The sequence below is a fragment of the Diadema antillarum genome, unplaced genomic scaffold (genome assembly GCF_040938485.1).
Source record: "Diadema antillarum isolate AM-2024a unplaced genomic scaffold, OU_Dant_1.0 seq00001773_RagTag, whole genome shotgun sequence".
Lineage (NCBI taxonomy): Eukaryota > Metazoa > Echinodermata > Echinoidea > Diadematoida > Diadematidae > Diadema > Diadema antillarum.
In genome coordinates, this window is record NW_027272454.1 from 1,624 (window position 1) to 123,519 (window position 121,896).

The 121,896-nt window shown below is 38.8% G+C and overlaps 4 protein-coding genes across 4 annotated transcripts; 1 reads left to right on the top strand and 3 right to left on the bottom strand.

The window, feature by feature from the left end:
* Window positions 1-6,932: 6,932 nt before the first annotated feature.
* Window positions 6,933-18,079, bottom strand: LOC139712214 (microfibrillar-associated protein 1-like). Its single transcript, XM_071624051.1, has 11 exons — window positions 17,996-18,079; window positions 16,150-16,201; window positions 15,497-15,682; window positions 14,491-14,599; window positions 14,254-14,373; window positions 12,798-12,928; window positions 11,360-11,468; window positions 9,901-10,070; window positions 8,848-9,007; window positions 7,852-7,941; window positions 6,933-7,124 (listed from the first exon to the last, which is right to left on the bottom strand). The coding sequence occupies exons 1-11, from the start codon at window positions 18,075-18,077 to the stop codon at window positions 6,933-6,935; spliced, it is 1,401 nt and encodes a 466-aa protein (XP_071480152.1). The 5' UTR covers window positions 18,078-18,079.
* A 4,194-nt stretch (window positions 18,080-22,273) lies between these two features.
* On the top strand, window positions 22,274-39,947 carry LOC139712212 (vacuolar protein sorting-associated protein 26B-like). The gene is made up of 9 exons (XM_071624049.1): window positions 22,274-22,384; window positions 25,876-26,019; window positions 26,429-26,498; window positions 27,390-27,546; window positions 29,603-29,767; window positions 31,741-31,847; window positions 32,644-32,712; window positions 35,837-35,979; window positions 39,620-39,947. The coding sequence occupies exons 1-9, from the start codon at window positions 22,382-22,384 to the stop codon at window positions 39,737-39,739; spliced, it is 978 nt and encodes a 325-aa protein (XP_071480150.1). The 5' UTR covers window positions 22,274-22,381; the 3' UTR covers window positions 39,740-39,947.
* A 14,969-nt stretch (window positions 39,948-54,916) lies between these two features.
* LOC139712197 (MFS-type transporter SLC18B1-like) lies at window positions 54,917-80,854 on the bottom strand. Its single transcript, XM_071624037.1, has 13 exons — window positions 80,312-80,854; window positions 79,668-79,763; window positions 76,019-76,092; window positions 74,335-74,482; window positions 72,743-72,811; window positions 71,285-71,372; window positions 68,987-69,129; window positions 65,003-65,107; window positions 62,987-63,078; window positions 60,594-60,689; window positions 57,640-57,714; window positions 56,681-56,824; window positions 54,917-55,078 (listed from the first exon to the last, which is right to left on the bottom strand). Exons 1-13 carry the CDS (start codon window positions 80,681-80,683, stop codon window positions 55,000-55,002), a joined length of 1,581 nt encoding a protein of 526 aa, XP_071480138.1. The 5' UTR covers window positions 80,684-80,854; the 3' UTR covers window positions 54,917-54,999.
* A 25,662-nt stretch (window positions 80,855-106,516) lies between these two features.
* On the bottom strand, window positions 106,517-121,225 carry LOC139712199 (uncharacterized). Its single transcript, XM_071624039.1, has 2 exons — window positions 120,951-121,225; window positions 106,517-106,630 (listed from the first exon to the last, which is right to left on the bottom strand). Exons 1-2 carry the CDS (start codon window positions 121,197-121,199, stop codon window positions 106,517-106,519), a joined length of 363 nt encoding a protein of 120 aa, XP_071480140.1. The 5' UTR covers window positions 121,200-121,225.
* Between the last annotated feature and the right edge of the window lie 671 nt (window positions 121,226-121,896).

Here is a 121,896-nt window from a genome sequence, read left to right on the forward strand (position 1 = left end):
CTTGATCACAAAACGACTTAACTCCCTCTGTATTAATTTGATACGTGTATTATCTGCTAATAAAGCTGCTAAAAAAGGAAAATGATAAAATAAATTGTGATATTTTTATCACAGCTTTAAAAATATCCCTTGTTATGTAACAAGACAAGTGAGGAATCACTAAAATTGTGTTTTTTAAATAATTATTTTGTCTTGCCCTTTCTAGTGATGGAATTCCTTTGGCGCTTAAGTCCTTTTGAGAGCGGTGAGTTGGCTCAGTCGGTAGCGCGTCTGCCTCACGATCACGCGGCCCGGGTTCGAACCCGAGTCTGGACTGAGCAATGTTGTGTGTAAACATACCGTCCCCTCTAGCAAGAGGCAAAACACTCTGTCCCTCGGATAGGACATAAAATGGAGGTCCCGTGTATGAGAGAGTCACAGCTCATGCACGTAAAAGATCCCGCTTCATTCATTCATCGAAAAGAGCAGGGTGTCTAACCCGGTGAAGTGGTCCCACCCCACATCCAACTGGACCCCATGGAAGACCAGCTTAGTGTAGCTGAATATGGGCTATCCAGCCATCTTATCAGATGGAAAATGAACAACGACGACAACAACAACAACAACAACAACAACAACAACAACAACAACAACAACAACAACAACAACAACTCGAGTTTATGTTTGTGTGCCAAATAGTCTCATTTTTTCTTCTCTATTTAATATTTTCCCTCCTCTGTATTTCACCTAAATTTTCCCTGTTTCTGATTCCACTGATCCCCGTCAAGATCTTCGTCTGTTGAATGTTTTCATCTCAAGTCCGTTGCCATGGCGACGCGTCCGTGAGGGAATGCCCCGGGAATACCGATTTCCCCGTAAGGTGGGGGTTACAAAACCCGACCGCGACACGAACGCGAGAACATGATGGATAAGATATAACAACCACAGTGAGAGAGAGAGAGATAGAGAGAGATAAGCATACATCAATAACATCCCATTACAATCACACACACTTTCAACCACAAGGATCCGGGAGCCAACACGGTGACGCAAAAATCTCTCAGATCTCATAAATCATTCGGGAAATTAAGCGGGTTTTCTCTAAACATGTCGCGGCAAACTCTACCACATTGGTATGAAGCAGAAAGATATAATTGTATCTGCCTCCACCTTTATTCGGATCCCGGATTTGCATTCAAAGTCCAAACGTTTGTCTTTGTATTTCCTGAATTAAGTGAAGAGAAGTCTGCAGTCTTTGCCCTCTTTGAACAAGCAAAATGAAAAAAAAAAACATGACCCCCCCAAAAGAATGTATAAATCAATAACAATAATTATAGTAGTAGTAGTAGTAGTAGTAGTAATAATAATAATAATAATAATAATAATAATAATAATAAAATAACAATAATAATAATAATAATAATGATAATAATAATAATAATAATAATAATAATAATAATAATAATAATAATAATAATAATAAACAAATAAGAATGAATTTGCAGCTTAGATATCACTTAATATTCCAGGACAGTACCATGCAGCCCTTTGGCAACATGTATAAGTGTCTGGTAGTGATTAAGTGTGTTTTTATTCACATCAGGGAGGTGAGAGGATCACCTCCCTGTTCACATGAAAGCTTTTCATCAAGATATTTTGACCAGGGAGGTGAGACCCTGTTTTGACATAATGTGCAAAAACGGGAAAACTTTTCATAACAAACTTGCCATTTCTTCTTTAATATGGGCAGAATTCCTCGTGAGTACCGACTGACACAGCTGTTTATACTATTCAAATCTCTGGTATAGAAAGGGATAATTAAGTTAACACCGTCACATGGGAGCTGTAAAATCTCTGTGTTTAGTTTCAAACTCTAGAATATTACACAATAATAGAATGACCCTCACGAACAAAATGTTACCTGGAAAGTACAGTTCACCTCTTCCACAACTTACACGCCCACAGGACTGAACAAAGTGCGTTGACATTTTAGGTGACATCTTTCTGTGAAAGTTGCTTCATGTTTTTGAAGGTGCACTCAAACGTATTAATCCAAATCCTGTGTGAGATTTTATTATAGCTTGTTTATGACAATCAGAAATATTGCTCAAGGACTTGCCGGACATAGCAACAACAAATGTATGCAAATTGGATTCCAAGTTATTGAAATGTGTTAGGTACAAACAAGTCTATTGAATGGCTCATAGCCACGCTCCCAAATTAATATGCATAAATTTGAATAATTATTGTGATGCTGGCCCATTCTCTGGGGCCTCATCAATAGCCAGTCTCCTGCTGCAAATATTGCCTTGTTTTCTGGTCACACTGCCCAAAAGTCGCGTAAACGCATGAATCACGCAAGAAATTTGGTTGTGCGTGCTTGTCCATCGAGAATTTTCGCTGATTTACGCGATGAAAATCACCGATGATTGGGCAAGAACTACGGAAAGATCACGCAAAAATCACTAACAAACCACGCGCTTTCAGCGCATAAGCAGGGAGGTGAGACGTCTCACCTCCCTGCATATAGGAACGCAAAGGCCCCAAATAGGGCGAATTCGTGGTTGTGCGCGACGACTGAGGTCCACGGAAAACCACGCATAATCTGCGCATTATCACTAATGAATTGCGTATGAATCGCGCATGATTCGCGCATGAACGCGATAGCGGCAACATTTTCGCGAACGATCACTGATATTCCACGCATATTCAGCGCATTGTTCGCGTAAGAACTACGCAAACTACGCAAAAATTACGTAAAACAGCGCAATACTGCGTAAACTTTTACGCGAAGCCGAGTTTTGAGCTGCTCAAAACCTGGAATCGCGAAAGCGCCGATCCGGCGCTCATCGGCCAACAACTTAAGGTTCCAAGTCAGACAAACAGACAAACTCATGAAATGCGCAAATCGCGCATGTATCGCGTAAGGCTCGAATTTCTTACGTGATTCATGCGTTAACGCGACTTTTGAGCACTGTGACCGGGCCTTTAAGGAATACTTTGATGACCTTGTAATGTCACTCACATCAAACTCACTCATCTATTAGATGATCATAATAGACTTGATATTGAAGTTTCCATTCTGTTGAACCCCATTCTAACTGGGCTATTTGAGACCAAGTTTTTACGGGGGTGGGGGGGGGGGGGGGGTGGGGTGGTGTCAAATTTGACCCCCTTTCAGATCTCGGCCGCCGATGGCGCGATCGCAGCAGCAAAATTTTGCCTGAACATAGAGCCAGATGTCAACTACAAGATTACATGGTCATAAAATAGAAAAATATAGATTTTCTATTTTTAGTAAATTGATTATGCAAATCTATGCATGAAATCATATTTTCACCTGTAACTCCATTAAAAAGACTGAAGGATTGCTAAATTTTTGTGTCAGAATTCCCCAAGACACATCAAACAATTTTATTGCAAAAAAAATAGCACAATCAATATCAATTTCTTTTGTTTTTATTGTTTTGTCAATTGCTTGTGTATTTTCTTGTTTTTTTTTCGACCTTTTGTTTTCTATTGTTTTTTGCCAAAAGTTGTTGCAGGCACTTTTTCAAGCTTATCTACATTAGAATTGATTTATTTGAATGATAAAAAGTTGATATCAATTTAACCAAAAATCACAATTTGCATTGGATTTGCACACGATAACATGAACTTGAGCTGTTTTCGGGTTGACATGCACATTGACAAGAAGAAGAAGAAGGAGGAGGAGAAGAAGTGTGAGAGACTGGCTATTTTGTGTGTTAGTACCTGGACTATATCCTAAAGCCTGCCACTGTCCAGTGCAGTAAGTTCTGGTTGTATCTTTGTACAAATGGTAATGTTAGTTCATTTTTCCCCTCCAATAAACTTTTCCTTTGTTTACTTCCATTTCTTTTCTTGTTTGGGAATGTTTATCTTTTGCATAATAATTTTATAGACACACACACACACACACACACACACAAACTCTTTCTCCCTCTCTCTCTCTCTCTCTCTCTCTCTCTATCTATCTATATGTTTTAAGGAGACATTGTGTTGTGTAGATAAACAACGTCAGCAGTAAAGCATGTGATTAAAGCCTTGAAAAAAGGCTATACAACAGAGCTAGAGTAGCTAATGTTTCAATGTGTGGGAGGATCCATTGAGCAATGCAAGACCAGACTCTGTGTAAAGCATTCAAGGAGCTACTCATGTACTGTATCTATACAGTTTGATATCAAGTTAACCTACACACAAGGTCCTAAAGGAAAACACAACATGTACGCATCATTAGCATTTAATTCACCACTTTATTTACAGGAATGCACTCTGTTCAGTTCTCAATTGTACTTTTATTCAATGTACAAAAACTTTACACAGTGAACATGGTACATACATGAAGAGTTTGTAAGATATATGCAGAACCATCGTTTCCATAACCACACAAAAGCAATATCCTGTGAGCACAGTCATACAGGGTACATGTATTCTTGCTTTCTCTTGATTACTGTACAAGCTATCATTTTCTCAATGAGGTCACAGACATTTTTGAAAGATTTGTTTTGTGATTAGATGCCGAGGCTTCGTAAGTGCACTAAAAACCATAGCATGTGACAACATTTTTGCGTGCTTTTAAATTTGTTACCCAAAAGTGATTGGTGAAATTTGTGAAAATAATAGCATTTACAGTAAGCAAGTTCAAATAATCTTGTAGTTCCCATGTAAAATCATTTAAAGGAACTATAATAATGCGAATGCATGGTGACAAGATTCTGCCAGTAACATATCTGTCAATCATTGCTAAACTTAAAGTACTAACACGATTATCAAAAGATGTTGGAATGCACCTTTAACTAATTCGTTAAAGCCACACTGCCTAAAAGTCGCGTAAACGCATGAATCACACAAGAAATTTGGATGTGTGTGCTTGTCTGTCGAGAATTTTCGCTGATTTACACGATGAAAATCACAGATGAATTGCGCAAGAACTACAGAAAGATCACGCAAAGATCACTAACAAACCACGCACTTTCAGCGCATAGACACGCAAAGGCCCCAAATAGGGCGAATTCATGGTTGTGCGCGACAACTGAGGGCCACAGAAAACTACGCATAATCTGCGCAATATCACTAATGAACTGCGTGTGAATTGCGCACGATTCACGCATGAACGCGATAGCGGCAACATTTTGCAAACGATCACTGATATTCCACGCATATTTCGCGTATTGTTCGCGTAAGAACTACGCAAACTACGCAAAAATTACGTAAAACGGCGCAATACTGCATAAACTTTTACGCGAAGCCGAGTTTTGAGCTGCTCAAAACCTGGCATTGCGTGAAGCGCCGATTCGGTGCACATAGGTGGACAACTACGAAGGTTCCACATCAGACAAACTCATGAAATGCGCATATCGCGCATGTATCGCGTAAGGCTTGAATTTCTTACGTGATTCATGAGTTTACGCGACTTTTGGGCAGTGTGACCGGGCCCTAACTTGTACGTTTCTATATTACTAATATGACTAATAAAAAACATTGCAGGGAAACATGTACAATATGCTTAATCTAGGGGAAGGTGCATTCCAAAGTTATGTTAAAATCATATTAGTACATTCACAGGGATTGACAGATGATGTCACTGAGATGAATCTTTGCTTGGAAGATTTTTGGTGGGCTTATCCAAGTAATCCGAAATCTCAATTACTCTGGTTAGATCAGGAGTGAATTCCAGAGACTCCAACTCTCCCGCTTTCGACAAGAGAGTTCCCGCCGAAAGCCCATTTTTGCAAAATCTCCCGTTCTCCCGCTTGAGATTTAATTTCTCCCACCCTGGCTCTGTGTCTCCCGCTAGAAATGATATCTTACTTATTTTTCATGTATGTTGAAAAATAAGCCTGAGATAGCAAGAGAGAGCATCTAGAACCCTAGAGCTTCCAGGGCCCCTAAGTGGGCCCTGGACCCCGGCCGCCGAAGGAACTTCGCGCTTTGAGCTTTGAGCCTCCCATTTGCTAGGGGTTTCAGGCAGGAGAATCTCCAGATCAGAAGGTGCTTGGGGTTGGAGTCTCTGGAATTCAGGGAATTTCATTATAACAAACTTGCTCACAGTAAAGAGGAGAATTATGCAGTCTTCATATTCTGTTACTGTAGATAAATAGTCTCTTCTTTAGTACATTTAAAGGGAGATACCAGTCATAATGAGGTAAAGTCAGTGGTCTGGGTGACCTCGTCATACAGGAGTTTCCCTGTACAGCATTTTCTATCAATTAGAAGAGAGGCTGTGTAGGCGGGTAATGCGTTCTGCTTCAGGGGACTACGCTCACAAAGGTGAACCACATCATGAAGGAGAGGAATACAAGGCTTGTTCCCAGCTACTGTTTCTCACGTCTCATCTCTCGCAAAGCTGGTTTCGTGAGCCGATCGTTTGCTCTCGTCACTCTGCTCATCAGATCGCCTGCTCAGGTCCAACTCGTCATCTTTTATCCTTTGTCAATCCATGAATGAGTGTCGAGACCTGCTCTGCGTGGTGTGGGTAAAACGTGAATAGTAGGAGGGCAAGACTCATACAAGACGAGTGTAGTCCTGCCTGAGATGGTGCTACACAATAATAGTGACACAAATACTGTGCCATTATTTGTTTTATAAATTACATATGCAAAACACAATGCTACACGGGACACAATCAATTATCTACAATAATTCTGAATGTAAGATGACTACAACAGTGACCAAAACAATCTTCCAGGATTCCAAGAAAATGCAGCAGTCATTGCAATCTGTGTAAGTTCCATCCATTGATAACCTCGCACGCATCAATGCAAATGTCATTTTCTCTACACCGTAGTTCCGAAGACGATGTTAAGGTACACATGTTGCAGATATAGATCAGTGGCGTACGGTAATTGCTCTCAATGGACAGGTCCACTAATCGACACTGCCCCGCCCACAGGTGTGTCCATATATGTTTCCATCACGCTTCCGCCGACACTTCATGTGGCGGCACCCTTGCGAGACTTTCTCGCCGTGGGCTTCTCGAATGACTGCTTCATGCCGCCTGCGATGGACGCCTGGAATTTCCGCGAGACGGCTGTCTCGTTGGCCCAGGGGGACTCCATGGAGGTCGTGTCCTGGTCAACCAGGTGAGTGTACTTGGTGCGGCCAGACCGGCCAAAGTTCTTGACCTGCACCAGGGCAGAGAAAGAGTAAGATAGATATATAGACAGACAGATAGAGAGATAGATAGATACATAAATAGACAGATAGATGGATAGATAAATAGATAGAGAAATAGACGGATAGATAGATAGATAGATAGACAGATAGATAGATAGATAGATAGACAGACAGATAGACAGACAGATGGATAGATAGATAGACAGATAGACAGATAGATGGATAGATAGATAGATAGATAGAGATAGAGAGGGAGGGAGAGAGAGAGAGAGAGAGAGAGAGACCATTATCTCAACATTCCAAATTTGATTTGAATTTTAGAATAATACAGATCATACCATATATTTGTTATAGTACATACATGTAGATTCCAGATATTACTGTAAATGTCCATATTTTCGTGCAATTAATTTTTCTTTTCACTGAACAGCTTAAAAATATATTCACAGGTTTTCGAATTTGTGCTGCACATTCGTCAATCCATTCAAAATGTGCAGAGAAAATTGTGCAAATATTTTCACATATTTTAGGAATTCTCGCTAGCGAAAAGTAGCGCAAAATGCGCTAAATTAATGTACCGTAAAAATGTGTCCGTTTACAGTAACATGACATTACAATCATATTGACATACTATTTACATTGTAATTTATGTGAGACATTCTTTGCATCATTTGTACAGGATAAGAAAGAAACAAAAAAGAAATCACCAAAAGTCATACTGCAAAGCTTACATACCTGCATAACTTTTGGCAGAACAGTCTTGTCAAAGTGATCTTCCAGCGTTGCCCCGGAAACGTCTCGTTTCAAGACATCCTCTTCCTCGTTCTGGGTGTGGTTCACAGAGAGAGAATAACCCATTGTTTAGAGGATAAAAAACAAGCAAGCAAACAAACAAACAAACACATATTACATTTTCATAAATTGAGATGAAATATTTCCCTTGGTGAATGAGCTGTATTCTGTGCAAAGATTTCACTTTTGCAATTATTATTTCTGACTGCAGTTTCTTCACTTGGTTGCTAACAATTTACTGGTGAAAAACAATACCCGTAGTACCGGCACTAACAGAATCAGATCCATGGCTACAAATACACTAGCAAAACACGAGAGTATCACACTACGAGAATCAGCTAAGTCATCCTTTCACTTGCAGTGATGAATGTTTACAGCATCATGATTATTAACTCTTATGTGCCACATTCACACGTCCGACTCAGTCGACAACGTGCCAACTTTGCATATTCTGCTCAACAAACAAAGCCGCCAAAACCGATCGATAAATCGCTAATCACTGCTAATCCCGCGGCACAATGAAAGCGTTTCTCATGCTTTTGTTCCTCTCATATACGGCTTGCATTCTTTGTGGTGATTGACTATCAAGCGGTGTTCCCAACTAGATTTACTCGTACATTCTAAGTTTCTGTCACAGTTTTACGTGCAAAAGTCATGCCCTTACAGTAATGTAGCAACTGGTCATTCAAAAGAAAAATTGAAAATAGATTCGTCATACAATAATATCGAAACAAAGCTTGGCATTCCTCTTGAACTTTGCCTACTATTATGCCCATCTTAACAGAATTTTGTAGAAGTTATGCAAGTTGGAAAAACAGCATGCTTTCTCAAAGCATGACTACCTTCGTGTCTCAGAATAACGTGGCACACAGGGGGTTTCCACCATGGCACATTAAGAGTTAACAATGAGTATGATGACACAGAGAAGTTTGCACTCACGAGATAGAAGGCACCACGGTGGTAGTACTTCTGGAGGAACTTGTAGCGCCCCTTGGTCTGTTTGTTGGTGACCTGTTTGGGGTTCACTCTCAGCTCCTCCCGACGCTCCTCCTCCGTCATGTTCCTTAGTCGCTCCGTCTCCTGTCTCTCCTTCTCGATCCTGGAGAGAGAAAAGGAAAGAGAGAGATAGATAGAGGGGTAATAGGTGCGGTCAGACTGGCAAAATTATATATTGGAAAATATAATCGTAAATTGGGATATGTAGGTGAGATATTGTTTGGTGTATAATGATGATGCAGGAAAGGATATTAATGAATATATTCATGAGTTGAATAATTGCATAAAAGTGATAATTTTTGAAAAGACACAGATCCACAGATCCAGAAGTTTGACTGCCAGTGTGACTGGCCAACAAAAGATCGCAAAGACTCGGCTATCTTAAGCTCCTTAATCTTTTGCCAGTCTTATGGCGCATTTACACCTAATACGGTACAGGCAACGGGCTGGGTTTTTGCTATGGTGCGCCAAAAGGAACCATGTCTGGTTCTGTTAAAAGAATCAGTAATTTGGTACAAAATCACCCAAAATGTTATTCTTATGTCAAAATCAAGAGCAACACAATCAACAGTAGAAGATTAATTTTGTAACAAAATTAGTAGCAGGGAAGTGATATCGTAACAGAACCAGACATGGTTCCTTTGGGCGCATCATAGCAAAAACACCGTTCCCTGACCTGTGCCGGATTTGGCGTAAACGCAGCTTAACCGAGCCTATAATATAATATGCCATGTCAAGGTCATGTCAAGGTCATCATGAGATGCACCATACAAAACTTTCATGGAATAATGATATGGTCTTCTTTATCGAGGGTAGCCTCTTCTGAGCTGCCACTGCTTTACCAGAGGGCTCGGCTATTATTCATATAATTACCCTTGCATTGCCAGGTACCAATTTATACATCTGGGTCGAGTTTTATCACAAATGAAGAGAAGGACTTATAAAGGAAACAAAATCCCAGGCTACAGTGGAGAAAGGAAACTGCGCTGTACTCACTGTTCGCGGAGATCCCGCTCCCGCTTGATTCGTCGGAGTTCGCGTACCTTCCAGCCCTCGTACTCCACTTCGTCATTCTCGTCGTCCGTGTTGACAGTGTTGAGATTCGGCTCGTTGGAGCCCACGTCTTCCTCTGCCTCCTGGAGTTGCCTGGCGTCCATCTCCACCATCTGTCAAAAAACAGAACGAAACGAAACAAAACTCGCAATATGGCACTAACTGTGTGCGAGTTAGCTCATATGGCAGTGTGTCTGCCCCCTAAATAAAAAAGTCTCGAGTCTCAGGAACACTGAGATCAACATAATATCTTTATGCATCACAATGATTCGATTTCTGTTACGAGTAAAAACATTCCCTCCCTCGCATAGGGCATAAAAACGAAACACATCCTTGTGTGTGAAAGATCCCTGTTTGCATCACCTCAAGAGCACTGAAGTTGCAATCTTGGTGAAGTGGTCCACTTTGAACTTGACAGAAAACCAGGAAAATGAGAAAATGAGATTTTTTTAATGGTTCGCCTAGGCCAACAGTAAAGGCCAGTGACTTGTGTCAATGGGGTATATCATGCTAAGCAAAAAAAAAAAATAAAAAAAAATAATAAAGAATAAATCGATAAATAAATAAAAAACAAAAGTCTCAGGGACCCACTGCTGGTATGCAGGAATGGAAATGAGTCTGAACTTTAAACAGTTTTGACTCTGCACAACACGAAATGTAGAAATCTCAGAACCTAAGTTTACTCAATGATATTCAAGTCAATCTCAAATACTGTTCAGCAAATTACTCTCATTTTGATCTAGAGATGACTTTCTGTGTGATATTTTCAAAAATCACTAACAACTAAACAAGTCTTGGCAACCACAAAGAAGATAATATCACAAATTTCTCACTAAAACCTTCATGTTTGGAATGGATGTGATTTGGGGTCTGTTTCATGAAGTCATCACATAAAAGTCTTTACATATAAATCTAAGAATGAACAAAGTCACTCATTAAATAGCAACATGAGACTTTCAAATCCATTTCATGAAGCCTCTCATAAAGTGTGTTAAGGCCACCGCACACTACATGATCAGACCGGTCTTAAAGTCTTAAGCCAAGCTGGGTCTTAAGACCAGTCGTACGACCAGACACCGCACACTATACGACCGAACCTTACGAGTAGGCTTACGACTGTAAAGGGCGTGCAGTGCGCACTGCATGCCCTTGCATTTTACTGCATTGTGAATGGCTGAAAGCCTACGACCGGTCGTAGAAATTCAACATGTCAAATCTCTACGACTGGCGCTAAGACCCAGTCGTACGACTAGAAAACGGCAAGACTGTGACGTCACACTTCTAGTCTCAAGGTCTTAAGACCGGTGAATCGGGGCAAAATCGTGTAGTGTGCAGCGGGCTTTATGAACGAAAAGTCTCTCATAAGCCTTTCATGACAAGGACCCACGGTCACTCTACTCACCCGAACAGTTTCTCTTTTCCGTTCTTCGACCTTCTTTTTTGCCTCTTCCTCCTGCTCCCTCTCCCTTATCGCTGCGATCTCTTTCTCTTGAATCGTTACTCTGTCTTTCCTGAACACGTGCAAAACAGTGTGATGTAGTTTAGCAGCGTGCTACATAACTTTTTTTTTTTTTTTAAACTACTTGTCTGGTCAGACAGGCAGATTTTGCAATTGTTGCAGAATACTTGCCAAACATGAATTTTACTTGCCCATAAAGAAAGTCCAAAAATGTAAGAAAACGATCTAGAAAATCACTTTTAAGCCAAGGGCTCGATACAATGCAATCATTTGAATGAACAGCACACGTTGATTCACACGCTAAACACACTTGAGTAACAAACTTGGTTCAATCGAGTGTTGGTGTTGCATTGCATTGGGACTTCTTCATGTAAGTGTTGGAAAGTTGCTGAAATGAAATTAAAGTGCATTGCATCACTGAATAGTCATTATCTTTGGACTTCTGTATAATTGACTTCAAGAGTTTTGATAGGGGAAAAGTGAAAAAAGGTGGCTTCAAAACATTTTTGCTTGCCGACTTCAGGCAAGCATTTTTTCTCACAGTTCCAAAACAATTGCCCACCTTTGATTTTCACTTGCCCCAGGCAATCGGGCAAGCACTTATGTAGCACTTTGTTTAGTGTTAAAATTAAATGTAAGTGATAATCCTGCATTTTCTTCTAGAATGGACACTAAATGCAAAACAGATGACAACATACACTATTTTTTCATATTTCACAACAACTTACAATGCATATCAATGGAGAAAACAATATAAATATCTTCAACATACTAATTGGAAGAACCTAATTATATAAATGATGAAATTAGATGCAATAATGCATGAGCAGGTAAATAACACATGGTTATACAATCTGTATTTGAATGAAAAACAGAACCAAAGTTTCAAGTCCATGATGATTTAAAGTGTGAGATATGACGGATCCAACCAATGCCGGTGAATACTGGTCTGTTACTATGGTTGAGTGTATCCTCAGATTATATAACAGAGAACAAAATTATCGAAATACAAATCATCTATAAGGATGAATAACTTTTACTTATACCGTCGCTCGAGAATGAGAAGGACGTTAAGGCAATGCTGCACACTGGCACCGGTCCGACGGTCCCTGACCAGTATCAAAATCACTGTCGGACCAGTAACTTTTTCAAGAATGAAGCAGTAAAACATGGAAAAACTGGGTATCTACTGGTCCAACAGACGGGAAGGCAGAGTAGAAAAAATGTGTTAGTGTGCAGCCCTGGTTAAGGTGTCTCAAACACTACGGTTTTAGTGGCAACTTGACACCTATTCTCACCTGACGATATAATTACAACTAAAAAACAAAATGGTTGAAGAAGGTAAAACAAGTATAAATTTGGGGAATGGAATATGACTCACTTGGCAACAAAAACCGGCTTCAGCCTGGGTCCGTCCTCTTCCTCTGAGTCAGTGTACTCCTCGTACTCCGATGACTCTTCCTCCTCCGAACTCACTTTCTCTCTATGAGCATCCTCCTCTATACCAAGGACCTGTCATGAATATGCATCATTCCACATGAAAATTCATCAAATAAGTCTATGTATGAATACTCATTTCCTTTCACTTCATTTCACTTATTTCCACATTAAAAACAGCAACCATTACATTTCAAGTCATAGTATAAACATAGTCATTGTGGGGGACCAATTAAAGCCTTTCAGGCTTGTTGGGAATAGGCCCCATGAATATTCATCAATTATGTCCTCATGACTACTGTATACGCCGAATATTTTGCAAGATTTTTATTTTCCCAAGTCAGGTGCTATTTGCGAATTTAAAGACACATGAAAATATTGATTCTGATCCCTACACAAATGTGACATGCATGCATACATTTCTCCATTCAGTCCTATACCCCATGATTACAAGTTTAACCACTCGTGAAGTTGTCGGCAAGTCCCAATTTGTGGAAAATTAGACTCCCTAAATATATGGCGCATGAATCTAATTATTCTTCATGCATATATGAATACTTATAAGCACAACTATTGCAGCACTAAAGTAATTACTATCACAGAGGGAATGATACCTAAAATATTGAACTCATTACATTGGAAGAGAGCTGTGAGCATCCTCCTCTATGCTAATGACCAGTCATGAATATGGATTATTCAACCTGAATATTCATCAAGTAACTCCTCATAAAGAATCTAAATATCCTTCAGGCATTTGTACATGTGAGCACAATTGCAACAGCACTTAAAGGCTCTGTCTCACTACAGCGTATGCCTACAAATTCCAAAATTTGAAGGTACATTTGCATCCGTTGCTTATACTAGAATAGTTCTCCACACGTTTGATGCTCTTCGTGTTCTTTAGCTATTCATATGGATTTACACAAACCTGTTGGAGCGATTTTTTTAAAATTTTCAACCTGTCCAAAATCTCCAGTATATCCACGAATAGCTGATGAATACATGGAATGTTGAGCCATGTTATGAACCATTCTAGTATTAGCAAGGGATGCGAACATATCTTCAAATTTCCAAATTTATTGGCCATTTCTTGGGCATTCGCTCTGGTGTGACAGGGCCTTAAAGTACATTTGTGAATATTATGACATGGGGAATGATACTGATATCTCCTAATCATTGAAATGGAAGAGAGAACACAGCACTAGTGAAAGCATGGATGCTTCATACACACAAGAACTCTGGGGGGCATTTCATGAAGGAACTTGTCGGATAAAATATCTGACAAGTCAATTATATCCGACAAGTTTTGAGAAATTCTTTAGTCTGATTGGCTGATTTCTCTGAACTTGTCGGACATTTTATCCGACAAGTTCCTTCATGAAATGCCCCCCTGGTCTCACCTCCTCCTCCCTGGCCCTCTGCCGAGCCCGGGCCCTCATGGCCGACCTCCTCTTCTCGATCTCCTCCTCATCCAGCTCCTCCTCGTCGGATGAGCTCTCCTCGACCTCCATGCGGTAGACGTGCCTCGAGGCCTGGTCCCGCTCCCGCAATCGCATGCGGTCGTCCTCCTCTTCGTCTTCCTCGTCGTCGCCTTCCTCTTCGCGGTCGCCGCGAGGACGCTCCTGGAAGCGGCGAATGATGTCGGCGCGCCGGCGGTGTGCCAAGTCGTCGTCCTCATCATCGTCATCATCATCATCTCCGTCGTCGATGACTTCGGGTTGGTGGATCTGCCTGTGTCGTGCAATTCTGCAACATACGGGAATCCCATTCAAACAGTTACATTTCATCTTATTTGCTCACTCTAAGCTCTGCTATTTTGCCACACTTCTATACAAGGTAGTCAACTCAAAACGTGTGAAAAATGTTAGCGGTTGGCCCTACCTCACTCAACATCACAATACAAGGCTATGTGGCTCAGTGGGAAAAAGGATTCAGACTTCCTAGGTTGAGGTTTTTAATTCACGACCATTTGCAGTAGAGGTCATGCCCTTATGTAAGGCATTCTGTCCTCGCGGCCTAGTCCTCTAGAGGGGACCTAAACCTTCAGTTCTGTGGTTTGTTTCTTTGTTAAGAACATAAAGTTTTGTTGGCAGCCAAATGAAATAAGATCTAACCTCCCACTCAAACATAACTCGGGGACATTGCAGTAGTCTTTCAAGTTTAATACCTCCTTCAGCATCATTTTTATATCATTATATTGCAAATTGTTACGAAAGAAATTAAAGCTTTTCAAGTTCACATTCATCTGTTCTATTCAGGTACTAGAAACAGCATTAGAAATCACTAGAAATAATAGATACTGCCCTCAAAAGAAAATGTATTCTCTGTCCTTTGTGTAGGCACTGGGGGCAGAAACATGATTTTTTTTTTTTTAAAGATAACTGCCAATCAGAGTACTAAAATCAGGAAGTCACTTTTTTTTTCCTTTTTGAGGAATATATTTCTTTTGCATTTCTGAATTCAGTCAGACAAATCAGACAGAATATTTACACATTGCAGGAGTATTACAACACGAGAAATGGAGAAACACACCTTTTTTTTTTCAAAACAGCAAGATGACATGTAAAAAAAAAAAATCTATTTGATGAAAGAAAACTTCCGGTCCCGAGGACTTCGTCATTAACGAGAATCGCTTGTATTCACCTTTCTCTCTCATCTTCTTCCTCATCACTGCTCTCACTGCGGTGCCTCTCTCGCAGTCTCCGCAGCCGAGCGTCCTCCAGGTCCACCCGTGACGGGTGGAGGTGGGAGGTGGCCTTGCGCCGTCCCACGAACGGCCCCTCCTCCTCCTCCTCTTCCCCGCTGCTGAACTGTGGGGCAAAGTCCGGTCTGGAAAGGGATGAAAGAAAGGGAAATGTTCAACATGGGTGGGGGCTGCAAACGTTCACACACCAAAACCTGGGAGGGATATGTCAGGGATACAGCTTAGTGTTGCATTCATCTGCACATAGGAAAATAAATCCCAAATCAGCACAGTCCTTGAATATATTCTAACTACCTGAGGCAGATAAAATGGGTTTTTAATAGCATCTTCAGCCCAATTTTTCTCGTGTATTTAGGGCACACTGCTTCACAAGGTTTGCACCCTGCATTTATAATGATGTAAACATTTAGGAAGGAGTTATGAAATGGCTTAATTCACAAATGTGATGACACCAACAATTATTAATTTTAGTCAACACATTTCAAAACTCCAAATTCCATATTTTTCTTGATCTATTTTTTCTGTTATCTTACAACAGTATTAAGGCGTTTTCTTTGCTCGACTTCGATTGAATTCTCCACGAATTTCTCACCTTTTTCCTGGAACATATCTCTTCACCTTCACTTTCTGCATACTAATTTCACCTGTAAAATGACAATTGAAAGAACAATAAACACTCCCTGCACAAATGCTGATGACAGACACACAACGACAATGCAAATGATTTTAAAAATCTCTTGTTTCATTATCTGAACTGTTGAAGTATTTGGGCCCTGTCCTAGCTCCTGACCATCCCCCCACACCACCACGATAATTTGCGCAAACTACAGTACTAACCCTTCCCCAATTGATGATTCCTGCTAAGTTAGGTCAAAACCCAGCCATCAATTTTCAAGAAGCAGATGGAAATGTGAAAAAGTTATGAAAATTAGCTAATTTGGTGTAGTTGGGCATCCCCCTTGGGGCTACCAATGGGCCACCTCTATCATTTATACAAACTTGAATCCCCCCGTCCCTCTCCATGGATAATTCCTGCTAAGTTTGCTAAATCCAGACACTAGTTTTCAAGATGAGCATGAAAATGTTAAAATGTTTTGCATGCAAGTTGTTTCCCTAACTGTGAAATTTTTACAAAGTTTTGGCTTCCAATTGGATGAAAAGAAAGTTACAAAAACAGTAACATAGAGACTGAAAGCAAAACTACACAGTGTACACTCAAAATTCCACAAATTGTACTCAAAAGTGAGTTTAATTTCAAATAACCCAAGATATGAGGAAATATTAATGCACATTATATATTGTGGCTGGGGCGACAAGACCTCATATCTAAAATGTGTCAAATGTTCAGGAGAGAAAAACAAAAACAAAACATGGCAGCCAAATCACTGTATCAAATGAGAGAGTCTTTCCTTTGACATGCCATGGTGGCTTCATTTTTGGGGTAAGACAGCTAGGACTTGGACAGGACATCACATAACTGATTATCTGACCATTAATCCAAAATTTCAGATATGAGGTCATATGAGGATATACATGTGAATAATTTATGAATGAATGGATATAAAAATGTATGTATACACACATCTACACACACAACCCCCAATGAATTTATACATGAAGGAAACTCATAACTGCATGAAGACTGCCACTTGGATAGTACATGTAGCTTGCATAAATGCAGGACTCTTCCTTGATTAACACTCAGGTCTCTCAAAAAACAAATACAGGAAGCTATTTCATGACCCATTAAAGACAACTTTCAGTTTCTGTTCACATGCATACTTGTCAAGAATTATTATCATTATTGGGGTTTTTTCTGAAGAAGAATATAGCCCTTGAATCTTCCTTTCCTTTCTTTTTTTTTTTAAATCGGCCCAGTATTTCAGAAATCACTGTGATGTCTAGTGAGAATCGCACTACAGCTGTACTTTCATGAATCATATTAGAGATGAGAGTCAGACCTTCCTACCAACTAATAACAGGAATAACATTTGGGCTGACCCAAATGACTTGACTTTGAATGCATCGTGGCACACTCTGAGAATGCAAGGGGTGGGAATCTAGAATCCAATATGTGATACAGAAAATAACAAAAATGAAAGGAAGAACTTGGAGGGAAGGACAGACGGCTGGACATATGGACGGACAGACAATCTGAAAACATAATAGAGCTGACTCCCGCTACAATGAAGTTCTCAGGACCAGCAGTTTTTTAAAACTTTTTTGGTCATATCTAAGTTTCGATATATCTGAGTTTAGTTATATAACTGAACAAATAAATGATACAAATTCAAAATATACAGAGGATAACGTTTGGGCCTGAATTTTTACTTGGTTGTAACCAAATTTCATTACAACCATGTTCATTATAAAGGGACTGCCCTCGGATGCCTTCAGCACCCTGTGAGTGGAGGCATAAAAAAAAGAAAAAATCTCACCTTTCTCATTTTTGACTGGGATGGCGCCAGCCGTGCTCTGGATCGGAACACGCTCCGCTCCAATTCCCCCACGTGCAGACATGGTGCTGAATTGAGTTTTACCCCCTCCCTCTCTCACAAAAAGTAAACAAAGACCTCTGTATCACACGTGGCTAGAGAGCTGAGTAATCCTGAACCTGTGGTGAAACAGCAAAAAGATACAAACTCATCAACTTTGGATAAATATCAAAATCAAGGTGCTTACACATGTACACAAGAACAAATGATAAAGCTTACATGTACAAATGTACAATAGAGATCTACAAATATATAACATATGAATGTAGTGTACCTGTACATACAATGTTGTATTATACTTGTATACATACATGTATGCTTACAAATAGGCAGACACAATAAGATGGAGAAATATATTTTGGATGTGAAACATAGATTGACTCCAAATGCAGACACCTCAAAGTGAATCATGTGGCATGTCAGGGTATTTTTTAATTACAACCTGGGTTTGACCTGGTCATTGGAAATAAATTTGGCTGGCAAAGAAAACACCCAGTATGCGCACAACTAACAAGGGGCTGAACACCACATCATCCAGTGAAATTCTCTTATTTTGCAGATGTTTTTGGTCTGATTGGGGAGATATGACACAGAATTGGTTTATCCTGAATCAATTTCAACTTATTCAGCAGCATCCATTTCTTAATCTCAGACATAACAGTTGACATCTTACATAACCCATTCCTTACGGGAACCTGCCATACCAGGTTTCAGCGGTGCAAGTGGCATTATATGGGAAGCTGGTAGACTCGTGATTGTGGCCTGCCTTCCTTGCATTCTTGGCCTAAATTCATGTTTATTTGGGTTATGCTGCCCAGTAAAATGGCTTTGATAGAAAGATTAGAGTTTCTTCTATCAATATCAGCTTTCTTTCTGTATGAACACCATGTGTATCGCAGTATTATTTGCCTTTTTTTTCCAATGTCCTGCATGCTTTTAATATCCTAATGTAAAATTTGTATGAAGATGTACAGTGTATAGTAAGGTGCCCGCACCTCGCCAGGGGCCCGAATACCGCCACCCGGCTTAAAATTGTTACAAGCGCACTGAACACAAAATTATGCCCGGGACTGTGTTCAGTATCCCTTAAGAAACTTGAAACTTGGCAGGGTTACCACAAACAAGCAAAGTGTGGTGAAAAACAAGCAGTTTTTCGCGAAATTTGAAATTTGTATTAGGAATATGTGTTATAAGTATCACGGTCACCCGCACGCATCTTTTACGTGCTTGTCTATGGGAGCATCATGGTCACCCACACACGTCTTTTACGTGCTTTGTCTATGGGAGCGCGGGTGGCGAGTTGCGGGCCCCTTCCTTTGCGCGCAACTTTTTCGCATCGTTCGCATTTGAGGACGATAGCTGCAAATTTCCGGTATCGAACAGTAAATTTGTGGTTCCATTGGAATATTCAGCATTTTTCCAGTATGCAAATAGGATTTCATAGAATTTCAGTAACGAAATGTGATTCAAATATGCATAAACATTAACTATGGCGAGGTGCGGGTCACCCAAGTATACATTGTACATGTAGCAATCATGGCTGAGCTCTGTAAAAATTCACTCTCGCTGACCCCATTTGGGTGCCTACTTTGCGTGGAACAAGAGTTTTTGAGCCCATCAGCACATGTTCAATTCACACATCGCTACCGATCGATATTTTCATTGTTTGATAGCTCATGTAGTTGACCACATAATTTTAATGAAAATTGAGTGGTTTTGGAGCAAAACTGCTCTAAATCAAGATAACTCAAGTAAACAGCCGATAAAGAAAATCGAGCCGAGTTTGGCAGAACTACTTTAAATGTGATGACATCATCATAGCTGGCATCCTTCTTCCTTCATCATAAGTTTACTCTTTGTGACAGACATCATTCAAGATCAATCACACTAGTTTGGTAAAAGGCAGCACGTAAACGCGTACAATGTCTTGTCATGAGACAATTGCACACTCAACTGCTGTGTACTTTACACTGTACTAGCAACATTTGACATTAAACATGTGCGCATTCTGCACTCAATACAGGCTACCACTGTGACACACACGTACACAACATGCAAGCCACTGCATCGAGTCAACATGGTGGGCTGTCAAGCACACCCGACGTACAGAACATAACTAAGCTCGCTCTATGATAGCCCGACCAGGCGCCGTGCGCTAGCACGGCGTCTGACGGTGTGTGATACACATATCTACTAAACCCCATAAGCATCTTAATTCACATGAGTGATTCGTAAAATTTGTGATAAGAATGTAGAAATTTTCAACAGTTTTGTTGTTGTGTGGCCGTGTTCGAGGAGTTTAGTAGATATGTGTTTTATACACGTATCTACTAGAAGACGTGTGAGGGTGACCGTGAAGGTCCCATAGACAAGCACATAAAAGATGCGTGCGGGTGACCGTGATGATACCTAAACTTTATAGGCAAACACGTACGACGTAGATCTATTCCCAATAAATACCGTAGTTATGGGTAAGCTCGACATAGCGGGTAAACTCAGACCCCAGTGCGCAAGTTACAACTATCTATAAAACTTTAATGGGTTAATGCGCGCGCTGGGGGCCGAGTTTACCTGCTAACGTTAGGCCGAGTTTACCCATAACTACGGTATTTCAAATTTTCGCGAAAAACTGTTCGTTTTTCACCAGTTTGCTTGTTTGTGGTATGTTAACCCTGCCAAGTTTCAAGTTTTTTAAGCTACTGCACACAGTCCCGGGCATAAATTTTTGTTCGTGCGCTTATAACAATTTCAAGCTGGGTGACGGTATTCGGGCCCCTGGCGAGGTGCGGGCACCTCACTATACTACGATATCTAACAAGTAGTACGTGTTTCTATTACAGAATACTGGACTGCTGGTAACTATACCAGTTCGGGAAACCCACTCACAAGGGGGGCCCCTCCTTATAAGTAACCCGTCCCCCTTATAAGTAACCCCGTCCCCCTTATAAGTAACCCCCGGGGCACCCCTTATAAGGAGTCTCCACGCTTTTTTGCAATGCAACGCGAAAATGAAAGGACTGCGGCAATTCGCTTGATTATGTCCATAAAGCTTCACAAGTTTCCTAGTTACTCACGAAATTTGAGCAAAATCAGTTCGAGGCATCATATCTAAAATCATGGATTTAAATGCGATGTCAAACGACCCATGCGAATGCTGAAATGCGAGCGATTACTGGCGTGAGTGTCGCCAGGCACGGCGGCGCGGCAATGCTTGAGTGCAGACGTGGCGACTGAGTACGGAGACTTTCGTTCAAAGCCACCTGAATGAACGAAAGTCTCCGTACTCAGTCGCCACGTCTGCATTCAAGCGTTGCCGCGCCGCCGCGCCTGGCGACACTCACGCCAGTAATCGCTCGCATTTCAGCATTCGCATGGGTCGCTTGACATCGCATTTAAATCCATGATTTTAGATATGATGCCTCGAACCGATTTTGCTCAAATTTCGTGAGTAACTAGGAAACTTGTGAAGCTTTATGGACATAATCAAGCGAATTGCCGCAGTCCTTTCATTTTCGCGTTGCATTGCTAAAAAGCGTGGAGACTCCTTATAAGGGGTGCCCCGGGGGTTACTTATAAGGGGGACGGGGTTACTTATAAGGGGGACGGGTTACTTATAAGGAGGGGCCCCCCTTGTGAGTGGGTTTCCCGAACTGATACACAGCCCAGTCGCTGTATTGGTGGTTGGCCTGGAGTACAGTAGCGACACAGCTCCACAGCGTATCGCGTACGAACACAAGTGAGTAACAAGTAACACTAACAGCGTCTGGCCTGGCTGGTCGGGCTTGGGACTGCACTGCACTGCTGGGTTACATGCTCACACACACCTCAGTCCCGTATACCGTAATATGCGTTAGCGATTAATACAGCAGGTGAACATTCACCAAAAATACAGTTGTAACAGAGTAAGAAGAGTTCTAAACTCAAAAGATAACAGATTAAAATGTAAGCATAAAATGTTACCGTAGACAGATGTGATGGCGAGTAGTATTGCGGTTTGTGATTGTTGGCAAATTAAGGGCATCTGTGGGGCATCAACACAATGTTATTGGCGTCTTATCAGCTTTCTGCTTTTATTTTCCAACGGAGATGGCGCTATCGATGTTCGCGAGAAATAGATAGAGACTGGTGCACAATAATTTTGTGGATAAAGTTTGTTGAGCAGCTTGACCTACGAACATCACTAAAGCGTGACTTCAGTCTCCCTATGCCTTTCGCGTGACCAGTGAATATCCACCCATTTTCTGAGGACAGTTCACGGAAAAGGACTGAAAATACGGTTGCCAGAAGGACTGTTTCCCCGCCTAGGAAAAGTGTTTTTCATCAAACAAAATGGTAAGTCCGGGAGCAACATTATAATTGTACCTGTAATTGTGGAACTTCGAGTCAGGAGTACCGAAAAGGTGACCGAATATCGACTTATGCCGTGGTGATTATTCCATATTCGTCGTACAGTGTGTTGTATGTGGTGCGGTGCAAGGTGTGTGTGATGTGATGGGGATGTTCGTCGGTACGGTGGTGGTGCATGGTGTATGGTATGTCACTGGTGGTGGTCGTGTCTTCTTCAACCTGGTTCTTCCCTGTGACTGTGTGGCACTGCCACTGGTCATGCTGGTCAAGGCCACATTGGCCACATTTCCCCCGTAAGGTCTTAAAAGCAATCATGCACTTTAGGGCCCTAATGTCAGTCCAAGGAACCCGCTCATGAGCGATGAGGGGTGCTCCTGCTCATACGGATCCATTCTCCGCCTCGTGTTCATGGCTGGGATCCACGGGATGCTCATCACTCAGTCATGTGACTGTACAGTGTGAGGCCCCCTGACGTAGACCCTGTTCACTTCTTTACTTACTTACTTAACTTTTCCGGAACGATGGTGTAGGACAGAGCCTGTTCATCGATCAGGTAGAGTTATCTCTTGCTGCTCTCTTTCCAATCAAGCAATTGTCCAGCGCTGTTACCCTTCTAATACAATTAACAGCTCAACTTCTATTGCGTATTTGTGTTATTACCAAAAATGGCCTATGGCAGGAGTCATCCATCTCACATCTGACAAATAAAATGTCGCAACTTCACACAGTGATTTTTTGTTACAAACACATGTCCACTCTCCATGATGAAAAGAAGTAAAAAATTTGTCTGCTTCTTTTGACAAAAATTGAGTTTTAATCAACCGATGTGCAGCGGCCCACCAAAACACGGGTGCCAGCAGGTTCGCTCTATGCAGGGCTGCTGCACCTATTGACCTGATCCAACTCGGAATTTCCGGTGCTTTTTTCTGCCACTCTGGCCTCTTCATGCAGGAATCAACCCACGAAAGTGAAGTCTAACATCATTTTACAAATATTCGTAAAGAGAAAAATAAAATCAGAACTAACCTGATCTTGTGCATAAATATTGCAAATTACTATTCCACACTATTTAAATAGAGTAAGTGGGTATTCAAATTTGTCAGCAAACTAATCACTTTGTACTATATTGGGATTCCTGGTTCACTTTTTTCATGAATTACGCCATCCACCAGCCTTTCGGCACCTTTTGTGCAGGCGTCCCACTGCATCCAGCGCAGACAGCACACAAGCCATGCAATTAAAAACGCTGTGTACAAAAATCTCTACCCGTGTGTGCACAAGCTTGCTCTGAAAATCCCGCAGCTTGCATGGCTTGCATGCTGTCTGCGCTGGATGCAGCGGGTCGGGATTTTGGCACGGGGAGGTCGAACCTTGGTACAGGTAGGGTGTCTGATCGCGCACTGCGAACCCTCGACCAAAACGCGCCCCTATCTTATAACACGCAAGTCCAATAGAATGCAGTGGAGCCGCGCGCCTACGCTGTTTTGACCCAGCATTTTTGAGCCAAATTTCGCCTTTATTGCCAAATCCCCAGACCATGCCATTAACGAATCCTGACAAATTTGGTATCATATGAAAGAGGAAGTTTTTCTCCATATCCTATCAGAACGGCGGTACATGAATCCGACGATAAATTGATGTAAAAATCGATAGAAGCACATCTATCCCCATATCTCAGCGTCTGCTTCGGTATGTGTATCGCCGGGAGGCACACTAGTAGTTGAGGACATGCTGAATCCGATGGTGCCGCTAGTTTTTCGCTAGCTCCTCGCCTAGGTGTGGGGATATCGCCTTGAAGATACCCCTTGCAATAATTTTTTGGTCACAGCGAACGTTTTAGGCGGGGCTTCGTATGCAAGAATCCATAGTAACTTCGCGCGAAGGGGCTAATGCATATGTAAATTTGATTACGCATCGCCGTCTAAAACCACATGGCCTCTGCGGAGTACTAGTATGGGGATGTATTGCGTGTGCATGCGGCGCGCGCTAGATGCTGCCAGCAAAGAGCTACACAAATGTGTGTGTCACTACGTGTGTGTGTATGTGTTGTGTATGATGTGCATATCACGAGGCAGGAAACTGGGCTGTCGCTTGCGATAGCTCCTACAACACGCATCACACATAGCATGCACTCTGATCTGTACTGTACATATCGGATACAGTCACGCTCACAAATCACGTACGTCTTGCAAAACAACCAGACTCTACTAAATTTCTGTCTACTATTATAAGTTTACTTGTGGATTGGTTATGATCTTATCGTTGTTCATTTATATTTCGAAAGTGCACTCGCAATGCTCGAGTCACTGGCACTAAGCCGAGAAGTCGGTTGTGAATACAATCAATAAATTATGTCCGCTTAGCCAAGTGCGAACGAAGTAGGCTGTGGTGGTAGCGGCAGGCGGTGTATTACGAACACCCGATCGACAAAAAGGGCGTGGAAAAGATTTCAGAAGACTCTTATTTGGCCATTTTTGCATGTACGAATAGTGGTAATGTGGCATCAATTCCAAGCCTGTGGCTGTAGAGGTTGTAGCTTGTACATTTCACGCGAGCTGCGTGCACCTGCTCTCGACAATCGACAGCATATTTCTTCGAACCATGCTCGCCATGCCGGCTGCCCTGGCCTACAATCACGATGCTTTCTGGCTGCTCGGCTCCCCGAATTTTACCGGCGGGGCTGCCTAGCTGCTGCTAGCTAGCGCAGCTGCGCCTGCATACATACGCGGGGTTCGTACGTGTTGTAGGGCGCTCAATACGGTACATGTTAATCGAATGTAAACTGAATACCGAGCACGTACGTACGCACGCAGCGCACACAGGGTATGACAACACATAGGGGGAGTGGCTTCTGCGCTTGTTTACGCATATTTTCTAACCGCTGTACGCTCATTATCTGATCGCTGGGGATCCACACGCGAATGCAGCTTTTCGGCGTTGTTTGCGAACATGATTTGGGTCACATTTTCATGCGTGCTCGTAAAAAAAGGGGGTGATATTGCTGTGATTTCAAAGTTAAATTTCTCAAGATAGAAACATCATTTCGCCATGAAATTTGAAATATGTCTTAATGATGTAATTCTCTTTCATATGAAATAATTCACAATTCGTTTCTCACAGAATTTCAAAAGTTACAAAAATGCTCCAGACACCCTAGTACAGGTTATTTACTCGTACACTGTACAAGCATGCGGCGCATGCAGGCTCATCGCTCCGCCCAGCCCAGAGAGGACTCTTCTTATTCCTCTTGACACTCTCAGCACACACTGACTAAAAATAGAGCACATTTCAAACTTGACCTCTCCCAAGCCACCCTCCCCCATGCATTAAACACAGCAGGTTCCCACACATAAAACCCATTGAGGATGGACTGATTTTGCTACGACACGCATTTCCCATAGACCCCTGCCAAGTATACTCGGGCCTCGTCCTCAGCGGGTTAAAGATATTATTTGTCGATGCTTTTTTCCACACAGAGCTTCTTTGGGCTTGGTCAAGGAGCCGAAATCGACATCGTCCTCGATGACGCAGCCACGAGAAAACAGGCGGAGATAAAGACGGACGATGGCAGGAAGGAAAAACTCTTTCTGTTCTACGACGGCGAGAGCCTGACTGGACGGGTAAGCCAGTGATGGACTTTGTCTTGTTTTTGGTTTTTTTTTTTTTCAAAAGGGTACACACATTTTATTTTACATCGTATCATACACACAAATAATCCATTTATATGTATCTTATGCACAGAAAAATCCTAGTAGGCACACATGCACTCTAATTAAAAGTAGGACGTGCACATGCTCATCAAACACAGTTGGCTATTCATTGTCCTAAATACTGTAGAAGTATCTACCGGCTAACAAAGCTTACAATTCAACCCGTTCAAATTGTACATTAAAAAATTGTGAAGATATTGTCACCAGTTCCAGAATTTGGGCTTGCTAGGAGTAGCGCAAAATCCACAAAATCTAATGTGTCATGAATATTCCTATGTTAACAGTAATTGCGTAATTTTATATTTTTTCGTTGTACCAGGTCAACGTGACATTGAAAGGCAAGAAATTGGAACACCAAGGTATTCGCATCGAATTTGTTGGCCAAATAGGTGAGTAAACCTCCAGAGGAGAATGTACCTTTAAAGAGAAAAGCTGATATTGCATTATTACATAGATATGCAAGATAAAAGTGCAAATTACACGTAACAGAATTTGATAAATATTGCAGACATTTTTGACGATATATTTTGATATTGTGAAAATGTCAAAAATATTGTTCAATGGACACCTTTAGGTATCGATGTCTGTTAGTGACGTTACTGTGTTGTTGCTTTTAAAAGTCTGATTTTTTAAAGCTCTTATTTCTGTTTGAAATGGAGCAAAGGAGTATTTCATATTTTTTGAAATGAAGTGTTTTCAAAGTTTTCTATAAGGCATTAATTATGTCAAAATAGATCCAATTTGTAGGTCATGTATTCTTTTATAGAACTTGAAATAATATTAATGAGCCATTTTGTTGGTAAATAGAGAAAGGAAAAGGAGAATTTCATTTTTGAGGTTGCACAAATTGTGATAGCCATTTTAATTCAATTCAGTTGACAAACTTTGAAAACTGAAGAACTGTGTATGACATTAAGGTAGTAGGAGCAGTGATTGGGCAAATACAATGTATAGTAGTCATCCCTGTTTGAGACAGGATCCCCGTTTGTGGGAGGGGCGGTTTTCTTTCATTGATGAAAAGGCCCAATCAGGAGTATAAAAGTGTACCCTCACTTCCCATAACACTTAGTAGCACCCGCTTTTGTTCTGAAGTGGGACCAAGCACACTCCACCCTCTTTAGCTGTTTTCTTTATTCAAATGAAACTGCCCCTGCCACAAATATGCTCCCAGTCACAAACTGGGATAATTACTCTACATATAACAATTTGTTGGCTCTATCACTTCTATAACGTGGTAAGAATATCTACCCTGTGTGCGTTCTTTCCCCGTGGCATGTCAGAGTTGTACTATGACAGAGGTAACCACCATGAGTTCACCTCACTGGTCAAGGAGCTGGCTAGACCAGGAGAACTGACCCAATCCACTAGCTATCCCTTTGAGTTCCTCAACGTGGAGAAGCCGTACGAGTCTTATACGGGAGCCAACGTCAGGTTACGGTGAGCGTCCGTCTCTTTCAGACATCCATTTTTGGGCCTTGCTTGTGACGTCTATTCCGGAGACTTTGATTCATAGGATATGTGTGTAGGAGCAAATGCAGGATCTAAATCTTTATGGCCCGAATTCACTAAGGTGGTACAATCCTGTCCATGATTTAAACCATGGACAAGATTGTACCACCATCGTGAATTCGGGCCTTCGAGACACAAGAGTCAATGCCAGTGTATGAAAGAGTTAAAGAAGATAAACAATTGTAATAGTGGTGTGCTTATGCCATTGTTTCTGCATTGGGACGTCTCTTTCCCAAAGCTTTTGGTTATGGGCAACATGAAGTGGAGGAAGTGAAAGCAGGGGGGTGTTTCATAAAGCTGTTCGTAAAGTTACAAACGACTTAAAGACGACTGGTGATCAGTTCTTGTGCTGAATTATTGACATTCTGTTAAGTATAGCACATCAGAATGTGTTCCAGTCGTTCTTAAGTCGTCCATAACTTTCAGAACAGCTTTATGAAACACCCCCAGGCATTCAGGACTTCTCCTTCAGTGAAATGTCGTAACTCTTTCTGTACCAGGGACTTTGGATACTGTGTATGAGGCTGTAGGGTTTTCTGTGCCAAATGACACTCACAGCACACTAGGGGTTAATTTTGAGGAAGGAAGTGATATCTATGTGGCATGGAATATTCATTGGTTATTGGCATGGTCCCAACATGACACATGATAGGCAGCTCCTATTCTTGCTTAGTTTACATTATGTTCCTGACAGCCATGACAGTCTTGTTTCAGGCCTCTGTGGATAAAACAGGATGGAACTGAAACAAGGCGAGGGAACTCCATGGGTAAATGTAGCAGGCTGTGCCATAGATGATGGGGCAAATTTTTAAAATCTTACTTACTTTACTTTACTTTACTTTTCCGGAGTGATGCTGTAGGTCAGAGCCTGTTCATTGATAAGGATTGTATCCTCGGCTGCTCTTGATCCTTCCAATTAATATAGCCAGGAGCTAATCTCATTTAAACAAAAAAAAAAATCCATGGGACCTACAGAGTTTGTACACATGGCAGGGAGGGGTGAAAACTGTTTGAGACCAAGGATGTATACGTAGCACTATATATACGTACTCGAAATCAAATACACAGTTCTTCCAATGCTCGTCCAGCTTATTCTTAAAAGCATTAAGAAAGCATGCCGAGACCAAAAAATAAAAAAAAAATTGTCCCCCCCAAAATAAATAAATAATAATCCAAAAAAAAAGAAGAAGAAATTGTACAAAAAAGAGAGAAGAAATTGTCAAAATAAAAATTGTCCAAAAAAAAAAATCCATGGCAGTCATGGTGTGGATGACAAGCTTATAGGTCAAAGTTCACTACGGGATAACCAACACATTACTGGTACTGCATCTACGAATAAAAAGATAGAAGATCAAGCTGTGGAAGAAGAAGGCAAAAACATACAATCAGAAAATTTAAAGAATGACTAAAATCCCATGTCACAATGCATTTCCTTCAAACTTAGCTGCTGGGAACATAATGTAAACTTAGCATTGATGTGTGGCCTTGTATGCTTATGCTACAGACTATACCTTATGTACAGTATGTCTTTTTTTTAATGCGTTGTGCCCAGAATAACTACTGGTAGTTTTCCTTATTCCGGACTCAAACCAAGTCCACTTCCTACAACTGAAACTGTCAACAGCAAAACCTCAAAAACCTCAATTCTAGTGCTCCAAATCAGGCTACAACAAAATATGGGAAGATGTTTGGCAGATGGGATTCATACAAGTTTCACTGCACTATTCCTAATAAAAACATTGTTCTTATCAAATAGAATCTCTGCCAAGCTGCCATTTTCAGTCTGACCTACATGTACATTGTATGTGCTGATGGTTAGAAGAAATAGCTATAACCTAAATATCTGACTTTTTAACTGTACAAGTGCAATTTCTGATTTCTGAAATTTTGGCCTTGTCCATCTATTCCAAATGGAAAAAGAAAACAATGAACCCCATTATCTGAAATTACATTTGCAATTCCTGTTTCTCTCCCACGATTCCAGGTACTTCCTGCGAGTGACCATCACAAAGCGCCTGACAGACACGGTCAGAGAAATGGACCTCGTCGTCCACACGCTGTCCCACTACCCCGAGGTCAACTCGTCAATCAAGATGGAAGTTGGCATTGAAGACTGTCTTCACATAGAGTTTGAATACAACAAATCAAAGTGAGTATGCCGCGGTTTCAAATTCGGGGTACCGCCAATGTGCAAATGCCTCTCGGCCAGCCGAGTGTTAACCCCCAAACAATTGTCAAAATTTTGCATTTACGTTTTATAGAGCAATTAAAAGAGTTTTCATTAGTATCCCAGAAAGGGTATATAATCAATACACTACTGACTTTGCAGGGGTCGCACGTAACTTTTTTTTTTAACTAGCCAGGCGGACTACTTACAATCAATTTTGACACTGAAGCAATATTTTGGCTAGCCAGACGGACTAGTAACTTCAGAATTTTACGATTTTTAGCTAGTCCGACGTGATTTCGGGTGGCCAATGGCCAGCGGACCATCGCCAATTTCGAACCCTGCTTTGAACTGTTGTGTTAGCGTAATTATGGGAGCTCAGTGAAAAGCAGAATCAAAGTTCAGGTGAATCGTGGGGACAGCAAGCTTGTGAAACTAACTGTGCACAGTCAAACAAAAAATACAAAAGGTTATGCCAGCTGTGAGAACTGCAAGTAGAATGTTGAAACACACAGGTACCAGCATGCCTTCACACACTAGTCGCTGTTTGCTCAAGGGTTCAAAGTTCAAGGGCAATATTTACAATTCATGTGTTGCATGTGCAGATTTGCTGAAGTTAAAGGTGCAATGTAGAAATATAAGTTGAACTTCATTGCTGGAGCTTGTAACGCCTGTGTAGGACCATGTGTATTTCAGAGAGGATATTTTTGAGTTGTATTGTATTTGTATTATATTTTATTGTTCATCATAAAAACTTGATTTAAAAACAGAAATATATGAGACATATTGGTGAATGCTAGTGAAAAGACAGAGGAATGACCCTACTCAGCCTTCTCATTACAATAGAGCTGTTTTACAGAGAGGGCACTTGAAATAAAAAATGTAAACATTGCAGTATACATGTACATGAAAAAAAAAAGAGAGAAAAGAAATAAGAATAAAAGTGTAAGTTATAGTGTATATTACACGTTAGGACTGTGTGGACTAAGAGATCAGCGAAACAAAATGACTATCATCATAGAGTGTAACGAACTTTCTTCTCAGGTGATGTGATGGGCAAAACTATGCTTTATCATGTCATCAGCTCTTGACCAATCCTGTAGCAAGATTCTTAGTATGTGCAATATAAAAATAAATGTACCCTTTGGCAGGGTGGGCTTTCATGGAAGATAGGATTATAGATTTATCAGCAAATATGTTGACTTCTTTTGCCAGTGTGAAGCTGTGCTGGTGCAAAGCTCCATCTTAGGGGGCAAGGCAGCATCCAACATTGCATTGTAGTGACTTGTTTTTTTCATAATATTACCGGGAGAAATCGACAAGGCACCATGCAACATTTGTTGTTATCTTTGTGCTGCCCAGGCATGCAATATAACCATGAATATTTGGATAAGAAATCAATAGGACAAACATGTTTTGTCTACCATAATAAGCAGTGCATACTCTTACATGCACTATTCTTGGCTGTAGTCACATCAAATGCATACATGTACAAAGTAGTTAGGCCATCATGCAATACCCATATTTATGAGGTTTTGTAAAATTGAACTTTTGCTACAATGTAGTTATGCCTATGTCATACATGTGATGTTGATCATGTACAACTGTATAGTATGCAAGTTCCTAAACTAGTCATACAGTATGCACTGAGTAGTCCTACTCATTATCACAAAAGCACACTAAGATTTGTAATCACTGTATTCTGTATTTTTTGTGCAACAAAGCGCTTTTTCAGTGGACCATAGCTTTAAACTTGTAATTATGGGGAAATGAATATCTTTGCATGTATTGTATTACTGTATCTCCCTGAATAATGGCATTTCCTATATTTGTGCTAGTTTAATAGTGAAAAAAGAAAAGAAAATGAGTAGATAAATAAATTACCACAAATTATTCTTTGTTTACAGTATCTAACATGATTTTTTTTTCTCTCTCTCTCTGTTTGCTCTTTGAAGATACCATCTGCGAGATGTCATCGTAGGAAAGATCTACTTCCTTCTAGTGAGAATTAAAATCAAACACATGGAGCTTGCCATCATCAAGAGAGAAACCACAGGATCAGGTGAGAGAAGGGGGATGCTTCCACAAATAAAGTCTCTTCACCTCTGGCTTGAATGGAAAAATGAAAAATGGGGAGCAGCAAAAACAGTTAAAGGGGAAGTTTTTTTCACACAACATTTCGCATGGATCCAGAAAATGTTGAAAGATGAGTGAAAATGATTGCTGCAAGTAAAAATTTACAGGAAACTGAAAGCCATTAAATTTAAAAGAAAAAGTAATCTTCAAAGATTACTGCAAAGGTGGATATTTTTGTGCAAGTCATTTTTCATGCTCGACCGGATGAGATGAATTTTGCGTATTTATGATTCTGATGAATCGAGACATCAATTATTTGAAAGTATAGGAAACAAAAATATTTGTGTGCTTTTATTTTTGCGCTAGTTTCTGGTTGCACGAAATGCGCAAAAATATCCACACCGTGAAAATTTCTACTTTTACAATATCAAGATTGTCTTCCAAGAAAGCTTGATGACAGCATTCTTCATTCCTTTAATAATCCAATGCGATGGAAAATCTTGGGGCTCCCTGGATACCAGTCTTTCCAGTGCTCAGGCGGATAAAATGCATCTTGGTGCGGTCAAGACTTTATACATTGTGTACAGCCCCCACTCCCAGAGAGAGCAGAATCAACTTGGCACGTTTTGGCATGAGAAAAGTATGGAGCTTGGCCTTGCTCAAGTTTGTTTGTTTTTGTGAGGTGGTTTACAGAACCAAGTGAGGGGCTTTTATAATGATAAGATGACTATTCGTGAAGATTGTAATAACAATGATGCTCTTGCTATACTTTTCGTCGACAGGTCCCAACACATTCAATGAGAATGAAACCATCGCAAAGTACGAAATCATGGATGGAGCCCCGGTCAGAGGTGAGGCCAGTCCCACACAGTCAAATATTTGTTTGTTGTGTGCGAAAGGGGACTTTTCTCCTTTAATTTTGGCACATTTGTGTTAATAAAGATCACTGCTGGTGTTGGCAAGTGCTCTGATGGATTTGCAAAAGCATCTCCAGAGGAACCTACTAGTATGTTTTTCCAATGTTCATTGTGTGTATGGGGGGGGTTCTTCATCCCTTGTAAGAAAATACAGTTTTCAATATATTATGATAAGGCCAAGTAAAAAAAGAAACCAGTTTCTCGTCCTCGCGCGCATCGATTTTGGCCGCCACATCGATATTTTTACTATTTACTATTTTCAAAATGGCGCTGAAAATACCAAGAAATTCATAATTCTCGTCCCAGCCCGCTCCCCGCCCGCATCGATTTTCAGTTGCCGCATCGACTTTTGTGATATTTACTATTTTTTCGGCCGCCGAAAAAAAAAAATCGACAATTCACCTACCAATCGTGATGTCTCATTTCTAATTACGCCTTGCGTCCTCTACTTAGCTGGAGTACAGCTGTAGCTTCTGTAGTGCGTATGCATAACGCATGCATTTCACACTGCGAGCTCGGCAAGAAGGAATGACCAAAGAGATAAAGCAGTCGAACTGTAGTTGGATGGGCGCGCGGGCCTGGGCTGTGATGTACAGCGCACTCGGCACGTCGTGAACGCGATAGCGGCAACATTTTTTTGCGAACAATCGCTGATATTCCACGCATATTTCGCGCATTGTTCGTATTTTTCCCCGTTTCTCATATTTTAAGCGGATGAATTGTACTGTACAAAATAATGCTTGTGAGGATTGTATCGAGTTTGTATGTATACATTTTCATGTCATTTTGACTATGTGCATGTGTACTCTGTGCAGTGTCGGAAGGTACGGTGCCAGTGCAGTGTGGCCGTGCCGGTCACGTATGCGTGTCTGTAGCTGTCAGGGTCCCCATCCCCCTGGTCTGTCAGCTGTCTGCACGCACGCATGAACACATTCGAATGTGTAGAGGCCCAAACACTCTGCTCTGTAACGTTGCATCTGACGGCGATGTATTGTTCTATTTTGAAGAGAAAATGAATGCGCTTTTCCAGCAAATGTAGAATTATTAAATGGGTGTATCTACAAAATGAATAACTTTTCCACGGATTCTGGTTTGTCTCGTATTTCTGCGGGATACTTTTCTTTACGATGTAAATTCACGGACACGGCCGTGAGTCGTACACCTGTAGTGTGATACAATCATTCATCATCCAAATGATGAGTGATTATCAAATGTCTTTTTAGAACATGAAGAAACATCTTTAAATGTTTAATGCTATAATGCCATATCAGTATCATTTTGACATCCATCTGCAATTGTACAAGCCAGTTTCCAGTTGAATGTGCTACAATTGTGCTCTGAAGAGATGCAGATACATACCAGCTGTGTGGACACAAAAAGTCACAAACACCAATGATAAATAAAGCAGTGTTTTGAATATCATGGAATTTATTTCAGTCGTACATTTGTTGATAGAATGTTTTATACCTGTTTCAATTAATAGCACAATACATCAGAATTGCAAGTACACTGGTATCAGAAATGCCATTACAACACTAAATGCCTGTATTAAGATGGTCATTTTCCCTTGACATCTGTAGTGGAAAGAAAAAGCAACATGTACTTCTGCATGCATGAAGTTTCATTTCAAGTATGGTATATATTATATCTATTTGTTTGAAAATGCACAGAGTGCAGGCAAGACATACACTTGGGACCTGGGCCCCATTTCATAAAAAGTTGATATGACAGCAACTCGTGCTGGAATGGCAATTGTCATAGCAACAACAAAAATCCAGCTTCCTGATTGGCTGTTGCTATTGGAAGTTGCCATTCCAGCAAGAGTTGCCATCCTACCATCTTTTGTGAAATGAGGCCCTGGTTTCTCATAACACAGCTACCAGAGTGATATTTCATTTCATAAATTGGATATAGAAAATAGTAAAGCCCTCTCTCGTCACCTTTCTCAGAATTACCGGACGAGAAACACATATTACTTTCATTTTGACAATCCTCGAAAAAATAGTAAGATATCAAATAGTAAGGACCTCCCTCATCGCCTTGCTCAAAAAACCCGGACGAGAAACTACTTTCTTTTTTTACTTGGCCTAATGTGATTCACAAAAGACATAGCATTGAAACACGCAAGTTATTCTCAGTGTAGGGAAAGGTACATTCCATTGTCTTTGATTTTCATATTTTAAAGTACAAGTGTTTTTTCATTGTGCCAGAAAAATGAAAGTATGTTGAATTTGCTTCATATTTTCTTTATATGGTTATCAATGGGTGATGTCATGTAATGTTGTAGTCTTCTCACCTAGCGATAGAGATACTGAAACTTTAAAAATTCATAACTTTTGAACAGATTGTCCAGTTTTTCCTCAAACTTAGCTAATGTGGTCTGCTAATACTGCTGCATCCACTCAGCCCACATACAATTTGTATGTGTTTGGTTTTCATTCTCCTTAAAGGACAAGTTCACCTTCATAGACATGTGGATTGAGTGAATGCAGCAATATTAGTAGAACCCATCAGTGAGAGTTTGAGGAAAATCGGACAATCCGTTCAAACGTTATGAATATTTGAAGTTTCTGCTCAGTCAAGACTGGATGAGAAGACTACTATAGCTTGTGATGTCACATGTGTACAACGATATAAAGAAAGAATAAAGAAAATTCAACATATTTTCACTTTTCTCGCGTAACAAATGAACACTTGACTTCTCTCTTTTAGAAGGCAGGGGGAATGATATTACCCTTAATATATGTCAGTAACAAGTTGAAGAAATGTGCACTTTATTCAAAAAGAGAAGTTTTGTGAAATTCTCTTAATATTTTCTTTATGTTGTTGTATGCATATGACATCATACACTGTAGTAGTCTTCTCATCCAGCAGTGACTGCCCAGATACTTTAAAAATTTATAACTTTTGAACGGATTGTCGGATTTTCCCCAAACTTTCACTGATGTGTTCTACTAATATTGCTGCATTGACTCAATCCATATGTATATGAAGGTGGACTTGCCCTTTAAACACTGCTATCCCCCTCTCTCTCCGTACTCTCGCTTATCCACACAAGGCGAGTCAATACCAATCAGACTATTTTTATCGGGATACGAACTCACGCCGACGATGCGGGATGTCAACAAGAAATTTTCGGTGCGCTACTACCTAAACCTTGTCTTGGTTGATGAAGAAGAGAGGAGGTACTTCAAACAACAGGTGAGTGCCTTAGTCCCAGCTATGCAAAAATGTGTCGGTTATCTTTTTGTATGGCATATTGGCATGCTGATTACTGTCTTTCCATAACTGATTGGATTGTCTTGCAAAAAGAGAGCCACTATGCATCACTGAATTCCACTAGTGTAATGGGCGTATATGTGCAATACACAGAAGGTGGCGTCCGCCATTTTGAGACTCCCAATAGACTTCCAATTCCACTGAACTCTGGAGTTCAGTTCCCATCATCAAGAAGCGAACATGCCGACTCTGCTCCCCACTGTTTGTGGTGTATAACAGAGTACTTATAGAAGTGGATGCAGCGAACTTTTGAAATGGGAATCGCTGTAGTTGGAATTGGATTCTCATAATGGCCTCAGTGGCTTTGGAAATGCGCGCCACCTGACAGTGATGCTCGCTGACCTCACAATAGCCTTTCAGCCACTCTCAGCGTGTACTGCACATCCCCGTTCCATACTAATAGTAGAGTTCAGTGGCTGTGCTTCCATTGACTCCACATTGTAAGATTTCTGGTTTTAGCCTGCTGGCAGCAGCAGTCATGCCCATACATGTATGCAAGCCACTAGCCACTTAATTCTCATTGTTTGGTCTTTACAAGGAGATTGAAAATCTTGTGCACCAAAGCTTGCTCATTTGTGGTATTATACAGGAAAGTAATGTGGCGCACATTGGGTTAACCCATTGAGGATAGACTGATTTTGCTACAACACGCAGTTTCCATAGACACTTCCCCAAGTATACTCGGGACTCGTCCTCAACGGGAGAAACTTCTTCCCCAGGTGGTCTTGTTACATAAAAATAACAGAAGTGTTGAACTTGAACATTTCAATTCTTTCTTTTTAAATCTTTATCTACTGCACTGTATTAGACAGGAAAACCCCATTATAACAAGGTAGCGAGGACCACTGATTTTTGCCTTCTCTAAAATAACTGCTACCTCATTACGTGCTAGAAAAAAAAGAGAGACCAGTTGAATACAGTAAATGGAAAGTCGGAACCGCCACATTTACGTTGTTGAAAGGAGTACCTCGTTGTAAGACAGCTTGTAAAAACAGCGTTTTCCTGCATTTGGATTAATGTCAACTTGAATTAGAAGTGAAATGTTCTTTCAAAGGTGATGCTGTGGAATTAGGTGATCCGAATATCCTCTCGGATCACCTTCTGTATCTGTACGGATTCTTTCTTCTTTTTTTTCTTTATTTCTCCCCAAAAGTTGTGCAGAGGTTAGCTCAGAAAGTGCTATGCCTATCAAGTTCAAACTTATACCATGTATGCATCATGTCCCAAAGACGACAAATCTAATGTATCATTGTGATCAGTCGACCGTGACGTCACTATGACGTCATTATATGAAAACACATTCTCAATCATATCTCATTAATGGAATGGAATTTTTCAATGAAATTTACGTCACATATATTTCAAGTTATGCGCATTCTACTCATATTCTCAAAATTCATATTTTCTCTTAAGACGTCCGCGTAAGCGTGCATTGAAATATTTGTATGCTCATATCGAGCTCAAATTTTTTTTGCATACGTTTCAGACCATTTAAAGCATTTTTTGAAAAATTGAAAAAAATGGACGGACGCGTACGCGCGCACACATATACGCACGGACAGCTCATATGCAATGAAAATTTCCCGTTTTTTTACACTTATCGGATGTCTGAAATGTCAAGGAATATTTCTACCAAGTTTCAAGTCAATCCGACTCAATATGACGTCATACGGGCCCGGCAAAGTTGAAATTCCGCGCGCGCGTCCATGGCGATATATAGTGCAGCAATGCCAAAAAACTGCCAATTTTAAACCCGAGTTTACTCGTCAGGATGGACGGTGACCCCTCATTTTCTTTACATATTCTGAAAGCTGATGAGTTGTACATGTACATGTCATTTCATGGGTTTGCGATGCTGGAAAAATTAAAAGATATCAAATTTCTTAATAAAGTAAAAAAAGTAAATTTTCAAAATGACGTCATCAAATTACAAGTTCACTCGAGCGTATCTCACTTATCCTCTGCCAATTTTCTCCTATATTTCAGTATGTTGTAGCTTATGAAATGTTCTTTCATAAACGCAATGTAAAACCATCATTTTGATTGGATGACGTCATCGCCTCGTAAAAATGGATTGAATGAATCCTTGTAGAATTTGACCAGTTTACGTGTTATCTCTATGGGAGAGCAGTTTTTCTGGCAGTGAAAATTGACATGACTCTCTTTCTCGAGCACTAGCTCACTTATGCTTCAGTGAATTTTTCCCAGATTTTAGTATGTTGTAGGTGAGACTTTGGGCTATCGTTAGTGTGCCCTCCATTTTTTCATACGACGTCGGCATCACGTCGAAAAACTTGGTTGAAAATGGCACGTGGCTTCGATGCAGCGTCATTTTACTTAATACACAGGGCCTATGGAGCATGAAATAGGTCATTGCATAGCGCATCCGACTCGTAATCCTAAGGTCCCTGGTTCCGAGGCTCACCCCTGCCAATATTTAAAAAAATTTTTTTTTTAAACACTTTTTTTCTTCTTTTTCTTTAGTTAGTCTTAATCTCCCTTCCTAACTTTATCTTTTTCTGATATTTTTATGCTTCTCCTTCAAATTTCTATAAAATAACATAATTTTTTCTTTATTTTTCTTTCTTTCTACTACTTTCTGTGCAATAGATGAACAACAACAATGGCTATCAATCCCATATTTTGCACATGTTTAGTTCATGTCACGTACATTATTTCATAAAATAACAACTACTTGATCAGACACCATCTTGGGTATGTAAATTAGGGTCAAAGGTCATAAATGTTTCATCCTGTATCTTGGTGAATACATGTCCTATCTTTCCCATATTTTGCACACGTAAAGACCATGTTACAAGGATCATATCACAAAATAACCACTTTTTGCTCAGACGCCATCTTGGGTGTGCAAAGTGGGGTCAAAGGTCATATGTACTTCTTTCTGTATTTTCGTTATGACGTGTTATCTCTATGGGAGGGATTAAGCTTATCTTCGATGTATTGAGATATTTCTTTCCTTCTGCAACTTTCTTTGCAATAAATCAAGAAAAACATACCCTATCACCCCCATACTTAGCAGATGTTTAGTTCATGTCACGTACATTATTTCATAAAATTACAACTACTTGATTGGACAACATCTTGGGTATGTAAATTAGGGTCAAAGGTTATAACTGTTTCATCTTGTATCTTGGTGAATACCTGTCCTATCTTTCCCATATTTTGCACACGTATAGACGATGTCGCAAGAATCATTTCACAAAATAACCACTTTTTCCTCAGATGCCATCTTGGGAGTGTAAAGGTGGGTCAAAGGTCATGTATTTGTTGCTGTATCTTCGTTATCTAGTGTATACAGAATTTAGTACCAAGGATGGCAGATATGACTCCCTTTTCTTAATGAGAATCCAAACATCACACGGAAAATGTCTCTTAACACAGATGAAACTTGTATGGTCATGCCTATTGCGATCAGGACTCGAATCATTGATAAAAAAAAATCGGATCACCTTAATTTGTCAGTAATGACAAATTACAATCTCTAGTTCATCTTGTTACTTCACCAGCTTTTTTTGTGCCATGCGTGTTCTTGAACACACAGGAAGTGACGCTGTGGCGAAAGGCGGACAAGGTCAAAAAGCCGCTCCAACTTCAGAAGCAGCAGATGCAGCACTTCGTTTCGCCGACGCAGAACAACAAAGCGGAAGCCAACTCAGAATAGCCGCGCAGCGCCCTCCCGTGTCGATATCATGCCAGTCCCAAGTCGCGGCCGTTGGATGACTGTGTCTTTTGTATTGGTATTATGTACATTTCGTAATCAGTTTTATTCATGAGACAGAATATTTTTTTCTCCTCTATATCTCTCTTCTTCTAAAAAAAACAAACACACGTCCGTTCGCAGAACGTGGAGAAACATGATAATGGATCAGTACGCGTGCAAATGGCATGATCTGTCGCCCTCTCTTGTCAGTAGCTGGTTCAAATCCTATGTGTCCGCCGTGTCCATCTCCTGTGTAGTTGTTACTGTAAGATAGCCACGATGTTTAAATGGTCTACTGCCCTCTATAGATACATTTTGTCCAGTGGGCATATTTGCCACCATTCTATGGCTTTTGACCTGACATGTACGAGTGTATGTACAGGTATGGTACTAACATGTTGCACACGCTGCATCTTAACAATATTAGCAGATTTTCACTGACTTTAATGCAAACAAACTTGCAAATTGAAAGTTGAGATGCTTTTCTTTTTCTCACTCTAATCTGCAGCAAGTGTAAGGATTGTTAACAGGTAAAGGTTGAGAGATTGGCATTGGTATGTGCAAATAAGAGATTTTATCCATGGTGGAAGTATCAAAACGTTAATATATATTGAACAGAACATTTTTTTTTTCTTCTGCATATAATAATTTGTTTTCTTACAACACAACACTGGGATTAAACTCAGATTGTGTGACTATATTCTCCATTTTGTAATTTAAAAAGACACATTACAAACAAACAAACAACCATGATCCGAAGGCAACATAAAAAAATAATTAAAAAATGGGGGGAAAGAAAACCTCAAAAAGTTGTGCGTCTAACCAACATCTTAGCTACATGTATATCTGCCTCTGTTTCAATGATATCCAAGTTGCTGTTTAAAATTATGTTCCTAGATACAATGTATGTGTGATAGTAGACATGCCTAACGTTGTTATGAGTTGTTGTATTTTTGGCTATTCCATGATCCTTGTGATAAAACTATTTTTCTGTTAATGTGCAATCCTTGTCTTTTGCGAGTATACTTCGAATTCTCTTTGTTTCTAGAATCTCTCCTGGTGCGTTAGTGAATCATTTTGTAGAGACTTTGTTGAGTAGACCTGTTGCTTCACATGGCAATAAACCACCCTGGCACAGGAGCTGCCTAGGACGTGAGAAAAGTACTGTATACATGGTATATTTTGTGACATTTCCTCTTCCGAATTTCACGAGTTCATCCTAATGATTTGGAAATTAACAACTCGCTGTAGGTGCTTTATATGTCATTTCCAAGACGGAAAAATCACTAACGTCCTTCTCCGGCAAATGAATGATACATATTTCTCATTCCATTACTTTGGTTAATGATCAAAAGTACAACCACTCACAAAATGCTCTTTCAAGTGCCAGTTCGCGACATATCATACGGAGAAACTCCATTATAACAAGGTCATTAAGACTGCCGATTTTACCTTGTTACAACCGGTACCTCGTGACCGTACTGAAAGCGAGATCAGCCGAATATGGTAATGAAAAATTGGCACCACCAAATTCACCTCGACAAAAGCAGTACCTCCATGTAAGTAACTCGCTATAATGGGGTTTTCCTATACTAGCGAAACATATATGGATTATGCAGTGCATATGGTGCTGAATAAGTGAGGTTCAAAGTATATAGCCCCCTCTGGAGGTAGACTCGGGGAAAGTACGAGCCTTCTGAATTTCATACTTTTGGTTTACAGGAGTTGAAGACATGGGATGGTTTTTGTAATGTTTTGACGTTCTGTTAGCACCACTTTGATGTAGCAAAACTCTATACAACATTTTGTTATATTGACCAGCGAGGGGGTAATATGTGAGTATTAATCAAGGATACCAGTTTTCACGCAATAGCCTGAATTCAGGCCCAGGCGGAATGAAATTTCAAGCCTTTTCATGTATAAACCAGCTCCTTTTAGATGACTTTCAGGCTCTCTCTTTCATTCTAACTGGCATCCCTGATTAAGAATCTGAAGTTGGTGTTTGTGTCTGAAGCCAGTGGACTCTCGTTTTAGATACAACAAACTCCTTTGGCTTGGGGATGGACGGATGTCACCTTACTGTATCAAATGTTTGTTTTATCAGGGTTTGAAAAAAGCACTTATATCTACAAATTGAAATCTGAACTCCAGTCCAGCCTCAGTTATCCGGCCGTGTAGGGACCAGGTTGCAGATAAGTGATATTTCTCGGTTAGGCGAGATGTGCTCAAGCGTGACGCATTGTCAATTTACCGGTCACTAAAATGATTCGCATGTTTCATGATTCAAATAAAGTGGAAATGAAATAGAATGTGAGTGGTAATGCACCTTTCTCATTGTCTTCGTTCCTTCTGGCAAAAGTACTTTTGCACTGAACAATCCAGTGCCATTAAAGGTCAGGATGATATTGAGAAAAGTGATGGCCACATATTGAAACAGAGGTTGGACTGTATTGGGAAAGAAATATTTCTCTGATTGTAATGGGATTTTATTATATCCGGGTTCTTCTTGATGAGAATCCACTGTTAGTGTAGCAGTGTTGTCTGAATGTAGCAGGATATTATCAAGCTTGGAAGTGGAGAAAGCTGTCTTCAAAAGAGGGCGCTTTTCTTTTTTCAGTGCTGGTTTGTAATGGGGACTTGTGCACCTCCTAATGTGTCACAGGAGTTCAAATACACAGGAATTCTGTTGCTTTGTTGAACTTTGCATAAAATATGCATATTCATGAGCAGAAAGATAAAGTACAAGAAGTCGGATCAGATACCATACTGTGCTTATGGTCTGACTAATAGACCATTTCTACAGTGGATTATTTATTCACAGTGAAAAAAAAATGTGTATGGTTCACTGCACTTAACTGCCACTGTGTTTCATCCATCCTGTAAAAACAAAAACAAAAAGATAGTATAAATGAGACAGAAATATATAGAGTATAGAGGGCTAGTCTCATGTCCAGGAGATGTGATTTTTTTTTTCTTTTTCTTTTTTGTTTTTAGTATTTTACAATGTCTGTATCTTTTGTCCGTAGCCCAGTAAGTGTATTGGTTAACCAAGTAGTTGAATTTCCAAAGGAAGAGAATACCTGTTATATAATATATGTGATGTACAGATTTATTACTGATAGCTATGTGAAAATATTTGTCGCAGAGACGTATTAGTTTAATTGCAAACTTTGACGCGAGCGTCGTAATATTCAGACGGCGAAATGTCTAATTGATTATGCCTTTTATTGAAGTTGGATGGAATGCGAGGAAACGATTTGTCGCATTTCGGGAATCGGTTGCCGTAGGTTTGAGACTTTATTAGGGTGAGTATCCTTCCATGCCGCATCTCTGTGAGTATGTGCTCCCAGCAAGACACGATATTGTACATATGGGACTAAGAAATGACTGTGTATACTGTTAACCCCCTTTCTCACTCGGCTGTAGTCTGTCATACCCACTGCCTATGGTGCAAGAGGAGTTCTTGGTGTCTAAGGGGTTAATAATCACTAGTGTCTGGAAATTCATTTTTAAGTTTGATTGCCTTGACAAGGTTTGCCGCCACTACTTAAAATCAAATTTCACCTTTTTTATCAGTTTTTAACCCTTCATTTGTTACCCTTTTGTTGCTTACCAGTTCCTTTTTTTGTTTATTTATGTTTTTTAAATTCTCCTCTCTCATCATTTATGCGTTTCCATGCCTGTAGTTGTGTTGGTTTTATTTGAGCTGTATACTTTGCACGTTGATATGTTCGTGTGTGTGTCTTCCCATTTTGAAATGCCTCGAAAGGTCTACATTGTTTGGGATTGAATGGTGTTGTTAGAAGGACATATGTGATAGAATTGTTGGGCTGCCCTCCACACGCATATGACTCCATGTGAATGTCACATAAATATGCCGTCTATGCGTGGCTGTACATTCATTCCAAGTGTGGTGTATATCCTGGAGGACACCCACAAATTCATAGGGTAGGGATGCTGCTAAATAGGCAGAAGATTTGTACAGTCTTACAACGTTTTGACCTGAGAGTGTTCAGACGTACCATCCTATGACTTGACAGTTGTATGAGAGCATTCAGACCGTAGAGCCCGTGGTCTCTGATAAATCACAGAGATGTTTCAGCTCATTGATACGTACGAGTCATACTTGCTCAGTATGGACTTTGGGGGAGCTGTGCATGCATACACAACCGTACGCCATCGAGGCCTGCACATGTACATGTACGCACCACTTCCATGATCTATGGGATGATCGAGTCTTAAGAGTTTAACGTTCGGTGGTAGACACTGTGGACAGATAACACTTATGAAGATCTCTGCAAGTTTACGCATGAATGTTGGTATACATGTGTGTTTGTACACTCATCTGTTTGTGCTTTGATGGTATGTGTAACCTTTCGGTTACTAAATGTGAAAAGTTTGCTAGCAAAATGAGCTAACTCCATTTTTGTCACTTTGAGATATTTTCCATTAAACCTGCTAAAAAACAAATAACAAAGAAAATAATGATATATCATTATGTCAATAACATGGTATGTTCTAAATCATAACTTAAAGAATATTCCTTGGTTTGTAACAAATGAGGTATCAATGGAAAGGTTTTATTTTATTCTGATGATGGAGTTACTTTGAGATTTTTAAAAATGGCACTTACTACCTTTTGAGATCAAACTCTTCATGCATAAAGCAGTTTCATAATTTGTCTTTATTTTGTTCCCAAGTCTATTAACTTCCCTGCCCATCTCTAATTCTCTCTCTCTTTCTCTATCAATCCATCCTTCCATCAAGTCATCTGTCCATCTGTTTGTTCTTCTATCTATCCATCCATGTGTATTTCATCTATTTCTCATTTATCTGTCAATCCATTCTTCTGTCCTATCCACACATCTTTCTATGTATCTGTCCATTCTATCTGTATCTTCTCTTGATCTAATTTATATATCTCTTTTCGATCTATCTCTCATCTCATCTATCAATCCATCTATCCATCCATCTATCTCTTTCTCTCTCTCTGCCTCACTATCTGTCTGTTCATCTATCTTCTTCTCTCTCATCCTCTCCCATACTCTATTGTACGTTCTGTCTCTCCATGTCCCTGTTTTGTATTACATGTATCTCTTGTTTTACCTATCTCTTTCAGCTTGCATTTGTTCATTCTACATCAAAATTTTCTGCTCCATTTCTACACTGTTATTTGAGAATGTTTTGTAGCATTTCTCTCTTTCTTTCTCAATTTGCTCCGTCCTTGTTCACTTTCTCTTTCTTTTCCATATCAAATTTCTCAATTCTTTTAGACCTTTCCCGTATTTTCTCTTTAATTACCCATACTTTTCTGACTCTTGAAAGTATATGTACAATGCTGATCTTTTTCATTCCAATGTGGCATTTGTCCCAGTAATGACAATTCTTGTCCCTTTAAGAGAAAAAAATAAAGAAGATGATTGATATTTAGTGTCTTTTTATTGTATATTTTTTATCACAGCCACTATGTGAACATGCTGGACTAGACATTGCCACATGTGAAGGAAACGGTAGAGGCAAATCATAAAATTATAAGACAGTCGACGCAAAATGAACTGGATGACGGCAGTTATAGGAATGTAAATATATGGTATACCCACTGAATATACACTTTGCACATGATATTTGTAAAAATAAAGCAGATATATAAATCAAGTCATATATTGTGATATACATATATTTTTCTTTTTCTTGAGTCATTGTTATTTGTCCTTTTTTCTTGTCTCTTTTTTTTTTTTTCCTCCAACAGTCTTCAAATAAAGCAATTCCATCTGTCTTATGCATCTGAATGATGCCAGAGGCATAGGGTTTACACTTGTCTTGTTCTAGAGAGAAAATATAGAGAATTTAACAAAAATTCACTATTCTAGCACATTGAAAACATTACTTGACCGTATAAATTAGCAGCAGGTCAAGGGAATAAAGACTTTTATTTAAAAAAAAGTGAAGACTTGTGATGTTCCTCAAACCTTCATTGAGTGTTTCACTATGTTTTTTTTTTTTTTTTGGCATTTGCTTAAGTCACATATATTTGAATCCACACATACAATATTTTTGGAAGGTTTACCCTTACCAGGTGGTATTCTTGCTTTGTGTAATTCTTCAACATGGACATTGTATTTCTGAAGGAAACAAAAGTTGGTGAAGCATAAAGTGAACAAATAAGATGGTACACTGTACATCCAGTGACTTTGCTTTAGACTGCTCTTCATATGTCAATTAAAGGTACTGTTTACCTTTGGGAGCAGTGATATTAAAAAATATTTGAGTTATCACATTTGATGCATATGTGTGGGTCAGTTGTATCACAAAACATCCTACCAGATAAAAATTTTGCAATAAAGCCTAAAATATATGGAAATATCACTATTTTTCTCACTAAACCATAACTGTAGACAGTTTAGTCTAGAAACAGTTTTATCATAACTATTGTTCACATCTTTTATATTTTACAATACTTAACATTGAACATACTGAGTAACTTTTTTACACTTGTTGTTTCTATCCCGAACTCACATTATAGAACTGTTTTGAAGCACTAAAGCTGGGTTTTTGTTTCATCTGCAAATCGTAAACAATGCCTTTAAGTGCAGTACAAAGCAATGTCACTGGATGTATTGGCATTTTATTTGTTCTCTTGCACAGGCAACATCAAACCTTCGAGAAATATAATATATATACGATTGATTATGTATGTATATACAAGTGTATATATATATATATATATATATATATATATATATACATATATATATATATATATATATATATATATATATATATACACTATAATTAGGACTGTAATATCATTAACCTGACATAGTCCTATATAGGCAAAGATTTTCAAATATCAACCTCAGGTTCATTCATTCACTCTCGTTTGTTTGCGTGTGTGTGTGCGTGTGTGTGTGTGTGTGTGTGTGTGTGTGTTCAAGAGATTCTATGTACATGTACAATGTAACACTATTCACACATACAAACATTGGGATGAAAAAAAGAGTCGAGTATCAGGCACTGGTTACACCAGTTACGATCATAAAAGCAGAAATAATGACAGTTTTAACACATAATGTTCAGATAATTTCATGAAAAATATTTATTTCAATTAAAGCTTTTATGCATAAATATGAAGAAAACAATATCATTTTTCTATATGCATTACATTATTTGTATGACATAGATTTTCAATCAATGCAGCTCTACATTATGGGTACGTGGTGTCTGAAGAATAACACTCTTATAAAATAAATAATCAAATATTTGAATAATAAACGTGAAACATGATCTTGCTTTTTCACTGCGAGTACCCAAGAAATTTTCAGTCAATACCCTGGCTTTACTACATTGTAGTTCACTGTTGAACTGAAACTATTCAAAGCTGTCTTGAATTAAAGGACCAATGCTATGCAAATGCATGCTGACATGTTGATGTTTAACATTCTGATCATCACTTATATGGCCAAAGAATATCTAAATATTTGCCATATATTTTATAATAATGTGTCTGCGTGCATGTTTCCTTGCAATATTTCTTAATAAACAGTCTACCTTGCCTAAGTCGAATCTATTTGGACTAAAGAAATAGCTTCGACTTACATTGTAGAGAAAATTCAACTCATGAGGGATTAAAGTCAATAGAAGAGAAGAGGACTTGAAAGGACCTTCGATTTAGGCAATTATTTGACTTTAGTATGCGAGGTCGACTTAAGCAAGGTTGACTATATATTCATAATATATTCATAATATATTCATAATAGTAACATGGAAACCTCCAAGATAATGCTTAGTCTACAAAGAGGTGCATTTCATTGCCTTTCACTGATCATATTAGTACTTTTAAAATCCATGACTGGTAGATTATGTTATCGACAGAGTCTTGGTTCCGAAGATTTTTTTTTCTCTCCTTTTTGTCGGCGTATCTGAAGTTATCTGACGAAAAATAGTAGGAAAAAATATAAAACATATGGCACATACTAAAATATTAATGGCCACATAATTGATGTTACAGGTGTCATAGATCGACACAAGTCAACATGCTTTTGCATTGCATAGGTACTTTAAGAAAGAGAAGGAATATTAGCAGACTTATTACACATGTACAAAGGTGAGTAAAGTGAGAGTTACTAGTGCTTTACCCTGGTTTAAAACTGTTCCTCTATCAACCTAATAAGGGTAACATTTTGAAAACTAAGCCTGAGAGCATACTATTAAAGGATGAAAGCGTGAAAAAAAACCCCCAAAAAACATTCATTATAAATTTGTATCATATTGTTCATCATGGATTGTCTCTGCAAAATAGTAGGTATGAAAAAAAAAAAAGTCATTACTAGTGTCCACAAGAACCAAGTTATGTATCTCCTCTTTGTTTTATAAACACACTTTATTTCACAAAGGCAAATGGAGATAATTGGTAAAGAATCCATGTGCAGCACACTCCCGTTCTCACAAATGCGATTTTAATAAAATTTCATAGTGACATAAAATTCAGAGACAACAATGACTATTTATGTATATATCTATATACTTCTGATTGTTCGGCACTGATGAAATTTTGATATAATGAAAGAAAATTGTCGGTCGCAAGGACTTCATTAAAATGGGAGTTGCTTGTATCATTTTATTAATTGTCTTTTTGTATTTACACAATTCTAGATATACATGTATTTGCCCATATGAGAAGACAGGACTGGTTGTGAGGCACATTCTGTTAGCAGACTTCAAAATGTGAGAGACTACCAATAGAATTTTAGGTACAGTGTAAGGAGGTTATGTCGACCAGGAAAGAAATATGTAGATGAATATTTAGATAAATAAAAATAAAAAAAATCCAGAAAGAAATAAAACCATTTGACAGATCAAACAGTATTCCCAGGAGGGAGGGGGTTATATCATTTTTTTTCTGTATTACAGACCTTTGTTTTGAGTATCCCCTTTTAACTTCTTTCTGTGCCAGGAACTTCGGACAAAATCATGTAAAATGATTGAAATCATGAAGATGTAAATTATATTTGTATGAACATGTGTACGTCATGAAGATCAAAAGTGGACACAGAAATATGGTGTACAAGTGTAGGCATACCTTTGACATGTGTGTATCAACAGGTCTTCGTTACTGTATGTCTGTTGGCGTATACTATCTGTCAACCATATTTACACAGAAGAAATTTGCATAAATGATGGTTTACATTTAAGTTTACATTTAAACCACCTCCATGAGTTCGGGCCATAAAGTTCACAGAGAATCATAAAAACTTACATAATTTATGAAGAAAGAACAAAACACTGATTATAGTACGTGACACAATGAATACAAGTATTTAGTCGTGCAGTGGCGATTACTGAAAGAAAATAAACACACAATTTCTCCAATGTAAAGAGAGAATCACTTTTCTATGTTGTACAAAACCTGACACATCATTCGATTTCTGAGTGGCGTGTGAGGAATATATAACAAAAAAAAAAAAAACATTGTCAAGCAAAAGGAAAAATGAATTCAAGAGTGGAAATTACTATCAGAAACAAAATGTTCTTAGTCTACGGAAAATACCACAGGTATGATCTCATCAGAAATATTCTATACAGCCACAATATGCCATCATTTCAGTGTTTTTGTTTAATTTGGGGCAAAAGAGAAATTAAAATAAACAAAAACAAAATGGACAAAAAGGCATGGACTTTTTTTTCATCAATGGTTGAGAGCAAATTTTTGCTTGGTTATTTTTACTATCAATGAACAATAATTCACTACAGGAAAATTAATGTTTGTTGTCTTTTTTTGAGGAAAAAAAAATCATAATTTTTTTTCTTTTTCACGTATGTGGAGATGAATATTGAACATATTCATAAATTGGAAAAAATTTCTTCACAATATTGCAAAGCAATTCTCATCTCTGGAAACGTTGTTTTTGTAATTCTTAATGTACAATGTACTACAGAAAAAGAGGGGAGTTGGTGGTTTAGCAGAGAACATCAATTTGCTTTATGTCATAACATGAATGCAACATTTTACCTTTTTAATATACTCATGAACACACACACATACCATAGCCCTAGTCAGACTATGCAAAACTACACATCAATTACTTCCCAATTACTTCTGTAGTTAGAGCGTGCCATCACACTACCAAACAAACTACGCATACATGTAGTTTGAGTGATGTGAAACTATGAATAGTTTCAGTCTCTTAACTCTAAAAAGGCTATTAAAAATGCACATCCTCTTCGAATATCAAACACGCAAACTTGCAACAGAGAGCAAAATACTGCACAATGTGCGTACACAACATGACACAGATTTAATCATGTTACTAACTTTAATAATGAGTCATGCATTGCGACACTACACTATGCGCAATTTCATGAAAAGTCAGAACACTCCTACGAACGTGCAGGGAGTCTTGCGGGGAAGCTTCGCTGGTAACTTTCGTGGCAAGTTTGCGGTCAGACCGCCAAACTACGCAAAGGGAAATACCAGGTATTGAAGCTACGCTTGGCTTCCCATAGTCTCACTGGGGCAAATGACACTTCTCATAATCTTTCTAAATCTTAAGATACACTTTAGATACGATATTTCATATCACTATCTCTCCTTCATTCACTATCAACTGCATGATAACTACATCTGAATACAATCTGTAACAAAAGCATTTAGTTTGCGATAATAAACTATCAATTTCTCATTCTGCAGCAGATATTCTTGTTCAAGACCTTTACATTTTCCAGTCCTTTGATTAAAATCATAATCAGCTGTCCAGTACACTGTGAAAAGGAATATTTCAATATAACTTTCACAATTGAGTCAATGTAGAAAGTTTCCATGGAAACACTGCATGGCCGTGATTTCCTTTTTCCATGAAGAAGTTCAGTGTTGGATCTCAGTCCATCCAACTCTGCCAGGTGTGTAGGAAAGTTTTTATTTAACCATTTTGGTTTCATGGTCTTTATTCAGTGTGTACAACACTATGAAATATGGGTATTTCTGTGCCAATATAGGCACCCAGAGCATACACAGGGTTAATAAAAATTCAAAATTAGTGGGGAGAGTTAGCCTACTTTTACCCCAGTTTGTCAGGAACACACACACACTGCCTTGACAGGTTGCTTGATGTTTAGTTACAGCAGGTTGCAACGAACATGTTAGAAAGTAAAGAGAATCAGCTGCTTCTGTACAAAGGAGAATAGGAGCTTTAAAATTCAAAATTTCCAATGAAACAAAAATAATGCCGGATCAATCAATAAATTAATAATTCCACCTGAAGAATGCACATCTTGTTTTAACTTAAACAAAAATATGAAAATAGACAAAAAATCTAAACCCTTTTGGTGCCATTCTTTTGAAAATGCAGCCCCTAAGACATTGCACAAGCAAAAAAGTCATTACAGTTTTGCATGTGGTTGTGAGGTAGCAAAGTCTTCTTTCGAAGTTAAATGTGCAAATTACAATAATTATAGAGCTGTAGGATATGAGGTTGTTGCAGTGATATTCATGCACATTTTTTTAAACATATTACAATATCTCCATGCCATGTAAGACACATGTATCTCAGAGTAATGTATTCTTTATATAAAAAGATTTCTTTTGTTTTTTTTAACATTCATCATCTGCAATATGTTGCTTCTTACTGGCCTAAAATCAAACTCATAACAGAATACAGAGAAACTCTGTTCTAATGAGGTCACTAGAAATGCTGCAATCATATGATCGGGTGCATATTTGTAAATATATTTTGGCTTACCCTGGCTAAAAAAAAAGAAGACAGTCCCAAAATGTGCTTTTTCTTTCTTTTCTTTTTTTTGCTAGTTAGATATCCGTTTTTTGTCTCTTTTTCGTGTGTGTTTTTTGTCAGACTTGAGATAAAGCTTGTCAGTTATAAGAGCACGAGATAGACACCCACCGTATAAGTCTAGTTTAGGTATGTGATTTGCATTTCTTGCACGATATGACCGTACCTACAAGTCTTATCAAAGACTGACTTCCCTCTGGTGTTGAATGATTGAGAATACAGTAAACCTCGCATGAGTCGAAGCTCTCGGGACTGACAAAAATGCGTCGACTTAAGTGAAATTCGACTCTGGCGAGAGTCGATTTTTTTTCGACTCACAGTTATGTACATGTATTATAGTACATTTGCATGCATGTGTGTGTGTGTGTGTGTGTGTGCGCGTGCGTGTGTGTGTTTGCATTCAAATTTGTCTGTTCTTGAAGATAATGTTCTTATTTTGTTCTAAATTGAACATGGAATTTGTATCAATACTAGTAGTTAAAAGTAGTTCTGAGAATGTCTGCGCTAATGTGGCAATGTGCATGTGCTATGTCTATGGTGCAATATAGGTAGCCATCTCTGTCAACCTACCCTGAGACAAACACTCTCCCAGGCCCATCCCACCTCCATTGAACAAAACTATACAGCCAGCCGGGCACGCACAAACAAGCTCCGCCCACTTGGCCTGTCACTAAAATATTAAAGCAGCGATTGGTTGACCAAGGAGTTCTGGCTTGACATGGATAAAGTATGGATGTGCTGTGTATATGGATAAAGTATATGGATCGATGTGCTGTGTGTATACATGTATACATGTGTATGTATTCGACATGCGTGCAGAGCGGTACGGTGAGTGTGCATGCTTACCTGCAGCGGGCCAGGGACGGGGTTCTTCGACATGCCGATTTTTTTTTATGTAATGAGAATGCCAGACAAATTTTCTTCGGCTCAAGTGATGTAAACTACGTGTATTATGTACAAAAGGGACTGAATGTTTTACTTCGACACAGCCGAAATTCGACTCTCGTACTTCGGCTAATCCAAATATTTCTTAGAGAAAACACATAGGGAAAAATCGGGACTTCTTATTTTGCTTCGAGTTAAGTGATTTTCGACTCACTCGACGTCGACTTATCCGAGGTTTACTGTATATTTCATTATATGAAATACAGTCCACGGCCACCTGTCTAACGCAGCCAGCGGCCACAAATTCTGTTTCCCGCGGTAGATTTTAACCTATCTATACCAGCCACAGACCCGATGGAGCTGTAGCCAAGGCTGATAATTCAGCATGTTTTTCTGCTTTGTAGCAATTAGCCAGTCATTCCTGGGCAATGTTCAGTGATACATGTATATGTAGGCAATGCACACGAAGTTGGACAACCTGTCTATAGCGGCCACCTGACTATAATGGTCACTCTTTTCATCTTCCTTGGGTAGCCGCTCTAGACAGGTTTGACTGTATCATGATTGTATGTAACGACACACAGGGTCTACTAATCTATTCTCATTAAGGTGTCATTTTACCCTGTACCCAACATGATATTCTACATACATGACAAGGTGCTTGTAGAGTCATCATTACATGCAACTCTCTATGTGCCATGTTCGCGTGCCTTACTCAGTCGAGAGTGTGCCACGTTCGCATATTTTGCTCAAATGCACAAACCCATCTAAACCGACTGACAAATCATTAAATGCGCCAGTGCAATGAAAGCTTTACTTTGTTGTACTCAGGATAGCATTCCTCATATGTGGCTTACATTGTGTGGTGATTGTATAGCCATGTCCCCTAGGGGCTTTCCCAATAAATTCTTACTTTCTGTCATGGCTGTGTCTGTGCAAAAGTTGTGCCTTCTTGCCTGGACAATAGGGAGCTTTAGATTTGCGGCGCGGACGTTTGAGACATCCCCCTGCATCGTGCTGAAAAGTAGCTTTAGTTTACGCGGGGACGCATCGTACAAAAAATAAAATGGCGCCCCCATATGATGGGTGCATGAAGTAGCCGTTTACCTCGTGAATTGTGCGGATGTAAAAATAGCCCAGAATGCGTAGTGAAAAACTCAAGACGACGCAAGCTATAAAATAGATCAACTTGACGCTCAAAACACATTTTTTTTCGTCTGATCGTCCCCGTCGCGAAAATCTAAAGCTCCCTAATACTGTAGCTACTGGCCATTTGACAGAAAGAAAAAATAATAATGATCATAGATTTGCCATAAAATTTATATCACAGCAAAGCTTGGAATTTTCTCTACAACTCTGCTCATTGCATGGCTACTATGAACATTTCTGTGTTAAGTCATATAGCTTTCAAAAACAGGATACTTTCCTGAAGCAAGCCTGCATTGCCGTCTCAGAATAATGCGCCACACAGCAGGGTTTACACTGTGGCACATACAGAGTGTACAGCTGAAAGGGGGATACAAGTTTACACGGCAAGAAATAGTAACACCTCACGTGGAATCTTGACAAATGGTACACTTCCGGGGTGGACGGCAGCATGCATCCTATATAAAGAGAGAGACTCTTAGCAAAGAGCCTATTGGACAACACTCACTGATTGCCTTTAAGTTACTTTTTGTTTGTGACTGCCTAGCTCAAAACCCACAAAAAGTAGGCCAATAGTTTGATGCAGTATGGCATATTCTAAGCTGTAAAATACTATAGCTTGTTAAAATTGCACCAACTTTAATAATACTAATTCAAAATATGTCCCCCCAAAAAAGGAAAAAAAAAAAGCTGCTGAAACTACTTATCCAATAGTGCAAAGCCTATAGAGTAAAATGGAGTCAAAATGGGACCTGAGCTTTCGATTCCTAGCAGAATTCTCGTCAGAGGCAAAATGACAAAGATTCTGCCAGGATGGAAATCTCTGGCCCATTTTGACTCTAATTCATAAGACTGATTAAAATAAGAGAGAGTAATAAGGGAGGTGTAGATTCATACAAAAGGGATAAAAGAAAATTTAAAGATTAGTGTCACTCAGGCGTGCTGTGCAGACGTATCAATTTCCAAGTGAAAGCAGAATCTGTCCAAAAAAGATATGGCCCTCAAAAACTGCTAGAATCTCAATTCTTATTTTGTTTTAAGCTTCCAAATTTGTGACAGTATGTAGAGAAAGGATTACTCTCCCAGGTAAGACAAACTTTAAAAAAAAAATTGAGTTTGTCAACCCAAAGGACATATTTTAATCCACTACAGAGAATCATTATCTGCGACTTTTTGTGGCTTTTGAGCTGGGCGGTCACATTCTATTTTGTTTCGCGCCAAATAAATGAACTTGAAAAATGATGAGTGGTGGTGGAGGATGAGCTTGGAGGTCACATGACCAGGTCACATGACCATGGATATTTTCTTCCCTTTTCCTTTTTTGTCAGTTCTGGTTCTCTCTTCCTTCTTTTTGAACTTTGCAGGGCAATTATCCCATCATGCCTTGCACAGAAATTGTCCTTTGAGCTATGCGGTTATAGCCGGTGACTCTCTACCCACGATCTCTGGGTACGGACTGTCCCTCAAATGCGGTGGTTTCCGCCTCCTGAAAGAAACAGAGAGGACGAGAGAAAAATTTGTGACATGGTTTTGGCACTAAAATGAGTGTATTTCTTCTTTCCACAACACAACAATGCTGTCAATCTAAATATCGATGGTCACCAAACTGTGAGTGAAATCTTTGAAGGCTTCCATGGTGGTAGAACGTTGGGTGGTAGAAGGCGTCACGGTGCACCACGTATTCTTTCTGGGTCCCGTTGCATAAAACTTTTTTAGCAACCTTAAAAAATTCAGGTTGGGATTTGCCCAACCTGAATTTTTTAAGGTTGCTAACCTAAGAACGTAAAATCCGTTGCATAAAAACTCTGGTTGGGAGCTTCCAACCAGAATTTTGTGATTTCAACCGGAAAAAAATCCGGTTGGAGTTTTATGCAACGGGCCCCTGGTGTATGGGAATGGGTAGGCCCTTTTCAGGGCCACTCACATACTCCAGAAAGAACATGTGGTACACCGTGAAGCCTTCTACCACCCAAACTGTGAGTATTCTTTGACAAAAGCAAAAATGTGCAGAAAATCAAAATAGGGTATGCAAGCAGCTTGTTATAACAAAGTTCCCCTGTACTTCAAACTTGCAAGCTTTACTGAAACAACATACTGTTGCATTTATCAATTTCACGTTAAATATCAACCCCCATTTTAATCATTACAGCAGGCATAAACTACACAGACACCAACTTATTGTTTTCTTTGAAATACTACAACTACATTTAGAAGATCCGTAAATGAGTATCTTGACTTTAAACTTAATAGAAATATCACGTAAAGTGACATATTTTCACTAGACTGAACCTTTGTAAATAAAAAAATATATATCTATAAAAGAACATACCACTTGTACAATACATTTAAAGATGTGAATTTTTGATGTGCCAAAGTACTTCAATATCACATTGTTACATAATTACAAACAATGCTAACCAAACTTGACTAATGAAAATTAATTGTGCAAATATTTCAACTTTTAAAGTTTTGAAATGTAGAGGGCAAATCTCTATCAGCATAATATGATAAGAGAAGTAGGTGGCAGAAAAAGACCAGAGAAATATGAAGATATGATGTTGGACAGAGGGAGAGATGAAAATAAAAGAGATGAAATATTCATAGAGAGAGAGAGATGGTAGAAAAAAAGAGGAGAGAGAGAAGGAGAAAGGAAGAGTAAAGGATCTGTAAAGGAACTAATCTAGGAATTTAAAGGGATCGTTCAGTTTTGGTTGAGACCTAATTTCAGGTTTCTAACATCTTTTGGTGAGATAATGAGAAACCTCTTATGAAATATGAAAGAGCATGTAATTCCATGAGGAATTCAACGTTTATTTGATGAAAATTGGTTTTGAAATGGCTGAGATATCCAAAACAGAGCGATTCTAATAAGTGTGGGACCCACACTTTATTATGATCGCTTTATTTTACTTTGTTTATAGATGTTTCAGTCATGCCAAACTCGATTTTCATCAAATGAACTTTGATTTCCTCTTAAAATGGTATGCTGTGTACTATTTCATAAGTGTTTTCTTGGTATCTCGCAAAAAGTTAAAAGCCCAATTCTCATCTCCACCAATACTGTACCATCCCTTTAAGTACAACTCACCCTTTTCCACACTGATACTCCCAAACACCAAATAAACAAATCAAGATCATTGCTATAAAGTTGCCACCCGCAAATAACGTCGCCGACCAGTCGAAGCCAAAGTTATCCACCAGGGCACCAGCTATTGTTGGTCCAATGAAAGTTCTGCATTTCAGGTGGAGGAGGGGAGACAATATATAACATCTGGGAAGATTTGCATCAAATGAGTGACAAGGTTTCATACACATTCAATCATGTCAGGCCCATAGTGTTCTCAGGGTGACATGACCTCGTATTTGAACTGGCATGGGATTCAAGAACCTCCTTCACCCCAGGGATAGCACGGTGCCCATTTGTACAAATTGAGCTCCTTTAACTCTTTAGGAATGCTACAAACTTGCCAAGTTTGATGAAAAATCTTTCATAGGGTGTTTAAAAAAAAAGCTTAAAATGTAAAAAGTTTACACAAGACAGACAACAGACTAAAGTGATCAATAATCCCAACACCTTACTGGAGCTAAATTTAATCTAAAAGTGGTAACATTACAACAACAACAAAATTAAATCAGTGACTTATAAGGGCTAAACCCAGGTTCTTCTGTCTGGTTATACCGATCTTTCCTTGATTTGCACCATTATTTTTCTAATAATAAATGTAAGACATTACAAAACCTATCCTCGCATTTTATTTCTGTCCTTTCGACAGGAGCGCAGCGTCGAGTTGAGGAAGTCTCTCTTTAATTTCCATGATGGCATTCAAGATGGCTGCTACATTTCAAACTGATCACTTCTTCTCCATAAATGAATTGAACACCAGGGTCCCATTTCACAAAACTTATATCAGTAACAACTGCCGCATTTCTATGACAAATTTGCTCTCAACCAATCTGATGCAAGGATTTCAGTAGCTTATAACAGCTATTGTAACTTGTCATGGATAACAAGTTTTATCAAGAAACGGGGCCCAGGTCATGGCTTACCCTAGAGAAAACGCTCCGCTAAATACGCCAGATATAACTCCGTGTGTAGCGAGATTGTCGGGCAAGCCGTACCACCTGAACAACAAACAGGAGACAAATACAGTATGATGAAAGCTTTAATGATACAACACTGAATATATCTTTATCTATGGTTCAGCTGGGCTTATATGATTGACTGAAATGAGTAGATCTGACTGCTTTTCAAATATATGAACATGCATTTTAAACAACAATTCATTAATCTCGAGTACTGAGCCTTGCTCACTATCTGACAAAAGTGCTCTCTTTGCCAACTGGTGAAAATGTCTTGAATCTACTATATAATAATGTCAATGAATACAGACTAACTTATCCCCTACTAAATCCCTATTGTGTTACCATGGCCTTCCCGTAGGACTAAGGCACATTGCTACACCTCAGTGGGCTTACTAATAAGGCCAAATCTCGATGGGATGCTGATGCCGATGAAAAAAGCTTAGCAAGTAAGGCAAAGTGCCTTACTTGCTGTGGTCTGACGGTCTACACAGAGCCCACAAAACCGACTGCCAGACGTGACAAGTACATGTAAAACCTAGAAAATATTGTGTTGCTTTGGCGACAGGTATAACTCCCCTATAAAGAATTATATACCTCTGTAGATTGCTCTCATCTGATTGGTTAAAAGTGGAGTCATGAAAATAGCTGTGCCCCATTTTTTATCAAAATGACGTCATGATTTACCGTGCCCGGGGCATAGAATCAACTGTGCCCTGTAAATAGGTTTGCAGACAGTCACAACCCCGTACACATAGATCACTCATATGTACGCACCAATGATACGACCGCCGCGCTGTTGATCACTGTTGATTACAAATGCTGTAAAAGAGACTAGAATCTATATTTTCGGTATCACATTCTATATTTCGGAATCTATATTTTCGGTACATAAAACAAATAATGACAGCTTGATATTCGGGGCACAGTTAAAATTTTTTTTCACATCACCTTGGGCCCATAATTTTAACTGTGCCCCTCATAGCAGTCATTATTTGTATACTATTCTCCTAACGAGTCTACAGTACATCTTTAGGGAAAAAAAATGTGTTGTCCTTTGTTGTGCATTGGTCTCGTTGTTGACTTTTATCATTTCATTTTGTTTTGTCCGTGGTTTGAAAACTTTTGTAGCAAATATGAGCAGGATCACTCAAGACTTATAGACTAACTGTTGGTCTAGACAAGGAAAAAAAATGGTTTACTCTTGTTGCGGATTTCTTTCATCATTTTGGTTGATTTGTTTGTGGTTTGCCAACTTACTTAGCTCACATATGAGCTGGATTACACAACTCTGCAAGATTGACTGATAGACTAGACAGGAAAAAGGGTTGTTACGTTTATTGCTATCTTCTTTTATTTAATCAAAGAAGACAGCAAAGTAATACAAAGCAATACTTTGTTTTGCGTTGTTGATGATGATGATGATGATCCACATCATTTGTATAGCACCATATATCTGTTTTAGAAACATTCAAAGGTGCAGGAACAGTTTGTTTGTGTGGTTACAACTTTAATACTGAGTGGACATGAGCAGGACTGCACAACTCTTACAAGCTTGACCGTCGGACTAGACAAGAAAAAAAAAAGGGATTACTCTTGTTTTGCTGTTACTGCTGCTGTTTTTTGTGGACTGTACCGTACAATGTACACTGTATGTCCCCTAAAAATGTTACAACAGGACCATCAGCAATGATAACTTTAAAAATAGTGAATCAATCCAAATTCAATTTCAGGGTACGAAACTATAACTCATTGCTGTCAGGAAAGGAATATTTTTGCCTCGAGTGTTTATATGTGTATATATATATATATATATATATCTATATATATCCATTGATTTTGTACAAAAGTTTGTTAGGTCAATGACGCCTCTGTTGGTTGGGATACCCCAGACGATATTAATATAAGAAAATTAGTTAATTGGATTCAGTTATGCCGTATTACATCATTGTGTTAGGTTCAGGCCAGCTCATCCGGCTGTGAAGTTAGGTTAATGATATTCAGGAATATGATTAGGTGCTAGGGAAGTCTTAATTTAGTAAGTAGAGATAGTTTGCTCTGTGAGGAGGATTTTTAATGCATACTTCTGTCTGAGCCATATGTTAATTGATATTATCAGTTTGTGCATAAGTACGGACTTTAGGGAATAGTAGGCAGAGAAACACTTTGGTTAGCACATAAAACACATCGATACGACGCTTGAATTTACGTTGGCGAGCGGGACTGTCAAGCTGAGGCAAGTACTGGTACAAGCCGAGGGACAAGCGTCACTACCTGAGCCACACCTGCTGAGCCACACCCGCTGACAACCTGCGGTCTACCGGGCACAACGCTGGCGCAGTACCAACTATTGAAGGGGGAGACGAACCCGGAACCCAGAGCAGTATAGCAAAAAGTTACGTGTTTATTTATACTTTGTTTTGTATTTGATATTTTTATATCAAATCTTCTACTTTGTAACAAAGCCAAAACTCAATTATTGAAGATGTCGACTTAACTGTATTTGATTTGTGTCAAGGTAGCAGACTAAACAAAAAAAAAAAGGTTGCCTATGTGGCAATTGCCCACATCTTACAGAAAACCCCATTCGATTTGCTTCAGTGGTCAAAGAGAAATGAGGAATTTTGTACAGCATGTCATGAATCTCTTTCCTCCAAGTTCTGTCTATTGTGTTCATATACAAGAGCATGCAAGTGCTAAACTTGGAAGAGTCAGAATCATGGCATGCTTTACAACAATCCACATTTTTCTGTCACCGCTTAACCGCTTAACCAAATTGCATGGGGTTTTCTGCAAAATAGAGCTAAGATGGTATATTTTAAGACCCTGAAGTAGCATTTAGACAGTTTAATCATATTAGGTGTTGTCAATGCGAAAATTTGATTGTAATTTTTTGGGGGACATACATACTGTAAACTTACTTAGCCGACATAAGCAGGTCGAGGAAAGCTGGCATGAGGGCCACACCTATTGAGAGTCCCATGAGACTTAACGCTACGATGACAATCCAAAGTTTACTGTCGGAAAGAGAGAAAAAGGACCAAGACATTGAAGCATATGATGGTACAGAAATTGTAACAGTCCCATGTATTGCAAATTATGCTGCAATTACAAAAAAAAAAAAACTACAATAACAAATTTTTAAGACAAATGTATGTACATCACATTCTGTGGCCTACAGTTGCATATCAAACCTATAATGACAATCTATACTTTACTGTAGGAAAGAAAGAAAATTATGACATTACGATTATGACATTAATTTCTCATACATGGATTGTAACAGTTCCATGTATTTCAAAATTACGCTGTGAATACAAACATTTAAAGACAAAAGTACAGATATCATAAAATGATACTGGTATAATTATGGATTGTAACAGTCCCACCCCATATCAACTTCTACAGCCTACATCTTAATGTGACATGCCATAGTTTTGTCAAATACTGTAGCCATCTCAGGGCTGCCAACATTTAAACTTCAAAATCAGGATATACGTGTATCTGGTAATTGTGTCTTACATGCATATTACTGAACAAAATAATTCCCAATTCAGGTTGGCTTATTTGTACATGTATATCTTCTGCTCTGAAAGCAATCAGATGTCAATAAGAAGGAGATGCTTTTCCTGGGATTGCATGGACCTGTTGCATAAAAAGATGCTTGAAATCAAACATTAGTCAGGTACATGTATCAGTCTGTCAGCATTGAGTACTCTGAGACTTATGTCTTAGGATTTTCTGACTTAAATCTGATATCATCTTTTATGCAACAGGGCCTGAATGGGTAGTCTACATCACTAGGGTGCAATTCAAGAAATGCGGATAGAATAGCTACAAACATTATTTAACATCTTTAGCTTACTAGAGAAAACAAGGAAAAGTAGAAATTACGCGGTGCGTAAAATATGTCCCCGCCGGAAGTAGCATTTAGTATCAAAGTGTACTATATAGGTCAAAAGATCAAGGTCAAAGGTCAAAGAAGTCAAAGGTCAACATTCTGTGTAGAAGTTTTGAAGCCCTCACCTAGTGCCATCACAAAAAGCAAACGGAATCGAAATCCGGTTAGAAATGGCGAAGGAGTAGCATTTTGTAGCCAATGTACAATATAGGTAAAAAATCAAGGTCGAAGGTCAAAGAAGTCAAAGGTCAAAATTCTGTGTAGAAGTTTTGAAGCCCTCACCTAGTGCCATCACATAAAGCAAACGGAATCGAAATCCGGTTAGAAATGGCGAAGGAGTAGCATTTTGTAGCAAAATGTACAATACAGGTCAAAAAATCAAGGTCAAAGGTCAAAGAAGTCAAAGGTCAAAATTCTGTGTAGAAGTGTTGAAGCCCTCACCTCGTGCCATCACATAAAGCAAACGGAATCGAAATCCGGTTAGAAATGGCGAAGGAGTAGCATTTTGTAGCAAAATGTACAATATAGGTCAAAAAATCAAGGTCAAAGGTCAAAGAAGTCAAAGGTCAAAATTCTGTGTAGAAGTTTTGAAGCCCTCACCTAGTGCCATCACATAAAGCAAACGGAATCGAAATCGGGTTAGAAATGGCGAAGGAGTAGCATTTTGTAGCAAAATGTACAATACAGGTCAAAAATCAAGGTCAAAGGTCAAAGAAGTCAAAGGTCAAAATTCTGTGTAGAAGTTTTGAAGCCCTCACCTAGCGCCATCACATAAAGCAAATGGAATCGAAATCGGGTTAGAAATGGCGAAGGAGTAGCATTTTGTAGCAAAATGTACAATATAGGTCAAAGGTCAAGGTCAAAGGTCACGACTGAAATTCTGTGTAGAAGTTGCAAAGCTCCCATGTAGTGCTATCATATAAAGCAAACAGAATCAAAATTGGCTCATAAATGACAGAGAAGTAGCAAATTGAAGATTTTGATCACACACGGACGCACACACGGACACACGGACGGACGGACGGACGGACGGACACACGGACACACACACATACGGAGCCCGTTTCATAGTCCCCTGCTCGAACTCGTTCGGCGGGGACAAAAATGGTAATTTGTAATACTGTGAAGTGAGACACTGGCTGATCTTGATTTGCAGTCAGGATTTTGCGAGGTTTTTATTTTCACAAAATTTCGCCAGTCAGGTGCTATTCGCGAAAATTAAAGACACGTGAAAATAATGACTCTGATCCCGATATGAATGTAACGCAGAAGTATACATTTCTCAATTCAGTGCAGCACTCCACGATCACGAATTTAACCACTCACGAAATCGTCGGGAAGACCCGATTCGCAAAAACGTAGACTCGCTAATTATAGCGTATACAGTATGATTGGATGGACAATCGGTCTTACCTGGGTAGATTTAAAAGTGGACTTGGACCAATCAGCATGAAGGACAACCCAGAGAGGTAGAAACCTAACGCCATCATGATCCGCGTCGTTTTCTGCGGTAAATGACAAGAAATACTAGCGTTCAACATCAAACCCTTTAGATTTCTTTTGGTTCAATTACCAGTATTCTATTTGAAGTGTATATTAAAGGACAAGTCCACCTTCATATACAAAAGGATTGAGAGAATGCAGCAATATCAGTAGAACAAATCAGTGAAAGTTTGAGGAAAATCGGACAATCTGTTCAAAAGTTAAGAATTTTTAAAGTATCAGCCCAGTCACTGCTGGATGAGAAGACTACTACAGTGTATGATGTCACATGCGTACGATATACGAAAAATAAAAAGAGAATTTCACAAAACTTTACTTTTTGAATAAAGTGCACATTCCTTTGACTTGTTACTGACGTATGTTAAGGGTAATATTATTCCCCCTGCCTTCTGAAAGAGAGAAGTCGAGTGTTCTTTTGTTAAGCAAGAAAAATGGAAATATGTTGAATTTCCTTTATTCTTTCTTTATATCGTTGTACTCACGTGACATCACAAGCTATAGTAGCATTTTCATCCAGCCATGACTGAGCAGAAACTTCAAAAATTCATAACTTTTGAACGGATTGTGGGATTTTCTCCAAATTTTCGCTGATGTGTTCTACCAATATAGCCGCATTCACTCAACCCACATGTCTATGAAGGTGAACTTGTCCTTTAAACTCTTTGTGCACAACAGTGTAAAACCCCTGTGTGGAAAGCAAGAGCCCTTCTGGAAAACACTGTGTATTTCAAAGCCACATAACTCTTTATAGTTCTAAGCATTTAACATGTATCCTAAAAATGTAGGACAGGAAAGTTGTAAAAAAAAATGTGGTGTACATTTCATGACAAATTACAGATATTTTTTTTGCAAATGGACATTATGTAAAACATAGCAACCCAAAACAGGCTGCAAAATTGGTCACACATCTCTATTGAAGGCTGCTGCTCAGTCACCATGTACAGCAATCTGTAAACGCAAGGAATGGAATTACAAGGCATATCACAATTAATTTACTGGTTTGTGCTCAATTGTTTGATTGAGCAAAATATGCAAAGTTGGCAAGCTGCTGATGATTGAGGCAGGCACATAAATGTGGCACACATAGAGATAACACTGTAAAGGCTTTTATTTTCTCGAATTTCGCAAATTACCGTTGGACCACTAATTCAGCGAAATCATCTCAAACTGACAGGCAATAGTGTATTTATAACAGCCTTGGAGTCGAAATCGCAAACACATCTCGCGAAAATGTCTGCGACCTCCTCTTTTGCGAAAATAATTTTTTTTTAAACAGCTTTTTGCTGGTTTTGTGATGCAAGGTCACAAATTATATTACTTTCAATAGTGTAGATTATATACCTAATTTCTAGAATCCTCTCATCTGATTGGTTAAAAGGGAAGTCATGAAAATAACTGTGCCCTATTTTTGAGTTACTGTGACCGGGGCCCGGGCAGAGTTAGTAAATAGGTTTGGAGACAGTCGCGACCCCGTACACGTAGATCGCTCATAATGTACGCACCAATGATACGACCGCCACGCATTCAATCAGTGTGCTGTAAAAGAGACTAGTGGACTGGTTTGTAGACAATCGCAACCCCGTAGTACACGTAACGTACACTGTACACATAGATGATCACTGTACGCACCAATGATACGACCGCCGCGCTGTCGATCAGCATTGATTACGAGTGCTGTAAAAGAAACTAGAATCTATATTTTTGGTATCTATATTTCGGAATCTATATTTTCGGTATATAAAACAAATAATGACTGCTTGATATTCGGGGTACAGTTAAAATTATGTAGGCCCTCGGTGATGTGAAAACCATAACCATGCCCTCAGCTTCGCTTCGGGTATAGTTACGGTTTTCACATCACCGTGGGCCCATAATTTTAACTGTGCCCCTCATAGCAGTCATTATTTGTACATGTATACTATTTACCTTCTTATCCGCTATGTAGCCCCAGATGGGAGCCGTTGCTCCATACGTTCCCCCAATGAGTAGGAAGAGTACTCCAACGAGGCTATCTTTGATTTTCAGAGGAGGCTGAGGAGAGGAAGATGAAATCGGATGAAACATGATGACACAGAGGACTTCACTTATTCATTCATTCATTCATTCATTCATTCATTCATTCAGAGCATCCATTCATTCATTCATTCATTCATTCAGAGCATCCATTCATTCATTCATTCATTCATTCATTCAGTCATTCATTCATACATACATACATACATACATACATTCATTCATTCATTCATTCACTCATTCATTTATCCATCCATCCATCCATTCATTCATTCATTCATTCATTCATTTATTCATTCATTCATTCATTCATTCATTCATAGCATCCATTCATTCATTTATTCATTCATTCACACACACCTGTAGCATCCATTCATTCATACATAGCATCCATCCATTCATTCATTCATTCATTCATTCTATTTCTTTCTTTCAACAAAAATTGTACAACAACAAGCATTAATATGTGACCCGCGACAACGGTTTCAGGCAAAAGTCGCAAGAGCAGATTCCCTCCTAGGCGGGGTACAAAGATTTTGACCATTATTTTAGTCAATTTAGGTTTTTTGCAGAAATCGAATCTTTGATATGTTTTCTACACCTACACTAAATTTCAAAGCATAAGACTAAGTTTTTCCTATCGAAAATGGAATTTTAAACACCCTATGTTGGATCGCACTCGTCAGTTTCGAGCTTCTTTCGAACGCCGCGCCAATATCCCTAGTGTTGCTACGGCGCAGGGTCTCGCATGCGATTGGCTGGTGCGTCGCATACATTTACATAATTTGGCTTTCGGAGACACCAGTTGCAGCGTTTGGGGAATGCTTTGTCTACCCGTGCACGATTACATGCTCCATTGTTCTTGCTATAGTGGTATACGCTCGCTCTGTAGTGCGTGCTCTTCGTTTGGCTTTCTATCCAAACTATTCTATCGCAATGTTCGACAATGGAAGTGAAACAAAAATCATGTAGCATGACATAATCGTGTGAAAAGAAAACTAAATATTCTCAAATTTGTCTACTTGTACATGTAGTAAAAATTATGACAGCAGAATGACTCAAGGGAAGGTAGATGAGAGGAAAGGAGCGGTCACATGTGACCAATTATATTCAAACACCACACGTCAAGATTGCACCAAAACTAACGAGTCGTGTTCGTTTGTTTGTTTGTTTGAATTTAATCAGCACCACCGAACAAAGCAATATATGCATGTCTTGTAAAAGCAAAACAAACAGGAAGCATGACCCTTGCCAGCACTAGCAATTTTCTGCCTTCAAAAGGGTCGCCAATGATAAAGACAAATCAACCACAATGAAAACGCGATTTGTAAATTTGGATTCGCCACCACTCCTGTTACATGCACACGGTCATGGCGTGTGGATGCCATTGCGTACGTGCACCATACACATGTACATGTACACCATGCGTGCAATTATCGTATTCGCCATCTTGAAAGACGTACTGATAAACAAACCCGAGCAAAACGCATTGTTTTTCGGCTCCATACGCTGAGCTCCGAGGAAGGTGCCCGGGAAATTTGACTCTCTCAGTGAGCCAATCAGAAGGCGATGTGGTTGCTAGAGGCGGAGCTTAACATCGATTGGCACCATCGTACGGATGGGGGATTCTCCCCTCGCATCGCCACTCGGACATTGTCTTTGAGAAAGAGGTGAATCTTCAAAGCCTGTTTTCTCGCAATTTTTTCAGGCTAACAACTTAAAAAGTGCATTTTATTTCTCTTTCTATGCCCACTTATGGTGCCGAAGAATACAAGTGTTTTATACCAATGCAAAGCTTAGGAAATGGGCAATGTGATTCAGTGAAAAAATGAATTTTCAAAATTCCCGACTTTTGACTGAAACCGTTGTCGCCGGTCACATACTTAGATATAATATGTACAGGTATAAAAGTGTTAAAAAAATATTTCAGCAAGCAAATACAATAGAACAAACAGAGCATTTATAACCAAAGAAAAATGAAATAGGGTGTATCAGTAAAAGCCTATGAGGCTTGACCGGTAGATACACCCATTATGTATGACATAAAAATAACTACAGCACAAACTTACTCAATGTGTGTTTTCGCGTGAGCGTTTGTATGGATGTGTGTGTATATAAAGGGTGTTTAACAGGAGGTTGAGTTAAACATAAAAAGAAAAAAAATGAAACTTATACTTGGTTTTAAAACTGTTTCATGGCCGGCACAGCCGTGGGGGCTGTGGGGGCTCGGGCCCCCACACTTTTTGTGCACCATACAAAGGAATACATACGGTGTCATCACTTTGGGCCCCCACATTTTTTTTTTACCCGGAAGTACGTAAGTGGCACTAAAATAGAAATAGATAGAGATCTTGAAGTATGGCGGCGATAAGGTTATGTTTTTTCTCTGAAGACTTTTTTTTTTTTTTTTTTTTGCTTGTCCGCTGAAGAAACCCGGAAGTGGGCGGGGAGAAGAGATGAGCCTTTTTTTTTTTTTTTGCTTGTTAGCTCATGAAACCCAGAAGTGGGCCCCCACACTTTTGAAAACACTGCGCCGGCCCTGTTTTTATACTTAGTACTTCAAATGGCAAGCATTCTCATATAGTTCTCTAGTTTTGGTGTTCCACATGCTTACAATGAATTTGGACTCTAAAATCTTGTCTTATTTCCTGTTACTAAATTGGCCTAACATTCTTACTTTTAGAATATGATATCCAACTTTATACAGATAACTTGACAAGGTACCACAGATATCCACTTCGTCCCAATTTATTTCCTGATACCGGCAACAGAATGCCGGCAACAAGATTTGAAGTTCAAGTGCAGTCCAACATGCAAAAGATCATGTAGTTTTAAAACACATCAATATATGAAAATCAGAGAAACCAAAAGTTTTTTTTTTTATTATTATTATTATTATTTCAAGATATTTTTAGACTTTGACCAGACAGGTTCTAGTCACGATATCTGATGTTTGATTTATTGTGGAAGTAGGCAAATAAGAAATCCTTCATTATTTACTCAAATCACTTTAAAATTCTGCAGTTTTCTTGGTGCAAAATAGTGTCTGATATCATTAGGCGTAATATGGCGACATCCCCTCTTCTAACCGACACAATTAAATGAAAATTATTTGACACTGTCTGTTTACTCTTGTGGTGAGGAAGTTTGTTTCTATTACTCACTCATCCTCTGCTGTGTGTGCATATGAGTGTGTGTGTGTGTGTGGGGGGGGGGGGGGGGAGGGGACACATTACCAGGTTTTTATCCCGTTGTTTTTATAACATAACAAGGGTGGATCGTTTACCCTCAAAGAGTTTTGACTCTCTCAAACACAACGTCTTTGTCTCTCACTAGCAAGGAGTACAGGATAATACACATCATCACTTAGCTGAGTCGCAAGGACACAAACTAACGCCAATGCATTTTGGACTCGGCCACCCTATCAACTCACTCTCATCCCCTGGGGTGACAAAACCTTGTACTTCAATAACTTCGATGAATTTTCAGGAGAGCAAAGATAAAATTTTCACTTTCTCAATATTTGTCAAAAATAACACCAATGTTGAGGTCAAATAATATAGACACACTGTTTTCAATAACATCAACTCATGATTGTCATGTTGGGGAAACCCAAATCAGTATTTTTCAAACAATTTTTGTTTTGTTTTTCCAAGAATGAGTAAGAAGGTTTTTTGATATAGGCCAAATGAGGTCTTGTCATCCAAGGGAGGATTTGTTGAAACTGAGCTGGTCTAAGCTGAGGATGTCTGCTTAACCCGTTGAGGATGAGTCCCGAATATACTCGAGCAGGTGTCTATGAGAAATGCGTGTTACAGCAAAATCAGCTTGTCCTCACTGGGTTTAATGGGAAGAGCATGACTAGATGAAAGGTAAACACAGCCATATGATACTTACACTTGTGAGATGGACCGATAGGGTGGGGTCACTGAACCCTAGTGATGCGCTCCCCCACATGCAGACGATCAAGATGATCCAGACGGCTGGTATCCTAGCAACGCTCAGCAGGGAGCCAGTTTTCTCATCACTCGATCTTGGAACTAACATAACAACAACAATGAAGATTATTGATTACAAAAAAAAATAAATTAAATCAATCAAAAAGGAGAAAAGGGCAGCTAACAATGTCAAACATGAGTGTCAGCAACCAGGGATGGCATAGTGGTAATGTGGCTGCCCGGAAAGCAGTAGACGAAAGGTTCGATTCCCGCTGGTTCCTTTTTTCCAACATGTTTGTTAAAATCATAGATAAGCAGTACTGTTGCGATCTTACTATTAAATGCATTTGTACAAAGAGAGACAACTGACAAAAATCTGTCATAGCAAAATGTCAAACATGTTTTCTCATATGGAAGATTTCTTTCAAAGTTTTCCTAATATAACGCTTCCCAAGCCCATGGTACATGTAGCTGCCAGTTGTCTAAAGTGCTCGTTCATTGTCATGATCATCTGTAAATTTAAAAACATGTGAATCACTTGCGCAAATATGTTCACTTTAACAATATCATAGTGTAGTGGCATTACAGTATCAATAGCAGTAGCAGAAGTGGTAGCTGAAAATATAATGGTTATAGTAGCAAGTGGCAAAAGTTGCAGCAGTTTATTTTGTAGCAGCAAAGAAGCCATAGTAACTTTACCCATTGAGGATGAGTCCCGAGTATACTCGGGAAGGTGTCTATGGGAAATGCGGATTGTAGAAAAATCAAACCGTCCACAATGGTTTAAAAAGTAAAATGTACAAAATCTTCTCCAAATTGTGACCATTTCACCCTTAATGTTCTTTTAATAGCAGACTGGCAGGCATGTTACAGCATTTTCTTTACCTATCCAACTGGCACAGACGTCTGGAAACAATGTGTCGATGAATAGAGATTTAGCCTAATCCCCTTAACCCTATTGTGTCACCATGGCCTTTCTGCTGGACTGAGGCACATTGCTACACTTCGGCAGGTTTCCTAATCTACGACTAGGTCACATTTGAATGGAATTAACTGACTGCTGACAAAAAAGCTCAGCAAGTCAAGCTTAGCACCTGTATACATTACAGGTTAACTCATTGTGAGCCACATTGGCATGTCCTCAGTCCACGGTTCGCCAAATTCGTATAACATCTTCTTCAAATGCACAACTGCGCACAGATCGACCCATAAAACACTTTTGTTGTGCTATGGCACATTGAAGGCATGATAGCCATAGATTTGTCATAGATGTTACAATGGATATCTCTGCAACTTTGCTGACTTGGATTTCTGACATAATGCTTGAACTATAAGAAAGTTACATGGCTTAAAAGAACCCCCAGAATGTTTCCCTAAAGAATTAACGCGTAGCAATCAAAGACTAATGTGGCACATACATTGTAGGGGGTTACACATCATGGCACATAAGGAGTTACAAAGTTTGGTGTGTGTGTGTGTGTCTAGTGCATCGGCTTCATCAATACTGCAAAACGAGGAATTTTCGCGTGCATTTTAATTTCGCGAATTTCGAGAGCGCCAAGATTTGCGAAATTAAAATGCACGCGAAAGTTCTTGTTTACACTATATATGCATTGAACGCCAGTGGCACTTGCCACAAAAAAGGCTGTCGGTTCCAATTCGCAAAAAATTCATGCCGCGAATATATCATGTTTTACAGTATACTGCACCCACTGGATAAAACATGGTGTGCATTGCCGCATGCACTATGTTGAAGCCACCGGAAGTCATGAAAATTACTCCCATTCTTTGCACATGTGGACATACTGTTTGCAGGTTTTGGAAATGAGCGAACCTAATTGGTTACCACAGCGCACAAATGACACACATCCATACGCATGCAAGTTAACACGCAAGTGACTGGAACAGCCTTGCTTCTTGGAAGTACTTTTAGACACTGTCCCTGGCTACATGATGAGGGCGCTGTTGCTATATCCAGTACAGTGCCGTATATAAAGAGAGTCGTTACCGCGCGTATTACGTGTTACAGGGTTAGCGTGTACGCTCAGACATAACAAAATGACCAAGCCAAATAAGGGGTAGTTAACAATGGGCACTGCGTATGAGCGCACTTTGGCAACGACATGGCTCCACGAAGATCACGGGATCCGTTTTGACCAATCACAGGCTTCAAAACTCATAAGCCAAAAACTGAGTTGGCCAGACTCTCTTTATATACGGCACTGATCCAGTAGATAGATATCGATGATCGGCTTACCGGGATTAGGCATGATGAAGACATTGACGATAGACATGAAGATGGCAAAACTTCCCAGGACAATGAACGGCAACTTGTAGCCTCCGATCTGCACACCAGTATGAAAAGAAAATAAACAGAAAGAGGAACAATCATTTGAATAACGTCTAATGCGGCTATTTGACGGATGCATTTGAGATCGAGTACACAATGCCTTGCCAAATATCTGCTGCCAATCTTCAGCGTTTGAATGTCAGCTGAATTCATGCTGAATATTTTGTGTGATGCAATCAATATGCTGTAAAAACCACACATTTTTGCATGCGTGAAACTTTCATGGAATTTCGCAAGGAGCCAAGATTTCGCAAAAGTAAAAAATGTACATGAAAGTTTTTGTCTACACAGTGCATTGAATGCCAGTGCCAATTTGCAAAAGTTTCATGCTGCGAGAAAAAGCCGTCGGCTCCATTTTGCAATAGTTTCACACCACACGTTTCTGATTTTACGGCATATCAGAGCTCTCTTTTTTCTAATTTGTTCCTTGGCATGGAAACACTGAATACCAAATCATGTGAACTTCTACCACAAGCTACAATAGAGGGAACAGATGGAATATTTCCAAAAATCTTTATCGTCGCTGGGGCGACAAGACCTCGTATCTGTAATTCTGATGAAAGTGACTTTTTTGGATTAATGGTCAGATAATCAGTTAAGTGATGTCCTGTTCAAATCCTAGCTGTCTTACCCCCAAAATGAGGCCACCATGGCATGTCAAAGGAAAGATTTCAGTGCTTTGGCTGCTATGTTTTGTTGTTTGTTTGTTTTTGTTTTTGTTTTTTTGCTCTCCTGAATGTTTGACATTTTGTAGATACAAGGTCTTGTCGACCAAGCGACGTTATATTTCATTGTGCTAATAACTATTTGTTTGTAATGATAATAAACATCATGATGATCACCTTCATCAGAAATAAACAAATCACGTGTAACATACTATATCTTGATCTTTGAGAGAGTGACCAATCTTCAGGGTTTTTACCTTGTGGTAATTCTCTCATTGCTATACACCTGTTTTCCATGATTAAAAAGATAGTAAAGATAGTATAGCTTTGGTTGAGAACTAATTCCAGGTTTCTAACATTTTTTGGCGAGATAATGAGAAACCGCCTTTTGAAATATGAAAGAGCATGTAATTCCAAGAGGGATTCAACATTTATTTGATGAAAATTGGTTTTGAAATGGCTGAGATATCGAAAACAAAGCAATTCCAATAAAAGGTGGGACCCAACTTTTACTAGGATCGTTTTGTTTTACTTCGTTTTGGATATCTCAGCCATTCTTAGACTGATTTTCATCTAATAAACTTTGAATTCCTCTTAGAATGGCACACTCTGCATTATGTTATATTCCTGGCATCTCACAAATAGTTAAGAGCCAAATCCTCATCTCCACCAATACTATACCATCCCTTTAATTTCTTACCCCATAGAACAAACTGCCAAGCGGCGGTCCAACGGCAAAACCGAGCCCACTAAACATTTCCAGCATTCCCTGGAAGAGAAAGAAAGACACAATCTGATGATTTCTCATTCAAAGGCATTATTTACCATTTGCAAGATGAAACAAAAACCCAGTTTTAGTGCCTCCAAATGGTTCTAAAATATCAGTTAGGGATAGAAACAACCAATGTAAAAATGTTAAACAGTGTATAAAATCAATGTTATTAAAGTAGCGTTGAATATGCAAAATGTGAAAAGCAGTTTTAATAGAATTGTTTCTGGAATTAACTGTCTACAATTGTGGTTTATACAGAAAAATAATGATATCTCCTTATATTTCACGCTTTCTTGGGAAATCTTTATAAAATATGGTATGATGTTTTGTGATACAACTGACCTACACATACGCATCAAATGTGATAACTCGAACAGATATCTTAAATCACTGCTCTCAATGGTAAACAGAATCTTTCAAGAAGTAGAATGGAGATAAGATACATAAGGAATAATGCCAACTGAGAAAAGAGAAAACAAGAACAGATGAAGAAAAAGAAGAGCATGAGTAGGAGAAACTACTACTATATAAGCCATTTAGCAAAGTTTTCATGAATCGGGACTTCCCGACAATTCTATGAGTGATTAATAATTGCTTTGGATATAAACTCCAAATTTTATTGTCCAAGAATGGAAATTCATTTTGCCCAATTGATCATGGGCCCGGCAGCCACTGAGCAGCGCCAGATCGACGTTGCTCGAACCTTTTCAACTGTTGAACGGCAAACAAGGTAGCAGCAACTCCCATCTTTTAACGTCTTTTGGTATGACGCGGCCGGGGTTCGAACCCACGACCTCCCGATTGTGAGGCAGCCGCTCTACTTACTGAGCCAACATTCACAACCATGGAGTATACTAATGAAAAGAGGAATGTACACATACACATCACAATCATGCCGGGATCAGAGTTACTATTTTCGTGTGTTGTGAAAATCGTAGATTAGCAATCTACTCAAGAAATTCGGGAAAATAAAAAAGCCCGCAAACTAGATGGGGTACACATCCAGTTCAGCATGAAGAAGAAGTAGAGCGACTGTGAGACAAGAAAATGTAGGGTTTGCAAATTCACAGCAATTACAGTACAGTGCAAAGAAAACGGTTAGTCCCGAGGACTTCGTTATAACAGGAGTCCACTGTATAATGAAATTCTGGTTACAATGAAGGAAAAATTCAGGCCACAACATTTTCTGCTTATGTGTTTTACTGCTTATTTGTTTGGTTATAATGAAAGTTTTACATACAGTGTCATGATACGGTGTAATGAAAGAAAACTGAGGACTCTGTTACTGTATACGCTGTTATTTTCGCGTGCAGATATTTTCGTGAATGAGGTCATAGACAATTTTTGTGAGATGTTGCTTTAGCAAACTGATGCCGACGCTAATGAAACGCACTATCTTACCCTAGCACATGGAGACATTTTCATGTGTTGTTAAATTTGCGATTCAACTGTGACTTGTGAAATTCGTGAAAATTAAACAGCTTATACAGTTTATCGGGAGTCGACTGTAGAGGACTTACACTCATCTGAGCCACGTTATCAGGAAATGCGCTAGCACAGATGGCCATGCCCGCCGTTATCGTAGCGGCCGAACCCAACGCTTCCACGGCTCGTATGATGAAGCAGTACGTGAGGAATATCGTCTTGCCGTGGAGCTCGTCCAAAAATCTGGGGAAGTGATCACAAGACTACACACGTAGATGTATAAACTATTAACATGAAACGACCATGAGAACGCAGTCTCAGGTTACATGAATATTGTATGCATTAAATGTATGTATCATATGCATGTATGTAAACATCTATAAAATGTATGTATGAAATAATCTGATGTATGTATGTATGTATGTGTGTATGTATGAATGTATATAGATGTATATACTGACAATGTGTGTGTCTGTGTGTATGTCATGTATATATGTGTGCCTGTAAGTGTATGTACATCATGTGATAAAGTACAAATAGATTGCCATTGTTATTTATAGCATTTTGGCACTTTAGAAAAGAATACATGTACAACTGTACAGCTGTATTCGTGGAAAGCAAAGAGGCTGTAATTAAGATTGAAAGTATTTATGACTGTCACTCTTGCTTGAATAGAAAAGACATGTCAGTTTTGATGAAAGGGGTTGACAGATAATGATGTCTGAAAGTCTTTCATACACAGAGTGATGGACACACAATACTGACATACAGACATACGTACAGGTAGGTACATTGTCGAAGAAAACAGCAATCACCACCAGTCCCCCCCCCCCCCCTTAAAAACGAAAGAACAAGATCCCATGCATTGTATTTGTGCATGACACAGTTTAGTACCGCTGTTATCCATAGTACATAAGTATACTTGCAATTACTGTCAGAGTATGTCATGCATACCAAATTGACCGCAAGTGTGAAAGTTACATAATGTTTTGCTTTGGGTTAAACCATCATGCATAAATGCACGATTAATTGAGATCAATTCCTTTTACCAAAATTACTTCATATGACCAACACATATTGTAATCCATTTTTTTTTTTACATTGTGGAAGTCCTCGTTATGGGCATTTTCTTTTTTCAAAACTGATGCAGCAGAAAGTTTTCTAGTTTATCAACATCATGTACCAAGTATGTAGTGTACAGACTTGTGAAGTGGTTGGGAGTGAAATTTACAATTGGCCTTCTTGCGGTCACCAGAAGTGGTTTTGTCTATCTTGCCTTTTTGTGTTTTCATCCACATTTTAACAAGGACAGTATTGTGGTTTTTGTTCACACAGGTTCTGAATAAAATACATTGTGCCTAATGTAAACACCCAACTGTGTGCGTATTGTGTACATGCCTTCATGTGTGTGTGTATGTGTATGTGTGCTTGTGTGTTTGTCTGTGCATGCATTAAGAATCTACATTGTAACCTTGAATGCCGTACTTACAAATGTCAAGGATTCCAACAGGATTACAGTACATCCTCACCACCCACCCCCCCCCCCCCCCCCCCCCCCCCCGTCCCACTTTACCTTGAACCTTAGACCCACCAATATTCTATGCAAGGATTTCAAAATTAACCGCAACAGTATCTGGTACTTCTAGTCAATATCTGTATTGTAGATAATTAAAGTAAACTGCACCGTTAATTGGCAGCTAAAATTCACCCACCCACCCACACACACACACACACACACACAGTACCTCATAGATGCCTTTTTTTCACTACAAGACTTACCCAAAGAGTACATTACATCCTGCACTGAGAAAGGACCCACTCAGGAACATGAACTTTGCTCCCAAAACAGGCAACTGGAAAATAGGAGAACAAAAGAGATAAAAAGATAAATAGACAGATCCAAACAGAGAAGAGATATTCCATAGAGAGACAGAGATAGAAGGAGAGAGAAACATATAAAGAGAGAGAGGGGGGGGATATATAGAAACAGACACAGAAAGAGAATGAGGGAGAGATGGAGAGATATATTAAAAGAAAGACAGGGATATAGATACATAGAAACAGACACAGAAAGAGAAGGAGGGAGAGATGGAGAGATATATTAAAAGAGAGACAGGGACATAGATACATAGAAACAGACACAGAAAGAGAGGAAGGGAGAGATGGAGAGATATATAAAAAGGAAGACAGGGTGAGAGATACATCAAACAGATACAAAGAGATAGATAGAGAGATGAATAGAGAAGAGATATATAGAAACACAGACAGGGGACATAGAAACAGACACAGAGAGAGAGAGGAAGGGAGAGATGGAGAGATATATAAAAAGGAAGACAGGGTGAGAGATACATCAAATAGATACAAAGAGATAGATAAACAAAGAGATAAATAGAGAAGAGATATATAGAAACACATCAATGGACAAGAAAGAGAGAGATAGAAAGAAAGATATAAAGAGAGAGAGAGAGAGAGAGAGATCAAAGAAACACAGGGTGATATATCCACCACGTAGATAGAGAGACAGATAGATATATCGACATGGAGATAGATAGTAAGGGGAGAGGAATATGATATCCAAAATATCAGAATTTTTTCACTTAAATGCAATGCAAATGCATGTTGACTTGTGTTTATACCCTCATTATCACTTATGTTGCCATCAGAATATCTGAATCTATTCTATAATAATTTTTCTGCTTGCATATTTCCATACAATGTCTTTCATCAATCATAATAGTAATATGGAAACATGCCAGTCATGCCCAGCTGAATAGTGCAAGATGCATTCCAAAGTCTTTTGTTAATCATAAGAATATAATTGAGCAGTGATTGTCGGGAAATATCATCAACTGAGTCTTGGTTTGAGAGATTTCTTTTCTTTTTTTTTTTCTTTTTTTTTGAGGATCTATCGGTAGTCTGAAGAAAAATAACAAGAATTAGGACAGCACCAGAGAGCATCAATAAAAACAAAAGTTTCCACAGCCCTTTAAGTGGGCCCTGGAACCAGCCAAAAGAGATATTGCTCGTCACACTCATGATGTTTGCGTAAAATACATAACACTGTGCTCCATGATGACAAATTTAGCCACTCATGACGTTGATGGGAAGTTTTAATTTGTAAAAACAAAATAATTATAGACTCGCTAAATATATAGTGTATACAGTGGCCAAACATGTACTTGTAATAAATTGTAGCTTGTAATTGACCTTTGACCCATTAATAATTTAAAACTTAAAAGCTTGCAACAGCATCTAAATGCAGGGCTTTTAATCAGTTTGCACAGGTACCGGCATACCCTGCAGAAAAAGAACTCAACCAATCTACAATGTACCTGGCAAGTCTATTAAAGGCATAATTTACCATTTACAGATGAAACAAAAACCCAGCATTAGTGTTCAAAATAGTTCTAAAATGTGAGTTAGAGATAGAAACAACCAATGTAAAAATTTGACCAGTATAATTGATGTTAAGTATTGTTTAATATACAAAATGTGAACTATAGTTATAATAAAAATGTTTCCAGACTAAATCGTCTACAGTTATGGCTTAATGAGAAAAATCATGACAGCTCCTTTATATATTTTAGGTTTTATTGCAAATTTTTTTATATGGTAGGATGTTTTGTGGTACAACTGACCTACATATATGCATCAAAAGTGATATCTTGAACATTTTTTAAATCACTGCTCCCAAAGTTAAATAGGACCTTTCAACAGAACTTGCATCAATATTCGTGTACAAGTACATCTGCATTTAGACTAAACAGAGAACTTAAACTATCACCACACTTTTATTATTATTATTTGCTCATTCACTCTACTGGATGAAGAGAAATGTGTACTTGGTAATCAATGTATTCATACAACCATACACAGAATTTTCAGGATTGGTTCTGTATACACACACTGTGTTTGCTCAGTACCAGGTTGTACTACACTGTACAATTGTACCTGTAGGCAAACTATGCGAATGTACAGTGTACTACCTGCTCCCTGGGCTGTACACACAGTATATGCCTGAGTGGGTTTGCTATTGTTACAATTAGGTCAAGTTTGGAGTGGATTAATTGAATACTGTTAAAAAAGGGGAAAAAAGATGAGCAAGTTACAAGCAATGTCTGAGGACATAAAGAGTCATAAAAATAAAAAACATTCTGTGTACCTTGGTCTCCACATACATAATAATGAATTAAACCTTGCTCCACCAACATACAGTGAATGGCAGTGACAAGGTACATGTACATGTATGCTCTTCAATTGGCTTGTGATTTGGTAATTTTATCTTCTTCAGAAAAACAAACAAACATAACAACAAAATAACTTTTATCACTGATGGTAGTTCAAAGGGATCGTATGGTTATGGTTGAGACCGAACTTCAGGTTGCTAACATTTTTCAGTGAGATAATAACAAACCTGTCACGAAATATGAAAGAGCAAGTAATTCTAAAAGAGGAATCTAACATTTATTTCATGAAAATTGGTTTGGAAATGGTCGAGACATCAAAAACAGAGCGATCCTAGTAAAAGGTTGGACCCACCTTTTATTCCAACCGCTTTGTTTTACTTTGTCTTTTGGATGTCTCAGCCATTCCAAAATCGATTTTCATCAAATGAACTTTGAATTCCCCCTAAAATGGTATGCTCGGTACTATTTTATAAGTGGTCTCTTGATATCTTGCAAAAAGTTAGAAGCCCAATCCTCATCTCTACCAATACCATACCATCTCTTTAACACAGCTACGGTGATAAGTAAAACGCTGCAACAGATGTCCAATTAAAGATCATCCTCATTTTTAAGCCAGTTTATAGTTCCACTTTGTGCATGAGCAGAAAAAAGGTCATTTGTACTAACAAGCATGTTGGGTTTGAGTACTTTAGCATCAGTGATGTAATGGTCATTTATGTCATCCTTAATAGACATGCTGCTTGCCAGCACATCCACCTGCCAGGAACAAAGCCTAATGCTTGGTGATGATAATAGAAAGAGTTTGTTACTTTAAAGCATTCAATAAGAAACAGAGAAATTGGTGATTCCCCATGTGTTCTTTTTGTACATCGTATTCTAAACATGAATTCCACAAGTGGTTATATTAGGTGTTTAAAAAGTATTAAATGCCTAACCAACTGAAAAAAGGAAAGGTCATTTGTATAATATGCACATGAGGTAATTACAAATTGGCTTGTAAGATAGCAACTGTCAGAATTGTATTTCATAATCGTAAATGCATATTCAAGTGCTTTAACCCATTGAGGAGGAGTCCCGAGTATATTCAGACAAGTGTCTATGGGAAATACGTGTTTTTGCAAAATCAGCTCGTCCTCAACTGGTTAATATTAGCAGACAAAATGAAAACGTAATACATGCCAGTGGATATGTTTGATAAAATACAAGGCACTATAATGGGGTACTGATGACAGAGAACTTACATATTTGCCTAAAATCGGAGCAGAGATGAAATTGATGAGGGCGAAGAAACCAAACACCAGGCCAGTCTCGGTAGAATTGACATCCTTCTTCTTGGCCTGGAAAAGAAGTTTGGAAGGAGGGGGGAAAACAAAAACAGTGTAAACGCCGCACACTGGCAACGGTTCAACGGTCTAGGACCAGTAAAAATCACTGTCGCAGCAGTAAATTTTTTAGGAATGGAGGAGTAACACAGGGAAAAACTGGGTGATTGGTCCAACAGGCAGGTTGGACCAGTAAGGAAAAATGGGTTAGCATGAATCCCTGCAATAATTAAACGATGGAGTACAAAGACAATTTCTTTAATGCTGAGGTGACAATTCATTCTGGCCCATGATAATCTTATTTCTACAACTGTAGTTTAAAATATATACAAAGAGTTTGATCGCAAGAAAAGTTTGATAGACCATTCTTGTTAATTTGATATAATTTCAAAATGTCCACCGTTATACAGTATGCCATTAAATTGTGATATGAATAAAGTGCTTCACCAACTGATAAAAAAAGCAAGGTTATCTTAACAAAATGTGCTCACGAGCCATATTACAAACTGGCTTTAATACTAAACTTAGATTTATGCCAGATTCTCCAAGGAAAGGTCACTCACCTCGTTGGGGAAAAACGGGGCTAGTACCGAGAATGACATGAGCGTAGACATGTACGTGATGGCGATCCCTGCGAATGTTAGCTTCTGTCGTAACGTAATCTTACGAGGCTTCTGCTCCTCCTCCTCCTGCTGGTCCCCCGGCATCTGACCCCCTCCTCCGTTCGGCAAACCATCCCCCGCGCCGTTGGCTTGTGGCGCGTTAACGGAACCGACCTGCCCCGGTAGTGCGGGATCGACGGTCTGCGGGGCAAAATCTTGACTCGGCCGCTTGTCGACGTTTTCTAGCAGCGATTTCATACTGGGCTCGTTGCCTTCACCCTCTTCTTCATCTTCGTAGAACTTGGAGAACAGTCTTTCTTTGTCTTCTGCCATGGCGGAACACCTCGTGGTACATGGATTTACTGGCAGGTGGCTCTGGAGATGCCCGTTACGCAGACTGCTGCTGTTTTCTCCGATTAAAGTCACAGTGAATTTGATTCTTCAGCAGCGGTAGAGGGCGCTGATACAGTAGGCGGAGTGAGATGGTTGTAGACTTCAAAATCAAAAGACTGTTGGAAACAGGAAAAGAAGGGAGAGACAAAATTCATAGGATAACAATCACAGTATCCCACACCTAATTTCAGACTTCTAACACCCTAGTGCCATTGCACTGAAATACAGAGCTGTACCCAAGGCAGTATAAGCCGCTGGTAATCAGAGAATGCTTCATACAATTACTGGTGCTTTACACTGTGTGCTATCCACACACCAAGCTTGCTTGATTTATTTTAAAAAAAGAAATTATTGCTGGTACAAACACGCTTCTACAATGCATTTACCTCTGATATCAATGCTTCAATTGCACTCAAACATAATTCATTAGATTTATTGCAGATTGAAGAGTGCTTTGCGTTGTTCAAGAGCTCTCTGCAAACCACACAATGACTTGCCATTATAACCCATTGAGGATGAGTTCCGAGTATACTCAGGCAAGTGTCTGTAGATGGGAAATGCATGTCATAGCAGACTCAGCCTGTCCTCAATGGGTTAAAAGGGAAGTCCAGGCGATTTTCATAATTTTGTATCATGTAATACACAAACTGACAGCTGCATGTTTACATTTGTGGAATCAATTGTGGTCTTTGAGCAAAGAAACCAATATTCTGAAAGCCATAAACACAAATTACTGTACACTGAACAAGGTAGCAGCTTTACCATAAGAATGCATGAGTAGGAGGCTCACATATTCAGAAATGTAGCAATGCAATCCATTACAATACTGCTTGCTTTGGAATAGGAAGGTCACCTGTATAGAATTCTAATATGCATCCTGGTTTCTTCTTTTGTTCTGCTTCCTCGAGCCCCCATTCTTGCATTCTGTGAAGCTGCTAATTGCTAAGTCATTATCCTCGTTCATTGTGAATTGTAATAAATTTTGAAAACAATCTTATTCTTTATCCCAATCACCGATTCTGAACCTTTGTACCCAGTATAATCTAAATCAATTTAGATTGCTCAAATGTAAAAGTCTGAAAATTGGCCAGAGTTCTCCTTTAAAACATGGTAGATACCACCAAAGCCCCCCGCCCCCCACCTACACACACACACACACACACAGAGACACAAACAGGCCATAATCATTCTATGTGACAATCACATTCACCATATGTGTGTTAAATAGGGTAATGCAGTGAAAATATTCCAATATGCACTGCACTACCACTTCTTAGTGTACATGTAGGTCACATGAGAAAAGCTACATTACAGTACCGGTACACTATGACCATGATAACCTTGTTGATTAGTGCACTGCACTGCATTACCAGGCTCAATGTCATCAATTTGCCAAATTGCGTTTTGGAGCTACAGTGCACTCCCATTATAACGAACAGGGTTATAATGAAATTCCGGTTATAACAAAGTAAAAATTCAGATTACAATATTATTTGCTCTATGTATTTTCATTGTTTGTTTGTCCAGTTTCATAACGAAAGAAAACTGCTAGTCCCTAGGGCTTCATTATAATGGAAGTCCACTGTACACGATTATTAGCAAAGATCAAATAATAAATCAAACATGAAAATAGACAGCTTAGGACTGTAAATTCAATACAATTTATGGATGTTTCTTTCCTACAGCCTAGTAACAAAGTATTTCATTCACCTGCTCCCTCTCATTATCAAAGTAAGGTCTCTTATGGGCTGCAATTCACTTTGTTGCTAGGCAGGGTAAGCCTCTGCAAGCTTTGCAGTTGTTGAGGGCAACTTTTGTGAATAATGCATTCAGAACAAGCACTGAAAATGCAGGTGACACATATGTATGAAAATAAACAGAATGGTACAATTGTAATTCTATGCATGCCTTTAATAGTTCAAACAAAGATTTTCCTATAAATCTAACTAAAAAGCTTGCAAAAGACATGCTAGTCTTTAAAGGTGTTTTCACATCAGCCCGATAAAAATCCAAGCTCAAGATATTTTCCAGTTTCCCAAGTCAGAAAATAGCGCGCTATTTCGAAACATCGGGCTGATGTGAAAACGCCTTAATAGTCAAAGTTCCTCCCACTATACTGATGGCTAAAGAATTAAGAAGATGGTCTTCACACACAAGACTAGCCAAGCATCTGTTACGAGGCCAAAACCTGTGCAAATATTCATACTGTATATCTGTGAATGACGCGCCTCAAACACAAGAACAACAACAGCAAGCATTGGTGTAAATATTCTTTGGGGAATGATAAATGCCAAATAAATTCTGATAACAACAACAACAACTACACAAACTGAAGGCCCCCCACACCCACAAACACACCAAGTTATGATTATGGCTTAAATATAAACATTACAGATTGCAAACTATAAGCTCTGCTCTTTAATTGGTTACAGCTCGTTATTCCGAAGGTTCGTTATTCCGAAGGCTCTTTATTCCTAAGAATCGTTATTCCGCAGGTTCATTGTTCCGAATTTCATTTTCGGATTAACCAATTTTCGGAATAACGAACCTTCGGAATAACGACACAAATTTTCGGATTAACGAGCCCTATTTCATTTTCGGATTTACGAACCTGTAGGTATAGGAAATTTGCGTGTTTAGGAGTAATGACCTTTCGGAATAACGAATCTTCGGAATAGTGAACCTTCGGAATAACGAACAGCACCCCTTTAATTAGCAGTCTCCTCCATTTCCAATCAATTTCTATTCATCTTTTGTTTTTCAGGACACACTTTCAGTGTATCACAGTTTGAACATTGTATACAATTTTTACAATTCCTTTAATTATGACTTTGCATAATTACAATATGTATTCAAATGTTTATTTGCAAAAAAAAAAAAAAAATGAAAATGATATTAAATGTCATCGGAAACATTAAAACCAGGTCAAGCACACTGTAAAAGCACAACTGTGACCACAATCCCTAGGTCTACAATGTACCTTGGACCGAACGCAGGCTCAATGTCAACCAACACGCAACTAGCGACCTTCACCAATAATTATTATTGCATGCATGCATTCACGGCTGTCTTCAATACACTGCACATACACTTGTACAAGATGTACATTGTACACACACAAACAAATATTTTCATGTTACTTGCGACTTGCGCAATCCACACAATGCGTGCATACCACGAATTGACATTGGACTTGGGGCAAATCATAGGAACCTAATCACATGTGTATGCCCATGTATACATACATGTACCAAGTCTAATTTTCCACTTTATATTGGGACTTCTCGACAATTTCGCGAGTAGTTAAATTCACGAAATTGCAGAGTACATTACGTGCTTGTTACATTTAATGTCAGAATTTTTGAGTGTCTTTAAATGTGCAAATTGCGCCTGACTCACCAAATTCACAAAATATAAAAACCATGTGAAATATTTGCTGTATACAGTATGCCATTAGTCTTACACTGAGACAGGCTGAATATGAACAATTTTCACTGGCTACAAGTACATTCTTGAACTGTTGTTACAACTGAAACTACACATTTGTTCTCTGTTAAGCACACACACACAAAAGGTAGCCATAGCAACTGCCAGCTTTGCAAAATAATTTCTATTTTCTCAAACATCATGAACTGTTGTAGTCTTCTCAACAAGTGACAGCCGCACCAAAACTGTAAAAATTCCTGACTTTTGAATGAATTTTCTGATATTCCTCACACTTTATGATGTGTTCCATAATATTGCACTGCAGCTACACTACATTCACTCAATCCACTTGGGTAGTATTCCCCTTTTAGGAGGGGAGGTTACATGTATGACAGACATGTCAAGAGGCTTTCATTCAATAGACATCGAATTGGCAATATTCTCAGTAGTGACCTGAATTCTGTGTGCTCTGCCTTTGATCATATGAAGACAACAGGTATCAAAACACACAATTACAGTCATACTTGACGTACCATCTTCACCTTTCACTGCTATATATGTAGATCAAGAGTTGTGTGTTCAGGACAAAACACACAAAGAAAGAGCGCGCGACATAAACTGCACGTGCAATGACCGTCCATATGCCCCCCCCCCTTCTCTCTTTATTCTTTTTTTTTTAAACAGCTTCTTCCTGACATTGTCTCGCATACGGTTTTGGGGTCTATAGATTTCTGGTTGCCACATAAACTTAAACCTCACTTTCTCTTAGAAGTCACCTGATTTCAGGGCATTATGTACTTTGCACTCCAGTGGTAACAATATACAAGTACAGCTGTAGTTTATGTGTTTCAAGTTTCCATTGTATTAAAGGGAAGCAAAGAAACTCAGTACTATTCAAACAGTAGTGATATCATTTTTTTCCAACTTTTTGGGTGACCTAGTTTACTTTTTATATCAAAAGGGTGGGCTTTACTGCAAGTGTATACTTCCTTAAATTTTTATTGTCTAGAGATACTATGTACATGTATGTCCTCATAGATTTAATAACACTTATAAATCAACAAAACATTTATTATAAAAGCATCAGCACATTAATTCAGTTTACTCATGAATAGATTGTAAAGCAAGCTCTTTAACCTGTTGAGGACAGGCTGATTTTGCTACAAGTACAACATCTAATCTAGACACTTGTCTGAGTGTACTCGGGACATGTCCTCAACGGGTTTAAGTCATGGCACTATTTATGAAGACTCAGTGTGGGGAATGAATGAGCTCCTACGCTACACCCAACTTTTCTTTTGATCTTCTTTGCACAAAATATCTCAACAAGCCGCTCAAAATTCGACCGCCGGTTACAAATTCATCAAAACCTTTGTATGCTTTTGCTTGTGGTCGAATTTTGGCATGGGGGGGGGGGGGGGGGGCAACCCTTTGTGAAGGTTTCTTAGATCTCAACTAGGCCTGTAGCTCAGTGTACAGTACTACTGAAGCCTTCGATAGCACCTCACATCAAACTGGCCAAGTTTTTGATCGAGAGAAATTCTCATTTTCTGATATTTCATGCACACATCAGTATACATGATTACATCACATGCAGTGGCGGATCTAGAGGGGGGCGCAACCGGCGCACGCCCCCCCCCCTTTATTTTTCATAAAAAACAAAAGAAATAAAAAGAAAAACAATGAAATGAAACCCGGAAGTGGCACCCGAAATATTAGTCACGCCCCCCCCCCCCCCCTTTACAGAATTCCTGGATCCGCCCCTGACATGTAGATTTGATATCATCTCTGACTCTGTGTCATTAACTGTGATACGATCCATTCCATGACTGACAATAATTAGGCCTAGATACTCGGTGTTAGACTGTTCTAACTTCTATGTCTTTGACTTTATCTTTGATGTTTGACCTTGTCACTAATCTAATGTCAGCAATGGTCAGCAGGGAGGCAATCGGCGATGAACATCTAAGTTTACTGACTGTGCGCCCATTCCAGTCGCCTAGCAGAAAGAAAATCCGGTCCCACACCTGATAAATGCGGGTACACCATTTTGTGACACCAGTAAGTTTGCCATGGCATGCACAAAATGCAAAATTGAATTGAAGCTGCACCGCAAGTTCTCAGCTAACGCAGTGGCAGAGATCCGATCCGATCCCCTCTATCTATTCACTGATGCACGCGTAGGCACATGTGGGCCTACGCCTGGGCAGCACCGGGGGAGCTCGGGGCTGGCCGACCGTCATGGCTGGCCGACCGTCAAGGCTGGAGCAAGTTTCATGAGTTGTACGTGGTCTAAATATCACACCCTCAATTCTCTTTTATGTGCGATATACTGACATTCTGTGCTCAAACTCTCTATACACTCATACAACAGGTCAGCAGAAATAACTGTTCATGTCACTATTATAAACTCACCGCCTCCAATTCTGTCACCGTGCCTGGAATTCGTCGTTTTTGAATGAGCCCGGCCGCTTCAACCACAGTTGAGTTTTTCGCGTTGTGTACTGAGTTTATGGTCATACATACAAAAATCACAAATAAAGGTCGCGCCCGTCTTTCCCTGGAACTATGGAAAGCCATGTAGAACAAAATCTATGATGCCAAACATTACCCTGGCGTGACAGAGGACCTTCTAATTCTGTTGTTCTACGACGCAAGTGCAGACATGAGAGTTATAATATCCACATGGAATCTTCTAAGAGAGTCACACTGGTATTTTTTTAAAGATTCCAAGATATTCTTTATTAGTAACATGCATGATAAAGTCCATTAAAAACATTAAAAACAATGAATTTGAAAGGTGTAGCGTTGTGTTTGTTCTTTTGAATTCCTTTCAAAAAAGTTCCCTCTCTGTTCAAATCCAAAATAATACAGTGAATCCTAATTTGTACATTGTCAACCCGTTTACATAACAGCGCATTCTACAAATCCCGTAAGTACACAAACATAAGATATATCAATCTCAAGCTGCTGAAAACAAAGAGAATCATTAAAACATATGAGATAGTTCTAATAATCAATATCTTCTAAATTATTTCTTGTCGTGCAATGAAAGCATGATCATTGAAAAGATTCTAGTGTTCTATATTTGACGATGACCTTACTTTTTGTGAGCTTACTGTTTTTGTATTCAAAATTTTCACATATAATTTTACACAACACGAGTTCCTGTAAAAAAAAAAGTGCAAAATCCGTTTTCATCATTGGACTTTTCTGACAGAAATGTATTCATTTTAAGTAGTCCAATACTGTATTAAAGTCTTCAAACTATTGACATTCTTGTGAAAAAAATGAAATCAGGGGGGCGCTTCATCAACGAGTTCGTCAGAGGTTTTCACCGACAAATTTGCAATCAGCCAATCAGACGCAAGGATTTCAGTAGCTTTTCAAATTTGTCGGTGAAAAACTCCGACGAACTCCTTGATGAAACACCCCCCTGGAGGTGAACAATATGAATTTTGTTCTGAAAGGTTCTAAATCCATCAGCAGTGGGGGATCCAGGTGGGGGCGCCCCACCCCTCTTTATTTTTGTTAAAACAAAAGAAATAAAAAGAAAAATGGGGCGCATCTAGGGCCTCCCTTTAATTTTGTAATGGCGCCCCCCCCCCTTTACGGAATTCCTGGATCCACCCCTGATCAGGATCCAATCAGAAGACTGTGTGCATACTTGACCCCACTTTGACCTCAGGAAGCTGACTAGCTTTCCCGACCGTGTAGATTACCCACAAAGTACTTGATTATTAGCTGTGCAATGTTTCATTCTATGCATAGGAATTCTTTCAAGAGATGGTGGAAACAAGAGGAGAATGTGTAGATGAAAAATCGTTCCAGAAAAAATGCACGAAGTCAATGAAACTATACTCACTAAATCAACATTTACATATCGTACGTTGTATCATGTTGACTGGTGAATGAAGTGAATCCCAAATTGTGCATGTGGCGCCAACACTGTAGTACGGATATAAGCTCTGCTCAGTGGTAATGCTGTGAGAATTGCTACCAAGGAAATCCTCACATCACAGTGTGAAAGCACACGTTCTCACTTCACAGAGCTCGTGGACCAACCCAAAAATATAGGATGGTATGTTCCACCATAACAATTCTAAAATGTTATTTACGTGAACTAAAAGTTCCTTCACCGTTACTTACAAGAACTCAAAGCATATGCTTACTTGATTAACTTGTTCAACTAGAGTAAGACAGACAGAAGAATAGTTGAGGAGTCCTAAAAATGGGGCATTAGATAAGGATGTTATATCATTCTATAAAGAGTCACATCTTTTCAGGTTAGACAATAACTATAGTCGCGCCTATGCCACACACGTTGACCAGCAAAGTTAGCCAATGTCATGCGCATGCCTGGGGGCATTTCATGAAGCATTTTGGTCGGATATTTCTCTGACATACTGTTACAAGCTACTGAAATCCTTGCATCTGTGAGAACAAATTTGTCCGACAACTTTGTCGGACAAAATGCTTCATGAAATGCCCCACTGGAGTAAAGGATGTGTTCGTGTATCGAACGGGTGTCGAGGTTCGAAACCGTAACTCGCCGCCTACGCTACCAGAAATAAAATATCTGCCAGTGCGTACGCGCGGAAAAGCCACTGGGGCAAGCAGTACATTCGCGTATGCCTGTGTGGTGTATAATATGAAGAGCTTACACGGCAAGTTGCGGAATAAACCAAGTTATGGTTTAAGGGCGCGACAAACGGGAATTATGCCGTTTAGGCTCTCCATACTTTGTAAATTGCTTGATAGCAACGTTCAAGTACTTCCGTTTGGTGATCATAAAGATGATAATTAAATGTTTGACAAAGGAGAGGATTGCGACAGACCTCGCAAATTTTGTTCCCCGTTATATTCAATTTAATAATTGAATACTAGTAGCCTCAGCAATACCTCACAGATGGTGTAAGCCCTGATGATAGAAGTACTGGAAAGCGTACGGTTCTATGACCTCATTTGGGAAATATTCAAATGTATGACTACAGATGGTAATGTTCATATTCGTCAATTTAGGCCTAATGGGTGGGCATCCTTTCGCATTACGGGTACTATACATTTCGGTAAGTCTTTTCTTTTTTCTTCTTCGGGGGGGGGGGGGTGGCCTTCCTTTCTTCTACCTGTCTTTCTATAAACACTCTTGGTTCTCCTTCTTTATCTAACCCCACTCTTTCTGTTCCTCTACGCCTTTCCTATCTCTTCTGCGATGGCGGGGAAGAAAAAAAAATCTTAATTGTTCGGGGCTCAGTGTTTATAATGATTAAGGGGAATGTCGAGAGAGATACACTGGTAAAAGAACACAGAATGATGATTCAGAAAAGTCAAACAAATTTACATGTCCCCCCCCCCCCCCCCTTCAAAAAAAAAATGAAGATGATGATAGCAATTTTAACATTATGCGTATAGGATAACTTTATTGAATGAACGCTGTATTGTTGGCAGCACAGAAAACAACATATCATTATATTGTTATCGTTTGCGGATCCAGGTGGGGGTGCACCGCCCCCCCCCCTTTATTCTATGTTTTAAAATAAAATAAATACAGAGAAAAAAATGCAGGAGGGGGCGCGTGCGCCTCTCTTTAATTTTGTAAAGGCGGCCCCCTCCTTTATAAAGGAATTACTGGACCCGTCCCTGTTTGAAGCAAAGTTATAAGAATATTAGAATATTGACCGATCGTCACGTTCTTATTGTCATCAACAAACTCTATATTGCGTATGATTAGAGCGCTCCTTTTGACGTATGACAATGATGCTATAGTAATGATTTTATTATATACGGTTTATAATAAAAAAAGTACACTGTAAAAACATCGGTGTTAGATTTAACACCATGGGTGTTAAATCTAACACCGATCAAACTTCAATAGAGGACCACACCCACAGGTGTATAGAAAATGCACTGTGATGGTGTTGAAAAGTGTTCACCTGACACTTCGTGGTGTTAATTTGACACTGTACCTGGTGTTATTTTGACACTGTACTGGTGTTAATTCAAAAATGACACCACATGGTGTTGATTTGATATTTGTTGGTGTTAATATCAATGGTTCAACACACGTCCAGTTTCAATAAGAGACCACACCAGCTGGTGTTACAGTGGTGTAAATTCATTTTCACATTTTTTTCAAAAATCTAGTATTTAATGTAAAATTCTTGATCGTCTTGTTTAAATCAAAAATCAACAAGAAGTGCAGTTACTAAGAAACTCTTCAAAAACAGTTTTATATTTGGAAATGACACCCGGAGGTGTTAATCTAACACCATAAATGAGCACCGAAAATCTAACACCTGCAGCTCGGTGTTCACTATTTAACACCGGACTTTTTGCAGTGTAGTTGTGATAGTTTCGATATATCGAAACTATCACAACTACTCTTTTTATTATAAACCGTGTAATAATAAAATCATAACTATAGTACCGAAATAATGAGAGATAATAAATGATAGATAATGATAGATAAATGATAGATAATAATGAAATAAAAAAAAAGGAAAAAGAGCACAAAGGAAAAAGAAGAACATAATAGAGCCTACAATCGAGATAAATTAATATACAAAATGTAGATAGAGACCCTATAACAACACAAGCAATAACTATTCTCTGTTTATAGGTTACATAAATGACCTCAAGGGTTATTCAAGTTGCTGACCTTGTCTATCAATCTATATGATCTCTATAAAGCTTATATCCAGTTACCCCCTCTCCCCCCCCCCCCCCCCATGTCGGTTGGAAAAATACTAGTACACTGTAAAAACATCGGTGTTAGATCCAACACCACGGGTGTTAAATCTAACACCGATCAAACTTCAATAAAGGACCACACCCACAGGTGTTGAAAATGCACTGTGATGGTGTTGAAAAGTGTTCACCTGACACTTCGTGGTGTTAATTTGACACTGTACCTGGTGTTATTTTGACACTGCTTACTGGTGTTAATTAAAAAATGACACCACATGGTGTTGATTTGATACTTTTGTTGGTGTTAATATCAATGGTTTAACACCCGTCCAGCTTCAATAAGAGACCACACCAGCTGGTGTTACTTTGGTGTAAATTTATTTTCACATTTTTTCAAAATCTAGTATTTTAATGTAAAATTCTTGATCGTCTTGTTTAAATTAAAAATCAACAAGAAGTGCAGTTACTACGAAACTCTTCAAAAAACAGTTTAAAATTTGGAAATGACACCCGGAGGTGTTAATCTAACACCAGAAATGAACACCGAAAATTTAACACCAGCTCGGTGTTCACTTTTTAACACCGGACTTTTTGCAGTGTAGTGTCCAGTTCAATATTCCCTCCAATATACTGTAAAAGTGGATATTGGAAAGTGGATAATTTTTCGCGCTCGGCTAAGTATAAGACAAGAAGAGTTTCGCGTGCTCGTAATTTTCGCGCTAGTTTCTCCATGGTTGCGCGAAATGCGCTATTAATGTCCACTGGTCTTAGTATAGGCGCCGAGCTTCGAGCTTTGCTCTCTGTTGGTTATGTCGCATAAAAAAGTCTCCATTAATTTTCGCGAATTGATTATTACCATACTGAAAGCTCGGCGCCTATCGGATAAGCTAATTGCAACTCTGTATAACAATATAAGAGAACTCGTATAGATCTCTGATATGATAACATCGGTATAATATTGTGAGGTTATTGTGGGCGCTCAGAAAAGGAGCTGATGGCTTGCCAAACATATCATGCTCACTACTTTTTTTTATATAAGCCTAATATCATACTACAACAATATATCACAAAGGCCCTAAACAGCAATACGTATACGGCTGATGTTTCCAATATTGAGTTTCTATACATCACGCCAAACATGTGCAAATATATCTGTTCATCATTGGGGTTTGCATGTCGAGTCAGTATATACTCCATGCTCAGTATTTCGTGCTCATAGTTCATTTTTATTGCCTCTAGTACAGGTAGGCATAAAGACCTCTTCGGTTTTGAAACACTCTAACCCGGACTTGAGTTAATTTAGTGTCGGCTATAAAAGGGGGTGCTATGATAATGAAGAAAATAAATGATTAAATTGATTATGCAAACAGTCAAGTACATGCACCATGCATCGCTATGCCAGTGCAAAAATTAATTATTGTAGTACAGTGTATAGGCCATATACTGAAGTCCATATCGATGAGTGAAAGGTCCTGTTTACCTTTGTACGCAGTGATTTTAAAAATTTCCAAGATATCAGTTTTGATGCATATGTGTAGGTCAATTGTAGGGGATCACAAAAATCCTACCATATTGCAATAAAGCTTAAACTATCAGGAGATATCACTATTTTTCTCATTAAACCATAAGACTAGTGTACAAAAACAGTTTAGTCTTGAAACATTTCCATTGTAACTATTGTTCACATTATCTAACAATACTCAATATCGATTATACTGCTTCATATTTTTACATTGGTTGTTTCTATCCCTTACTATTTCGAAGCTCATTAATGCTGGGTTTTTGTTTAATCTGCAAATGGTAAATTATGCCTTGAATAAAAATATGTTGAAATAGACATTGCTTGAAAAACTGCACTCAAATCGACCATGTAGGTCAATAGCACTCGGTTCATTGAACAAACCTGTTGTCAGAGAACGGAGCTCCACACGTTGTTTACCCACGCGACATTCTTCAATGATTATTGCACCATCGACCCGAGATTGGCGCAACGTCATAAATCACGTATCACTTTAGTATCATTTTCCCCCGTCGGTATTCATTATTATCATCAATATCGGTATAAGAACATCACAGGCCTATTAACACATTAGATGTTTATGACACTGTACACGTACACCTTGCTATATATCATTTTTATGTCCATGTGCTATACAAAGATTTACGCGATCGTATACACTAGTATCCTCCAACTAATCCACGAAATGTTTATCGAAACGAAATACGTTACCATTATAGTTATACTGCTGATAATAATCATCTACGTAGTGTCAGAAAAATTATTCAACGAACAGAGTCTCCACTATATGGATCAAGATACCGATTGGTCTAAAACATGAACCAATCTTTGATTAGATTTAAACAAGCTGACAAATGTGTAAAAATGAGCTTTTAATCATACATAATTATATATATATATATATATATATATATATATATATATATACATATATATATTATATGTATTATGATACTCATCATTTGAATAGAAAGATGATACCATCAACACTTCGCCTGTCGACTTGTTTACTTTCTCTCTCTCTCTCTCTCTCTCCCTCTCTTTGCTCTTCTCTTTCCCATAAAGGCAAATCAATGTATTCCATGTATAATGTCTTTCGTAACATGGTATTTGAACAACATGCAAGACGTGTATAGTTATGCCAAGTTAGGGGAAGATGCGTTAAAAATACTTTGTTCATCGAATCATATTAGTGTTTTAGCAGTGATTAACAGAATGATGTCGTCGATAAAATCTCGGTTAAGAAGATTTTTTTTTTTTCAATCCAAGTAAAATCTGACGAAAAATAGCTACCATCAAATAACAATTGTTTTGAGTTTATAGTTAGACTACTTTTTTAACCATTATAAGTGATGGTCAGGGTGTATATAATGAGGCCCCACCATTCCAAGCTTAATCGCTCACGATGGCGATCTCCTGCATTCGATTATCTCTGTTATTTACTGAAAAATACTGTATTTCAATTTATGTTTCTGTGCATGTACATACTGCTCAATGCAATTTGCTTTTGTTTATCTATTTGTGAAAACTGTTATATTATCGTTTTATATCACTGCACTTGTTATTCTTTGTCTTTGTGCTTTTGAAATTTGTATTCAATTTGTATTTGATTGAATGCAGAAATAAATCAAATAAAAGAATAAATATGATTATATATATATATATATATATATATATATATATATAATATATATATATATATACATATATAATATATATATATATATATATATATATATATATATATATATAATTATATAATTATGTATATATGTATGTTTATGTGTGAGTGTGTGTGTAAGCCTAAATCAAGACAAGTCAACATTAATTTGCATTGCACAAGACCTTTGAATTAGGGTGCTTTTGACTTTCACGCTGATCAAACTCAATACTGCTCGCCGGGCCTCTATAACATGGCGTCTCTTTCTCCTCGCAAATATAATGCTCATGAAAACATCGTGATTTCAGGCTTTACTGCACTGATGGAAACACTCAAACACATCGGATGTGGCAATTCTGTTCGTGACAAGGAACTCGCTGTCAAAATCATTTTATACTCGTATCCCTGATCCAATTCAGAAATGTTATACAAACCGACATAAAATACGAGTCTTCTCGGCATTCCCGTCATGAATTCCACTTCCGGAATGTTCATAAATTATTAAGGAGGCCTAAGGGGTGTCCCTCCTGCCCAGTGCGCCTATATTAAAAAAAAATAAAAAAAGGCTCCGCTGAATTACTCCTCAAGAGGGATGTCCAAGTTTAGTTTTGGTTGAGATGGTGACTCGGGTTTTGACTTTTTTTGCGAGATAATTAGAAACCACTGATATTATTCGAAATGTTAAAGAGCATGCAACTCTAAAAGGAATCTAAAGTAATCAGGGGAAGATTGGTTTTGAAATGGCTGAGATGTTCAGAAACAAAGTAAATCAAAGTGGTCCTAGCAAAAGGTGGGTCCTACGTTTTATTTAGATCTCTTTGTTTCTGGATATCTCAGACATTTCAAAACAAATTTTCATAAGATAGCGTTTAAATTCGTCTTGTAGACTTTGTAAAGAATATGATTATGCATGCTCTCCAATATTTCTTCCAAGTCACCGGAAGTGGTTCCGAATTATCTCTCATAAATCTAAAATCTGAATCCATATCTCCACCGAAGCAATATACCATCCATTTAAATTTAATTTATATGACTATACGTGCACTAAAGAAGTACAGTTGTTGAGTGGTGGAAACCCCTTCCCCAAATTGGTGAGGAAGCGGCGGAAAACCACTGCGGAAAGAGAGAAAAGTGCATGCGTAGTTTGGTGATTTTGTATTTTCCTGGTAATCCCCCCCCCCCCCCCCGCCCGGCCGCGGCCCCGGCCTTCCAGGAGGGGGATAGTGCTGTTTGTTTGGTAAAAGGTCGGCACACTCCCTCCACCCCCCCCCCCTCCTACTTAGACGGGAAGAACCTTATAGGACAGGGGCTGTAAATCCTACGTTTTATGGCACGATCCTCCAATTTTTTCCACCCCCCCCCCTTGATTTTCTGCTCATTTCTAGGGAGGTTGTCCCAGTTCTCTGGTTTATCTAAGTAAAAAAAAAAAAAAAGAGCGTGTGCAGGCGTGTGAATCAATGTGTTTATGTGTGTGTGTGTGTGTGTGGGGGGGGGGGGGTAGCTGAAGCCACCCACAGCCCATTCAGTTCCGTAACGGTTGCCCCTGTAACATCATGCCACACTCAACGGTAAACCCCGGTCACACAGCACTCCACGTCCAAATCACGTACAAAAAGTTATGAAAATCTGGTGGACGTGGTCGTAAGTGGTAATTTTTTGGTCAATTTTGGTTTGGCCGTGCTTTGTACTGGGTATGGCCGTTGGCGGCTGTTCCACTGCTGAAGCACTGCCTTAGCACGGCTAACCACGTCCAGCCAAAAGTCCATCGAGTGTCAGCGATAAGCCGCTAAACATACGCTATTTCGCGTGATACCAACGCGTAACACGCGACAGATGACCGTGCTTTGCCCGTGACAGACTGCTAAACTTTCGCGTCTTTACCGCGTCTCCCCAAGTTTTGATCACTGCCGGAACACGGATTTTCACGTGTGTTTCACGTGTGTTGCACGTCTTTACCACGTGTGCCACCCGTGGTTGTCCGCGGAATAAAATTTTGAGCAGTTCAAAACTTTTTACCGCGTCCGACGCCGTTCAGATTTTTTCCCCGCGTCCTGCCACGTCTATAAATCGACCGTAGCTCGTCTTAAACTCGACATCGACGCGAACAACATCGTCTTCTTCACGGGAGACCACTTTTTGAAATGTCTTGGCCGTGTGACCGGGGTTGTATCCCAGGACGTGCACGGACTAAATTGCAGAGGGATACGATGCGATGATACAGCCACAACGATAGAGGGCGTTACGCCCGAGAATGACTCTATATTCATTGAGTAGATCATAATTTTTATGACAGAATACAGTAATGTGTTGAGTAAATTAATGCAGCAATATCAGTGACCACAGCAGTAAAGTTTGAGGAAAATCAGACATTCTGTTCAAAAGTTTAAGCAATTCCTAATGGGTTTTTTTTCCTTCAATGAACAGTACACATTCCTTCCTTTTGATAGTGACATTATGTTTGGGAAATCCTATGCAATTCCCCCTGTTTACTGAAAGATAAGTCATGTGATTTTACGTGCTAGAAAAATGAAAGCACATTCAATTTTCTTTTTATTGTTGCCCATGCATGACGTCATGAAATGCCTTTGTCCTGCAAAGTAGACCTACTTGTAACTAAATCGACCCTAACATCCACACAAAGTGTGTGCGTCTCTCTCTCTCTCTCTCTCTCTCTCCCCTCTCTCCTTCCCTCGCTCACACAGTGTTCGCCACCATAGGACAAGGACAGACAGAGAGACAGACAGACAGACACACACACACAGACACACAGACAGACACACACACATGAAGAAGAAAAAATTATCTCTCTCTCTCTCTCCCTCCCTCTCTTATCCCTCTTTCACTTTCTGCCTCTTGATCGGTCACGTGACCAACCATAATCATCACGGGTGATGTGTGACATGTGACTCTGTGTGTGTGTGTGGGGGGGGGGGGACTGTGGTGGGAAGCAATTTAATGCAGCAATACTAAAGTGCATTTCTACTTGACAGCAAAGTGCCTATAGGCCTACATTTTGCCCTTGGATGTGCTGTAAACGTCAATATTTTCGCGTGATTAATTTTTTTTTTTTCGCGCTGAGCTGCTCAAAAACATTATTCCCGGGTTCTTGAATTCACGCTGTGCGCCAACCCGTTCACAATGTGCAGATAAATTATTGTGAAGATATTTTCGCGGGTTTTAGAATTCGCGCTAACAAGAAATAGCGCGAAATACGCGAAAATTAATGTACCGCGAAAATAGTAACATAGCCTTGTTTCATTCTTTGGTTGCCCGTCAATAGCTGGCGCTATTCCACAGATCTGCCAGTACCCAAGTTCTGCAGCAGCTGCAGCTGACAGGAGTTGCAGTCAACACTCATGTATACGACCATTGGATAGGAGCCAAGTTCAGAATGCTATTTTAAAGGGACATCCGACTTTGTGTTCTCGTTGGTAGTCACGCAAAATGTCAGAGAACAACATAAGTTGCATTAGAATGATGCAGGGGCGGCACTAGGTTTTTCAATATCTGCTGGAAAGCAAAAAAAAAAAGGAGAATAATAATAATAATAATTATAATAATAATGATAAATAAATAAGAAAATAAAAAAGGTCTGCACAGTTTTTGCTGGCAACTCTTTACCAACATCGCCTGAGAAGCAGCACAAACAAAACCAAGTCAGACCGTATATTTTAAGCAAAAAAAAAAAAAGGAAAAAAAAAGTGTTGCACCAGGCCTGATTTGTCATAGTCACACCATGGATACAGATGGTAGCATAGAGCTGTATTAAAGTCACAATTCCACACAACACATGGTCCTGCAAAGTAGTTGAGATTTTTATTGTAATTCCCCTTACAAAACTGATTACTGTTTGAAAGTAGAAATACTGTAATTTGAATGTGAATTTATTCACCAAAGTTTAGGATCTATACCAAGTTCATGTGCATAACAAAAAAAGAATCACCATCATTACACTGTTGGAAGACAGGAATATATTATCTTAAGAGTTGACACATATTATAATTATGTTTAAAAAAAAAGTTAATAAAAATCCTTGTGATACAATTGGTCCTTTTGGTTGCTAGGCAACCTTGAATCCTACCCTCCCCAGTGTCTTGTCAAGGAAGGTGAACTCTTCAACCCTTGCATGCTCAAGGCTATACCCTAAACATGTCTGATACAATTTATGTACTTCACATGGATGCATTTTTGTGTTTAAGCTTTGATACCAGCAAATCATATGCCAATGACCTTGAACTCATTAAAAGGCAGGTATTAAGGTCACCCCTGTTTAAGTAATCAAGTCTCAAACAAATAAAACAAAGATGCAGCGAGTGGCATAGTGTTCAATTGTAAGACTACTTCAAACATGTTTATATTCCACATGTGATGCAAGTTGTAGGCCTACTACCAGCATCTCATTTTACGTTATGTCCTCAGCTCACCTTAAACTCCTTCAAATGCCATTGATCCAGGTCAACCTTCTTTTCTTTTTTATCACATTGCAGACAAATAAAAAAGAATGCATAAAGGAACAATACAAAATAATGTTCAATAAATGTTAAACATTAATCATCATGTTTCATGTTTGGTATTGAGAGTACAAGTATACCACAAACCTTGTATTGATATTGTTCATGTAGACATCTATTGATTTGTTGTTGTTGTTGTTGTTGTCGTTCAATGTTGTTAATTCAATACTGGAATGGAGGAATGCTCAATTTCCTTTCAGGAAGAGTCCAGCTTCACTGATAAAATATTGCACGCTAAAATATTGCATGCTAAAATATTGCATGCTAAAGTATTGCATGCTAGATATTTATGTATATTGCACCATCTGATAGACTTGTGAGCTCATATTATGACATCATCACCCTATCTGACCTGCACATTTGATTGTGGCTGCTCCACTTCTATCCGAAACATTAAAGGGATGGTATAGTTTCGGTTGAGATGACGATTGATATCTTAACTCTTTGTCAGGTAACTATAGAAACTGCGTATATGAAATATAAAAGAGCACACAATGTTAAGTGGATTTCAAAGTTAATTTGATGGAAACTGGTTTTGAAATGGCAAAGATATAAAAAAACAAAGTAAAACAAAATCATCTTAATAAAAGGTGGGACCCGAGTTTTAATAGGACTTCTTTGTTTTTATATATCTCAGCCATTTCATAACCAATTTTCATCAAATAAACTTTAAATTCCTCTTGAATTGTATGCTCTCTAATATGTCATAGAAGTGGTTTCTAATTATCTCACAAAAAAGCTCAAAACAGAATCCTCATCTCAACCAAAACTATAGCATCCCTTTAAAAAGGCACGTTAGCATGGACAGGGCATCCAAGAGGGCGCTATTGCATGAACCCAATCAGTGCCGTATATAAAGAGAGTCTGGCCAACTCGGTTTTTGGCTTACGTGTTTTGAAGCCTGTGATTGGTCAAAAGCTGGTCCCGTGATCTACAGGCGCCATGTCGTTACTGAAGTGCGCTCATACGCAATGCCCATTGTTAACTGCCCCTTATTTGGCTTGGTTATTTTGTTACGTCTGAGCGTACACGCTAATCCTGTGACGCGTAATACACGCGGTAACGACATGGCGTCCAAATTAGCAGTTGGCCAGACTCTCTTTATATACGGCACTGGACCCAATCTTTTGGCATCTGCCATGTTCCAAACATCTCAATAAACTGATTTTGCATCACTGATCAGTGATTTGCATGGTGAACGTGCTGAAAATGGTTTGAAAAAAAAAAGAAATTATGTCTGTCTCGATCAGTTCATCTCTTTGATTTGGCCATATTATTTTGTTCCAGGCTTGCTCCGCCTACATACCGGTACATAATTATGTATCCTTCATAAGACATACAGTTTCCTCACTAGCTAGCTGGCAGTGGAAACTTGTATGTAAATATGTGATCTGCTTTGATTGACAGTTGAAATCATATGGCTTGCCCTTGTTGACCTTCCTCCTCGATCATCACACCAGTGTCGTATATTAAGAGGGTGTGACCAACTCGGTTTTCGGCTAATGAGCTATGAAGCCTGCTATTGGTCAACAACGGGTCTCATGATCTATGTGCAGCCATGTTGTTACCAACAGAGTGCATACGCAGTGCCTATTTTTAACTATGCTCTCCTTAGCTTGTTTTAATTTTGACGTCTGAGCATACACGCTATCCCTCTAACGAGTAATACGCTAATTAAAGTAACAACATGGCGCCCATTGTCAGCAGTTGGCCAGGCTCTCTTTATAAACAGCACTGCATCACACCAACATCCACCAGTGCCCTCTTCAAATCTGTGTAGGTGTACCTTTAAAAGTTCCATTATTTCCATTGTTATCGAGTCTCAGTTTGATTTTTTTTTTCCTTCTCATCAAAGTCAGTGTCAAAATGAACAATTTCCTAGTCTGTGCTTTTCTTTCTGTTTCTGTCAACCACATTGTAAGAGATGAGTATCCAGCCCTGTTCACATACCTTACATTATTGCCATCATGGGTGAACATGTTTTGAACAAACACCATAACCACACACCACACAACCTGATTTGCATAAAGTATAAATACTATTTCAAACCAGGAATAAAATCCCACATTCCAAAATTACACCAGCCTTGCTGGGATGGTATAAAAATAAAATATATTAGTGCACAATGTATCTGAGTAATTTTGTGATAATAAGTGTAGACTAAATTTTTGATGAATAATTATGTCACCCAATCGCAGCAACCATCTCATCACCAGCTTCACATACACATCATAGACTTCAATTACTTCTCTGAACATTTACACTTGGTTAAGAATTCAGAGTATAAATACCACAGTTTTAATATATATAATATCAATCTTATTTTTTTTAAACATATATGTTTACAGAACATACAATACAAACAGTACAAAAATCAAAAGAGCCTACTAGGACAATATATTTTGTACCTCCAACCAAATATCCCCAAAGACTACCTTGTCTTTTCCAGACCAGCCATTAACTGTCATACTTTCAATTGAATTCTCATACAATATGCTAAATAATAATTTCTATAAAAGTAAAAGTGTGTGGTTGAGTGTTTCAAGTTTGAGTTTCATTCATGCTACATGGCAACCTTGACTCACAAAGGCAGATGTTAGTGTTTGTATTAAAGCAAGCAAGAAATCACATAGCAGGACATTTTTGGGGCTAACTAAATCATAAACAGATCGCAAATTACGGGACCAAGTACATACACACTCAGGAACATATCACATGCATTTGGTGTAGCAGTTCACAGCTACTTACTAGTAATGGATTATGATAACTGAATCGTGTTGTTTGTTTTTGGAATGAATGAAATCTACAGATTATTTGGTGCTGAAACAGGAGTGTGTTTGTGCACTCATCATGCAGCAAAGCAAAACGCACACACACACATTAAAAAAAAACCACACTAAATAATTTTGCATTCATTCTCCTGCGAGAAACATGCCTGAACGTGTTTCAATGGAATTTCCTCATCAAGGTCAAAGGACTTTTCTTGAGGTAACCTTTGTATGAATGAGCTGCAGTGATATATATGAAGGGGTCGGTGCAATATAGTGCTAACCCACACAATGGTCATTTTGAGATAATCGCTGTTGAATGTTTGGAAAGTCCATACATTGTACATTAATAAAACATGAATGCGTGCATTTTTTACCATCTTATTGGTTGAATTCAAATATGATATTTTCACAGAGGTTAGAGTGAAGGATAAGGATCATGAAAATGCATGTAACCCAATTTTGACAAAAGTGTGGGTTAGCACTATATTGCACCAACCCCTTCATATGATAAATAGAATGCTGCCGATCCTCACAATTTATAATCCCATTTAAGCAGGCAATCCTCACAATAAGCCCATGTAAGTCTGCATATTATACACGGAGGGGCCCAAAGTAATCTTTCTGTGGTTAACCGTCATTCCACACCACACAGCTTTAAGATAATGTTGACATCCCACACAGTGTGGACACCCGTGGTATGCAGAGGGTTAAAGGTAGAATTGCACTACACTAAATCCATAATCTGCTGGTCTATATCAGAAAAACAAAATGAAACTAAACAGAACCAGATTGAAAGACCTCCCCCTTTTGTTGTAGTTGTTGTGAATCATTCTAAATCTGGAAAAAAAAATGATGAATGCTCCTAGGCCATCCTTGCAGCCAGCTTAGAAGCAATACAATACAAAACACTATCCTGCCAGAAATGAAAGGGGAAAAAAATCAATGAAACAATAGGACAGATTCTAAAAAGAAAGAAAAAAAAAACCCCCAGCAACTGATGACAACTGGTGGCCTTGCATCACCCTTCCCAAGGACAATCCAACCACAGGTGTTTAATACACAGCACTGCAGGCTATAACCCACAACATGCATTGTTCTCTGTGGAAAGTGGGAATGCGATGGCAGATTCTAGGGGGGGGGGGGGATGCAGCTGTTTGCATATCTTTAAATCAACCTTAATGGGGCATTCCAGATGAATTTCATAATTTCACATTATGTAGTACATAAATCAACAGCTCCATGTATTGATTTGTGGAATTTACTGTGGTCCTTGAGCACAGAAATCAATACTTTGAAAAAGTACACTAAACAATGATGATGACAAAGGAGGCTCACTATTTTTAGAAATGCAGCCGTGTAATACCATTACACTTGACTGACAAGCTCACCAGTGTAGAATCTATGCATACCTTCTTCTTTTGTTCTGCTTCCTTAGAGCCCCAACTCATGCATTCTTATGGTGAGGCTGCCATGTAATCATCCTTGTTCATTGCAAAATTGTGAAAACATTCGTATTCTTCATCCCAATCCCTATAAATTTTGAAACTCTGTACTCGGTATACATTGTAACTAATTTACCGGTATAGTTGTTCAAATGTAAAAGTTTGAAAATCATCTGGAGGTCTCCTTTAACTTGCAAGAGTTGACTTCAGTTTTAAACAACAAGGTTCTTATTGCTCCATTGGATCGCAAGGCATGGCTGCTTGCACAAACAGTGTTTCATTGTTGGTGTACGCTCAAATTCACGTAGTACAGTTTACAAGTAGGTGAGGCATTCATGTTCAGTAACACACAAAAGAGTATAACCAATAATAAAAGGAATTTTCAAAGTATTCAGCTATCTGCATAGGTAGGGCAATGTGTAGTCTACATTCTGGGCTGTTTTTATCAGTTTCTCTCTGTAATTTTCTTATCCTACTTTAACAGTAAGACGTACACACACTTTGCATGTGTCTGAGGGAGCGACTTTTATAATGCCACCATAGGAATTGCTAATTAACCCTTACAATGCAAACCAACATCTTAATATGCCACTGACACTACACACAAACTGGAATTACACTGGCAATGAAAGGGTTAAGTTAATTCACTAGTACTATGGAACCTGGTTATAACACAAGGTTGGATAGAGTGAAATACCTGACATAACAAGGTAATTTTTGTAGGCCCCAATCCTATTTAATTCTTTGTTTTTAAGCCCTGCTATAATGAGATTCCTGATATAACAAGGAAATTTAAGTGGTCCCAAACAGCTCCTTATAACAAAGCTCCCCTGTACTTCATTCTAAACCTCAACCTATTTCTTCACTTTTAAAGAGAAATACAACTGTAATATGACATGACGCTATAACTTTATCAACTATTGAGCAAGAAAAGGCACATTTGACCTGAAACAAAAACATAAAATGAATATAAAGTATGAAAAGGTACAAAAACATCAACAAAAATACTTCAAAAGAGATTGTACACATTGATAATTAACAAAGCAAAATTGATAAAACCACATATGAACAATTCTGCATTCTGTACTACAAGTATCTGCTAGAATTTTACTGAATATACTTTCTGAAATATATAGCTATAAATTTCATTTGAAATACAAGCTTTCTGTAAAGCTCTCTACCTCTGTGAACACTTATGTGTGAGCGTCTTTGTATGCAGACAAGGAAGAAAGTATCTTGAATTCAATATACTGCATACTCGCTAAATGATATCATATTAGCATGTTTGGCTGTCTGAGAGATACTGGCAAAATCAGTCCCCATCAAATTAATGCAGCAATGCATGAATGCAATTTAGATGGAATTGGATTGCATACGGAATACATGACTATAAGCTGCCCATATCAATAGATCAGATTTGCGATACACATATCGAAATCGCCGACTTATTCTTATTTGCTGTTGAAGATGGATGTGAGCTATATAGCACAAACAGTATACATGATAAAAAATTGAAGTCTTTTATCCCTGGGAGATTGAAAGACACAATTTATAAGGCCTTGTACAGTGGTAATGGAATATTTGTTTTTGGGTAAGGATGGCAACATTTTACAATAAATTTCTAGCACAAATATTCAAACAAATTACAGATCATATTGACTCACATTCAAAACTTATTTTAATACTAATTTGCTAATGTCTGCTTGCACCAATAGAAGTAGCCCCCCCCCCCCCCCCCCCCCTGGAACTTGTAAAACATTTACAAACCAATGATTGCCGAAAGTCTGTTCTGAAAAAAATACTCAATCTCAATCTCAACTTTACATTTTAAAATCATCTGGTCATATTTTCTTTTTCTACGACTGTGACACAAAAAGTTGTGCATTCACATTTCAAACTAAGAGTAGCATTGAAAAGAATATAAAACCCACAGATTCCACCGAGTATTACTGTTACATCATAATCTTGACATACTAAAAGAAGAGAAGTAAATGGACACAGAGACTCCAACTCTCCCATTTTCGACGGGAGATCTCCCGCCGAAAACCCATTTTTGCAAAATCTCCCATTCTCCCGTTTGAGATTTAATTTCTCCCGCCCTGGCTCTTTGTCTCCCATTGGAAAGGATTTCTTACATATTTCTATCGTATGTTGACAAAATAAGCCTTAGATAGCACCAGAGAGCATCTAGAACCCTGGAAATTTCGCGCTTCGCACACATCAACTTTACGTCTCCCGTTTGCTAGGGGTTTCGGGCGGGAGAATCTCCAGATCAGAAGGTACTTTGGGTTGGAGTCTCTGTGGACACTAATGCTGATAATGCTTTTTACAGGAAATTTGACATGGAAGGGGCTACTACAGCAAACTCCTTTAGGTTAAAGGACCCACTCACTCATGAGTGGGTCCTCCATAAAACAACACTCTTCCTAGAAAGAATCGCAGTACACTATTAATCAGATGAGCTGGGACCACTTAAACCGTCAGCAAATTGCTGAATTCCTTTAACTCTCATAAAAGCCTGCAACATTATATAGGCCTACAGTGCAAGAAGTCTATTTGAAGATACTTTGATACTCTTTGAACAATTTTGCTTCATAATTGAAATAAATGATTACATACCTTTCACATAACTTCATTGAATGATACCTACACCATTATAATGCCATCCTGTAAATCTGAAACACACATATTACGTACACATGTACACAGAAATGCATGTACTGCCACAATACAGAACACAGTATAAATCAGAGTGAATTCTCGATAAAATTGAAACATCTTTTCATTTTTTTTTTGCGTGTTTTGCAATTTGGCAGACATTGCATTACATTTAAAAAATGAACACCACATTTCCACAATGAATTGCTTATTTTCAGCTACAAAAAAAGAGAAAAGAAAAGAAAAGAGGCAGTCTGAATTTATGATACAAGTGCACATTCTGAAGTGACACACTGTCGAGACATTACCACACTGTGTTTTTACTCAGTGTGAAACAGTTTAACAGACAGAGTATCAGCATATCATGACTGTGAAACTGCAGCAGGCTAAATGCTGAACATTCCTGAAGCCACACTAACATAGTGTTACAGCTTAAACACACTGTGGTCTCAGGTAAAGACAGAAAATAAAATCAAAGGGTGATCTTATTACATTACAAGGGTAAGGTGGATGTTTTTTTCATCACTTTAATAATATTATGTACTGTGTGTGATGCGACTACGTACAAATGGCTCTACACTGTAACATCATGTGACCACACCAAGTCACAGTGTGTGCACAGTACATATGACACTGTGGTGGGTTTTGAAACTGGTTCTTTCGCTTCACACAAGGGAACACTGTGTTTTCCTGTAGTGTAACACAGCACCAATAGGGAAATGCACTATGAACTAGAGATCACAGTGTGTGACTCACAATACTGTGGTTGTGAAAAATTACAACATGACACATTGTGTGGACAAAATTGAGTGTGGACACAGTGGAAGACAGTGCTTTACACTGTGTGTGGGAAAAAAGTTACACATTACTTTACAGCACGGGAAAGTCAAATGTGAGTGTGGAAGTGTGACAGTATAAACACTGTGTATTCCACACCTGCGGACACTGTGTTTTCTCTGGTGGGGTCATGTGCACACTGTGGTGCCCCCCGACTATGCACAGACACACACACAGACACAGACACACACACACACATACATATTATATCCATCACACCCTGGAGAAGTGTTCTGAAGAGTGAGCCCCCGGGGAGTTCTCTTTAGTCGATGGCGTTGCATTCCCGCAGCATCTCTTCCAGACGGCCGGACTGTTGGAGCTTCTTCGTGTCATCAGCGCCACCGATGCAGGAGCCCTTGATGAATACCCTTGGCACCTGTGTAGTCAAAGCAGAGCAAGCAGAGAAAAAGGAGTCAGTGTCAATAAATCATATTTCCATTGATAGAATGATCTATGCTTGATAACTCAACATTTTGCAGCATTTTCTGGATTTTTTGCAAATTTCACAAGTTCACCAATATTTGTGAATTCTGCAACTGAAAAAACAAAACAAAAACAAAAATAAATCCTCCCCTTCAACCGTATGCTACTTATCATATCCAAGGACGGAAATCACTGAAATTACGAAATTTTGCATCTGAAAAGGAATTCTACCTACATGTACCTGGGAGTCAGTGTCAATAAATCATATTTCTATTGATATAATGATCCATGCTAGATACTCAACATTGTGCAGCATTTTCTGAATTGTTTATTTCATTTTATCTTTTTTTTTATTTTTTATCTTTTTTTTTGCGGGGGGGGGGGGGGGGGCAAATTTCATGATTTCACCAATATTTGTGAATTCTGCAACTGGAAAAACAAAAACAATAATAAATTCCCCCTTCAAACACAAATGTTCTACCCATCATATCCATGGATGGAAATCACTGGAATTATGCAACTTTTCATCTGGAAAGGGATTCTACCTACCTGGGTATTTTTCATTGCGTCACTGTGGTTTTTATCACATGCAAATTTGACCACTTCCCTCCATAAATGGCCTTTAAAGTCCCTACTCACAAAATATTACACATTGTCAGGCGTATTGTCTACAGTACTTTAGTGGCTGAAAAGATATTACATTGATTGCTCAAATGGCAATTTCAGTGTGACATATGACCAGCAATCCCATATGAATGCGGTCTGACATTTTTCCATGTATTATACAGAATGAATATGGATGAGCATTTGATATCAACATCATACCTAGCTCCCAACCTTTCTGACTAGAAAATAGGGACGATTTGGATCAAAAGTCGTAAAGGAATTGAGCAGTTCCCATAGGAGTGTGTAGTAAAACTCAAACTGAAATAAGAGCCTTGAATGGTATAAATTCAGATACTTTCCTCCAAATTCAGAACGGTTGGGAGGTCCTGCAATATAAACACTATTCCAAAGTTGCACAATAAAACCAACAACAACACCAACAAACAAACAGCATTGCGTGTATGAAGTGAATAAAAACCACAGGGCATGACTGTGGCTATGGGAAGTACCAGGCAATCTAAGCCACGAGCGGAAGTCACATGCCAAAAATCATGAGGTTTTTGTGGCAATTCACTCTGAACTTTAATGACAACAAACTTCTTGTAGAGCATTAAATAATTGAACACAATAGTGTGGGTGATTTTGTTGTTGTTCATGTTGATTGTAGCTTTGGAACAAATGCTTGTCATATTGCCCATTCAACATTTTTTTTTTTTTTTTTTTTTGGGGGGGGGGGGGCATTTTTTTTTTTCTGTGAGTATAAGTAGCCCTTTCAGTGAAGTCTCTTTAATGCCAAATGCATGCTTCATTCACTATTAGACCATGCACGCACAAAGTTACAACTTATGTTCTTTTTTTATCTTTTTTTGTTGTTGCTACAATTCACACGACATTCATTCATACACTTGTCCAATGATTTCTCGATATCACGACCAAAACACATTGCAATCTATGAAGACTGCGCAGTCGTCTGGAAACAGAGATTACACAGATAATCCTCCTGTTTCTTTCATTGTGTCACCACGGTCAATGTTACACCAGAGAGGGCTTGATAACTTGTAATAATTAATCCAGCAGGTGAAGTTTGGAAGAATTACAACCAAAATACCAATGTAATTAAAGCTTCTTGGCAAGTTAAAATTGAGTGTTTGGGCACACTTAAAGAGGTATTGTTTACCAATGGGAACAGTGATTTAAAAAATGTTTAAGTTATTACATTTGAGGCATTTATGTATAGGTCAGTGGACATCACAAAACATCCTATCATATAAAAATTTAGCAGTAAAGCCTGATAAACAAAGGAGATATCGCTATTTTCAAAAAAAAACTAACTGTTTTTCAAATTCATGAAATTTTTCTGTCGAGATGTTTTCATTGCAATTGATTGACAAATTGCCCTACATCGACGTAAATAAGCACTAAACTGATCAGTGTTTTGTGTAGTAGCCATCAATTTGGCTACTTTTATTATACGAACAATCTTATTAAAGTATTGTTCACATTTTGTACATTTAACAATACTGACATTGAAATACTGATAAAAAGAGTTTACATTTGTTGTTTCTATCCCTAACTCACATTTACATGTTGTAAGATTATTTTGAAGTGCTTCAAAATAATCTCTGAGTTAGAGAAAGAAACGCCAATGTAAAACCAGCTTTAGTGCTCACTACAGCTGTGTTTTTGTTTCATCTGCAATACTGGTAAAATAGTGGTTTTAAAGGGACTGTACAGTACTGGTTGAAGTGGGGATTCACGTTTTGAACATTCCAAAGTGAGATAATGAGAAACCTCTTATGAAATATGAAAGGACATGTAATTTTAAGAAGGATTCAATGTTTATTTGGTGAAAATTAGTACAGTACTCAGGTCTCTATCATAGATTGCCAATAAAAGCTACCGTATACTTGATTAAAGTGAAACTGCATGTGACTATTAAATGAACATCTAGACTGCCTTGCCATCTACTTCTACAGTACTTCATATCCATGCCTATTCAGCAATTGGATGAGGATGCTATCATAATGAAGCAAGGACAGTGTGGGGCACTGTGGCATAGTGGATAAGACTCCTGAGTTTCAATAAGGTATGTCCTGAGTTCAAATCCCATCAAGTGCCTACATCCTTGGACAAGATGTCTTTTGTTCATGATATCCCTCTTTAACCCGTTGAGGACACTTTGATTTTGCTCCAACACGCATTTCCCATAGACACCTGCCCGAGTATACTCGGGAGTCGTCCTCAATGGGTTAATAGCGTGTTTTACCTGGTGTTCACCTTTAGACGTTGTGTTGCAGTAACAATCACAAGAGATCTTATCTTTTTTACAATTGACTGTCCACACTGCTTTTTTGACTGGCCCCAAGCTGCGGCCCGCGCAATTCGGGCTTGAAACCAGACTTCGCGCATGCACACATTTCGTGAATACAGCTGGACGCTATCAATTATGCCCCAAGGTCACTCTCCCCTCCAAATCTTGTCTCCAGGACCCAACTTGCCTCACAGGGACGAGGGAGCAACTCCCAATTTAAGCGTTCATATTATGTTTTCTTAGGAGAAAGTCCGACAGCACGAGACTTTCTCCACATTGCGGGGACTAATGTGAACAAGGGGTCAATGGGCTCCTTGCAACATTAGGGTAATAAACGAGGGCAGGGCCCTCTGGTAGGACAGTGACAACACTGAAAAGACTACCCTGGATAGAGAAGATGGTACCATATCATAGCTACCGACTGGTATCAAGCCCGTGGGACAGAGGCGATAGATTACACAATCATAGTCACACGGGTCTTGTGACAAAGAAACCAGAAACACACTGAACTCAGTATTGTTACTTGGTTTTTAAATTTTGCCTGCTTCAATATACACTGTATGAAATTTCACACTTAGATTCAACATTCAAAATACCTTCCTTTTTTTTTGTTTTATCTAATGTCAGGCATTTGTTCCTTTAACCCATAAAAGTCCTGGAAGCCACATTTCTCTAGTTTGAAGAGCTGTATCTTTTTTATCATTTATTGTTTTTATCTTTTAATCATTCATCAATTAATCATCATTGATTTTTAACCTTTATTGTTTCCTAGATAATAAACTTTCTGTTGTGTTTTCAGAATTGTGTAATCCTCTAAATTGATGGATGGTAAAATGATCCCTAATAAACACATTTGGAAGACCACAGTATACATTTTTTTTTTCTGATTAATTTTGCAAATTTGTGCATTTCTTAGTAATTTTGTCAATATTTCATGAATTCATTTAGTTTCATCCAATATTTGTCATAAAATAAAGATATGCAATGAAATGCAGAGGTACAGGATACCTGTTTGATACAGACGGCAGGAATATTATTTCTGCTGCTGAATTCCCCAGGGGCCTGGTAAGGTTACGTCAATCCTTTTCAAGATACCAGCACATCCTCGTGATTATATTTTCTCTTTTCTTTCTTTTTTTTTTTTGCAATGCAGTGAAATAATAATTATTGTCTTGCGGTTGGTACAGTGTTGTTAAACATTACAGGAAATTGCTGTCCAAAAGGTGGGTGTACAAAAATGTACAGTAGGCACTTACATACGAGTTTCACTTCCAGGGAGAATCTTAAATTGGCAGGGAACGTATAGGTCCTGTTTGCCTTTTGTGATTTAAAAAAAAATGTTCAAGATATCACATTTTGATGCATATGTGTAGATCTGTTATATCACAAAACATCCTACCATATTAAATTTTTGCAATAGACCCTAAAATATAAGGAGATATCGGTATTTTTCTCATTAAACTGTAACTGTAGACGGATTAGTCTGGAAACATTTCTATCATAACTATTGTTCACATTTTGTGTATTTAACAATATTACTAAACATCGATTATAGAGATTCACATTTTTACAGTGATTGTTTCTATCACTAACTCACATTTCAGAACTACAGTAAGGCAGTAATGCTGGATCTTTGTTTCTTCTGTAAATGGTGAATTAAGCCTTTAACCCGTGAGGTCCCAAAGGAAGTTACTAAAGAATTTGTCATCTCTACACCATTAAACCCTTTAGCAACTGAAGATTCTGAATATGATGGCACTATTATTCCAAAGAATGTACAGCAATATTACTCTCATTTTGAAAACTTTCTTATAAAATTACTCAAAATAGATCACAGCATGTTTATTTTTGTCTATTTTAAGTTATGTTTCTTTGAAAGTCTACAGTATAAAAACTTTACCAAGAGACTTGTGTATCACAGATATAATTCTGACATACTTATGTTGGCCTTTGACCTCTTTCAAATTATGTTATTTTATATTCTATAAAAACAGTTTATATTATGCCTAAAACTATAAAAAAGCAGATGAGTGGTTTCGGGTGTTTTAGGGAGTAATCTGATGGGCAGTTTCGGGCAGTTTTGTTACTAATGGGCTAAAATTAGCAATCCTGAATTTCACTGCATATCTCATATTTGAGGGAGACAAGATTAGTTTATTCAATCCCCAATGTAAAAAAAGGGGGAAAAAAGAAGAAATGTATCTTACAATGACCAATCAAGAGCAAAAGGAGAATTCTAATTTTCAAAAATGTGTTTAATAATGAAGGAGCCTGTTATTAGCACATGTATAAGAAGTCCTCGAAAATTTTGCAACCAAGTAAATTTCATAAACTGCAAAGGGCTTCAGTGGAAGTGAAAACTTTTATGATGCACTGTTGAACAATAATTAAAGTACTCCACAATATATTTGATTGACGCTGTGCAACAAACCTCTTTCTCCTGCAAAATCAGCACAAAATATGTATATTTTTATCGTTTTGCATTCTTCCGGTTCACTGCTTTCATCTCAAGTCGATTCAACAGATTTGCCCACTAAAAGTACTAAAGGTTAAACTACACGGTAATTGACCCGTTATGTACCCAGACAACAAAGCTTTTTTTAGCATTTATTATTTAATTCTCTACCCTAGTTAGTGTATAAAGTTAACAAGTCCATTCAGGTGTTGCAACATAGTCCAGAGAGCAGGAAGGCCATGGTGACACAATAGGGGCTGGGATAATGGGAATCAGGTGATTTCTAGTCATTGGCGATAGAATTTCCAGATATCTGTGTTCATTGGGAAAGAAGCACTCTCACCTGTAGCAGAGTGAAATTTGGCAAATAGAGCATAGTTAAAGGGTGTGTACAGTTCTGGGAGAGGTGTAGATTTAGCTTTTAACGTTTTGCGAGGTATTCAGAAACCAGTCTATGAGATGTCAAAGAGCATGCAATTCTAAGGGGTATCAAAAGTTTATTTGATGAAAATCGGTTTTGAAATGGATGAGATATCCAAAAACTAGGTGAAACAAAGAGATTCTAATAAAGTTGTGGCATGTCGCCTTTTATTTTTAGCACTTTTTTAGATATCTCAGCCACTTGAAAACCAATTTTCATCAAGTAAATATTGAATCCTTAGAATTACATGCTTTTTCATATTTTATAAGAGGCTTTTCATTATCTTACTTAGGAATGTTCAAAACAAGAATCCCTACCTCAACCAGTACTGTACAGTCCCTTAAAGGTTTGATAATGCCACAAATGAAACAAAAAAATGTGATGCTTGAACTATTACTATTATATTCAAAGATACTTTGATATTGTTGTGGCCTTCTATTGTTTGTACAACTGTATTTCCCACGTCCACAGAATGGGGGGGGGGGGGGGGGCATTTCATGAGATGCTTTCATCACATTTTTTTTTTCTGACAAATTTGTTCTTGGCCAACTAAAAACAAGAATTTCAGTTAAAGTGTAGCTTGTATCAAACAGTTTGTCAAAAAAAAAATCCAACAAAATTCTTCATTAAATGCCCCTCAGCTTTTGTTTTGTTTTGTTTTGTTTGTTTATTTATTCATTTATTTTTTTATTATTTTTTTTATTATTTTTTATTTTTTATTTATTTTACTTTTTTTTTGTTTGGGGGGGGGGGGGGGGGGGGGGAGGAGGTACCAGGAACTGGCAGCCTCCCCCCACCCCCCCTCCTGAAAAAATTTGTTTTTACCTACAACATGTATATTGTAGAAGCAAAGATTAGTACAATACAAAAGCTACAATGCAAGCTAATTATGTCTCCATAGATATCGTATGCAACACACACATTCTGAAGACAATGTACCCACGTTATCATACAATACATGTGTGTGTACACAACGGACCCTTTCTACTCAGTTTACAACAGTGAGATCCTACTCTAGTTCAGGTTTTTAAATGCAGCCCAATTCCTTCTCAGGTTAAAGGGACTGTACAGCACTGGTTAGATGGGGATTCATGTTTTTAATATTCCTAAGTGAGACACTCAGAAACCTCTTATGAAATTTATATGAAAGAGCGTGTAATTTTAAGAAGGATTCAACGTTTATTTGACGAAAATTGGTTTTCAAATAGCTGAGATATCCAAAAAAGTGATAATGATAAAAAACTACAGGCCACGCCTTTTATTAGGATCTCTTTGTTTCACCTTGTTTTTGGAAAACCGACTTTCATCAAATAAACTTTTGATACCCCTTCGTTAGAATTGCATGCTCTTTGACATCTCATAGAGTGGTTTCTGAATATCTTGCAAAACGTTGAAAGCTAAATCCTCACCTAGACCAGAACTGTACACACCCTTTAAAGGCTCACTGGAGCACTCTTGTTCTGAAAAGCCAGCACATGCAAAAATTCAAAAAGAAATTATGCAAAACCCATTTATTTCTGGAACAGAACTAAATGATTATAAATGTATAGGCAGGGCTCGACACTAACGGTGGCCCGGGGCCACCAAAAACGCACGTAACGCCACCAAAATTTCAGAAATGAAGCATTTGGTGGCCTGATCGGGCCACCAAAGAAGGTCGGATGCTTTTTTTTTTTTTTTTTCAAATGATAGAATTTATTGATTTCTCGAAGCAACATAATTTTACAGAGGATAAATGAATTACAAAGTTATTCAACACAAAAACATTTCTTTGATACAAACAATTTAAACACATATCTGTGTTTTTTATACTTTTTTTTTCAAATATTTAAATATCTTCTTACTAAAAAACATATTATAAAGGGTCGTACATGCGAGAATGCGAAAATAGGATAAAATAACTTTTGGCAGTCCGAAAGCCCGCCCAGGCTCGCCCGACATGGCGACGACGAGTGCACATTGAATAACTTCCACAGGACCATTGCAATTGACTAATTGCATAATTTCTTTTTGAATTTTTGCATGTGCTGGCTTTTCAGAACAAGAGTGCTCCAGTGAGCCTTTAAAGGGTGTGTACAGTTCTGGTCTAGGTGAGGATATAGCTTTCAAAGGTCGGATGTTTGCCTTTGGGCCACCAAAAATAAAAGTTAGTGTGGAGCCCTGGTATAGGTGATTATTTGTATTCGAAGCTGATTCATACGTTTGTTTGTTTGTTCTGACAAATGCAAAGCTCTTCGAAACATGTTGTATTAAAGCCCTATATAAATATTTTATATTATTATTATTATTATTATTATCATTATTATTATTATTATCATTATTATCATTATTATCATTATCATTATCATTATCATTATGCAGTGGCGGATCCAGGAAAGGGCACAACAGGCGCATCCCCCTTTAATTTTTTTTTTTTCAAATAAAAGATATAAGAAGAAAAAATTGACGGGGGCTCAAGCGCCCCCTTTGAATTTTGTTTTTCATCTTCTTCTTCTTCTTCCTCTTTCCTTTTTTTTTTTAAAGAAACCCCCTTTGTTGGACAATTGTATTACCGGTACGTTTCTTTTCTTTTCTTGCCAGCTGATGAAACCCAGAAGCAGCAGGAGAAAGTACATTGTACATGTTGAGTTTTTTGTTTGTTTGTTTGTTTTTTGCTTGTCAGGCTCTGAAAAAAAAAAAACCTGCTTTGTGCCCCCTCCCCCTTACGGCATTCCTGGATTTGCCCCTGTCCATGTGTGTGTTGTGTGTGTGTATGTGTGTGTGTGTGTGTGTGTGTGTAATACGTATCGTGTTTGTGAGATAAATACATACTGAACATTTATACCCGACATCACATAAAATCATTTGTAATACGTTGCAATTGTGAATTTGTGTAAAATTTTCATATTAAACAGCAACTCTTTCCCTTATCATTAAATACAGGCATGAAATGCTTTTGGGGGCTGCCTGGCTGTTATTGTAAACACCAATGTGATATACTTCTGTGTTTTATTTTGCTGAATACAATGGCTTCACCTGGCCTCAATCGATCAAACAGTCCGCAAGAGTTAACACCAATGAGAAGCAGCACAGGATAGGACTATGAGTGATATATATATTTACACCATGGACAGATTTTAAAGGGACTGTATAGTTTTGGTTGAGATCTAACTTCAGGTTTCTAACATTTTTTGGTGACATAATGAGAAACCTCTCATGAAATATGAAAGAGCATGTAATTCCAGAGGGATTCAGTGTATTTTTGATGAAACTTTGTTTCTAAATGGCTGAGATATCCAAACAGAGCAATCATAACAAAAGGTGGTACCCATCTTTTATCAGGATTGCTTTGTTTTACTTTTTTGGGGGGACGTCTCAGCCATTCCAAAACCGATTGTCATCTAATAAACTCTGAATCCCTCATAGAATTGTATGCTCTCTATTATTTCGTAAGTGGTTTCTTGTTTAATCATCTTGCAAAAAGGTAAACCCAATCCTCATCTCTACCAATACTACGGTATATAAGCTGTATTTTTGCGAGGGTTTAATTTTCACGAATTACAGTTGTATTGCAAATTAAACAACACGCGAAAAGGTCTTTATGCACTAAAACTGCATCATGCAAAAATGTTTATGACCTCCTCATTCCCAAAAATATCTATACGCGAAAAATAACAGCGTATACAGTATACCATCCCTTTAAAAGGCACACAACAATGGGAAGGACACAATAGATAGCTCTGGCTGTATGGAAAACAGCTGCACTCCGGAACCCCCCCCCCCCCCCCCCCCCCCCCAATCCAAGACGTGATTATTACACGCTTTTGTATGGCCTCGTCTACTGCCTTGGAGAAGGTATTGTGTGACAACCTTTTAATACACAAAAGATAAATCACAAACACACACACACACACACACACAACACACACAATATCAAAAAATATAACATTGGTGATATTTTTTTTCAGGTGGACCGTATGGCGTAACCTTAAGACAAGAATGCTGGTAGAATTGTCCCTGTGAAACATATGTGCTACTCAAGCAGAACATAATATGGTATCAATGTGGCGGGTATCCGACATACATCAACTGCCTTTTAATAGTGAGCACTACCACGGGGCCAAGGACTTCTGCTGCTCTGTAGGCCTCCAAGTACATACCCAAGGCCCTGTAAAGTTTGTTCCCTGCCACTCAGAATATATTTAAAGCACTACACTATCCTATGATCTTACAAGGTAAGTGCCATATTGTGTCTCGCTCATTCGCATACAAGAAATTGTACACGAATGGGATATAATAGATAAAAAAAAGAGATAACAGATAAAAAGAGATATAAAAGGGTAAAAATTTATGGCAAAAAAAGAAACCTGCCATAAAAACTTACACGTAACATTGGGCCCTTAAAGTTCATTGACCCCTGCCTGTGACCTTTGACCTTGTGGTGACCATCCACTCCCCAAGGGACATCTACTATCCAAGTTTAGTCACAAATGGAGTTATGGATCAAAAGTTATGACCCATAATAGAAACACGCCATAAAAACTTAACATTGGGCTCTACAAGTTCGTTGACCCCTGCCTGTGAGCTTTGACCTTGAGGTGACCTTCATATATGGCAAAATGTGAAACTTTGTATGACCCCTCTTCCCTCGAAGTTTGATTGCAATTGAAGCCCAGAGTAAAGAGTTATTGAAGTTTTTGTAATGTTACAGACGGACGGACGGGCAGACGGACGGACGGGCAGACGGACGACGGACGGACAGACGCCGCAGGTGATCCCTAATACCCCTTCCTTTCCCGCTGCCCGTCTCAGTGAACCACCGAGAGGTTCCCTGGTGAATTCGCCGGGGAACCTCTCGGTGAAAGTTTCAGTGCCGTCGTTTCACACTGCTCTCGGTGAAACTTTCCCCATGACGGGTTTTCTGCTCGCAACATGGGTGATCTTATGTACTTGAGTTTGTTGTGCATCTGCGATTTGTTTTTTTCGATCCCATGTTCAGCAAGTTTTCGGAGGAGGGACTCGTACGCGGCAGCGGCAGCCGACGTCCCGCTCAGTTCTTCGTTCACTGCTGCCTCGCTACGTAATTGAAGTAACAGTCTCTCTTTGTCTTTGGTCCACACTCCAGCCATTTGCAAAATTCCCTCAAATTTCAACAGCACAAAACGTCAGCGGATTTCTCCTGCACACTGTAAACCCAGCACTTGACGAGAAAAGCACAAAATACGAAAAAAATCAAGCAAGAGGCGGACTGTATCAGACTTTACTGGAAGAGTTAAGAGCTAGACACTAGAGGAAGACGAAGAAGGAGTAAGCATCAAATCGATCAAGTACACTGTAAACCTACATGTATATCAGCTTTGTATACACGGCGTGCTAATTAAACAATACAATACACAGCACGATGCAAAACAATGCCGTCGCACTGTGAACGCCACATTGCACACGAAACGACATACTATGTAGTGTCGTGTGTATGTTTACAAACACGAATTACCCGTGTAGTACCCTGTACGTGTGGATTTGGGAGGTCGAGTGCGCGCTAGCTAGCTGAAAACGTGTGCATGACCAGAAACAAAACATGACCTTTGACATAATCTGCATATTTTCTGCGGTGTTTCACCGAGACAACCTTTCACGCTGGGCGCTCTCGGTGAACCACCGGGTGATTTCCCGTTGAACTATCGGTGTTTACCCAGGACGCTTCTCGGGTAAAAATTGCCCAAAATTTCATCGGTGTTTCACCTAGGCTTCCCCTAGATATCAACCGAGAGACCTTTCACACTGCGGGGTTCCCTGGGTGCCCCCAGGTGCCCCCGGGGAAGATTTTCTTCAGCGGGAAAGGGGTATCAGTCTCCCCACACCTCCGATGGGCTCGACAAAAACTGAACTGACTGTCTGGTTCCATGACATTTGCTCCTGCAACAGTTGCTCAGAAATATCTGAACACAAAGCCAAACACAAACTTTATCTACAAGCACCAAGTTCCCTAATCCTAATATCAAGCTATCTTTTAAAAACATAAAACCAGATCACAACCCTGGATGTAAATTATGTGTGTGTGTGTGTGTGTGTGTGTGTGTATGTGTGTGTGAAAAAACATTGTAATATGTTTTCCATATTGTACAAGTGTACACTTATATGTCATGTTCTTGTGAAACAAAATAGATTGCAAGTTAAAATCCTAACCCATACATTAGTTATGAATACTACATGTAATTCAAATTTTATGCATTTGAACATATATATCCAAACATAATTATGTTTTAATACCATTACACAGAACATTTGGGTACTCGCATTGGAAGCACTCTGTACTGCCATTATTAAACCCAGTGTGATTTGAGGGCTAACTGGCAGATATTGTAGCCTGGGAGACACCAACCCAGTATTCTTATATTTGCATGATTTATTCACGCACTCTTGAGCAGTGCAAAGTATAACTGCATCACTCCCGTTTTATGTACATAAATCATTCACGCCTTATTGCATTGTTGATCTCTTGATTGATATATTACACTCAAAGGGAGCTGTGTGGCTTACTGTGTATTAAGAATATAAAATTTGCTATGACTATAGGGCCAGTAAATTAAAAGATGATGAGGGAACTTTTGAATTTATCGGAATTGAAGTGACAGATCTGGGCCCCGTTGCTAGAAACTTTGCGTTTTAAAACGCAACTTGCAACTGATTGTCACTGGCCAATCAAAATCATTGTTGCATGCATGTCTTCTTAATAGGGCAGACCCTGAGCCAATCAGAATGGTTGTTTCAAAATTAGCAATTATTTGCAATTGATTGCAACTTTCTAGCAACGGGGCCCAGGTGCATACTTTTTTAATGAGATTCTGAAATTTGTCAATCTCCACATTGTTCTATTTCATTTCTATCAATTTAGACTCGGCACACTTTGGAGATTAACAATTTCCCGAATATTCCACAAAAATTTGCATGAGATGGCTCTATTTCAATGCAATGCAAAAGATTTATTGTGTGTGAAGATTTCGCGATCTTAAACTTCTTGATCTTTTGCCAGTGTGACCGTGGCTAATGTCCAACAGATAGATATATGGCCGCTATACCCATGAATACAAGAGTCATCATATGCTAGACAACAAAAAAAGAAGCAACACTACATATTTAATCTTTCTATGCTAGTTTTTTTTCTTACAACTTTCATGTTATATACAGTATGCTATCATGTGATGTATCAACATTGAAATATCACGCCAAGGTCTCAATGTCAAGACTAAAGCACAACTCGTCACACATAAAGTATATGATATCATACAAATATTATGAAGGTTGCAATATCATGGATGTATTAAATCAACATTGAAACCTGGCAGGTACATCAATCATTAATACAATTGCTTGCTGGTAGTCTACATCCTGTTTGAAATGTGAAGAGCATTTTGATTTATAGGCCCATCCACATGAAACATTCTTGATTTGGTTTTTTTCAAGAATTGCTGAGGCCAACGCTATGTTTTTGTGAAGACGACTTTGTTTCATTACAGCATGCATGAAACAAAGTTATACGAGAAAGGTCATCACAAAAGTCCAAGGGAACAGTAATGATATCTGAGAGGGGAATGAAAGAGGTAATTTGCATTTTATAAGCAAGGCATGCTGGTTTTTAAATTCACGGAGATAAGCATCTGTGATGTAATGATTTTTCATGTAATCCTTTATGCCAGCATGGGACATCCACCTGACAGCAAGCTTACAGGGACTATATAGGCTCTACAGTACTTGTTGAGATGAGGATTCTGGTGTTTGTTGTGATCTCAGTAATTTCAAAACTGATTGTCATTAAATAAACTTTAGATTCCCCTATATAGAATTGTATGCACTTTAACATTTTATAGAGTACATGTAGTTTACCAATATCTCGTAAACCATTTCGAGCTGAATTCTCATCTCAACCACTACTGTACAGTCCCTTTAACTCAGGTCCATGTATTAGGTAATACCAGTAGAAAAAGTTTGTTAAAAATGCATTCAATTCAAAAGAATAAAATGGAGGCTTCCCAAAGTATTACTTGATGAATCACTCTGGTCACTTGGTCTACCCATGTTCAATCTATGTTTGAACATGGATTCCGTAAATTATTACATCAAGCACGCTTAAATGTATTACTGTGAAAGTGGACATTTTCGCGTGACTAATTTTTCGTGCTTGGCCGGGTAAAATGAGTTTTGTGTGTTTCTATTTCCGTGGAATCAAGACATCAACTATTTGGAACATATAGCAAGCAAAAATATTCGCGTGGTTTTATATTCCCACTAGTTTCTGGTTGTGCGAAATGTGTGAAAATTTCAAAACCGCGAAAATATCCACTTTTACGGTATATTGCTTTAAAAATGAGTATAAAGTGCCTGCAACCAAATCAGAAAAAAGATGGGTAATAAGTTGCAATGTGCACATAACTGATTGTAAATTGGCTTATTTAAAAAAGATTGATTAAAGTTTGCTGACTTGTGGTTGCAAGCAAGCTTACCGTTGAAGCGTTCGTCATCTTCCCCAGGATGGCCTGCATCTTTTTGCCATCCTCGCGCTTGTCCAGCTCGACGGTCGTGTAGTTTGCGCTGAAGTCTTCGAAGATCCGCTTGACCTCCTTGCAGTGCGGACAGAAGGTCTTGGAGAAGACTACCACACACTTCTCGTGGGTGATTCCCCGGATGTACTTCGCCTCGGGGCTCTCGAGGTCAACGGCCTGAGATTCGGGGCCAGAAAAGAGTCCTCCCATTTTGGATTCCCTTTTAAAGTTGCTTCTTCCCTTCTGTCAATGCCCGAGCTGAATCTATAAGATTAAATACAGTATACAATTTTGATACAATGCAGCATTCATATTTACTTTTAAAAAGTATTGAAATAAACAAGGGATTCAAACTTTCAAGAAAAGTGCACACAAATTTGACAATTTTGATAATTCTCTTTTATGTAATGCTGCATCCTTATGAATACATACAGTAGTACACTATTATAGAACAGGTTTCTTGTTCAACCCATGGTGTGCCCCTCAAGGCACATTTGCTAAACTTGCCAAGTTTTTATCAGTATTCAGTACTGGTACTCCAGCCAAACTTGGCTTTTGATTGCAGAACTGTGAAGTTGGCCAGTACACTGCTAAGGTGTAGTGCAACATGCATCATTCTAAAACAAGAAGGCCATGGCAACACCATAGATATCGGGGGTTAGATTGATTCTCTATCGTCGACAATTAGTTTCCAGACATCTACATGTATGCCAATCGTGGAACAAAGCACTATACTACAGGGTTTAAAAGAATGATATACTTTTGCTTGCGATGAGGCTTCAGGTTTCTGACGTTTTTGTGAGATCAATGACAAGAAAGTAAACCTCTCATGAAATATCAAAGAGCATACAGTTCTAAAAGAGGAATTCAAAGTTCATTTGATGAAACTTAATTTTGAAATGCCCGA

Coding starts and splice junctions, on each gene's coding strand:
- LOC139712212 (XM_071624049.1), top strand. Junction 26,020..26,428: donor GCGAGAGCCTGACTGGACGG/GTAAGCCAGTGA, acceptor TCGTTGTACCAG/GTCAACGTGACATTGAAAGG. Junction 27,547..29,602: donor GGAGCCAACGTCAGGTTACG/GTGAGCGTCCGT, acceptor CCACGATTCCAG/GTACTTCCTGCGAGTGACCA.
- LOC139712214 (XM_071624051.1), bottom strand. CDS start 18,077: ATGTCTGCACGTGGGGGAATTGGAGCGGAGCGTGTTCCGATCCAGAGC. Junction 14,600..15,496: donor GAAGAAGATGAGAGAGAAAG/GTGAATACAAGC, acceptor CGTATGTTGCAG/AATTGCACGACACAGGCAGA. Junction 7,942..8,847: donor ACCGTGGTGCCTTCTATCTC/GTGAGTGCAAAC, acceptor AACCACACCCAG/AACGAGGAAGAGGATGTCTT.
- LOC139712197 (XM_071624037.1), bottom strand. CDS start 80,683: ATGGCAGAAGACAAAGAAAGACTGTTCTCCAAGTTCTACGAAGATGAA. Junction 56,825..57,639: donor AGCGGAGCGTTTTCTCTAGG/GTAAGCCATGAC, acceptor CCTGAAATGCAG/AACTTTCATTGGACCAACAA. Junction 55,079..56,680: donor GAGTATCAGTGTGGAAAAGG/GTGAGTTGTACT, acceptor TGTTTCTTTCAG/GAGGCGGAAACCACCGCATT.
- LOC139712199 (XM_071624039.1), bottom strand. CDS start 121,199: ATGGGAGGACTCTTTTCTGGCCCCGAATCTCAGGCCGTTGACCTCGAG. Junction 106,631..120,950: donor AGATGACGAACGCTTCAACG/GTAAGCTTGCTT, acceptor TTGACTACACAG/GTGCCAAGGGTATTCATCAA.